The 120110-nt window shown below is 38.9% G+C and overlaps 3 protein-coding genes across 4 annotated transcripts; all 3 read left to right on the forward strand.

The window, feature by feature from the left end:
- The first annotated feature begins 3140 nt into the window (after window positions 1-3140).
- Window positions 3141-14886, forward strand: tdh (L-threonine dehydrogenase). 2 transcript variants are annotated; one of them, XM_088931922.1, is made up of 9 exons: window positions 3141-3308; window positions 7354-7547; window positions 8055-8097; window positions 8445-8515; window positions 8642-8791; window positions 9157-9329; window positions 9532-9622; window positions 12115-12384; window positions 12875-14886. In XM_088931922.1, exons 2-9 carry the CDS (start codon window positions 7364-7366, stop codon window positions 13012-13014), a joined length of 1122 nt encoding a protein of 373 aa, XP_088788048.1. In that variant the 5' UTR covers window positions 3141-3308; window positions 7354-7363; the 3' UTR covers window positions 13015-14886. The 2 variants fall into 2 exon arrangements, with proteins under 2 accessions (XP_088788048.1, XP_088788038.1); XM_088931912.1 differs by lacking the exon at window positions 3141-3308 and adding an exon at window positions 4418-4519.
- A 16278-nt stretch (window positions 14887-31164) lies between these two features.
- pinx1 (PIN2 (TERF1) interacting telomerase inhibitor 1) lies at window positions 31165-84662 on the forward strand. The gene is made up of 7 exons (XM_088931938.1): window positions 31165-31229; window positions 31704-31813; window positions 32324-32416; window positions 35142-35214; window positions 36875-36967; window positions 47987-48069; window positions 82696-84662. Exons 1-7 carry the CDS (start codon window positions 31211-31213, stop codon window positions 83272-83274), a joined length of 1050 nt encoding a protein of 349 aa, XP_088788064.1. The 5' UTR covers window positions 31165-31210; the 3' UTR covers window positions 83275-84662.
- A 17604-nt stretch (window positions 84663-102266) lies between these two features.
- On the forward strand, window positions 102267-112844 carry sox7 (SRY-box transcription factor 7). The gene is made up of 2 exons (XM_088909089.1): window positions 102267-102911; window positions 111282-112844. The coding sequence occupies exons 1-2, from the start codon at window positions 102680-102682 to the stop codon at window positions 112169-112171; spliced, it is 1122 nt and encodes a 373-aa protein (XP_088765215.1). The 5' UTR covers window positions 102267-102679; the 3' UTR covers window positions 112172-112844.
- Window positions 112845-120110: the final 7266 nt, after the last annotated feature.

Consider the following 120110-nt stretch of genomic DNA (forward strand, 5'->3'; position numbering starts at 1 on the left):
CGGATTCTGCATCCAAATGACTAGGCAGCTGTCCATCTGACCGTGTGGGTTAAAGGCACAACTCCTTGATGCAGTTGCCTGAGGTTTTGTATTTTCTGAACTATAACATTCCCTGTTACGTCTACAGCCACGTGGTTGAGCGGTTGATGGAACTATGAACGGGTATAAATCATGGGAAGGATGCTGTACACGCTGTACCTTACTTCATAATCACTCAGGTAAATGCCTTGCTGTTTAAGTGGCTGTTCTCTGGCTTGTCAAGAGTGAGAGTATGTTCTGATTTGGTTGAAATGGCAATTAAATAAAAGACTTGGGCAGTATCCATTACATGCATTTATTTATCGGGCTCAAAGTAAGAACTGAATCAGGACCAGTAGATTCAAATGAAATAGTTAAGGCAGTTCTATTAAATGCATAATGATTAACATAATTTGTTTACATAAACAGATTAACAGTTATTAACTGTTATTGAGATTAACAGTCTCATTATATGTTGATTTAAGGAGAAAATGCCCAAGTTATTCTTGATCCTCGTGTTTGGTGTGGCTGAAGTGTGTAAATTTAGATCATTGGCCTCTTGTGTTGGCAGTGGGAGATAAGATTGTTTTCTGCTTTGCTGAACTGATGTGGGATGTGTAAAAACAACCAATGAGCACTCAGTTCTGTGGAGGCTTGTCTTCAAGTTTCACAACTGTACAAATTGTATTTAAGGGATCTGAGATGAAGTGATTATTAGTATACTGTATGTATGTGTGTACAAAAGCACTGAGGATTTGTCTTGGAAATGTGTTGCCAATTCTTTAACTTATCTGAAACATTGACTTGTCACAACCGTTAAAAATAAAAAGTTGGAAAACAATACTGCATTACACTTTCCATCGTCTTAATTATACCAATGAGAAATGGAGTTGAAATGTTAATTACAGAAGGAAAAATCTTTTAAATCTCCCAAGTTAAAAAATGAACATGCTGGTAGTATCAGCAGAGTACATTAAATAATAATAGTAATAATAAACTTTATTTTATATACCCCCTTTAAAGGTGGCTTCTCAAAGCACTTTACAGAATGATAACAATAAATAAAAAGAATACACAAGATAAAACACAATTACAATACACGGCCGTGGATGGTGATACTAAGAAAAGTAGAAGCAGAGGGGTAAAGAATGGAACCAGTTAAGTAAAGGCTCTGCTAAAGAAGAAGATTTTGAGTCTGGATTTGATGGAGTTTAGAGAAGGTGGCTCTCTGATATCCTTGGGCAGTGAGTTCCAGAGCTTGGGGGCATAACAGGAGAAGGCCCTGTCACCCATACAATGTAGACGGGCTTGGGGGACAGTTAGGAGACCAGAATTAGAAGATTGAAGGTTGCGAAGTGGGGAGTAGGGCGATAATAGTTCAGACAGGTACTGAGGTGCCAAGCCATGCAGAGCCTTATAGGTGAGCATGAGGATTTTAAAGTCTACATGGAATTTGACAGGAAGCCAGTGCAAGGACTCCAAGGTAGGAGTAATGTGATCATTTGCACTAGACCTGGTCAGGATTCTGGCTGCTGAATTTTGGACATACTGCAGCTTGTTCAAAGTAGATTTAGATACCCCAGCAAGTAGAGCATTACACTAGTTAATTTGAGAGTACACAAATGTGTTGATCAGCTTTTCAGCCACAGTAAGTGATAACATAGGGTGTAGTCTAGTGATATTTCTGAGGTGAAAAGACGTTTTGACAATAAGCTGCACATGTGGGTCGAATGTTAAGCCAGAATCTAATATCATCCAAGATTTTCAATTTAGACTGAAGCTCAAGTACAGAACCATCTACAGAAAGGGTTACAGGACTGGCTTTACGAAGTTGATGGGGTAAATGAAGTAAATGCTTTGTTTGCCAAAAAAGAACGTCAGTTGTATTTCACGAAACGTTGATTCTGGAAAAAAATAAGCAACAGTAATGCGTCATCACAGTTTAGCAAGTATGCAAACAAAAAAACGCTAAAGAAAAAATGACTGGACTGATCTCTTTTTGGTGACTTTTTCAAAATGTTTGTTTTAGTGTGACCTTTTGTCTTTAACAGTCTTATCAAAACTTTGTATAAACACTCAGCGTGTTGATTGTCTTATTTTTCAGAGCTTTTTCAATTTGAATCTCTGGTACATTACAGAATACGTTGTCTACTGCGTCTTTAACAGACATTTCTAAACCCTGTGATACCGAATGCAGTTTAAGCATTATAAAAGTACAGTCCCACACTTGTCTAGTGTTTTAAGGTCAGGGTTTCTACAGTATTTAGAGAACAAAGGACTGAAATCTATACTACTGTCTGCTGCATTGGAATCCTATGGGGACTAAAATAAAGAAAACTGGACTGCATCGGTTTTCAAAAAGCCTGCCATTTCCGGCCAAGACCACGGCTGACGGGAAGCCCAAACCCGAAGTACAAGGAGAGACCACACTACGGACAGGAGGTCAGTCCATCTTTGGGCGTGCAGGAAGAATGTAGACTTGAGGTAAGATAACCAGCGTGAACCTGAACCGGGGAACCATGGAATCTGCACACGGAAGGTACCCAGGTCTCGAACTGAACCGAGGAAAAGTGAGGTAGCAACGCTGTTACCGTTCAATTTTACTGACTTTAAATAAGTCGTTTAAATTAAATCGTATGTCTTAAGAAGCGGACATGTCAGCGTGATGATGAAAATCAGTTCAGATGCATAGTTTTACATATTCCCGTATTCATTTGATTCCATCGCCATAATTAAAAATTGCTGAATTACAGCGCTCAGTTAAAACGCCTTGAGGATGCTCTAAAAATGAAAGGCGCTTTTTACAGTAAAGGCATCAATTGATTGGTTTTAAAGGCCGTAATAATCGCACTGCGTTCTGTTTCCATTGTATTATTTAAGTAAAACAACCCTAGATATAATGCTAAACATAGTAACATAATTACGGTAGGACATAAACTAAAATTACAGCCTGCCCTTCCAAACCCCCGGCAGAAAAGACTACGCAAAAGCGACAGAGCGGCCACGTGTTGTCTCCTAATGTCACAGGGGGAAAAGGAGAAGGCGGGGGGGCCACACCTCCGGCGTGTCGCCCAATCAGGACGCAGACCTGTTGAAATCAGCTGGTTAGAGATATATTAGACAACCGGAGAGCGACTGATGCAAGAGCAGGCTGAGGTTAGCACGTGTGTGCTTCAACGGAGAAAGCCGCATACGCATTGAATTAAACTGCATCGGCACCGCTTGCAGTCGGAAGGGAACGGGATTTAATTACTTCGCCTTAATTTCAGTCGAAGTACTTTATTATTCTGGTAGGTTTCATTTCACAGTCTGTCTGTCAGTTTTGTCTCAATGGCAGTTTTCAGTCCGTTTTGGTGATGAGTTCAATTGCGGGTTCTCGTTAATTGAATTCTAGTATAAGAATCGGGATTTTTCCAGGCTTTTTGAAAGATGTAAAATGTAAACGTTGTGATCTATCCGTAATGTAAGAAAACGAGAGTGGTGCAGTGAAATTCCTAACTTCATACAGTATGTATGTGGGGTTTGGGTAGGGCTTTCCACCATTGTGGATGATCATTATACTCTTTGATATACAGTAGTGGTCCTTATTTAAGCAACACTGCAGTTGCTTTTCTTGTCTGATATGTGTCATTCGGCTAACGAAACGGAGGATTTACAGTATGTGGGTATGTGCCTTAAAAAATTAAATGAAGCCTTTCGCGGAAATCGGCTGCAGTACATTCTCGTAAATTGTTCATGGCAACATTTTCTCAATGCATTTTAACTGCCTCTGATTGGGCCTGCGGTTAGAGAAAACTAATGCTTTCCGCTTTCACATACACCTTCTGCCGAAACTGAATAATCTGTCAGATAAGCGGTTCAGAGAATATTGTCTCGTCCCTTCTGACGGTACTATTTTTAAAATCTTCGTTCCGTAGCAAATATCACTTATCAATAAATGTTGCGCTCTATCTTAAAAACAAAACTTACAACCGAAGTTTTATCAACAGATAATGCGCACACAGTCGGGAAATGATGAAAGGAAACTACGATGAATGCGATTAATTGCGCATTTGGTGAAACGTTAGCAGTTTAAGAGGTGGAAGTCGAAAAGGAAAGGGGCGTTATAAACACATTTAACGTGTGACTGGATATGTGCGGATATGTAGTTTTGGGGCTGTAAATTGTGAAATAGCTTATTCTTCCGCAGGCTGATGTACTGTAGGTTTGCATTAGTTGAGTCGCTATCAATTCCAGAAACTTAGGACTGGTAAAGACGGTATCACACAATGTTGTATCCCTCTGTGCCTAGAGATCCCGATTACCGCACCTGCTAGCTCAATACTTCTCTCAAGCATTCAGGAAATGAGAAATACGAGTGCCTTGCCCGAGGATAAGAGCACTCAAGTTCACTTCATAAAACCCGCAAGTGCGATATGACGCGCTGGTCTTTGTGGAGACAAACTGTCTTGTCATTTGTTGGATCTGCCGAACCGACAGGAGGGAAAAAAGCCGGATTCGGGTAAACAGTCCGCCACTATACAGGGAGACTTAACATCTCCCGTTTCTAGAGCCCTGTCTCTGCGTTGCATGAAAAGTACATGATGTTGTCGTATTTAGAAATGTTCAAGAAAATCTTGAATTGTGATGTTTCAGAAAGCTAAGATTCTTCCAAAATCAAGTTTTTAATTAAAATTGGTTATCGATTTAATTAAAATTAAAGACTAAGAGGCGGAAGAGCCTGCTTTTAAGTCCTGTTAGTACCTGTTTACGGTCTTGTAGAGACATTCAAACGACTGCAAGGTTTTGTTTTAGCACAAAAATAGGCGCTTAATTAGGACGTGTTCTTTTTCTAACCTTACGCAAAAGGGGAATTGATAAAAAAAAAGACCAGTTTGTACTTTCGCCACAACAGTGACCATGAATGGATGATGGAAATCCTTCATCTAAAGATTATTTTTCCAAGGAAATCTTACAATAAGAGATGGCCGCGTGGTTATCGTTTTATCTACTATAAAGTATATTCGCCGAGAAAGTTACAGATGTTTAAAGATACGAAAATATAATGTTTGATTTTGGTATAAGTGTATATGTTTAGGTGGTGGCATGACCATGACTACGGTTTTTTCCATCGGTATCTTAAACTTGCTTTCACATTGCACGAAATTATCAAAGCAGCTACAGAGAGAATGGTCCGTAATGGGTCAGATTGTATCTTTTTTTTTTTAGATATAATCCTTCTTTATCCAATTTAGTGCGCTAACGGTAAATACATAATTGCAGTATATAAAATTTCGCCCTTCCGAGACGTTGTGTTGAAACAGAGCCCCAGGCGGTCAGCAGCCTGTTTCCCGCGGGGATGTGGCTGGGCGCACGTCTCGAGGTTTCTTGACTCCTTGGCCTCTCGCACAGCGTCAGGGGGAGCGTCCGCCCTCCGCGTCCTCTGATTGGTCAGCTGCGGAGGCAGTGCCCTATAAATACCGTAGAGGGTAGCCCTGCAATCTTTGTCGAGGCTGAAATGTTCTAACTCGGAGACAGGCTAAGAAAGATGCATTAGCGAAAACACTACCGTTTAGAAATAATTTGATTGGTGCTTCGTTAGGACATTTTTCTTTTAGATGTGGAGCATTTAAGAGATTTGAAAAACCAGTTTTGCCAGTAGAATTGTGTAGTGGCAATTCTGCCAGAAGTAGTCTGTGAAAAGTTAACAGATAAAATTATAAAGGAACAAGTAATAGGTTTATTCCATGATGAAAAAAAGAAGAAAGAGAACACAACGTTTCGGCCGTGGAGCCTTCTTCAGGCACCTGAAGAAGGCTCCACGGCCGAAACGTTGTGTTCTCTTTCTTCTTTTTTTCAGCATGGAATAAACCTATTACTTGTTCCTTTGCAGCCTACGCATGCTGACGCAGCTACCCACCTGAGATAAAATTATATATATTTTTCGAAATGTGGTGTAGCTAACTGCAAGGATGTTAACATCAATATGGTATATTCTAATTTTTGAATCAATATAATGGTTTAGTACTAAACCCAGTTTATGATTGCATTTTGCTGCCGTTAATGCAGGTTTTGACTTTTAACATGGTAATGCATGTGACTGTTTTCACCTTTACCTGTATGTAAGTGTGTGGCCTGTTGCATTCTGGAGTTATGAGTTTACCGTATGCAAGCTCTTATAAAAATAGATCTTGCTGGCTAGTGTTCCCAGAAGAATTTCGGCACCTAACCTCTTTCTCTGAAACTCTAGTAGGTCTTCTCAGTTTACTGATTATTTTATTTCCCTCTTCTTTCTTTCACTGTGACATAGAACATGGAGACAGATTCACTCTGTGTACATGTGCTGGATTTTACAAACTGCAGGCTTTTGTATAAGTCAGTTACCAAGTGATGAATTTTTGAGCCTGCTATATTCTTGGTAAATTTGCATAGACATATCTGTGGAATTAACAACACTGATAAATCAGAGCTATGTTGTACATGATTCATAAATTGTAATAACTGAAATGGGAATCAAATTGTACTCCCAAGTATAAAATCCTGTAGGGAGTTTTGTTATATAACTTTGAATCCTTTTTATACTGAGAGGCAATAAAACACAACAAATGCTATTGGTTCCAGTAATCTTATTTTTTTCAGTAAATTTGTGATTGCACACTCCTGTTTCAGGTCTGTAGGTGTGAATTATAGTTCGGGAATACTGTGTGATATCTGCCAACTATTCGTCTTGAGTATTTCCTGAAAATTTGGAAATATCTGGTCCGAAAAAATTTTAATTGATAGACCAGTTTGTGACACTCTTTCCCCCTTAGGACGGAATGTCCAAATAAATGCTCTAGTGTGGTTACTGTTGACACTGTGCTGTTCTTTGGATGAGATGTTAAACAGAAGTCCTGATGACTTGATCACTACGAATCACACGGAGGTGTTAAAAAGTAGGGAAGTTAAGCCCGGTGTCCTGGCCAAATTGCACTGTAAGCTCTTGATTCGTGTGGTGAAGTAATTTCTGCTGTGTAGTGAAGCCGCTGGGGTGTAATGGCTGCTGTGGGTTGCCTAGCTGGTTGCCACACTCCCCTGGTCGATGAAGTAGGTCTCTTCCTGTACGCAAGAAGCTTTGGAATGTGTTTGGTATGAAAACTTAATACAAATGCTTTCAAGTGTTTTAAAAAACCCATTCTTGAGTGGTTGCCCGGAGTTGTGAAAATAAGCTGCATCTGTCGTCATGTGGCCTAGGTCTGTGTCTTGTCTCAGAGCTTTGTTTTTACCAGCAGTGTTTCAGCTTTTTCACGTCCGCGTGTTGAGGAAGCTCGTGAAGTGCTTGAAAGGTGAGCTCTCCTCTCGTTTGCCTTCACGCAGGTGCCTGAAGATGCCAGTATTCAGAGTTCTCGCCAGGGCCGCTCAGCGGGTAGTGCTCACGCCGGGCTGCGGGTGTCAGCCGCTGACCGCGGCCGTCCGTCACATCAGCTTCTCCCCACGCCAGGTCACCTCGGACGCCAGCTTCCACTCGGTGTCCTTCTCGGAGACTGACCACCCCAAGGTCCTCATCACAGGTACGGTCTGCGTCCACCGGGAGTCCTCAAGACACAAGAGGGAGGGGATGTGGCCTGCTCTACCTTATATATGGTTCTGTTTTTTTTGTCCTTCATGATCCTGATCCTCTTTAATTCTTATCCCCCAGAAAAATAATTTACCAAATTATTTTTTTTTTCAATGGAAGCCCAGGCAGTAATTTTGACTTGGTATTTTTGTTTAAACCTTTAGTGTACAAGTGGGATTGTAGTATGATGTGATTTCTGTGTGGTTGTTGCTTTGTATAAATGTAATGGTAAATAGACAATTGAGCTGCTAATCCATCATTGTAATAGTACAGTCTGAACTGCAGTAAGCCTTCAAGCTGATCCTCTGTATTGAAGTACTGTCTTATTGTTACTATACAAAATCCAGATCAGACCAGTCCTCTGTTATGCAAGGAGTGCTGTAGGACTCTCCTTGCGGCGTCACCTTGGCAACCGTCTGACGTTCTTTGCTAAGATTGGGTGTTACTGTTGTGTTTACAGGGGGCCTGGGACAGCTGGGAGTGGGCCTGGCGAAGCTGTTGAGGTAGGAGCCTTAGAAATTCTAAACGTTAATGCAGGACGGAAACCAATTAGGACAGTTATTATGTCATGTAAATACAGAAGTAATGTTTACAGTCGTACAGAAGCACTAAGTGCCTTAAGAACGATCCTGCCTAAGGGCTTTTTATTTCCTGTGCAGCTCTGGTGCAGGCAGAAATTACTGTCCAAAGAAGTTCAATTTTTTTTGTGTTCGTATTGACAAATTCCAGGCATTTCTATTTAGTTATATCTAGCTAATTTTTCATTGCACAGTTAATTCTTGACCACTGAGGATTTACACTGAGAATCATGAAGGTACTTACAGTTTAAACCTGTCTTATATTCACACAGAAAACGTTTTGGAAAAAACAATGTCATCCTGTCAGACATTAGGAAGCCCCCGAGCCATGTCTTCCACAGTGGTGAGTCTACAGATACCTTTTCCCATTTGTGAATGTGGCAGTTCATGACAATTGGATCTGCAATTTTATCTTGGAATTAAGCTGGAATGTGTCTCTAAATCTTGAACTCTGTTTCATGAATTACAGGACCATTTATATATTCCGATATCTTGGACTACAAGAACCTGCGGGAAATTGTGGTGAATAATCGGATCACCTGGCTTGTTCACTACAGCGCCCTCCTCAGTGCTGTCGGAGAGGCCAATGTGTCGCTGGCGCGAGCCGTGAACATCACCGGTGAGCAAGTGGTCTGCTGAATTTTGTTTTTAATTCAGCCCAAGGGGAAAGTGCGATGAAAAATGAAGTCTTGCAGAAATGCATGCTGGGCTCTGGTACTTTGCTTTCTGAAAACTACAGTACAAATTCAGAGTTTTATTAAGATGTATTTTAAGTCTGGTCTTCCTCGGAGCACAATTTTCTGGACTTGGGGCGGGGAAGTGCCAATAATCTACTGTTCATTACAACGGGGAATTAAAATATTCCGTCCCTTCAGGGACCCTCATTGGCTTTGCAGTTTCAAACTTTACTTTTGGAACACTTGATTCCAGAGCGGCATGTTGGAAACGGGGCCCATCATGTCTTTTTCTGTCTCCCCCTCTCAGGGTTGCACAACATCCTCGACATTGCGGCGGAGCACGGGCTGCGTCTGTTCGTCCCCAGCACCATCGGAGCTTTTGGTCCTACTTCCCCCCGCAACCCCACCCCTGACCTGTGCGTGCAGCGCCCCCGCACCATCTATGGGGTTTCCAAAGTGCACGCTGAGCTCATGGGAGAGGTGAGGCCAGAGGCTGTCGGGAGCATGTGCTCCGTATCGATCACATTAGAGCGTTGAAGGGAATGTTCTCGGTAAAGAGTGCTCTGCATTGATCACGTGCGTCTTGGGATTTCTTGCATTTACTTACACTATGACCGCTGGAGCGAGTTTGTTTTGTGTAAACGTATTGGGTGCAAAAACGTCTGTTTTTCTGTCTCGGCAGTACTATCATCACAAGTACGGGCTGGATTTCCGCTGTCTGAGGTACCCCGGCATCATCTCGGCAGACTCGCAGCCAGGTGGAGGAACAACAGGTGAGATGCACAACTTTCTTATAGGCTGAGCAGTGAAGCTGCTAGAACATAACGTTTTCTTGTGCTCGTTTTAGCAGTGGGAAGACCTAAAAAAATCATGAATATGGATATTGTATAATTTGTGGGTAGTTGTGTTGGATATTACCCATGTAAAACATTTCCTTTAATGCTTTGCTGAGGTTGCTGTTTATATTTTTCCAGTAACTTGGTCTGCATATGTTATAGACAATTAAGTTTTGTATTGTATTATTATTACATAAGAACTGTACAGCACTTTTTTCTGAAGCTTGGAAGCTAGATATTGACTGTGGATGCATACAGTGAATGTCTGACAGTTAAATATTTAGGTTTATTTTTTTATATACTATATGTTGCAATTCAGTTTTTACTGATAACTTCTTCTTGCATATTGTTGGACATTTTCATAGTTAGGGAACCAGCTTGCATTAATACTATTACCATGGGTTGCTTTAGCTAGTAATGCTTGTAACGTGGGCTAAAGATATGATCTGTGTAGCTTTTCCCTGCAAAGGACCTTCAGTCATAAACTGATTGTATAGGCCTTGCAGCTGCAGAAGAGCTGACTGCATGAAATGTGACGCTCAGGGAAACTTAAAGCCCAAATGGAACTAAATCTGTTTATTACCACTTGGAATGTGTCACTCATAACACTCACAACATTATAAATTCTCCGCAGTACTTGAGTGTAATGTACAGTGTGCAATTGTATTGAAATTTAGAATTGATTGTGCATTCAGCTGGATGCTGCCATGTTGAAATTGTGTATACCCAGCTAGAATCTATTAAAGCAGTGGTTCTCAAACTGTGGTACGCGTACCGGCAGTGGTACGTGGAGTGCCGCCAGGTGGTACGCCAAATGACCCTGGAACTGTGTCGTGTGCGCTGAAAAATCAGGACGGGTTTTCATATTTTGTATTTTAATACGTGTCGAATATGCAGCCTACGTACTACGATACAGTGCGCGCTAATACTTCAGTGGACACAAGAGATACTCTGTAATTCTATACCACTCTATAGGAATGCGTGCTACAGTTGCAAGTGACCAATTGTATTTAAAAAAAGCTACTGTATCTCCAGCAAATAGGGAGGAAGGAGAATGTGCGTGATTTTGGAACAATGCCAACGTTGTAAACACAGGAATGCATAGAAATACGTGCTACGAACGCAGGTCATCTTGTGAGCACACGAAAGCGTGATAACAGAAAAATATTTAAGAAGTGTCCTAATTTGAGAAAAATACACCGAGCGTCTCTGTGTTTCGCTCCCATGCGCATGAAATAAAAACTTTAAATACGGAAATAAAAACAGAAACGCGGAAAAATGCAAGCTTGCGGATTGCTAAAGCAGGTAAGCTACACTATTTTTGAAGAACCTTATTTACCGTTGGCAAAAGAGCTGACTCGTATTATGTGTAGAGAAAAAGCTGCTAAACAGCTCGACCTGCTGCCCCCCTCCCCCTGAAAGACACAGTCATTCATAGAATTATTGAAATGAAGGATTATATCAAAAGTACACTGATAGAGCGCGTTAAGATGAGCAGATGTTTTTCACTGCAATTAGATGAGTCTGTAGTCGATTTGGCCAATTTGCTCGTTAACATTAGATACGAGTTTGAGGGTACGTCCTATGAGGACTTTCTGTTCTCTAAGACACTACCAACAGGAACTACAGGAGAGCACATATTTCAGCTTCTGAATGAATTTATCGAAGTTAATGGCCTTGACTGGATAAAATGCGTCTGAGTTTGTACAGACGGTGCTAGAGCAATGACAAGCCGACATAGCGGTATAGTTGCACGAATTAGAGAGGTTGCTCCAGAAATTAATGTACGCATTACAACATCCACCGCGAGACCTTTGCTGTCAAGAAAATGCCTGACGATTTAATATCTGTTAGACTCTGTTGTGAATTGTATCAAGGCTCGAAAAATTAATTCACATCTGCTTTGCTCAACTAAACAGGCTCACCCCTCTCACTGAAATGGTGGTTTTTATTAGTTGTTGTTAATGTTTTTTTTTCTGTAAAACACTTTGAGAAGCCACCTTTAAAGGCGCTATATCAAATAAAGTTTATTATTATAATATTTATTATATGTATGTGTGAGTGTGTGTGAACTCGCGCTCATGTTGGTCATTGAGAATTTCTGGGGTTCCTATGAGATGATGACTTGTAGGTGGTACTTGGATGCTTTGGTAGGATTAGGGGTGGTACTTGGTCCAAAAAGTTTGAGAACCACTGTATTAAAGGATCAAAGTATATATATTTTTTTTTTATAGGTTAAGCCTTATTCATGCACAGTGTGCAGCTGCTTGGCAATCATTTTAAAAATGCAAAATTATATTTCACCTACAGGAAAATTCTATCCTTTTTTGAATACCAGCTGTTTCATTTATGTAATTTGTTAATGAATTTCAGCTGCGACGCGTGTGAGCCTGCTCTCTGTGACCTATCCTCTGTTGCTCTTGCTCTAGACTATGCAGTGGCGATCTTTCATGATGCCGTCAAGACCGGGAAGTTTGAGTGCAATCTGAAGCCAGACACGCGCCTGCCCATGATGTACATCGATGACTGCCTGCGCGCCACTCTGGAGGTGATGGAGTCCCCAGCAGAGCAGCTGAGCATGCGCACCTACAACATCAACGCCATGAGCTTCAGCCCTGAGGAGCTGGTTGCCGAGGTGCAGAAACAGCTGCCTGACCTCCAGGTCACCTACAACATTGACCCTGTGCGACAAGCCATTGGTAAGAGACCAGACTACAGAGTGAGGCTACAGTACCAGACCCTTCATTAAATATAGCATGTATCTGCCCATCTGTAAAATACAATACTTGCTTCCTTGCTAGAACGTCTGTGCAAGAAAGATAATCGGCTGTTTAAATATCCTTAGGAATTGAATCTGAAACGTTGCCTCCTCAGTTATCAATGAGTAATACTCCTTTCGTGATGGATTTTCCCTATCGGTGGAAGCTTGTTTTTACAGACTTTTCACTAAGCTCTTTTTTTGTAATTCATTCTTTTTAACCACCATTTCTGTCAATAATCATGTAATTTGTGTCCTCCTGTTAAGCTACCGATAAGCCATTTTGTTATCCAGGTTGCTTCTATCAAAACCAGCTGTAGACGCGTTTGTTCACTGAGATGGGATAATTTGAGAACTTGTGCATGTCGCTAATTACTTGGTGTAAATGTTATGGAAATTTCTTTAATGTTAAACTGTTTTTGGCTCTACAGCTGACAGCTGGCCCATGAACTTTGATGATGAGAACGCGCGCAGAGAGTGGGGCTGGAAACACGAGTATGACCTCCCAGAGTTGGTCACAACGATGCTCAACTTTATTGGCGCAGACTCCCGAATTGCTCATGCCAACTGAACCAACAGCAATGAACTGTGACCTGAGGCCACATTGTGTATATAGTGTAAAAAAAAATTAGCTTTACTCCACAGAGACACTGGTCTGTACATAATCTTTACTCCATGTGTTTCAGGGTACTTACTAGCTTTGTAGGCAACAGAGCTTGGATAGTTTCAGAAGACCTGAACGTTGAATAGTCATTCTTTACTGTTCCTGTTCTGTGTTCACTTCAGGAAGATCCAGACATGCTTTTGCTGCATTTTTGCTGTGCTGCTAGGAACTGTGCAGTACTCTAAATAAGTCTTTTCTAGAAAAATAATTACTCCAAAAGGGCTTTGTCTGAAAATGTTTTTGGAATCCTATAGTGTCAAACAGGCACATGGCTAGTAATTTCTAAATTTAAGACTTTTGCCTCTAATACCAAAGATAATTGCCTGGATTCTAATATCGCAGTTTCAAAAAAAAAAGCTTGAGAAGCCATCATCAAAACTCTTAATTTTATGAAAGCTGATGCAACTGCAATACCTCCTTTCTATTTTCCATAGGTTTGAATTATTTTCAGCTAGTGCCTATCAGTGTGTATATTTTGGGGGTATTTTCTCTACTATTCTGCAGTTTGCACCATGGTTTTGTATAAGTTTGTAAGATTTAACTCTATCAAATTCGTTGGTATAAGGAATGCAAAAATGAAGTTTCTCGTTCTGGTTGGTATCTTTGGTATCTTTTTTTTTTTCTTGAACATATCGTGATTTGAGATTAACTGTGAGCTTTACACATAAACTCAGAATTCTGCAGCCATGTGCTTTAAAGATTGAGGAGAATGTTAAAATACTTGGCAGTTTCTACAACAGAGCCGTAAGCTTTTCAATAGATGAATCGGAACTGAAATGCATGCACCCCATGTGTGTAATAGTCCAGTGTAGGGTATGAAATTAAGGACTGCAGCACAGACATGTTCTCTAGACCAAAATGGAAATGTCCATGTCAATGGAAAGGTGTTGAAAGCAGCTTTTTGGCATTACAGTACATCAGGATTGTGAGCTTTTGATGCTACGCTTTGTGTTCAAACTGTGAAAGGTGTTAAACATTGTCTTCTTATCTCAATACCTGGAGAGTTTGGTGACAGACTGAATTGTGGCTTTGCAGTGGATATACTCGAGCGTTACCCTGCTCTGGTCCTCAGCTTCCATTGTGCAGCAGTTTTATACAGTAGGCCACCTGAAATGTATTAACTGTTGGAGTTCTTAGAGATAAATCTTAAACATCCATTGCCCATTGAGTAGAGAAAAGAACACTCTCCAGTGCTGGTCTGTTTAGTGGTTTAAATAATGCTGTGTAATTTTTATTTATGAAGATTTAATCTTGTATAATTATTCTTAAATTTGTTTATATTTTAAAGTCTGCTGATAAACCTTTTTTTCACTTGCAACTTAGTGAATGTTTGAAGATGTTACTGATTTAATACAGTATATTTTTACATTTTTACCTTTGACAATAAGGGGTAGTTATACAATCATAACAATTTGACACATTCAGTGTGACTTCCCCGTTGAAAGTTGCTGGAAAGTTGGAGCTATTTGAACTTTTAGCTGGGGAAAAACTGGTTAATTGCATTAATAGTTGATTTTCTTTAGAAACAGCTAAGGGCTATGATACAACTATGATAGTTTGAAGTTTAAGGTCTTAGGATTTGTTCTTAAAATTGAGGAACTCTAAAAACATCCTTTGCATCTGGTTTTGGATATTTGTTTTGTATTTATTACACATGACATACTTCTAGTAAGCACCTGTATACATGGAACAGTACCTTTGTTTTAAGTGTCATACTTGTTCTTTTAAAGCCACTGATTACAAAAATTCCACATTGTCAATAAAGCCATTTTCAACTAAGCCTACCCTTGTCCTGCATGTTTAATTTTTTATTTAAAATTTCAGCTGATTTTAAGCAATGGTTGTTGCAGCTAGTTGTGAACTGAGGAAATGAGAAATGCTTGAGTACTAAAACAGGAAGTTATTGCCTCTTCCAGGAGGAGTTGAAGTGACTTGCAACACTATAGGTCTTAAAATTTCAGTAACACGGTAAAATACCTTGTTACAGGAGAACAAAATAATTTCCAATTATTTACTTGATAACTGTCATTGATTGGCGAGTACTCAAATTTTTCCTTAGACCCAATGTGGAAGAATGGCTGTTGGCATTTTTTTAAGGTGTTGATTTGCAAGTCAAAAGGCTGTCGTGCAGTACAAATACAGCATTCTTGGCTGACAGCACCGAGTAAACTGCTTAATAATACAGTGGGGAAAGCTGTAAACTTTACCATAGCATTGGGATTATAGCTGGTGTGTATCACTCAACCAAAACATTTAAAATGGAAAAATCCAAACTTAATGATGCTCTTTAATGACAAGAGGGAATAACAGTTAGTTGACTTTAGAGGAACGTTCATGCAGACACACCAGACAGACCTGCAACACAAGTGGGTGTATTCTCATAAAGACAGGTGGCTGCACTGAGTAGATAAGCCCAAGACAGGAAGGAGGCCAGGAGTGATAGTGTGCACTGAGAAAGACTTTTGCCAACATATAATGTAGAAGAGAAACAGAAACTGGCTAATCAAAAGTAAAGACTGGTTAAGTTGGAAAGTAACAAACAAGTAAACTGGAAAAAGTGCAAATTTGAAAATGAAAAGTTCCAAAGGGAGGGAACAGGAAAATTGGGAGCAAATACAGAGCTGGAAATAACTGACACTTTCCATTCTAACCAGTCATACACAAGAGTACCAAGAAAAGATTAGAAAGTCAGGAAGAGTAGCTCATTCCAATGAGTATCTGTTAGTGCCCCTAGTAAGTGTTGTATTCTCAAAAGCCTGACATACGAGATCCATTCTGCTGGATTTCAAGGTCTTCAAAAGTGATAAGTTAAATAAAAGGCCAAAAATTATTAGATCTTTTATTTTTAGATTACAAGCATGTGGTGGAGTGAGGTCAAAACATGCGGATGGAGGAATATTTTTATTAACAAAAATAAGTGGGCCAAGGTATCCAGATATTCGGTGCTCACTCTGTGGCGTTGAATATACAGTGGTGTGAAAGAGAAAGTACACCCTCTTAAGATTTTATGGTTTTACATATTAAGACGTAGCTGACCTTCACCTAGTACTCACCAGGTCCCAAGAATAGATGCATCTAACCTCATGTGACAAATACATTTTACTTTGATATTATTTATTAAACAAAAATAAACTAATATTAAGAAGAATGCATGAAAAAAATAGTGCAACCTTACTGCTTCCATATCAGTTACGAAAGGTGGTTGATCATCAGTAAGTGAGTTTACACCTTTATATAAAATCAGAAACTATCAGTTTGGTCTGGAGCATTCAGGTTTGTGTTAACACATCATGCCTCGGTCAAAAGTTATGTGACTTTCTCAAAGAAATATTGCTACTCATCTCTGGGAAGGGCCATTTCCAAACAGTATGAAGTCCATCATTTCACAGCGAGAAAGATAATTTACAAATGGTGAAAGTTCAAGGCGGATTCTAATCCACCTAGCAGTGGGTTTCCCAGCAAGTTCACCCCAAGATCAGACCGTATGATACACTTAAAGATTGCAAAGAACACCAAAGATACATCCATGGATCTTCAGGCCCCTGTCGATATGGTAAACATCAGAGATCATGATTCTAATGTTAGGAAAAGTCTGAACAAGAACGACTTTAGTGGAAGGGGAGAAAACCCTTCTCCCCCAAAAGAACATTGCTGCATGTCAGGTTTGCAAAACAGCACCTGAATGAACCACAAGACGTTTGGAACAGGTGAATCCTCTCGACAAGTGAGATCAAAGTGGAGTTGATTGGTCATAATGCAAAATGACATGTGTGGCAAAAATTAAACACTGTTTATCTCTACAAGAACCTGATACCACCCATCAGGCATGGTGGTAGAGGGGTGATGATCTGGGCTTGCTCTGCAGCTGCAGGACCTCAACGCCTCACAATCAATGAGTCCACCATGAATTCCTCTCTATACCAGTGCATTCTAGAGGAACATGTGAGACCATCTGTCCAACAGCTAAAGCTTAGCAGAAAGTGGATCATGCAACAGGACAATGATCCAAAACACAGCAGCAAACCTACACCTAAAAGAAAAGAATCAGGATTTTGGAATGGCCAAGTCAAAGTCCAGAGATCAACCCTGTAATAAAGTGATATAGAAATATATAAATGTTGTAATTACACATAATAGTCCACCGGGTGGCTCTACCCATTTTCCAAGGTTATAGGAGCCATCGGATTGTTATAGTGTTGGTGCCAGAAAGATAGAAAACCAAAGAGAACTGGGGGACAGTTGGAGAAAGCTAGTGTGAGAGAAAGATGTCAGATCGGTAGTGTAATGTGCTGTACAATATAACTTTTCTTTAATACATAATTCATTACTACACACCTGCCTCCGTGTCATTCTTTGCTTCATGTGAAGATACAACAAACCCCATTGAGATGCTGTGGTGGGACCTAAAGAAAGCTGTGGATAAAAGAATGCCCTCTAACATCACCGAACTGAAGCAGTTTTGTTAGGTGGAGTGGTCCAGACGATATGAGAGACTGATAAACTCAGGGAACATTTACTTCAAGTTATCGACCATCATGGACAATGTCTCCCACCCCCTCTACGATGTGCTTGCCGAAATGAAGAGCACGTTCAGCAATAGGCTGATCCAACCACGGTGTAACAGGGAGCGCTACAGAAGGTCATTCTTGCCTTCTGCCATTAGACTTTACAACTTATCCACTGTGTGTCTGGGCAGGGGCAACCATTGACCTGGTTTGGGACTAAACCTGAATCCTCGGTTTACAACTGGTGTTGTGTTTACAACTGGTGTGCAATATACAGAAGTGGATTTTCTAATTTATCTATGATTGTGTAATGTCTATGTACGCTTGTGCAATATGCTTGTGGATTGTGAAATATAGTGGGACATTAGGACCTACACAGACACTATACTGTAAAAAAGATGCTGTCCTTCAGATGGTCTCTCCTTGGTCATTAAAAAACCCAATGCGTTTCTTGAAAAGAGTAGTAGTGTTAACCCCAGTGTTCTGGCCAAATTTCCCCCTGGCCTTAACCAATCATGATCCCCTAACAATCTCCACCTAATAATCCCCACCTATGAATTGGTTTGATTACTCTGTTCTCCTCCCCATTGATAGCTGATGTATGGTGAGTGCACTGGTCGACTTTGGCTGCCATTGCATCATCCAGGTGGATGCTATATTATTATTATGAGTGTTGAATGTCCAAATGCATTTACTTTGTCTATTTAATTAATGTTATTATTTAGGACACGTCTCCTGAATGGTTTCTTCCCAAACTTACAGATCAAAAGTCAATATCCATCACCCAAAGGAATATCCACCATCATTTTTGAACAGTTAACTCATTGACCAAATTGGCAAACTGACTTTTACAACCATGTGACTGCAAGCAGTCTGAGTCAGGACTTGCAGGACTTGAACTTTTCTCCAAGACGCCATGCTGAGAGAGTGAATCAGTAAGGTACAGAATTCTGCCCAAGATATTCTTCCTGAAATAGAAAAAAAAACTGTTATTTTTTCCTGATCAATGAAATTAGTCAGTTGGACTCTTTCTAAGCATATTCTGAATAAAAGCTATAGCTGGAATGAACTGAGTTTCCCATCGTCTACCTTGTGGCTGGATGTCAAGAGCAAAAACTGTGCATAGACTTTTTTAAAGACCAAAGTCAGCAAGATGCTACTTTGACAGAGCTGTTCTGAGGCCAGTGCAAGCTGCTAAGCATAGCAAGACAAAAGCTCTTTCTCTCTTTCCTCTGTCTGACTTTCCCAGCATAGAGAAGCTGCCACGGACAAATCCAGGCCAGCTCTGTTTTATCAGCATGAAGCTTAAACTCATCAAGCATGTTTGGACAACGAATTCTTGGAGTAGGAAACTTCATTATTCACATTATAATTTTTGAGAGGTGAACTATTATTCCAAAAGCATGTTTGATGTTTAGTTCACAACAGTAAATGCATATTTACTTGTGCCTGAGGATATAAATGTGATTTATTTATATGAGACTTATAGAACCTAGACTGTTACACATTATAGTCAATGCATATTTTAACTCTGAAGTTATTAAATCTGAACTTTGTAATCCCTGCGTCAACAATCAGCTTTCTTATCACAGCAGGTTGTGTCAAAGACAGATTCTGTTATGTTTGTTGCTTGATTTGAATGATTTGGTTATATCAATAAATTGTATATTGTGTATTTAGAATCCTTGTGTGAGACTGTGAATTAATGTGTTTGATTGGTTCCTAAAAATCATCAAGTACTCTTGCAAATTACTGTTACAATTTCTGATTGTTACAGAAAATTAAAACCCACATCTCCTACAACAGAACAGTCAAAATATATATTTAGGTGTTAAAGGAACATCATCTCATCATAATTATGGAATGTGAGGCATTAGGGCCCTGTGACGTACTATAGACGTGTTTGTAGCTTGTTTTGTTCTGTAAATAAATTGCACCTATTTGTTTAACCATATACTGTATTTTTAATCCTCATCATGTCCTTTTGTCAGAAAAAAATATTTTGTTTAAATTTAAATCAAATATGTACCAAAGAAGGTATTTGTTACTCTGTGTTGTCACCTTGTAGACTGATCTTGTTAGATTTTGGAAGCCAAACAAGGCTGAGCATGGTCAGTAGTGGGATGAGAGAACTCTCAAGGACAATTACAATGCTGATGTACATGGAATTGATGGACCCCTGGGAAATCTAAACCACTGTATTTTGATACAGAACATTATGAGGAGATTCCATCCTTTAGAATAGATGTGAAACTCATCTGACTTCTTCACGGTCATTAAAGATCCTGAGGGTAACCTTGCTTACAGTAACTCCACTTCGGGCTTACACAATGTGCTGCTCCTCCACTTCATGGCTAGCTGAATTTCCATCAGCTCTTAATCAATGGTGAACAACAGACCATTATTACTGATGCTGTGTTAATTAGGTAATACCTCCTGGCTGACATGAGTGTCATTATCCCATTTTCTCTCGTGGTCCATTTCTATGCACATTAAACACAGACACATACTTCCAAGCTACTGAAAACAATGGATTAGCTCAGTTCAAACACATTCATTGAAACGGACTGCCAATGTAAACCCTCCCTTGACTGGTCTGTTAGATTGGCTGATGTGATTTATACCCAGTGAAAACGGTCAATAGACAATCACATAGTGCCAGACAGCTCCTATGGGCTTGTTTCATGCAATATGAGTCCCTCACTCAGTCACACAATGGATCTGCTCATGCCCTTTCTGCCTCAGCTTTTACTCCCATCAAGGCAGTGAATACCACATAGTAGTCTCTTTCAGCATTAATTACAGCCTAACTGACTTCAATATAATCTGAGGTAATAAAGGGGAACACTTTAATCTTCTGTGTCATTTGAAAGGTAAAATAGGCTAAATGTGTTTATTGCATAATTGTATTCCTGTCATGTCATCACTCCTCAGCTCAGCTCAACCACAACAAGACCAAAGCTAAAGCTTATTTATACATTATGTGACATTATACGGCTTTAGATAAAGGAGAGCAAGTTCTACAATGGAGCAACAACCTCTCAAAATTGTCTACAAAAGTATCGTCACCTATAACCTTCACCTTCACCAATTCAATCAAGTCCTTGGTTTGACAAGGTGTCCAGGTGCAACATGTGTTTGACCTTTTTAAACAAAAACAACATCCAGTATATGTTAATCTAGGTAACATACGGTGCTAATAAATTACTACATTAATTTTCCAGTATGTATAGAAGACAATGATAACACTAGATGAAGACACATTAAGTAGATAAGGCTAAGTCACCATGTTTTTAACTTCTATGACCAAACATTCATGCTGATGCAAAAAAAAATATTCTAAATACGGTGCTTTAATAACAAGTGAGCGTTATTAAAGAGGAGAAACAAAAAGATTTTGTGTCACAGCTGTCCTAGACATTCCTTTCTCTCAGGCCACACTGGACACATTAGTTGATGTCAGCTAAACTCACAATTAGTGTGAATATAAACGACTTTCAATTCAATTTAGGTTTTACATTGGTCCCCCAGTCCATTGACTTTGTTTATGTAGATGAACAAATTCGATTATTTAGACACAGATGTGAAGTACAACCACCTGGGTGTGTTATATTAGATGATAAGGACTGAGTGGAGAAAAAGAGATGAAGATGTAAGACTAAAGTTAGTTTTACAATATCCTTAATTTCCATCGGTTCACTAATACTGCTACACTTGCTTTTAAAACCTCTCTTTGGGCAACAGATATTCCTAAAATGTACATCCAGAAGACACATGGCTCTGGATTTCATTTGTTAAAGTAGTCCAGGCTCCTAAACACATTTCTCAATTTTGAATGACTGTCTTCTTTAACGATAAAGTTTAGGTAATACTTTCCAGAAGTAAGTTACCCAGACAGTATAGTATCTGCAACATGACTGCTCATTTAACAGACCTCATATACAGTACAATAATGCAGGTTGTGTAACATGTCTTGCTTCTCCCCAACATCCAACCAATGTGAAAGCATCCCCCCTTTTTAATCCATTCATATAGAATTTCAAGGATAAAAAGTAAATGAGCCTTTAGGAGAGTGAGTGAGAGATTAGTGTATTCAAGCCTGGGAGACTCTGAGAGGTATTTAGTGGGAAAAGATGGTGTTTTAGGGAAATGTTTAATTTACAGAACTCCACCTATTCCTGGAGAGGAGGCATTGCTTCATCTGGGGTTATAACCTGCTATTGGAACAAACTCTCCTTCACCCAGTCCCTGTGGAAATGTAGTACACAAGCTTCACTTTGCCCAGCCAGATCTCTAAAAACCTTGGGCAATTTGTACAGTGCATTAGCCGTACCAAGACCCTGTTTTCTACTTGGAATTCAGCTTTGTATGTGAATACAATATCATAAATGAATAGGATTTCAATAGCTGCAAGTTACTTTGCAGCTTTAAAGTAAACTAAGTCTTGGAATAGTGAAAGAGGTGAACGGCAGAATGTGAAAGTGGGCTGGTCAGTCTGTCCTATAATAAGTCTGTCATAATAAGTTGATGACTTGTTTAGCAAATTCTCCCTTATGTTACGCATTCCACACGCCCTAACAAACGCCTTCACATTCCCACGCGCACGCGCTTAAAACGATGCTCACGCCGCAATTAATCTTCCTATCGCCTTTCACTTAAGTCACTACTTCAACCCTCCTTAAAGTATTTCGGATTCGCCTTGGAGTTTCCTAGTGTGCGCGTACCCTTCTTCTTTCGGTTTGATCTCTTCGTTGCTTCCTGGACTCTTGCTAGTTTCTGATCTCGTTTCTGCCTTTGCGTTTGTCGTCTCGATTGAACTGTCCCAACCCACTTCTGACTTTCGCCTGCCCATTGTTTTTTAATTATTAGGACTTGCGTTTTTATTTTAAAGTGTTACAAGGGCTTCCTGCGTGGTGAAACCACTAACTTGAGCCCTGTACAGGGTCTTTATGTTTTAACATAACGATTGTTAACACCCTAATTGGTTCATTTTAAGCTTTTGTACAGCGCATTTCATATTGAGGACTTGTTCAGAAGCATGTCTGACAACCCAAAGACAAGTTTCCACAGTAGTGGGCAACAAAGTATCTGTCTTGTTTTGTGGATCTTTACTTTGGTACTATGCAGTTGCAGCAAGGAGAACATCTTGCTTAATTTTTGCTGGGCTGTAAATATTGGACTTTCAACTGATGGAATCTCCTTCTTGTTCAACGAACACAGGTCTGGGTTCATTGGTCCAAAGAGGAAATTTAATTAAAACTGTCAAAGTCTATATGGAGTGACCTTGTCTCATAACATGTGAGCTTGTTGTGCTGTTTCTCATTTGTTCCTGAACACAAATCTCACAGTTATAGAGTGGGACTATAACAGCTTTTAACTGTTATACATTAGTCAATTTTCCATACACAAAACAATATACTGCAACATAAATCAATAAAATTGCTCTCAGAATTTGAAGAAATGTAACTTTTAATCCTTTCACACTATTTTATATCTTGATTTCTGCTTAGTCTGAGCTGAAATTTTTGTTTTTGTGTAGCTAAATCTGTTTTAGTCTCCTCACAGGTTTGCACTGTATAAAACAATCTAACATGCTGATAATATCTAAGAACAGTATTAAGAACAGTAAAGGGTGCTACAAGAAAACTAGCTTTGTCAGCTTCTGACAAAAATTAAAAAAATACAGGGAGGAAACTAAAAAATGAGTGTAGCATCTAGCTTCCTGTTTATGACTTCTATTGAAATACATTTTCTGCTTTATAAAGATGTTGTAAAGCCAAAATATGCTCCAAGGCTAAGGCAAAGACTCCTGCTAACAGTGTCGCATGTGCTTGGCCATTTTACAGTGGAACATTCCCCAACCTACTGTCTCCTGTGTGTTTTCTGAATGGACTAGCCACTCTATAACTCCTCCTGTTCTTCCTAAAAAAAGAGCCAGCAGTTTTGTTTCCTTGTAAAATGTATGTGCCATTTAATACTGTATTGGTATTGCAAGTATAAGTCCTCTGAAGAATGTTTTATCGCTTGAGGACTATGGTTTTACTGCTAAAGGATTCCAGCCTCAGTTGATAGATTTGCCATTTTCCTAAACTTTCTGCTAGGTTTCTGCCTAAACTTTTAGAATGATCTGAGCACTAATCAGAGAAAGGCTGGAATGTGTAAGATTACCACTACAGTTATTGAAAAAGGTGGCATTAAACTGAAAGCCGAAACACATGAACAATTAAAGTAGAGCAGTAGCATTATCTGAACCCACAGAAAACTCAGACAACAGACAACACAGTTTTTCACAACTCTTGTCTGTGAAAACATGTTTAGTCTATCTATAGTGGTGACATAAATGGGACATTTTAACTGCTGAAAAGTAGGATCATGTATAGCGGACACTTAGTGTAGAGAAGAGCACATAGTGTACTACACTCTGACTGCATTGTGCTCACTGTTCAGGACACTGATAAAGGCCAGCAGTTACGGGTATGTTGCATTAGTCTGGGAAAGATCGTGTAGTCCTTTTGAATGGCACACTTAATGCTGTGGTACACAGGTGCATGTGTCACCGCTTATTACTCACATTTTCCATTATTGCATTTTGGTGCCATAATATTTTGGTGTCATATAGTCCATGATAACACATGTCAGAACATAAGACTTCAATTACCTATTTTTGCCATGACAGCCCCCATATTTTAACTTCACTGAGTACATATGGGATTGTTTCGGTTATTGGGAAGTCACTAGTGAGGTGTTATAACCCAAGGGACAATGCTAGCCACCTGACTAGTGTCAACATTTCAACACCTCAACAGTTCTTGATGTTTGCTGAGATGTATGGTATGGTATGTATTCACCGATCAAATCAAACATATTGTTTACCATGGTTTACCTTAGTTAATTACGCTCTTGCAAAATCATTAAAAGAGTAATCAACAGTCCAGGAAAGCCGGAAAACAGGATAGAGGACAGGTAGAGAAAGGGAGAGAGAGGGAGAGAGAACACGGGAAGAGAAGGAAAGACAGAGATGAGAGACAATGCCAAGCAAGGACGGTTCTTGTTCTGATCAGTCTTTAACACAAGATTCAGGTGAAGTATTTGAACCTTGTTAAGATAGATTGCCATTATGTTGTTTTTAGCAAACCCTGTTTTCCTGTATAAAGAATCTTGTGTTTAAAAATGGTCACTCCTGGTAAGTAGATGCATTTTAAAATATGGAGATATTCCCAGTCACTTTGTAGCACATACAGTATATGTATTTTATCTCTCTTATAGGCTTATGTAGGCATTTTCTAGGATTTGAATACTTGGTAGCTGTCTGGGTTTTTTGGTGGTCAGGCCTCACTACTCTTGCATGATGTCCGGAAACGATTTGTAATGTTAACCCTTCTTTTCAGGATTTGACTCCTGCATCTGGATTATGCTTTGGTTAAGAGAAGGCAAGTTCCATGTAGTTAACTCACCTTTCCTAAACACAGTGGATTTTAAACACAGCAATTAAGACTTTGACATCAGGACATTAAGCAAATATTTTGAGTCCAGCCATATCTTCACTATTTCAACTTGTTGTTTTGAAGGATTCATATTATATGTGTTGCACAATGTCCTTTCTACTTTCTTGGTTCCAATAATAGCAGATTACAAACACTAAACTATGTAATAACGCAAACATGGATAAAATGAGAAAGGTCACCTACAAGGAATTAACTGGTTTAACATCCACATTCAATGGCAGTCCTACCACATTTTGTTTGCTTACTCCTAGTTTATGACTATCAGAGTCACATAAAAGAATTGGTAAGAAAAGTGATCTCCGTTTTTTACCGCAACATTCTGTCAATGATTTTATTTGAACTGTTGCATTTCTTGGGGACTTAAGACGTAAGAGCCATAGACCCAAAGATGTAACTCTTCTGATAAGCATATGCTGCTAAGATATTCAAAGTGACACGCAAAAAAAAAGTATCTGAAAAGAGACATACAGTATAAAGTATGATCAACATTTTAAATCAATTTAAACAAGAGAGAATGCAAAACGTCATTCTACTCATGAAAGCCTTTATTAAAGCTTAACTTTTCATTCTTAATACTGGATATTTATCTTTTCCCATACGAGTATTTTTAATTTTTGTGTGAGACGTATATTGAAAATAATCGTTCTTTCACATTGTGCTGCGCCTGACCTAACACATCCTGCATAGGTTATCGAAACAGCAGGAGGGGAGGAAAAGGTTTTCACTGGAGCACCATCTCCAAGTTGGGTTTTGTTATTGTCCTGTAAATCACTGCTTTGAGCAGTGGTGAGATGTCCATGATAGCTGTTTGAGTTCAATGACCCTGGGTAACACAGCTCTGAGGTTTTGGCATATAACCGATGCAATGGTGTACTGCCAAAGAGCAGGGCTGAACAACCTGGCAGAACTGCACCATGACCACATGCTGGGGCAGGACAGGTCACCCACATGATGCAAAATACAGTTATTGAGCAGGACTCGCTGGCACCCATCCCTTTTCCATCAGGACAGTTCACATTTTGCATAATTGTCCTTGGGAATAACTTTTAACTGTTAAACTGGGGATAACTATAAATTATCTTCCAGTCTTGATACCTGTCCTGTAATGGGGAATTAACCTTTCTTCAATAAATGGTAATAATGAGAATTATCTTGGAAGACTGATATGCATCCTTGAGTGTACCCTTGTAATCTGAGAAGACTGAGTGTATACCCAACACTTTTTGGTGAATTTCTATGAAAACAGTGCATGCATACACAAAAGATTGTTTCGATTTTGAAAAATGGAGTGTTTATAACAACTCTATTGTGCAACGAAGCTTTACTCAGAAGTAGGTACAGTTTACTACAGTGCAAGACCTGCACATCACCAGCTGTACTTTTCTAAGGTCTATATCCAGGACAACAGTCTTCGACAAACAGGCCTTCCAGTCTATTGAACAATGAACAAGTTATTACCTTGCTAAATGTAACAAATGAATAAATAAAAAGCTGACTGTATACTAACCTTTAGAGGTCTCAGATAGGGTGGAATTAAATTAAGGGTGTGCATAAATGGTAGATTGATCACAACTCCTATGGTATGAATAGTCTATGGTGCTTTAAGCAGAAGTTCATGATGGGGACAAAATCTAAACTTCCTCTCTGCTACACGTAATAATTCGCCTCCTCAGCACTCCTTTTACTCTTGCTGTTCCCGCAGACAGATAAGTCATGCCAAATAAACTTTAATATGTTTTGTCTCTGTGTCACATTAATAAAGATTTGCCTGAACTACCGAACTGATAGACGTAGGTCTATCGCTAATCCGCATCAAAACAGTAGAAAACTACACGACTGAAACACATGACAGCTCAGAGGAGGATTGTATATTAATGGTGCCTCTAAACATCAGCACAGCCATGCTGACAACACCCTGACTACACAGTTAAACAAGACAAGCTCAGCCTAGGTCTGTTAATTGCAGCTGCACCTGGTGAAAACCCACATGCGGGTGGGAAGTACAAGCAAAGTGTGCAGAGACAGGAGTCAGTTAAACCCAGGATTAAGGAAACTGTGCTAACCATCATGGTCACCCCTTTAAAGTCATTTCATTGCCAGCAACTACTGCTGCACGCCGTCTTGTTGTGCATTTGATAAATAAACTTTGATTTGAAAGTCAATGGGGAAGTGAAATACCGACTCTCAAAATTCCTGTATGAGCAGCTGTTATGCCTTTTCTTGAGTGATGAAATGAAATTGAAGATTTCTTCTATTTACTGAAAATATATTAAACTGTTCTTTGAACTAACTGCAGGCATCTTTTAGTTGCGGTACTTCAGGTATGTGTAGTTGTAGCCTTGAAAGGGCGCAGTATCTTTAGGTTTTCATTCTACCTGAATTCTTAAGGTTAAATCAAGACTTAATTTGACAGGTTTAACAATTTTCCATTGAGGTGCAGGTGATGTTAAAAGGCCTACAAGAGCTGCTGGATTGTCCCAGGACTGGATTTATGAACTCCTAAGAAACTTCAAATAAAACCCAATATGCAAGAGTGTCCTCTAGTGTTCGATTTTTGAAATGTAATTGTTGCACTTGAGGAAAACAGCAACTGATTTGTTTGAACTTGAACTTTATTGCCATATGTAACCGGTACATGTACTGGTACAATGGAATTCTTACTTACAGAAATTCTCTCGATTGTTACAAAAGTGTAAAAAAACACAAAGTGCAGACAGTGCATCAAGACAATATACAAACAGTAGACAATGTACAAGTAAACAAGTAAACAGTCTGTATGTAAACAATGCAGACATGTAAACAATGACTGCAGATGTGCAATAAATAAAATTATAATGAGGAAGATGGTGTAGGTGTGGTCTGAGGGGCATGGCCAAATGTGTTTGTCAATCGCACTGCTTGTGGGTAGAAGCTATTGAGGAATCTGGTGGTGAGTGTCCGTATGCTCTTGTGTCTCTTGCCTGAGGGCAATGGGGTGAAGAGCTCATGCCCAGGGTGGAGACTGTCCTCTGTGATGGCCAGAATTCTACCACAGCAGCGGTCCTCATAGAGCTGTTTAATCACTGTGAGACCACAGCCGATGATCTTCTGGGCACATTCACCATTCTCTGCAGTGCCTTCCTCTCTCGAGAACAGGTATTGTTGTATCACACGGTGATCCCGTTGGTGAGGACACTTTCGATTTTTCTGTTAATCCAATTTCACCCATAAACATACATATTCATTAATACAGCTCTTCACAGTTTCAGTAAGGTTTATCCAATAAATCAAGTTTATTAATTCCAGCCCCTTTGTTTTTACATGCTGACCTGTTCAGTTTGGAATCAAAGTACAGACATAAACTAAAACATCTTACCAAAATAATTCTTATGTATTTACCCATCACATATTAGAATGAGACTGCCACCATACCTGTCATTATTTTTTCACCAGAGCAGCATGGTGGTGCAGTGATTAACGTCCTCCCTGTATTTTTGTGGGTGTCCTCTCCACCGTACAAAAACATACTAATACTGTAGATTAATTGTCTCCTGGCAAAACCGGCCCTTGTGGTAGCCTATGCCCGTGTGTGTCCTGCATTGCACCCTTAGCTTGCCGAGATGGGTTGCTGAGACTCTTTATTAGATAAAGCGGTGAGAATACGAATGGATGGTCTGTGCTAACGTAACGCTGCTACACTTCACTACTAGGCGGCGTCCATCCTTATTGTAGCTGCTGTCCTCATCTGACTGACTCTCACACGCTGGGGATGCACAGCCGCGTCGCTGGCGGCACCTGCTGGCAGATAACGAAAATAGCGGTCGGTTAAGGAAGAAAGAAAAAAGACTAAATTAATGGGACTTGTACACTGCAATTTAAAAAACAATCCAAGAGTTCGTCACATTATAGCATTGTGATGTAAAGAAAAGGCAGTTTTTTTTAATGTTGACTAACAGAAATCATTAATCGCTTGACAAAACTAGCGACTACCAAGCTATTGCAACTGACCTCATGGTGTTTGTGCAGCTAGGCATTGTAACTCAGCTACACGTTTTATGATTCTGCTTTTAAAATATTACTTCATCTGGAACCCTGAGGTAAATGTTTTTATTAACTTCATTCTTGAATATAAAAATGTCCTCAATCTTGCAAAAGAGAGAAGATTTTCCACGAGCAAATGCGTTCATATTTTTGAGGCGGGTTGTCTATAATTGAAAATAGCTGTAATAGCATTAAAATAAATTTATACTCTATTCAATTCACCACCATTGTGTTCATGCATAATGAAAACTGTTTTTTCAAACAAATAACGTGACATATTTACAAATTCAATAGAACTGAATTAATTATAGATATCTACAGTGCCGTCCATAAGTATTTAGACAGTCACAATTTTTGCTGTTTTGGCTCTGTACTCCAGCACATTGGATTTGAAATAAAACAATAACTATGAGGTTAAAGTGCAGATTATCAGCTTTACACCTTTAATTATTTGTGTGGTGAAAGGAATGTGTGTTAATAGTAAATATCAAAATAATAATTTTAAAGAATAGCTTCTATATTAAATAGAAATGAGGACTAGTTCCAATGTTGGAACATGAGAATGTTGTGAGGATAAAAATAATCGCTGACTAACCCGAGTTAATCCATACTTTTCCAAATTCTAGATCCTTCCATTACAGAAATAGTTCTGTAATAGTTCAGAAAATAATAATAATTGCTTATACTTATATAGCGCTTTTCTGGACACTACAGATAATGGGGACTCCCCTCCACCACCACCAATGCGATGGCAGCCATAGTGCACCAGAACGCTCACCCCACATCAGCGGGGAGGAGAGCAGAGTAATGAAGCCAATTCATAGAGGAGGATTGTTAGGAGGCCATGATTGATAAAGGCCGATGGGAAATTTGGCCAGGATGCTGGGGTACACCCCTACTTTTTTCGAGAAACGCCCTGGGATTTTTAATGACCACAGAGAGTCAGGACCTCGGTTTTACATCTCATCCGAAGGACGGCACCTGTTTACAGTATAGTGTCCCCGTCACTACACTGGGGCATTAGGACCCACGTGAGCCGCAGGGTGAGCACCCCCTGCTGGCCCCACTAACACCTCTTCCAGCAGCAACCTTAGTTTTTCCCCAGGAGGCCCCCCATCCAAGTACTGCCCAGGCTCACACCTGCTTAGCTTCAGTGGGATACCAGTTGTGAGTTGCAGGGTGATATGGCTGCTAGCCATACTCATTGTATAGTGAGGAAAACTACTGTACTAGAGTCTCTTTAAAATGAATATATTCATCTTTATTGTAAGAAAAGTCACCATCAACTTTATCCACAGCACTCTGTAATTCTTCAGGTGGGTAGCTGTGTCAGCATGCGTAGGCTGCAAAGGAACAAGTAATAGGTTTATTCCATGCTGAAAAAAAGAAGAAAGAAAACACAACGTTTCGGCCGTGGAGCCTTCTTCGGGTGTGCCACACGTGTCCCACACCTGAAGAAGGCTCCACGGACGAAACGTTGTGTTTTCTTTCTTCTTTTTTTCAGCATGGAATAAACCTATTACATGTTACTCTGTAATTCTGCAGAGCAGACAGACTACAGTACATCGATCTCCAGCACTCACTTTCCCAGAATTCACTTCTGTGAATAGGTACTTTCTCTATTGCCGTAACAGAAAAATCTCTTTTTAAACATATTTTGCATTTTATTTGTCTGAGTTTAGACTATATTTCACATGCTCAGTTGGTATTGTGATAGTTATTAAAGTTACCATTTTTATTACTTACAATTTAAGATTGCTATTACCATAGTTACCGTTCACTGCCAGAACGTAATTTCCTTGATTGAATTTTCCCGATACAGGACATTGTATAGGAATGACCAAGTTAGAGGAAGTTATTTTCCTTGCGAGATAAAGCAAGACATATTGATAAAATATCATATTGTACAAATAATCCAATAAATAAATAATCCAATAAAATACACGGAAAGTTCACCTTTTTGTTATACGTTGTTTTGAACGTTTATTTTAATGTTAAGTGCTGAAACGCGACGGGCACATATTTAGACAGACAGGAAGGTCAGAGTGTTTCCATGTGATAGAAGCCCCGAAGATGGCGATGCTTGCGGAACGTGAGTTTTGCCACATGTGTGAAGTTATAATGTTGTTTCACATCTATGCTGACATGTGGATGACAGGAAATTTTAGATTCTGTACACTTAACTTTCGCGACCATAACGTAATATATATATATTTCGGTAGATTAGGTCGTATGAGCTGTGAAACGACACGGATTTGGTGATTAGCTGTCTTTATAATGCGGCACCTCTCGAAGTATTGCTTATTAAGTGTATGTAGCACGACTGTGTCATCCTGTTGGAGAAAATGAATAGTTTACATACTGTAGTTTTTGCAAGGTGTATATTAATAAAAATGCTTTCCTAGTGGGTCTTAACTGCTTGTAGTTTTTCGTTTTTTTTGTTCTGAGGAAACATTATTGCCGGAATTCTTTGCTACACCTTGCAGCAATGTTCCATTTCATAGGAAATCGAATTGTTGCATTTGGACAAGGCGACCTTTAAATCGGGCCTTTCTCCTTCTCTTAGCACGCAGGAAGCAAAAGTGGTCGGTGGATCCAAGGAACAGCGCTTGGAGTAATGATGAGTCCAAGTTCGGACAGAAGATGCTGGAGAAAATGGGCTGGTCGAAGGGAAAGGTAGTGAGCGAGAACCGTCGAACCTTGTTTGTATCGCCATTGAAGGATTACATTGTAATAGTAAATATAATTATTTAGCGCCTTTTCATTCTCAAGGATATATAGGTGGGAACCAACTTGATCGACCTCTGAAGTGCATTACCCACCTGGTTCAATCACTATTAAGCTCCAGCAGCCCCTGTAGCAGAACAGGTAGGGAAGGGAGAAATAGCTGTATCAGTTTAATCCGGGGTGAGTTTTAGGATGGCCAGACTGTGAAAGTATAGAGTGGAGTTTAGCCAGGATTAACATCTCAGCTCTGGCTAATAGTTCTGTTGGGATCTTCAATAATCCCATGTTGGAATTTTATGGAATTGTTACTTGAGCATTAATGAACAGCTAAACAGTGGTATTTTTGTCAGTTGTGTCTCAAGAAATATTTATCAGCAATTTCTGTTTCTTGTCAATTCCCGATGAAATGCTGATTGATTGTGGGGAGTCGGTGATTGTTCTGTGTGTGATTTTCCTCAGGGGCTGGGGAGATGCGAGCAGGGGGCCACAGAGCACATCAAGGTGAAAGTGAAGAATAACAGTCTGGGACTGGGCTCCTCTGCCAGCTACGAGGTAGGCTGCGGTGTCAACGGTCGACAGTCTAGGAACAGTATATCGGGGGATTCTAAAGCTCACTGTGGAATAGCTCTGAAATTCCACTGGGTTAGGTCTACCTTCACTGGAGCCCAGTGTCTCTGCAATCTTTTACCCTGAGGACATGCCAGCCGGAGGGCAGACATAGTGATTGAGTTTGATTCTAAGAATTAACTTGTTTCTAAGATCATTGATCTGGAATTTATTTAAATAAGCTGGTGGTGTTGTGCAGATTTCATAATCCCCTAAAGGTTTTATGAAAGAAGGTTATTTCTGCATTACACAAGACGGTAGCACTAAACAGTTGTTTTTGTAGGTCCTCAATGTGGTGGTTTGGAGCTGCATTGCAATAAAACTGTACTGTCCATGCAAACTAGGGTTAACGGCTTCCAGTGTATTGGCCCTGGTTTGCATGTATTCTACTGCAGCACAGTAATAACAGTAAGGTGATCTTCAGGTTGTTTAGTAGATGTGTCCTCTTTGCAGCTGTTCATTCTGTTATATATTCAGACTGATGACAGGGTTAGTGATGGTTTGATTTTTTTATACAATACTATTTCAAAATCTGAATATGCAATTTACAGAAGAAATGAGGAAAACAATAGTATTGCTAATTTTTGTATTCATTATTAAATTTGAAATTAATTCAAGATTTGCATTTTGAAATTAATACTCGTCTTAATTACTGCTGTATACACCAGTTAGATTTTAATGTTGTTTCTATCTATTGTGTACAGCAGTAAACACGATATTGTTGTTGTATACAGTGATACCATGACAGCCCATTGTTATACTGGAAAGCTAAATAACTGGGGGACATGCAGACCAATGGTCACCGAGTTAGGTTGTGTGCGACGTATGTATGCTTGTACTTAACCTAGGAACTCTATTAAAAAGAAAATTCAGCCACATATAATCATTTATGTAGCTTGCATAACTAAAAACTACTAGCTGTTGAATAGTGTAGCTGTACTGTGGAAGAAAACTGAGCCTGTACTGTACTGTAATTGGCATTGTGTTCTTTGAAGATCATGGATTTTATTTTTTCTCATGAATTTACTCTTACTGTTGCCAGCAAGCATAAATCTCGTGTGAAAAGGGATAGTGGTGCAATGAAGAAGCAGTGTGAAACGTTTACCCTAGAACTAAAAATGGCTATATTAAATAGATATGAAACATGAATTTGAAATATCAAAGATAGCATTTGAACTCAGACTGGAATTTTCCATTCCACATTCCGCTGCGAATGAAGATCGAATAGTGGAACACATTAAAGAATTTGCCCCTCTGCAAAGACAGCTAGGCAAAGAGGATAAATAAACACTTTTAATTTTGTGGATGGATGATCAAACGCAGACACAGGCCTCTAAACATTACCTCTCATCAAGTGAGGTGTGTGTTATTAAATACTGTATTACATTTATTCTGTGATTGTGTTTAATTGTTTTTCTATTTCAGTTGATTGTTTCAATACACAATAATACCTTATGTACATGTAATTTTACATAAGCATGCATCAGGTCGTGTCACGTCTGTAATGCTTAACATTGTGTAAGGAGTTAAGGTCATCACATACATGGTGTTTCAAGCAAGGTTATTCTTATAAAATCGATGTTTTTCCCTCTCAAGAGCAGAGAGGAAAGTTAAAGATACAGTAAAGTTTGCGCCAATATTGCTACACACACTGTCAACCCCCTATAACGTACGACGGTTAATTATATGTTTGAGCCTATTTTTTATGTGATTTTTGTATGTAGTGGATAATATCATTTCGTATACAGAATTAAACACGTTGAATAAACAGGCTCAATACGTTTTGAGAATTCTTTATGTACAATGCGCTGTGAAAATATGAAAATGTGTCTTGTTCAGAATTCAGGTTGCGTAGCAGGTTTAGGAACGTAACCCCTGTATACATTGATGAATGTATTCAACCGGGTATATTAAGCATGCTTATGTCTTTGAACATAATTAGTTTTAATTATTGAAATTTTTTTAAGCCTGATCTTTACCAAATCTAAGAAGTGGTTCAGATGGTAATTTTTGTGATTGATAAAGTAACGCTCCTCTTCTTGCTTGAGCAGGTTTTCTAGTTTTGGGAAGATAAATCTGTATACTTTTACACTCGTAGGACAAATTCGTCATCCGTGCCTGCAGGTAGCAAAGATGTTAAGCTTGCAGGGATCACAATGAATAACTGTCCTTAGACTCGCTGTAAATGTTGCTGTGATCGCAAAGATTCACTTGGAGACATCAAGATATTTAACAAACAGGCACCTTACGTCCATTTATCAGTCAACACATGCGCCATCCTTAGTTTTACAGCTTTCTAAGTAAAAGGCATCCAGCTGCTATCGTTAAGATGGTACCAAAGCCTGTTAGATAAGTATAGAGAGGAAACAACTGTCAGTTAAAGAATGCAAAGACATACTGTATTCGTGACTTTGGGCTTCCAGCTTTCCTGTTTTTATGCATTCCAATTATTTGAGGGGTACGCAATGTCTCAATGATCACAAGCTAAAAATCAGTAGACCTGTATTTTATGTCTGTTATACATTGTTATGGAATGCTCTGTTGTAGTTAGTTATATGTAATATTTTATGTTTTTTCTCTGAATTCAAGTCGGCCATTTTTTTAATTGTAAGTGCTCACATCTGTTGCTGTGTTATTAGCAACATTACTTATTTGTGCTCTTTGCTTGCAGGATAACTGGATTGCCCATCAGGATGATTTTAATAAGCTTCTTGCTGACCTGAACACCTGCCATGCCCAAAACGGTAACCCTTCTTGACGTGTACTGGGTACTTTCCGAACCACGAATCCTGCAGTTGGGTTGATGTAGTTTTATATGCAGGCCACTGAGTGGCGCTACTGCAGCATTACTGAAGCAAGGTCAAGGGGTACAGGTCTCTGAAAGTCTGTGTCGCAGACAAAAACCAGCTGAGGCAGAAGAAAAATAAGTGTTAAATGCCAAGAGATTCTTGGTCAAGATAAGATTATAAACTGAAAAAGTTTTAAGCATGTCACTAAATACAGTTATCAGTTTTCCTAGCATATGGAAGTAATCCAGTGTTTGGGTATTATCCACTGAAATAATATTTGGCATGCTTTCAGGGTGATAGTTAAAATCTTTTAATCAAACGTGTAAGGGTTTCCTGTAATGCTGATATGTGTAAAATGTAAAGGGAACAGTTGTGTTATCAAAAATACAGCTCAGTTGCATTCATGGGGCCTGAATTGTATGAAAATAGATTTTGAAAAGAAAACGTAATTGCTTTCATAAATAGACATTTAATAGGTTTCGTAAATTATTATTATGTGGAGCCGTAAATGCAAAATGCAAATAGAACCAGAAAAGATTGTATCTATAACGACGTCTTTCTAAATAAACACTGATAATTGACACATGAATTTTCACATCCCAACTAAAAAGGATGGATACAGATTAGCAGAAAACAACAGTCCTATTTTAAGAAAATCTTTTTGGACCTAGGAAGAGCGTTCTGTAACTGGATTTTTTCTATCCAAAAACGCAAATAAATCACACTTCTCTCGTTTGGCAGAAACTTAATTGTTAAACTTTTTCTTGATACGAATTGTAAGTGAGAAAAGTCTTGAAAATGTAGTACAACTCTCTTTGAACAAGGTTCTCAGGTTTTTAACAAGGAAGCACCTTTGATTTTTTTGCTTCCTGTTAAAATGTTTTTCTGTTTTTCCAGATGGAAATTCAAATATAGATGCAGGCAGTTTCTGTGCAGAAATTGTGGAAGTTCAACAGTAATACTGTATATTTCAGACAAGAGGTTTAGAAAACGTTTGTGCATAACCATATGTCTAGACATAATTGCAGCCAGTATGTACAGTAGATGTTCAGTGGGGACTGAGCTTGACTTAGGCTTTGTTAGAATGACTGTGACACCCTGCCGAACTTTACTGACACATCCCCTTTCTTATAAGCTCAGTGTTCCCAATATAGTATACTATAGTATAGACCACCAGGTCTGTGGAAACAGAGCTTATGTTCAGTTTTATTGTATTACACTTTCTTTACACCTGTCCCCCTTTTTTCTTAATTTCTGATAATGTGTTGGAGATGTGTTTTCAGATTTGCATGATCTGTGTAATTTATGTTGATGTAAACACCTTGTTTAAATACCATAATCTGTGTTAAGTTTACATTTAATAGCATGATGACTTTTTCTTAGTCATTTTTATTTCTCACAGCATTAGAATTGTGCAATAGCTACAAAGCTATCTAATACTTGTTGGTGCAAGCTTTGCCCAAATGTTTTGCTTTATTTAAAAATATTTTTGTGTTGCTTGATTTTAAATGATCTGAGGGAAAGACTTTAATTTCTGGCATGCTTAAGGGGGATCCCATGCCGAATGATTCGAATGTGGTTGGTGATTTACTTTCTTGCAATTGATGTGTTTTAGGATCTACAGACTCTGAACAGAAACAGAGCTTCAGCTTGGAAGAGAAGTCCAAGACTTCAAAAAAGCGGGTTCACTACATGAAATTCACAAAAGGTAAGAATTCTTTGATAAATCATGCTTAAATGGTTTTGGCAGAAGTCTCCCTGACACCACCTTCACTGTTCTCAATTCTTCCTAACTGGGCCTCCTACATCATGCGGGTAATCTCTGAAAACCGAGATTCTGATTCTGGAGAAACTATGATAAAACATTTGATGAATGTTTTATTGAATTAATTTATACATCTCTTAAACTACACAGCATTCAGTGGTTTTCTGTTGCCTTATCCATACAAGTCTGTGTGCTGCCTGACTTAACCTTTGTTAAACAGAACTCTGTCACAGTAAGCTAATAGATTCTGCAGCTGTGCAAAGAAACGACAGAGGAAGAAAAACAATGATCCCGCATGAAGCAAAAAGCTGCTGGATTGTAAAAGTGTGAGTTAGTGGCCTTCTTATAGCAGCTTTGGACATCAATCTTTGGAGTTCTCTTCCTGAAATCTGTCATGAAATATGCATTTGGTGTTTCTAAGCTGGATGTGGTCCTTCCAGATTTCACTTATTAAATTATTAGTACTTCGTGTTATGGGGAATGCTTCTTTCTTCCCTTGCTGCGTAGAACTTTGGATTACCTTTGTAAAGTAACTGTGCAAAGCTACAGTGCTTATCTCTATGTATAAATGTATAAACAGCATATTCAATTTGTATAATTTAAGTCTTAAAAACTGTTTTTTGTGCTGGTGGGAGCAAGTGCTGAATGTGTTAGGAATTATGTGAATAGATGCGTTCAGCATGAACGTCTTTGCCTCCTTCGTAAAGCACCTGGGTGTGCCACATGCATTCCAGTGCATTAAATGTGTTGAGCAGCGCCACTTCTTCTTGTTGACAGACAGCTGCTTGCTTCACTAGTTGTGCCAACCTCTTGTTCCTCAGCAGTGAGCTCTATGACCCGCGGACCTGGGTCATAGCTGTATTATATCAGTGTGCCATCACAGCAGTCATTTTAACTGGAACAGCCTTTTTTATGGCTGGGGGAACAACTAATTAGTCATTCATCCCAGCTGGTGTGCACTTATTTTTTTTAATTAAAAGTTAATTAAGTGCAATCTTGGTTCAGGTAGCCTCTTTAAGAATAGTGCTCCTATCACGCCAATATTATGTTATTATTTAAATCCTGTAGGAGATGAGAGATGAAAAGTCATGCATGTTAGAATTTATCATCAAGGAGAGATTGAGCTCACTCTTGCTAATATAACTTAAATTTGAACTTGCTGATGTTGTCATCCAGTGATGTAAACTTTGTATTGCCAGTTAGACACAACTGGTTTTGTTAAGACAAAGACCAACAGTTTTACATGGGTTTTAAGCTAGCCCCTGAATTTTGGTATGCAATCTACTGATTCGGAATGCTACCAAGAGCAAATGGGTTGGAATGCCATAACACCTTTTATACGCTGGTGCTGTTTAGTAGCACAGAAAGTGAGTTTAAATACTGTGGCTCATGAGTGTGAGGGGGCGAAGGTGACTGGTTCACTTTCTGTTCCGTTTCTGGAAGAAAGCTCTGGACATAGACCTCTTAGTATATGTTGATTATAAAGGGATGCTGCCCCACTGTGGTTTGAATGCATGTTTCTCAGTGCAGTCATTCTCTCAAAACCACTGTGATAGGTTATACATTGCCTGTTATGCATTGAAAAATCATCTTGACTATCCATAGTGGTTACAATGATATAATACATGGAACAAATAATCAATATATTGCTCCAGCCTTGACATGGTTCTGACAAAATAATTTCTTATCTCACACAGACACTTTGAAATGACACTAAAACCACATTTTGTCTGTTACAGAGTAGGTCGTGGCCATGGACAGGCTTGGTATTATGTCAGAAACAGCTCAGCTCTGATGAACAGGATGTCGCGCAGGCCTACTAACACTCCTTCGACATCTCCCAGTGCATTTAAATCGTAAGGATAAAAGTTCTAAAAAATCACTTCAGACGAACAGGTTGTTAACATTGTTACCTGTGGCTGAGCAGTGATTTCTTCAGATGGTGAATATTACATGCATACAGATCAAAAGCCTGGTGTGCATGCTTTTGGAACTGTATCGGGTTGTTCATCTCACCAAGTGTGAGATTAAATCATGGTATTGAGGCCTTTCATGTCACTAAAAAATATACGTCTGGTGTATATTTAAATTATTTTTAAGTGCTACCATTAATGATGCCGTAGGTCTATCTCATTTGCCTTTGCACTGCTTACCAATTGCAAAGGTTATAATAGCTGTTCTGCTGGTGTACAAGTGTTTGCTGATAAGGAAAAAGAAGAACAAAGACAATAAGCTTAAACTTTGGTTTCCAGGAGGAATCTACAAAATACTTCAGTGGCTAAAATTGTTTCCCACTAGCTGCTAATTAGAGAAGAGGTTAAATGAGAGGTTCTACTTATCACCTGGGACAAACTGCATTTCACAACAGCATTTCCTTTTTCCTGCTGTACCAGCTGGCTAGTGCATTTACAGTACTTAGTAAATTGTGTTGACTTGTCTGGATCTTGCTGATTTTCTGATGGATTCAGATGCATTATCAAGCTAAGTCTGTGTAAGGGTTATTGTAAAGTCCTTTTTTGTTGTTGCTCGTGAAAGTTTGGAAATATTGATACTTAGAAATTCCAGTGTGTTGCAATATTGCTCGGAAAGCTTAGTGATAGTTTGAAGTATTATCTGTGATGTAAAACAATTTACCTGGAACAAATTCATATAGAGCAGAGAAAGTGATACTACAGTATAATAATGGGATTTACCATTTCTTTCTCATTATATCCTTAAATAAAACTGGTCTTTTTAAACATAACATATGTTATATTTACCAGTTCAGTGTTTTTTCAGATGCTGTTGTGTATGAAGTAGAAAAAGAATAATTTAAAGCAAATGCGAAATAATAGTGAACCCCTAATTGTCTTATCACAGTCAAGAGTGTGGTTAGAATCAGATAGTGAAATGTGTAACAAGCGAAGAAGAAGTGAGTTTGGGCAGAGCTGTCCTATATGCAGGATTGTGGAAACGCATCATGCCACGATCAAGAATGATTTCACAGGACCTATGAAGAATAGCCAATGCTCGGCAGTCTGGAAAGTGCTGGTAAATGCAAAACCATTTCTAAACATTTCTGACTCCATCCTTGCACTGGCATAGAGTCTGCAATTGCGCAGCATTCAAGACCGCGGTGACTCTACCCATGTCCATTTGTCCTGCTAAGGTCTACGTAAGAGCAGCTTGGAAAATGATCCACGTGATCATCTGATGATCCACTGAATATCTGTGCAAAATCTAAGGATCTGCAGACCTCTCTCATTGCAGCTAATGTCAGAGAACCATTTGGAAAAGACTGATCGAGAATGGCTGTCATGGGAGAATAGTCAGGAATGCCTGTCTCAAGTTCACCAAAGAGGGCCTAGATGATGCATAGGATTATTGGAAGAATGCTTTCTGGACAGACGATTCATGACCAAACGTTTTGTTTGTCATAAGACAAACGCTGCCTTCAAACCAATGACCATGAACTGAGTGAGCAGTTAAGCTTAGTGTTTTGGGGCTGCTTTGTTGCCTCAGGGTCTGGACTGCCTGCCATCGTTGACAGATCTGTGAATTAGTTGCTGTATCTGTAAATTCAGGAGGATAATACAAGGCCACCCGTTTGTCAGCTGAAGTTGAGCTGAAAGTGTGTCATGCAAGACAATGATTCCCAATATATAAGCAGATCTTAAACAGTCCAAACAAGAAGAAGAAAATTCGTATTTTAAATTGTCCGGAATTTGACTTGGACCTCAACCGCATCGAAATCGAATGACAAGACCTGAAGTAAGCTGTTACAAGTAAACCCTCACACTGTGTACTGTGTCACACTTGAAGCAGTTCTGTAAGGAACAGTGGGAAAAGCTAATGCAAAAGATTGATAAACAGTTACAGGAAACATATAGCTGAAGTAATTGCTGCTGAAGAAGGTGCCACCAGTTCTGAATCTTAGTGTTCACATTTTTTTACACCGGGGCATTTACTGTTGGACATAACTACTGTTGTCTAAATTTTTCGTTAAGCATTTAGTCGGGTTATTTTTATCTGTTATTGAGATATAATTAGGTCTAAAAATATTACAGACCATCCTGGGGGGTTCACAAACATTAGGATATTTTCTTAGTATTACAACTGAGAACTTATGTAAATGTTATGTATTTTTTAAAATTATTTTTAATGAACTGTTTGTCTTGTGCTGTCGTTAAAGTCAGCAATGTTTCATAGTCTTCTGCAAGGAATTAAACATGAGAGTAATACATCTTGACTTAAAGTTCTGAGCTTTTAATTAAATATTGAAGTAGTTTTGATTTATGTGATCCATGTGCAGAACTACAACTTAAAACAAATTATCCGTTGCTTTGGTTCATTATTATTACTACAGATCTAGTAAGGATCCAAAGTGTTGTATTTTTAATGTATTTTTCTGAAAGGGGTCAGTGGGCACACTAGAGAGACAGAGGACACTGAGTGTGGATTTATATCTTTAAAATAGTGAGGTAAATGTAAAACTTTCTGTAGAACAAGCTGTCAGGTGCTACTTGTGGAAACAAACATCATAGGTGTATTACTGAAATAACAGGGAAGCATAATGGTATTTGTTTTGAAGCATCCTTTATTTGCTCTTTTCAAAACCCTTGTTTGCATTTTGCAGCAGTTTTGTAGCCTAGATGAGGATTTTAAATGATTAAAATCAAGATTCGTTTTTTGTTGTTGTTGTTGTTGGTGTTGTTTTCATACCCTTTAAAAGTGGAATTGCCAGTTCTTTATCCTGTGCAGTTCTGGTACTTGTATGGGGTGAGTAAGCCCAGCCTACATGCACACCCCCCTCCGAAATGCACACGTGTGAGAACCCCACAGAGCCTTATACAACACGGATGGACTTGTAGGATGGGGCTCGCCCTCTGCTCTACGGGAGCGCCCTTTCTGGTTGAACCACTTTGGTCCCATGGCGCTCAGCTTGTGTTAAACACTTGTATCTGGTCCAGATACATCCGTGTTGAACCTGAAAATAAGTGCTACAGTGATTTGGATAGGATAAAGTGGGACAGTTGAGTATTTTATACGTGCTATACACTTTAATCAGGTGTCAGGTTTCTCAGTAAGTTATTAAAGCTGAAAGACCAGTAGAACAGGAATATTTGCCTTTTCTTCTGCCAATTCAGCTTGTATGTGTTTTTTGGCATGTGTATGTCGTGCCAGGTTCTGACAGAGTTCCAGCACCTGATGGAACTGACGGGGGACGTTGCCGCTTAAAGAGTGGAAATTGGCACTTTTACAGGACAACCAGTTATCAAACTGTCAGAACTGACAGCTGAGGTTGGTGCCGCATCCTGAGGCACTTCACAAAGTCTTGGCTAGCTTGAACCGAGTCGGCCCTGCAGTCAAACGATAACCTGAGCCCTGTGCTCGGCCCCTGGGGAGTCTGTGTGTTCGAGATCGGTGTGGGTCTCCACTGGCTACCATGGGTTGCTTGGCAGCCTAGACACATGCTGTTCAGCATTTGCATATTTTGGCTTAGATGCCTTTAAAATGCCTTCTGGAGCAAGCTACCCAGCAGTGTAGTCAAAGCTGATATCATTGCCTTTTTCAACATGGCTGGATGAGATCCCTGGATCACATAGCTACTAAAAACCAAATAAGCAAGATGAACTGAATGGCCTATTCTCATTTGTGGGCTTTTTGTTCTTAAAATTAACTCTGGGTTTTGGGGAATGAATTGTTGGCTTTTGGTGTAATTTTGAGTTGAAAACTATGGTACCCATTAAATCAGACTCCGGTATCACAAGTATTCCACTGTACATCCTTCATATTACCTGCAGGAATTGAAGAAAACACCACAGATTGCAATTTGCTATAATTTAGTATCTCATGTTCTTGAACTGATTACTCAGAAACACTTCTGTTTTCAAATGAAGCAACTCCATATTGAGTGGTTGACACCTTTGAAGTATGACATTTGCAAGTTAGTATTTTTTTGCAACACCGCAGAATGAAGTGACCACCTTGTTTCTGAGTAAAGGTTGTACTGCTCTGGTACTGTCAGGTCTTAAGGACTTGCAATTGTTATCACAGGACAGGGAAAAGAAGTGAGCTTGGCTTCTCTGAGAGAATTGGGCTTCTCTGCCCCAATTCGCTTGAAATTCTTCCAGACATTTCTATCTTTATTCCTTGTTCAACACTTGGCTTTTAAGTGTTCATCAATACTATCAATTGATAACCTCTGAGGAAGTTAAAGCAAGATAAGTTTATTAAGCGATTGCCAAATGAAATGCTTGCACTCGCCCCCTTCAGAAACAAATAAAGGATAGATAAAATGAAGCTGTCAATAGGCCTCTTGAGGATACATCGAGATTGAGCACAGAAATGGAAAGAGCAGGTGCTGTCTCCAGGGGATAGCAGTCATAGTTGGTGCAGTACCTGGGCTCAGAATCCTGACTAGAGAGCAGTTTTGTTTTGTCCGTAATTGATGACCATAAGCTGCCAGTAGCTGTACTCTGGGTAACCACGATTGATGGCCATCCTTTGGCCTGTCTGGGAAAGGCATCAATGTCTCGACATTCTCAGCATACCTACTGTGTAAACCAGTAACCTGCTTTTAATTGCCCTCTCATTCATTACCCTTCACACTTGGATCTTTTGATGTAAAGTTGGTTGTGGAAAGCCATTACCATTTTTTTGATTGATGCAGCCTTTTTCTGGCTGTATATTTGTTGGTTACAGAGCCAAAGCTTTTTGATAAATCTCTATGGCAAGAACTGGGAGCGTTTCCCATATGCGATGATGTGTGGTTTGGTGTTAATTAAGTCTGCCTTATTCTGTTATTAATAGGGCTACGCTTGTACTTGGCTCAGTGTTCCTAAGCAGAGTATTCACTAAAATATACATGGCAATTCAGAGCTGAGGTAACTATATTTAAACCTGAAAAAATATGGTTCAGCCATAGGGATATTTTCATTAGCATTATACAACTCTTCTTTTGTTTCCTAGGTTTAAGATGCATGCTTCCATTTAATGTCTGTTGATCTCTCCAAAAAGAGCATTTTGGAATACTGTACTTCAGCTCTTATTTGCAAAGAGTTCAAATCGAGATCCTTGAGTTTTCTGCTAGGCCATCGTTAGTTGTAATATTACCAGCTGCAGTTCATGAAAAACATTTTTACCTCAGGTTGACAAATACAATGAAATATTTTCTTCCGTTGTGACCTTGATAATGCAGTCCACTGGGACGTCAAATGACTTGCAAATCAGGAAGGTAGTTTGGGGTTAAAGTTCCTTTTGTCTCCTGTCTGATTAGCTGTGTCCACGTTAGACTTTAACATGTTTTTTTCTAGGATGCAGAAGAAGGTGGACTCAGTAGCCATATCCTCCACAATGAAACAGAAGTGATAACAATCTGGTTCTCCTGATATGACCGATCTGTTCAGGCAGTCAGTGGAGCACCACAGTAGCATTGAACTCCTGGATTTTGGCACTTCAGTGGTCAGGTGTCAACTATTCAGCAATTAATCTTGAAAACAAATTTGGTCTCGGATGAATAAAGGGAATATAAATGCTGAAGAGTTTGGAATGCAAGATGACGAGCTTAAGATCCGCTCCCATTGCAAAAAATGTTCATAGCGGGATTGCTTGAGGGAATGGAGTGGGATGATCCGGTCGGAAAAACAAATCATTGTGTGTGGTTGTCACCTTTGGCAGGCGGCTCTTCCAGAGGGCGTGACAAGCTGTTATAACTGTTCAAGTGTTTATTTTCAGGCTTTTGCGCTTTGCTCATGGACCTTTGTTTTGATTTTGTCCTATTCACTCTTCAGAGGAATATTTTACCCAGATTACAGATTATTGAATTGTACAATTTTACCATCCTTTGATTCAAATTCTCAACTTTTAAATACACCTTAATGTATTTGCCTTTTTTTATTGCTTACCAGCATTGTCTAGGAGATGTAGATGATGTGTTAACATAAACACCTATGTCTTTTTCATAAATAGTCTCTTCAGGCTTCAATTGTAAAATTTTCTAGAATTTAATTTGTTACTTATGCAGTGTTTGCTAATACTCCTATTTTGATGTTATATACAAACCTGACTAGCTTATACTGTTTGTAAAATACTCTAAAAGTTATGTATAGCTACTATGAATTTTTGCTTCATTTACTCAAGTCATTATTTGCTGGATTTTGGTCTCTGATGCCTACCACTAAGGATTCTCATTTTTCCATGAATACATGTGGGCTCACTTATTCTAAGCATGCTGACCATTTAATGTCCTGATGAAGGAAGAAAGATGTTGCTGCGATAGGCGTCTCATCAGAAACAATGAGATCTTTATATATTTACAAGTAAGTGTTGGCGCTTAAGTATGCTTGAACGACTTAAGTCAAAGGAGCAGGGCTCCCAGTGTTTACTTTCTTGAGAAATTGTATGACTGATCAGGGTGCAGTAGAAGTCGATTTTAACCCCTCAGCCAAAAAATGTCATATTTTCAGTTGCAGGACCTAGAACGGAATCTGGAATTGACTTGACTTTTGCTGCTCCAAGCTCTTTTATTCCGTGGCACACACTGCTGCGATACTGTCCGTGTCACTGTCGGAACACAAAGCCAGAATGTGACCTTGAAGAATGTCATTGTATGACTTGATCATGTCCCTCGCACTATCCGAGCTGAATCCACTCAGGTTCAAATCCACTCCAGATGCATCTAAGCATGTCGCAATGCTTTATGCATGGAAGACTAACTCAAGATGTGTAGATATTTTATCTGGTGATATAACTATCAGTTCATCTGTACTTTGTGTGAAACAAAATGTTCAGAGCATAATGATCTTTAGCATCTATAGATTTATTAGTAACCATAAACATTTTGATCGGTTCATTAATTTATTTTTGTGAATATCTACAGGCTTTGGTAAATACTCCTATTAGTTGTCTTGCTGTAGGAATTGAATTGCCCCATTATGTCTCAATATTGTAACACATTAAATTATAAAAGGGGGGTAAATACTTTTGATATCCATTGTATTACGTGGGACTTCCATGCATGTTAGGTCAACTTTTTCAAGGGATATATTAGAGCAGAATCACACTGGTCACTTATGCTTAGCTTTTTTTAATCAAACTCCCTCTCACTAATGTTAATCTCAGTCTTTCACTTTTTCTTTTTTATTATTTTAATCTCTTTTGAGCATGGTCCAATATATTACTGGTTTTGCAAAATGTGACTGCTGAAATTACAGTACACCAGATTAATCTTGTTCTTCTAGGCCATAATTATCGCCAATGCGACGAACTTGTTCTCAAATATAAGTCTGATTTGTGCCACACCATACATAGATCTCCATTTGTAGTTGAGCTATATCCAGATTGATCTGACAAGGCTAATTGGTCAACAACTGTGTTTGCTATGAAGAAAGGCTTTGAGAGACAATGTTTTGTGAAATTACTCGGGAAAAGAGGGTACAGCTGTATGTACATGCATGTGGTTTTAGACATGGCTGTTGTGTGCTACTGGAGGGGAAAAAAATGACTAGAAAACAGTAACTAAGACGTGGTGGATTTGGGGAGTTATTTTTTACGTTGTGTCCTAAATTACAATTTATTTGGTTTAATCACAAGTGCTTTTGACTTGACTTTGAAGAGTACAGTGTAATTTTAGCTCTTGCTTCATTGCCTTTGTTCGACATGGCCTAATCACCATGTTTTTATAGTCCGTAAACGAAAGTTTTACTGTTATTTTTAATTTGTTCTGAATGAATGTTTTTTGCAGTGTTTATAAAATAATTGACAAGAACAACTATAACACTTTCATTCTTCAGACTTCCATCTGAGAAGTGGACTAATTCCCCCTAATCCAATTCTGGGTCATGGGGGAGCAGGTGCCAGTCCTGACTAGCAGAATACTTCACGGCCAGAATGCCAGCCCACTGCAGGTCACCCACATTCTCACACACAGACTCACAGCAGGGCCAATTTTCTCAGAAGCCAGTGAACCCTAGAGTATGTCTTTGCACTGTGGGAGGAAACCGGAGGACCTAAACAAAACCCACCCGAACATGGGGAGAACATAGAAATTTCATGCAAATGACACCTCAGGTCTTGAATTGAATCTAGGGTACCAGTGCTGTGAGGCAGTAGTACAACCCACTGTACCACCATGCCACCCAGTTTAACATTGAACAGTTTTAAAACCTTGTGCATGTACAGTGGGCGTTTTGCTAAGGATCACTCTGTGGTTTATTCTGTAACATGTTGAGTGCCTTTCCCCTGATGTGCAGTTCTTTCATCCTAATTCCTCAATGTGTGCAGCCATTCCTAGAATGAATGGTACAGACTGCACCATATTATTGCCAAGACACATTGAACTGTCTAGACTAACAAATGTTTTTATAATAGCGTGAAGACATGTAGAAATGATTTTACCTTTTTTTTGTGTCATAGTATAGTTTTATCTTGAATAGGGATATTTATGATACAGGATCCCTTTTATCCATATAATCATCTAAGTGCTCTGACAGTCAAGGCCAAGAAATCCTTATTGGGCTGATCCAACAACCGTTTTTGCTAAAAGTTAATTGGTGCATATACTGTTAACATAATATCATGTTACTGCAGAATACTGTTTCCTGTCTCAGAATAGGACTGTGATATTCTAGCAGTAATCGGTGTGAGCGAGCCAAAATCTCTTATTAATTTCACATCTTTCTATGACAGATATCCACAGTTAGACATTAATGATGCCATGTTCTGTTACCTAAAAAATGCTAATCTTGTGTAAGCGGTTCTGCTTGACAAACACAGAAACTGTTCTATAGCTCCATTTACTTGGTAGAGCTAGCAGGACTTGGATAAGTGTTAGAAAAGTGTGGATGATGAACCGCCTTTTAATTATTATAAAAGAACGCCTCATATTGCCCAAGCACGCACATTTACTGGCGTTGAGGTTCAGACTTGCAGGAATTGTGCAAGTTGCTGCCTTAAATGTTCTGCTCAATTGTTGTTTTGCAGGAAAGGACCTGTCTAGTCGCAGTGAGAGTGACCTGGCCTGCATCTTTGGGAAGCGGATAAAGAAGTCTAAAGAGCAGGAAGAGGTAAACAGTTTTTCATAGTCTGTCTTCATCTCTGCATGCAATCGGCTGAGAGCTTTCCTACTGTCTTTGTGTTTTGGTTTCTAGCTCCCCTGTGATGATCAAAGAATTAGCAGGTGTTAATAACTTGGATTTTATTTGCAGCCTAATATTTCCTATGGGTAACTTACAGATTTATTTTTCAAATATAAGTAAAGCATGTTGTTCTTCTCTCACTTGTTTTAAATCTACACTGGCTGAATAGATGCAAGAACAGACAGTGGAACATGTGGCACCCCAGTCCTAATTCTAGTTTTACAAATTGATTATAACTGGCCTTATACACAATCAGAAGACTGTTGCTCCGCTTTTAGCTGGGACCCTTTGACCATCAAGTTGTAACAGAGTGATTTTTTTTTTTAATCTCAAGACAAATAGTGGTTGCACGACCTGTGTGTGACCTGCCTTGTGACATGATCTTTTTTAATTTAGAATTACCAGTGATTTTTGTTAAACCTAACAATTTGAAATAGGCAGTTTCATGTTATCCACTTCCTTGGTCCACAGCTGTGAGCCTCGAAACCTGGGTGGGGGGAATGAAGAGATGTAGGCAGACTCTGCTGATCTGGCCAACATTTGAGCTGCTCGTCTACTTATAGGCTACGCAATCAACACAGCTGGTTCAGCGCTGATTGTGGGAGAGTTTTGCGTCCCTCATTGGCAGCAACCTTGTATGTCTGCAAGCACCTTGGAGTTTGTAGGAGTCACTGTGTTTCCAGGAGCCAAGAGGATCTTTGCTGACTAATCAGAACCATAGCTTTTGGAGAGCTCAGAGCTCACCGGTGCTTGGAGAATCCCAGTCAGTTGGCTAGTGACATGACCGACAACTCCTGGATTGTCGAGTTCAACCGTATGCCTTTAGTGGTAGAACCACCGATGAGTCCAGCCATTTACAAGGATTGGAGCTGTAGAGGAGGTGAACATGGTTTGCTTGATTCTGGCATGCCAATAATCGTCAATCCACGGTTTCTGGAACTTATTCAGCTGATCGTAAAGATGCCCATCCTTTTGGTATTGGGCTCAAATTTGCATAAAGCGTATGCTGAAGTGTAAGAAATGTGTTTCTGTTGCCGAATAACATAGGAACTAAAGTAATGTATGCCGTTTAGTTTCTGGGGGAAAAGTCCGCTATTTATTGACAGTGTTGCTTCAGCTTTAATATTGTCGTGTGTTGTTTTGGCAAATTGTAAAACAAGGAGGTTTTGTAAAGTCTTCAAGTTTACAAGGAAATATGATGACAAAAAGATATGCTGCTATAATCTTTCACAGTGCTTCATAAGTGAGTATCAAAAAGCAGACTCATTTACTCAAAAATATTAACAGCTAAATTTAACACTAAAAGTACATCCATGGCTATTCTGTATTTTAATAAAAGAACCTTAATTTTTCTCAGGACTTGCATCTTAAATAACATTCAGTCTTTGGTGTGATTGTACGATTCAACTATTGAATGCCATTTTTAAGACTTGATTTTGTGCATTTTTCTTACCACTGTTGAATCTTGTATTAATTATGGAAAATGCTGAAGACAGCATGATTTAGTTTTTAACAAGTGCACATATGTAAGTCTGTATTTTGAGTATGACATTCAGGCTGTCTAAATGTAAATGGTTCAATATAACTTGCTCTAGAGTTTGCATGTATTTAAAACTTACACCAAATGTGAAAACTATCAAGACAGGTTTGATTTTAAGAGCATGAATGAGAATTCAGCCACTGAGCACACGACTAGAGAATATTAGAAGAGTTTGGCCTACCATTGTATCCTGTGATTATTTCCACTTAATTTACCTGTACTTGTATTAGGAAACCTTATTTAGGTTAGAGTAATAAAGGAAAACAATACCTACATGTCCATTTTGAGGTTGTTATCTTGCTTTTCTCCTGAATTAAAAGTTGCTACCAATAATACTTGGCCTTCAGTCAAAGGGAGCAGATCCCTTTTCTCATATTTGCTCTCACCCATCTTGGGATGTGTACAGATTTGTCCTGGGACTGTACATATCCTTCATAGAGTAATATACTTTTTTGTCTTTTCACATGCTGTGAAATTGCTTTCAGCTTAACAGATTTACTTAATGGCCTAGTTTAAATCTTCATCTTCCTATTATATTTAGAAGAATACCAGTTAGGATTTAAGTATAATTAATAATGAGCTATTTTCACTTTTCGAGGCTTTCACAAGAGTTTTCGGATACTTTATACTGCAGGTAGTTGAATAATATTAAAACAAACAATTTTATCTTGAACTGCTTTGAAAAGTACAGTGCTGGATTTGTATAATATTTATACATTGTTTAACTGCTTAGATGTTCACTGAACATGAAAGAGATTCCACCCCTTTTGCCTTTTTGACCTCAACACCTCTTCTCTCTCCAGGGGGTTAAACTAATAGGCTTTTTTTTTTAAGAAAATGTCAAGGTCTTTAAAGTGGATTTACCCTTATACAGTGTTTCTGTGTGAGGTTGAATGTGTAAATTGTTGAAATAATACCTTGTAAAACATGAGAGCTTTCCATAGTACCTCTTTTGCTGTTTTGTTTAAAGTTCCTCTGTGATGGGTGGTGTTGGCAAGTGGCTGTTGGTGTCAAAAGTCTTCTCACCTGTGATTGCCTATTGAAAAGTCAAATAAGCTTGCTTTCCAGCATCAGCTCTTTAATTCTGCTAGAATTTATTCTGCTCTAATTCTGGTAAAATTTTGTTTGAGACAAAGTCTTCTTATCTATCCTTTTCTTAACATGTAGTTTTTTTTCTGCACTTTGTGCTGTTAATGGCACACTGTTTTGGTTACAGAACATACGATTTAACAATTTTTTTGCATGCTTTCGCCACTGAATATTTTCAGAGTTTCATGTGGGTCCCAGTGATACATAAAATAAGACCAGGTTTGGTTAGTGTTTTTTTATTTCATCCAACTTCCAATGTCCCTGTGTGGACAAAAAAAGTTAACACCCCCTAAGATTAATTAACTGGTTAAACCACCTTTAGCTGCAATAACTGCAACCAATCTCTTCCTGCAAGTTCCTGTAAGTTCCTAAGTGCTCCTTTTTGGCCTTACTAGAACATTATAATTTAATCTTCTGAAACATTTTTAGCCTTTATTTATTCAATACACAACATGAGAGAATATAATTCTTTGTGAAGTTATGCTTCAGCTGTACACACATACATAGAACATCTATTCCACAGAAGAGTGCCTTCCATTGTTGACAGCTTAAATATACTTTTGTTCACCTGAGTTTATACTCTATACAAATAGTAAGATGATTTATGGAGATTTTGAAATGTGACTGGGATTTATATAAAGTGTGATTGAATTTTGAGTGGAAAGCTACCGCTGCTAACTTTCAGAGTGTTTAGATGTTAGATCACTGGCACAAATCATGACGTTGTCACATTTTCAGTACAATTCTAGATAATGCATCATCCTACACTTCAACAAATTGAAGTGATACATGTTAGTAGGAGAGCTGACATGAAGACGAGCGATTTCTGCAAGGCGATACTGTAGCTACTAGTAGCATTGTACCATCATGCAGAATATACATATACAGTATATTTTGTTTTAGTACATCATTACAGGCTCAATAATACACACTAGAAAGTGTTGTAATGTAATTTAAGTAGTTGTACATAACATGACTACTCTGGAATTTCTTTCACAAACCTATTTAACCTCTCCAAAACATGCAAATGTTTTATCGCTTCACTCCTGTTTGTGGACCTGAGTATTTTGCTTGAGCAATGTGAGGGAAGTTTCAGGACTGCACATTAGTGACCCACACTTAAAACTGGAAACCATTTGTGGTTTTCAATCCCTCAAGTCCAGAGCCTTAACTACAACCTCACCAGTGTTTGAGCTAGCTGCACATCATAAAATTAGCATCAGCTTAGCAATTGGCAGAAGCACTTTCAGACACTTGCCCAGGTGACGGTAACTTTACTTTTGTTGATGAGCATTAACAGGAACTAACTGAACTTGTTACTATAGAAACACAAACATACCTGTGTAATTGCTACTTTCACTCTGTTTTCTGAAGTATATGCTGTGTTTTGCCTTTGTTGTTCTCTGTCCAGTACGCATAAAAAATTGTGCTAAGTGCTATCTGTTTGGCAGAAGTGTGTCACTATGTATGGCTTTTACTTTTTAGGACCGTATATGCTTTTACTGCCTTCAGGAATAAACGCAAAAAATCAGTAAAATAACAAAGGACAAAACGCTATGAAATCACTCTTTCTTCTTGTGGCAAGTGCTGCTAATTATCAAAATACTGTATTTTGACTGGCCGAAACTCAAATCCTGTAAACACATTTTGGATTTCATTAAATTGTCGTAAAAGAAGTTTCCCTTTTGAGTATTAGAATCAAATTTACAACATTTTTGTTCACAGCATGAATGATTTAATTAATTCGAGATAAATTGTGAAATAATAAGAAGATGTAAGTTCATAGTTCTGCATAAACACTTATTAACAGCTCATACCAACTAAACAGGAAATGTGGAAAAAATCTTATTAAACCTCAATTTTTTCAGCAAAATGGACACGGGATTTAAAGAGCTCTTCCGATATTGCCCTGAGTCCTGAAGCCACAATGGCCACAGCTCCACAGCAGCCCACAGACTGGAAACATCTCCGTTTCTGTTCCGTTATTGTGCCTTTCAGAATGCCAATGAAAAAAAAGAAGAAAATACCAAACAGGAATGACAATGGAGTCTCGGGAGGGCTTGTGGCAGCTCAAGAAAAGCAGGCCTGGTAGTATTGGAAAAGGCGCAGGGGTGGGGGAGGAGGGCGCTGCGGACGCGGTGTTTTGTTTTTCTCCATAGTCTCTCCAAAGCCTGTAGCCGTACGTGCGCACGGCCGGGGTAGAGCGGGAGTCATTTTCTGCAGCTCCTATCTGGCTGAACTTCCCAAATACCCCTGGAATTTTTTTTCTCCCCATCAGCCCCCCCCCGTGAAATTTCCTTCCTCCATCCAGCTGCGCTTCCTGACGGGGCCTTATCACTGGCAAAAACGCTCCCAGATAACCGCGGAGGGAGGTTTGCTGGCCCCTTGCGCTACCCACCAAACAACTTGTCTCTGGCTCCAGCAGTTCAGAGAGGAGCCCTAGTTGTCAGCGTTTGTTTAAACATGAGGTTTTTCAGGTCCTTTTGTGCAATTTCTCATGTTGCCTCTCCCTGAATAGCGCATGAAAGAAAAAATACATTTTAAAATGGGGCAACACGGTACAGGGAGGATGAATTAAAGTACAGCCTTTAAGTGTAAAGTGTGCCTGTTTTATGCCCAGGTGTTCAAGCATCTGTGCGCATAGTATGTATTAATACTTATTGCACTTGTTTCAAGGAGTACTTAAGAAGATGCAAAACCAAAAAATTCCAAATGTTTCGACCACTGATTAAATGATGTGCGATGTGTGACTGAAAAGTTTTTAATTTAGACTAAAATGTCTAAGTCTTGGGGCATAAAGTGATTGTGAGGATTGCACACAAACTGATGCCTGAGCTGACGATTGCTGCTTAATTTCTGACTGAAGAGCTGTCTGAGAAATGTATATGAGAAGGGGCTAGTAAACAGACCAGTGATTGAGTTTTTCAGCAGCAAGAGATTGTCACACGGTCTTTAGTACATGTAGTAAAATATGGTGTATAATGGTAAGGGTTAAAGTTTTATACCCTGTCATTTTTATGGATATGTAATTTACCATCACAAAGTGATGATATTTCCAAAATTATAATGATACTGCAGCTGTGCTCTTTTTTTATTAAACAAAGGTTCCTATGTAGTCATACGGAGGTAGAAACAATTGTTACTAGCTGTGCATGAGCAAAACGTGTAAAAATGAAAAAGCTTGGTAACCAAGGAATGATGTAAGCCCACTGCAACACCAAATTCACCAAGTGCAATTCCAAATAGAACTCATCTAATTGGAGTGGGATACATTTTTCCTCTCAGAAGTGTTAGTGATCCTGTAAGCATTCATTTACTGTACTGAAAACCATAGTTCATGTAAGTGACAAGCTTTTGCGGTTAACTTTGGCGAAGCAATCCAAGTTTCTGTATTTGTTTTCCATTGCACTCTCTTAGAAGCAGTAAGTACCTGGATTCTTGATATTGTGAATTTGACGGATAGGATCCTGCTAGTTGGTGTATGACATTATGCATTCTTATTCAGTCTCACCCACATCATGGTCAATGGCGAACAGTCTAAGTGTATGGTACAGACATCTTAATAAACTGCAAATAATTGTATATAAGGGCCCACAATACCGTGGGCATTTGAATCCAGACTAGACAATCCCTCTTTTCTCATTCAGACCTGGAGAAAAGAGGGATTGTCTAGTGATATTTCCCTAACGTTAACGTTATTATGAAATGACTGCCTGTCTAATTCTTATAATCTGTCTATCCAGCTATCCATCTGTAGCTCTGGATGTTATCTATCACCGTGCCCACGCTTTTGAGGCTGGTGTGTTTTCTCCTACCACACAATTACTCAAGGCAAGATAAATGACGAGCAGCTGAAAATCAAAGACTGAGGCACTTTTAAATGAAGCCGCTTGGCACTTTTCTATTCTCCTGCTTATCGGTGGTGAACGCTGCCCCTGGCTGTCTGCTCCTTGGGGGTTTTGTTAGGGACTGCAGTGGAGCTGAGGGGAGCGCATTTGATTTATCTCCCTTCCTCTCTCCTCGGCCACTCCTGCGGGCCGAAAGAGCCGAGTTGGCTTTAATGTGTCGCCGTTAGAGACCCGGCATTAGCTGAAATAAACCATCCTGCCTCCCCGTGAAAAATGTCCCCTGATTGGCTAATTAATCAGTCAAAGGGGAATGACATGGCCCTCGACATGAGGGACCCAAGCAGAGAAGTAAACAGGCCTGTTGATAAATGGTTTCGTGGCAAATTCATATATCAAGAAAACTTAGTCATTTTTTAAAGCCGCCGTTTGCATGAAAGGTAGATTGCAAGTCTTTTTGCTTGCCTCTTTTATTACTTGCTGTTTTGAAAAAAAAAAATGGTACTCCTTTTTCAGACAACTGTATTGGATTACTGGGCAGTAAGATTTGGTTCCTTTTAAAAGATTAATCTACCCAATTTATAGAGTGATTGAACTTTTCCAAGAAATGTTTGTGTTGTGTTTCTGAATAATATTGTGTATTTAAGGCTTTATGAAAGCAGTGATGCTCTTTACTTGACATAGTTTCAATTTTGGGCTTGGATATTTATATTTGACCATTAATTTATTTTGGTAGGAAGGTCTTAGTAGAATTTATTTTCTTTTTGGTTTAACAAATGTAGAATTTCTGTTCAAAATCTCCTACACTACCGTGAAGCAAGGAATGTCTAGTTTATATCAAAGGCATAAATATAAACACAAAAGACTTTTAAGCACTTCATTACTAGTTTGTGCATGATCAAAATACTGCCTATAAAGGAGAGAACAAGTGCAGTTTCACTATAATTGGGATGAAAATTGTGCTAGTTAATTCTGAATTACAGTATGTGGTTATCATACATCACATTGACTTTAGAGGAGTCATTTACTTTCAAAAACAAAATGAAATCAAATCCCATCCATAGAATCGCTTTTAATTTGCAGTTCCATTTGTGTAGTATATAAATAATCCTGTTTTTGTTTTCAGACAGAAAGGCCATAAGTGCTTTTCTTTGGTTTATCGTTTTTCTTAATTGTATTTTCTACACAGGCTGGTCTCTTTTCCTGACAAAACCTAACATAGCATTTGAAAGGCAGATGATAAATAATTTAGTTTGCTGACATGCTTACCATTAAAAGATTCCACCAAAGTGCACAAATATTGTAGTTGCTGTCCAATGATATAATATTCCTTGAGTTAGATTGTGACCCTAGTGCTAATATTGGATGATGCAAGGTGAGTCCCTCCCCGAACAGTGTTAGAATGGATCATTTCTTTCCTTTTGTCACACTGTGGTCTCAGTGTTTTGCAGCCTGATGTGACCATAGAATGTTAACAAAAACTGTAAAAAAAAAATAAAGGCTAAAATTTTGATTACATAAGAATTCACAGCCTTACTAAAGCTTACATAAGTCAGATTACATAAGATGAGTTTTTGAGTGCAAAGTTACTTTCAAAATTGGTGTATTTATTCTTTATCATTCTTAACCATTATCAGTACATTCAGGCACTGAGGAATCCTGTCTGCGTAAAGTCCCTCACTGAAGCACTAATTTTCAAGCAAAAGTAATTTCCTTGTCTCTTTTGTAAACTACACTTATTGGTCAATGACCATCTTCTTAAAGCCAGATGAATTTATTTGGTTCTGTAATCTCGGTGGGAGGAAATCCTAGTGTGGGCATCTGCTTCAGGTTTTCTACTAATGTGACAAATTTGGGTAAGCTGCCAATTAAGTCCACTGTTCTGTGGAATCCAATAAAACCACTAGTTTTGCGCAAATGTCTCTTCAGATAACTGTCCTTTATTGTTGTTAAATATTAGGTTTTTCAATCAAGTATTTTTGAGTGCTTTTAAAATGACAGTGCCACCGCATGACTTAAGAAACTTGTAATTAAGGATAGTGCTTTCACTGAAAAGATGTGTGCTACATACTGTAAGAATCCAAAGCAGTCATGACGCTGTTGCACAAGAAATCACAAACTATTCTTTGTGCTCCAACTTTTAAGCAATAGTGTTTCTCTGTAGCATAATGTGATGGCAGCTCCAGGTCTAAAACACTGCAAAAAGGTAGTGTCAGCTTATTTTCTTGTGGTGTGTCACATTAAGGTTTTAATTTCTCTGTTTGGATGGTCTTGCAGAAGTCATTTAGAGATGTTCTTCCAAAAAGAAGCGCCAGACTGCAGTGAGATTTGACTGCCTACAAATGTCGCTGAAGCTGCTGGTGATGCTCTAAAAGCACTAGCTGTTATAAGGCAACCACTTCTCTGTGCGCAATTCATTTGGCTGAATGTTGTACTTCCAACATGGAGTCATGTGCCTCCATTCTCAAAACCGCCTTGTGCCTAGAGAAGTCGTCTTCTTACCTGAGTTTTACTGACGTTAATTCTGCTCTGCACGTAGATGGATGGGATACCGTCTGTCTTCTTGACACTAGTAGTTTTATTACCTGTCATTTGATTTGGCAAGAATCAGTTAGCACAGGTCTATAAGAAATAGTGCACAATTTATGCACTTATCCAATGCTATCTTTTTGGTCCACATTTGTGTTTATTGCTTAAAAAAACTATTAATTCTAGTCTGTCAGTCATAAATGCCTCAGCGATATTTCCAGAACAGTAGGTTTTTAGACGGACAGAATGTAGTAGGTACAGACAAAACATTTGGATGTTTGTCATTTATTTTGCACTCGTTGAGAAAGAGTTAATACATATGCTAAAGTACACCGAAAACAAAGCATCACCCTCATAAATGTCCAAACTGTTTTTCAACCAAAAAAAGTTCATTTGCTTATCAACAACAGTGATGTCTCTTGTTGGGGTCATGTTTTGTTTTCTGGTACGTTTTTCCCCATTGCTGTCATATGGAAGATGAGACTTTTGTTGTACAGTGTTGCACAGCAACCTGTTGTCGGACATTTATTTTCCTAACCGTTTTCGTGTTTCCGTGTCCTGTTATTACTGGCCGTCCTGAGCTGGAATTGATGCAATCACTTGATGAAAGGTCCAGCCAGAGGCTCTACCTTGCACCTCTTCTAGTTTCTATCGCTTCTGGATCATAGTCAAAAGGTCATCTGTGTTGATTCCTGCGATAGACACTTTTAGCCAAGCAGACTTAAAATCACATCACATCACATCACATCCCATCAAGATGGCAATGGTGTATATAACTGTGGCATAAAATAACAATAAAACTGCAGAAAGCAGTACAGGGTTAATTCACTGCTAGCATGGTGCTCAGTGCACTTATCAGCTCTATGGAAACAATGTGGATAATGTAGCGAGATTTGTAAAGTGTGTGTTCTAAAATGAATTACCTGTATTTAGTTACAGCGACGCAGTGCAGTGGAGATGTATTGAACGTTAGCCTTTATTGATTTTGGAAGTTGCATGTTCTAAGCATTAACACGTTTCTTTTGGAAGGGGGCTCTACGAGCAACTCCGCTGCTAATGTTTAGTATTTCAGAAAGAAAAACCATTCATTATCAAGGAAGTTCTGGTTTCTTGATTTAACTCGGTACTTTCCCTTTTCAGGCTGCTCTCAGGCTGCTGTGCTTTATCTGCTGTGTGGTTAGCAGGCTGAGAGTGACCACTATTTTCAGAAGAAACAGTATCTGCATTTCATAATAGGTCAAACGGGGGGGGGGGGTGAAGTGCTTTTTAATCCCATTTTACAACAGTTTTATTTTCTTTTTGTTTTTGCTTTTGCAACATTAATGCCTAGTTGTCTATTTTAAGAAAAAAAAATACATTGCAGTGGTGTATTCGCACTACAGGCTACCCAGTTCTTAAAATTATCTCACCCATTTTGTAAGTCCTTTTGAATGTAGATCATTTTTTGTTTTTTCATCAAGAATAATATAAACCGCAAATTAAATATCCACATTTAAATGGTTTGCCCCTTTCAAAATTTTTGTTGCTCAAGATCCCATAATGACAAGATATTAAGTATTTTTTATTTTCGATTTCTCACAGAAATGTTGTAGTGTGCAAAGAGGTCAAGTTTTGGGCTTTTTTCCTTTAACATGTTTTTCAGTTCCTGTCCCTTAAGCACACTGAATGTGGTGTGTATTACTGCTGGAATGCAGTGTGATTAAGTAACAAATTCCTTGAACTTGTCAGCAAATTGTGCCACCTCTTTCATGGGAAGCTAAAGCTGTAGAGAGCTATAATTAACGTCAGATTCTATCTGAATATTCTGTTTCGCTATGATGTTTGTAATGAACCGGTATAGGTGGATCTGTGTCTGCAGTTCTGTCAAGGACAAATAGTGAAACATTTCACTGGTTTACCCACTCTTTTTGCTGCTCGCTTTGGCATGATGTTACTGCTGTGGCTGTTGAATCAGTATGGGAGGCAAGAGGACTGTGCGTAGTTTTCCGCACAACATATTACTTGTGAGAGATTTTTCAACTGTAAGGTTACGTTTTCTCTAAGGGAGCTTGAGGAGTGAATCTGGGGGGGATTCTCACTGATACCACTACAAGGTGCTGAGGAAACACTGGCTGGCTTAGCCAGTTGTGTACCAGTATTTGTGAAATCCAGGACTGCTCATGTCATAGCCTTGACTTCTGGTCTACAGAGCTCAGCCTGTTCTCTGAATGAGCCCTTTTAGTGAATGAACAAATCAGAAGCCGCAGAAATGATATCTTAACCCTTGTCAAATACCAGACTTTAAAACGCAGTAGTAGTGTAGATAGAAATCTCCTCTAATACAGTGCTACTTAAGGCACTAATAAAACCTTGTGTCTCCTCTCCCTTTTGCCTGTGTGAATCACTCCTAAGTCCCTTGAGGGCATGAGATCCTTAAGCTACTTGAAAGTGATTGATATGGGTGACAGTTTTAGTTTTCATCACTCAACTTCTGGCTGAGTTCTGTCGTTGAAGAATACAGCTTCTGTATGATTTTGCATTAAATTAAAGTGAGCTTGCTGCAATATTTTTGCAAGCTAGCAGTCTTCACCATGCTGGATGGACTTTGAGAAAGTCCTGGTTTACTGAAAACCATTCCTTTCTAGCATATGATTCATGACCGAACACCGTGTTGATGAAACTGTTTATCAGTTTAAGGTTTTAAAACTGTCTGGCTCGTTTGTTTCGTTGTTCATCAGGCTCTGGCACAAAAGGCATCTGTCAGCCCCTGCAGATTTCAGGGAAGGTTATAATCCGTTCACCAACAAGTTTGGAAAAGAACTCTGTTACCATAATGAAATAATTTACTATCTGTCCTGCTTTTGAAATGATCTTAGCTTCTCAAAGCTTCAACAAAATCTCTGTTCGTTGGATTAATGAGTTAGAACTTTTCTGCTGTCATTAAGTGGGTGTTTATGCATAAAGGGAAATTGACCTCAAATTGATACTTTTAATTCTAAATTTGAAACTTGAGAAAAAAATGTGGAGTCTTTTTTATTCTAGATACTTTAAAAGATAAGCTTATACAAATTTAATTTATTTCACTTAGCTGTCTAGTCATTTTGTGGTTTGTAGGTTTAGCAGAAAAGAACCTAAATGTGAGTTTTATTTATAAATGAGGAAAAATTAAGGCAAAATAGTAAAGTAGTTAAAGTAAGGTTTGGAGGAGGACAAATAACCTTTTCTTTGAGTGAAAAGGTTGGTTTAAAACAAAACAATGTTAGATGTTTTTTTTTTCCAAGTCTTGGTAGGCAACAGCTGATTCACCCCTTTTCACATACTGGCCAAAAACTTAAATCTGTTTGGTTTTGCATAAAGTCATCTGTATAGTTGAATTTGGGTTGAAAAATAAAATTCAGCTAAATACTGTAGTGTAATTGCTGTAGTTCTGGATCTCCTTTCAGTTTTTATGGACAGTTCTCGTTTCTTATGTCTCTTTTTTTTTTCAGGCATATGCGATAATTTATGTATTCCTGCAACTTCTGTATTGGTGCACTCTGTTACTCATACCTCTTAAGTCCTTTAATTCCATGGTGTTTAAAAGTTAATGCCGTTCCGTAGCCTGAAGTATGAAATCAGTAGACATTAATTACACACACAGTCTGGTTGTTGACTGCTTCCCGGGATCTCTTTTCTTATTAAAGGTCACTTAAAGATGAAACGGGCAGGCCCCATCTTGTTCCTCACATTGCACATTTCCTTGGTGCCTTTTGCACACACATCCCTTTGCTCGTCAAGACTGAACTCCTCCTCTTAGGAACGGTGATTGATATCTGTTTTTGCTGCAAGTTTTTACCAAGTCAGGATGTCTTCCAGGAAGCGTCCATCCTGCGACCTGCACTACCCTGTGCTGTGCAGTGCATGTTGTTATCAGGACATTGGGGGCACTGCAGATAATGACGGCTGATGCCGTGAATGTATGAAGCTTTTACATTTCAGACACCATTTGAAACATATGGGCAAATAGAAATCTGTGAGCTCCGTTCGAGCTGTGCATCATGTGGGGGAGCACGGTGGTAGCCTTTGCTACCCTATGGCTTCGGAGTTCTGGTTTTGATTGTGGCTTAAGTTGTCTGTCTCTGTGGACTTTCTCCCCGAGTGTGTGTGTGTGTGCATGCTCTCCCTGATTCTGGCTGACTTTTTGTTGGATTCCCCCATTTTCATCCCACCACGAATGACGTTTGGGTAGCTATTCTAAATTGCCCCTTCCACTGTGGCCCTGCAGCGGAGAGCATTCCTGCACTCTCGCACCCATCCTGGACCTTATATTCCTGGGATAGAAGCATGGCTGCATATCGTATAGATACACATATCACATGAGGAAATATTTTCAACAGCTCCTTATAGAAGTATTTCCCCTTGCATTGTGAGATGGATTTAGTAAATGTTCCTGAAATGTAGAGTTTCTTGTAGCACGCTTTGTGCTTCATGCACCCGCCATCAGTTTAAATAATGGATCGTGTTTTATGAGTTTAAGATGTATGCCAGGTCAAATATTTAGCAGTAGGCTATCATTCTGATAAGAGAGTGAGGAGTGCGTGTTGATGTGACCTTGTGACCTCTCTCACTCCTACTCCTGGCCGAAGCACAAAGGCCAGGGGCAGCGGGCAGCGCCCGTGGGAGGCCCTTGCGCCCACTCGTGCTGTGTGTGAAGAACGGCACATCTGTGGGTGCTCCCCCAGGGTTCCCGCTGCGGATTGGTGGAGGGAAGACAGGGCTGTAGTCTGTTTTATCTGTCATCTGGCAGCCGGGCGAAGTGCTTTCCCAGCGCGGACTCCGGGCACTGTGGGAGGAGCGGCGTGAAGCTGTGCGTGTCGCACCGAGGCGCAGGTGTCAGTGGCTGCAGTGAGACTGGCTCCATGTGGTAATCTGCACACCTCAACTCTTGTGCTTGGGCAGTAGTTTCCTGCATTTGCTCCATTAATTCATCAGCTTAGTATGTGCTGCAACCTAGTATTTGCAGATGCCAGGAGACGTTTTTTCCTTGTTCTTGTTTGCAAGCATACCTCAGTCACACTTGTGAACTCCCCATTCCGTTTGCCCGTGCTACGTTGTACCAGGGGACTGAGGGGATCATAGAGTATTTAGAAATCTAGGCTGGGTTGAAACAGTGGAACTAAAAGGATCGTAATTCATATCCTGCTTCTGCTACCTCAAAAATGTTTTTTTCATACATTAAGGCTAAAGTTTCGACGAGTTGTAAATGGAGAAAAACGTAACAAAGCATGCATCTAGGTTTTGTAGGTTCTTCACAGAACAAAGAGAAACAGGATGTTCTTCAAAATGCGTTACTGCTTCTTTCATGTATTAATCTCTTATAGGATGAACTCTATAAAGTCAGAGATATACAAAAGAAAAGCAGCTGTTTTTTGGCCTTGAAGTCATATAATAATAATAATTGCTTACACTTATATAGCGCTTTTCTGGACACTCCACTCAAAGCGCTTTACAGGTAATGGGGACTCCCCTCCACCACCACCAATGTGCAGCATCCACCTGGATATAATATAAGTATATCCACCATCCACGATATAAGTCGTATTGCAAAAATACAAAGCACAAAGGAGTTTTTAATATTGTTTTTGGTGGAAACATTTAGTTTTTTTTGGAAAACATGTGAACTGGACTTTGTATATTAAACTCCCAGGGAATCTATCAGACTCCATTTTTTCTATATCATATAATGTTTTTAACTAAAGGCCTTGTTGCGTCTTACTGAAGCAGCCGTTCAACAGAATCTTGCTCTAGTGTAAGCATAAGAGCTGAAAGGCCTGTTCCACCATTTGCATTAGAATGATATAGGCCTACGTAAAATTGATAAAAAAAATAGAAATAATACCTCAGTTTGGTTCAAGAGTCTCTTGTCCTGCAAGGGTTAACTTTTTAGTCTCCATTTTTCAGAAGTGATTTCAACAGGATGTAACATCTTATTTTCCACTTACTATCCTTCTGAGAGCCGGCTGTCAAGTTGGGGTGGGGGTACCAAGAGATGAAAGTGGCTGCGTGCCGGGCTGTCCGTGTGTCGGTGCCTAGACAGGATCTCTTCTCTATTTGCTTACCCTACAGTGCTCAGCCCAAGCTTCCTTGTAGCTAATTATAGAAGTACAGAATAAAAGGTAGGTTTTGCTGGTATTTATTTTAAGTCTCCCACTAAGCTTTAGCAATATTATAAGACAGAACTTGCCCCTTCCCTTTAGACTTCCTATAAGCAGAGTGGACCTGCGGAAGGTTTTGCAAATTGGAAAAATTAAACTAATTATCTAGAACATAATAAAAATTTTCAGTTCACCTGCAAACAGATGCTGATAAGGAATAAAACACTCAGCAAAACACACCAGATAATGACCTGTAATTCAGGCAATGGAAAAACTAGTGGCAAGGTACAGTATGGCTGGAGTGCTCATATTTTAGAGCATTAGCATTGTGACCATTAGCCTTGCGCTTGGTTAACTGCAGCTGGGCAGCACTTTCCTCATTTCTTTCCTACAATTTGTCGTGGTTTATTCCGTCCCCCCGTTTCGCTTTCCAATATAAATAGAGAAAATTTTAGTGTGTGTGACAAAACATTTTAGCTCAATAGTTAAGTGGTTGTTGGGAGAGCCTCGGGGGCAGGTTCCTGCTGAATGAGATGTTTCTGATGAAGCCAGACCTAATTTGATCTCCGATAGCAGCTAATTGCCAGACCAGATTGCTGCCTCTTGAAGGGATCTGTTGACAGAACTGTTGCCGCCGCTGAAACAGAAAACCGCCAGTGACATTCCGTTCGTCATTCGTTCCCCAGCCTGCCAGCTCTCTGACACGTAGAGATTATCGCAGACCTCCACTGGTCAGTTTCTGTGGGCTGTGATGACTGCAGAATCGGTGTATCTTAGTTACAGACTGCAGCAGGAATGTTGTGCAATGTAATTACCAGTGGGTGCAGTTAACTGCCCGAAGATTTGCAGTTCTTTGCTGTTTGTCGCTCAGGGCCGTAATTAATCATAGTTTTTCAAACTGATATATTGCAATAAAAAAGTTGTAACCATTTGACAGGAAGCCTCTGGGAAGAAAATGTAAATCCATTTGAATTTGCTGAGTTTTTTGGTTTTTATTTCTGTAAAGATACGCAAACAGATCCCCAGGTTGTTTGTTTTTGGAAATTGTGCAATTAAGGAACTAATTTACAGCCCCAAGTTAGTATGCTAGTACACCCAGTTGTTGTTCATGCTTGCTTGTCTTCAGGAAAAAAATAATGAAGACTGCAGTGCACACATGTAAAAGCCACAATTCTAAAATAATGTTGGTATAGCAAGCAGAGGACAGACTGGGGATTGAGATGGCACTGAGCACCTCCAATGCTACAGTGACAATTGCAACTCCCCCTCCAGCTGGCTGTAAACCACCTCACTATGGAGGAATAAAACCCTGTTGTTCTTGAGCGATGAACATTTCAACTCTCGTTACAGCTGCTAAAATATTTCGCACACTTAGGCCTACCAGATGTGAAGGGCTCACCCAGGTGAAGGGTTTTCTGAATAAGCCACTTTGGCGTCCAGCTGGAATCTGTCTTAATCAGTTTTCAGTACAACGTGAGGGAAGCAGGAGTGCTGGCTCAGGAGGTTCTGCAGGACTTTGTGCTCTGGTTTCTCTGAGTCACTGGCCATGCCGAGAATCCATTAGGAGACGCAAATTAACCTGTTTTTCTCAGGGCCTGCATTACTTAATTCAGCTAAAAAAAAGTGATTATATCAGATGCTTAACCATAACTGGCATTCTGACTTCATGACATCTGGACACCACTGATGCACAGGACTTCAAAGTCTATCAATGAGGGATTTTTTATAATAAGGTGAACATATTTTTTAAACTGTTTTTTACCGTTTAATTGCATGAGCATTATAACATTTCCCTACGTATTTATTTTGCATACTCTTTCATAAAAACCTTTAACACTATTTCCTAGTCAAATCTGTTTATACAGGTAAGGCGTGCTGCTCATTTATGGATATTCAGGGGTGTAAACATGGAATACAAGCAGTAGTCAGTTTTGGGAATGTAATGCCTTTAGTTTAAATGTGAATTTAAAATAAACTACAGAGTTAAAAAAAAATAAACTGCAGTATCCATTCCAGTATTATGTAACCACAATTATTTTTTTTTTTTTTAGTCTTTATTTTAAAATAAATTATTGGCGCACTTCAGGGATTGATGTGCATCATGTTTTTTAGGGATATCTACTGTGCATACAACTTGTGTTCTGTCAGCATTAATAGTGATCAAGGCTGAATTCAGTTTCTCTGTCAGTCAAGAGAGAGATCGTTCTTCAGTTCTTGCTTCTGAACATCTGATCTTTTCATAAAGAGAAGACAAAAAATGGTACCATTTATTTGTAGCATTATGTGTTTTCAAAAGAAATTTGTAATTTGTTGACTTCTTCTCAATAATAAGTATGAAAAGGCTACAGCTGTTGATGTATATATTGTTGGTGATCTTGTGTATTTTATTATCCATAAATGGTAATTCAGTTATGTTTGAAAACACCTGGTTGCTTGCACTTTTAAAAAAGTTGGTATTATTTTTTCCATTTGTACAAAAATATTTCAGAAAAAAATATTTTCTGTCCGTGGTTTGTGACTAAAAGCTCTTAATAATCCTATATGTCAATCAGTGCTGCTGTCACCATTTTATTAACATTGATGGGGAACTTCTGAAAATTCAAGTAAACTCCAGCTTTGATTTAACCGGAGTAATTTCCTTGGCAACGAAATGCCTTTTTTTCGTTGTTTCCATATAACTAATGTAAATTCCCACCTGTCCGCTGCGCTCCTGCATGAAGAATCAGAGTACATTGTTAATTGGGCTCATCTGGGAAGGTTATCTTCGTAACCTGAGTTTGATCTATAATGTTCCTCTGCGGCCAAATTTATTAAAGTGGCAGGACAATGAGGGCATGGCTTCACAATTAACAAGGTTAGCAATATTGGCAAATAAACCTTATAATGTGATTTGGCATTCGCTGCTTTTTTGATTTTAGTCCACAGCACTGCCATCGTTCAGCCCTGGGGAGGCAGAGACCAATTAGTTTCAATGGAGTCTGGGGTTTGGGGCTTCTTGATATTTATTGACCTTTGAAAATCAAAGACCGATCAACTAACTTTTGTTCCTATGTCCCCAGATTCTTATTTCACATTTATCTCGTGTAATACATAAGTGATAGGTCATGACGCAAAGGTTGAACTAATAATTGTTGGTCGCAGAGACTGAATAGGCTGGTTTCAGGAAAAAAAAATGTTAATCTTTTAATTGACATCTCTGAAGAACCACTTTTGTGATGATAAACTAGTCTTAACTGGAAGGTAATTTTATGGATGTTAACTGATTATAACAAAAGACCAATGGTTTTTTTTCCACGGTTAGGACTGACAAACTTTACGGACAAAATCGATCTGGAAAACAATTTAAAATCCCCATCACACCTGTCAGATACTGTATGTCATACATTTTAGTCTGTTTGAAGCCAATTAGTTATTCATCTGGCTGACATTTGTTTCGAGTTGTCATACAGGGGTTACGATTTTCAAAGTGCAATACAGTTGATGCAGGATAAGACGCAGAAAGAGCATTAGGATGCATAGGCTCATTAAGAGAAATGTAGATTATAGAGTGCGGTAGTGGAGTGTAAACGGCACAAAACAATGCAGAGGTAAAGTAAACAGTGCAGAGAAAGACAACGCTGGTGTTGAGCAATACGGGACTTCAGCCACTAGGCGTGAGGCAGGAGAAGCTTGTATGATCTACAAGTGAAATTTTGAACGGGCAGCACGAGGTGGTGACAGGCAGGGATGTCATGTCGTTTAGGGGGAGCTGCTGGGAGAAGTACTGGGCACAGGCGGTGAGGGAATGCACACAACAGCTTGGGCAAAGAGAGGAACAAATAATTAGAGGCAACACAGAAAGAGATGGGATGTAGAAGGGTGTTTAAAGGTGGGCTTATAATTATTTCCAATGGTAGTTATACAGTGCCTTGCGAAAGTATTCGGCCCCCTTGAACTTTTCAACCTTTTGCCACATTTCAGGCTTCAAACATAAAGATATAAATTTTTTATTTTATGTGAAGAATCACCAACAAGTGGGACACAATTGTGAAGTGGAACGAAATCTATTGGATTTTTGAAACTTTTTTAACTAATAAAAAAATGAAAAGTGGGGCGTGCAAAATTATTCGGCCCCTTTACTTTCAGTGCAGCAAACTCACTCCAGAAGTTCAGCGAGGATCTCTGAATGATCCAATGTTGTCCTAAATGACTGATGGTGATAAATAGAATCCACCTGTGTGTAATCAAGTCTCTGTATAAATGCACCTGCTCTGTGATAGTCTCAAGGTTCTGTTGAAAGCGCAGAGAGCATCATGAAGACCAAGGAACACACCAGGCAGGTCCGTAATACTGTTGTGGAGAAGTTTAAAGCCGGATTTGGATACAAAAAGATTTCCCAAGCTTCAAACATCCCAAGGAGCACTGTGCAAGCGATCATCTTGAAATGGAAGGAGTATCAGACCACTGCAAATCTACCAAGACCTGGCCGTCCCTCTAAACTTTCAGCTCAGACAAGGAGAAGACTGATCAGAGATGCAGCCAAGAGGCCCATGATCACTCTGGATGAACTGCAGAGAACTACAGCTGAGGTGGGAGAGTCTGTCCATAGGACAACAATCAGTCTTACACTGCACAAATCTGGCCTTTATGGAAGAGTGGCAAGAAGAAAGCCATTTCTCAAAGATATCCATAAAAAGTCTCGTCTAAAGTTTGCCACGAGACACCCCAAACATGTGGAAGAAGGTGCTCTGGTCAGATGAAACCAAAATCGAACTTTTTGGCCACAATGCAAAACGATATGTTTGGCGTAAAAGCAACACAGCTCATCACCCTCAACACACCATCCCCACTGTCAAACATGGTGATGGCAGCATCATGGTTTGGGCCTGCTTTTCTTCAGCAGGGACAGGGAAGATGGTTAAAATTGAGGGGAAGATGGATGCAGCCAAATACAGGACCATTCTGGATGAAAACCTGTTGGAGTCTGCAAAAGACCTGAGACTGGGACGGAGATTTATCTTCCAACAAGACAATGATCCCAAACATACAGCAAAATCTACAAAGGAATGGTTCACAAATAAACGTATCCAGGTGTTTGAATGGCCAAGTCAAAGTCCAGACCTGAATCCAATCGAGAATCTGTGGAAAGAGCTGAAAACTGCTGTTCACAAACGCTCTCCATCCAACCTCACTGAGCTCGAGCTGTTTTGCAAGGAAGAATGGGCAAGAATTTCAGTCTCTCGATGTGCAAAACTGATAGAGACATACCCCAAGCGACTTGCAGCTGTAATCGCAGCAAAAGGTGGCTCTACAAAGTATTAACGCAAGGGGGCCGAATAATTTTGCACGCCCCACTTTTCATTTTTTTATTAGTTAAAAAAGTTTCAAAAATCCAATAGATTTCGTTCCACTTCACAATTGTGTCCCACTTGTTGGTGATTCTTCACATAAAATAAAAAATTTACATCTTTATGTTTGAAGCCTGAAATGTGGCAAAAGGTTGAAAAGTTCAAGGGGGCCGAATACTTTCACAAGGCACTGTATGTAATGTAGGGACAATAAAATCCTCTGGTTATAACATGTCTTAGAGCCATTTGATCTTTCAAATACTTGCTCCTTCTGGTAAAGATAATATTCCTGCACTTAAGTATAAAATAATACCCCTTTCCAGAATGTTGAAAAATTTGAGTTGAAAAAACAATTGAAATCTAAAACAAAGAAGCACAACCCCTGGGGTTTCATCCCTAAACTATGGATTTTCAGTGTATTGAAAGAATTAAAGGGTTTAGCTGTACAGTATGTGGTTAGTGTAGTTTACACAAGTCAGTACCAAGTTCTCCTCTGTTTCTTCACTTTGGAGACCAGTTGTCACCTCATGGGTTCTTAATTGAAGCTCTGGGTTGGTGTGAAGCTGAAGTCTGTTTCTTTTAATTTTCGGAATTTGGGGGGGAGGGGTAATTTGGGGGTTCAAACAAGTTGTGAGGGGAATGGGGCTTTTTTTACAGTTTTCCGTTGTGCGTTCTTTGATGACGATCAGGGGGTATGCACAGAGCTCCAGCCCCTGGTGGATTTTGCATTCCATCCCTCTCTGAGCCAAACAGGAAGGACTAAGTGTTGACCTGAATAAATAGATAAATAGTCTTTCTGTTCCTCCGAAATATTTTGGCTGTTTGCTTGTTTCCAGATCAGCAGTTTTGTAATTCAAGAGGTGGTTTTGGCTCTTGGCTTCTCATATAAAAAAATCTGGGGCACAGGGAAATAGAAAAGCATTCTGTAATTAAAGAGCAAGATGTACTTCTTTGTCATTCATCACATTGACATTTTTATATACTTTGTAATTTATTTAGGGTTTTTAATAAAGATATAAGTTTTCTTAATTTATCAAATTAGATTTAACAGCCCTATAGTGGTTCCTAATGAAGAAAACTGGCTTCCATGTAAGGTGTGGAATGTGAAATCTGAGGTTTTTATCCACACTGATACATTTGTATGCCCAGTGCCGCCTTCTTCAAATGTGTGTTTAGGTTCTGTATCATTTTCTTGCATATGTACTTCTGTAGGGATCTTGTATGAAAAATGTGAAGGTTTAGTTTGTGTTGTGTTATAAGGAGTAGTATTGAATTGGATATGTTAATGTAACACAAGACCAGCGCACAAAGGTGCAAAAACTCCAGTGTCAGAGAGCTTGGCTTTCTGCATCATGGTCTGATGGAGATCATCATTCTGCCCGTGCAGGAGTTTAATATTTATGGTCATTTTCACACCCTCTATCTAGAACTGTTCTGCTGTAATTTACAAACCATGATAATTTGTAGAACTAATTGCAGTGCCCGTTTTGCATTAATCAAACAACACAACCATCCTAGCAAGTGGGTGAAATGATTTAAAGAAATCTCACTCCTTTTTAGACCCAGGGTGTTGCAAAAATAAGTGTAACTCTTTAGAAATCTGTAATTATTGAAATAAACTTTTTTGTCTCTTGATGTTCAGTGTCTGTGATTAGCATTGTGGGCCCAAGGAGATTGTATTTCTCATATTTTCATTTTCATTTAAGAGTGTAGTTGCAAGGGGAGTTAATAATTGAGCATAGCATTTATTTAAGGTTTGTTTCATTGAATTAATTGAACTTTGCTGTCTTTAAAATAAGGCTTATAGATCATAGAGGGGCAGTTTGATTTCTCACACTCTTCAGACCACGGAGTGTGTTAAACGTGGGTTTTTCCAATGTGAATTTAATTTTGATACCTAGGAGGCTAAAAAAAGCTTAACCCAACCTTGTTGATTTTAATTCAGGGGATCCTAAGACTAAACTCTATAGCACAGGCGCATTTTGTGCTCACAAATAAGGTCCTGCAATAATTTGAATTTGCTTAGATGGGCTCTGGATTTACTTTGGCTACATCCTTTATTCAGCTCCAGCCTGAGGAGACACACCCTTGGCACCTTGGTAAATATTGCTGTTGGAAGCACCCAGAGACTAGTGCTGCAAAAACTGACAATCGTTTGACTTTTCTTAAAGGGATTTCATGGTTTATTTTTTTCTGAACGGCTGTGTGAAAAGTTCTAGGAATGTTGTGCTGATAAGGAAAATAAACCAGGAGGAGTGGTCCCTGAAGCTTGTGTCAGCAGATTGCCACACCGTTTTCCTGACCGGACTGAATTCCTGAGTCTGGCACTGAATTTGGGGTATTCTCTTCACTGGCTGTTAAAACACATTGTCCTTTTATGAATGTTTTACATACCGTTTTCCTTTTTTTGAAATTGGTAGTTATTGGAGCTTTGATATTAACACTTCACATTCAAACTTAAAACTACCACATACAGTAAGATGATGGTTTGTTTTTAAAATCTGCCTCAGAATTTCTAGTTAGAGCATACACAGTAGTAAAAAATGGTGTTTTTGAGTAGTTAAGGAGATTTGCTTAAAACAAGCCTGCTTTGGGAATTCCAACATTATTTTAGCTCAATCCTGGTTTATCTGCCTGGCTAAAGCTTTTTTGCAGGTTTGTTTCTGATATGTTGTTCTATTGCAGGAATTAATCTTGTCTCTCTCTTCTATGGTTCTGATCTTGAAAGCTGAAACAGACTTATACTGTCTGTGGTTATGACCTAGTATTTATGAAGTATGTGCATTATGGTGTCATGAAGGAGGTGTCTCTAAGGGAGGAAAGGAAGATTTTTTATTCATAAATGTTGAATAAGTGCTGTTTATGGATTTAGTAATTACATCATTTTGTGGATAGTATTCACAATCTGCACAATATAGTCACTTGGTCATGTAAAGCTTATTATAACTAACAGCTTACCAAGTTTTTAATATGAGAAAATATGAGAACTGTTGCAAATGAGAGGAGGCTACTTTACAAATCTAGTTCAGATGGTTGAACTGAATTCCTCAGGAACTAGCTAGTATCTGTGCATGTTATGATTGCACTTGAATCTTGACAATCTAAAACTTTTAAGTTGATCTTGAATTATCAGATGTTGACCATCTTGAGTGAACTTTGTGGAACTGATATGAAATATGTCCTAGCACTATCAAGACCCCTCCGCTCTGTTGTGCAGCTCAGGTATAAAAACTTTCATTGTGTTAAAAGGGTCCACGATGTTGGCTTTCAGGGGTTTAAATATAAATACTATCAACATTTTGGATAAAAACAATATTCTTTTAATCTGGCTGTGTGTAAAAGACAATAGCTTGAGTAGCATGTTTTTTTCTTTAAAATACTGTCAGTAATGATTTTCAGTTTGAAAGTCACACCGATTCACTCTAAAATCCTCATCCAATGAGTCATCAGGAATGCACATGTTTCTTTTATATGGCACTTGGACGCAGGGCGTTTGGTGGGAAGGGGTCTGGGCTTATGCTAAAGCTCGATTCCCTCTGAGCCCCCCTCTCCTTGCTCCCCTGTGTGTGTTTTTTCTCAAAGTGTCCCAAGAGCTCCCTGCCGCAGCAGCACCGCGCAGCCGGGCTCCCACTGCCAGAAGAGCGCGGCAGGAAGAGCTGATAGTCGCGAGTCCGACTCTCTCAAGGAGCCTTATCTCAGGGCAGCATGTGGCGCTGGGAGCATATCCTCTTCCTGCAGCGCGGTGCTGGGGGCGGTGAAGGGAATGCGGACCAACTGGCTCTTTTCAGGAGGGACTTCAAAAGGGCGCTCCTGACTGCGGGTGACTCATCTGCTGGAACCGGGCCAGGCTCTCGGCCTCCTCCCAGAACAGTGGGTGGGGTGCGCAGGGCTCAGCCGTGGGAGGTGGGTTTTGGGGGTGCACACTACTAGAAAGCTAGTGTTCATTTTCTGTTTTTAAAAAAAAATAGGAGAGGACCAGTCTCAAAATAGATACACGTGTGACCTCCCAGGTCACTGTGAGGAGGATTTTTTTTTTTCTTGTATAAAAATGTCAAACATGTCTTCCCAAGTTTGTTTAAGCAGAACCGTGAAGACTTTGGTGGGACAAGAGAACTAAATTTGGATTTGTAAACACTGAATGGATCACCGTTGAAAGATCTCAAAAGTTTTCAGCCAGATCTACGTTTTTTTTATTATAAGACACTTTAAAATGAACTTCTCAGTTCCATTTCACAAAGATGATTTTGGTGATTGGCTAGTTTTGTATATATTGTTTAAACCAGGCAATTACTGGAGGACAGTGAATGTACTGGAATTAAATGGGACACGGTTTTTAATCCATTGTTGATGAATGGATTGTTGGCCTAATTGTTTTTAGCAGACTTTTTGAAAATACAAAGAATAACAACATACACTTGTTACTTGATAAAGTGTTTTGTCTGCAGTATTAAAACTCTGAAAAACTGACATCTTCCAAAGGAAGGTAAAAGGTGCCTAACGCGTGCACTAAGTCAAAAAGGTGGTGGCTTTGCTCAGTTTCCAGAGTTAGAAGAATTAGAAGCCAAATCATTAATTAACTGTGCCCTATTTACATATTTAGCCATGATGCTTTCTGAATATTAATTCAGCTAAATACCTGGTTCAGAATATAGTTCCTGTGTTTATTAAAACATAGAAAATTCAACATTTAGATGTCTTCAAAGACTTCTATGACAAGCAGAAGTATTTTTCCTGAAAATAAAAAAAATAGTTTTTATTTTGTATCCTTTGTTATAGTATGTCTTACCCATTTTTCAGGCCCCAGAGATTGCTTACAGTGGTTAGCTGTATTTTATAGGTATTGTGTATGACAGTACCTGGAAACTCTATCAACATTTGAGTTAATTGAAAGCTTGTCATAATATAAGCTTACTTTTATTTGTCATACATTATCTTGCCTCTTAAATATTTTTTCCTTAGTAACTTCAGATGGTTTTAGTATGAGAAAAGATTTTCAGTTACCATACAAGTCTTAAAAGTGGGTACTGTGAAGCTGATCTTAGCCAAGCAAAAATGCCTAAGAAGTCAGTGTATACACTCATGCAAGCACTTTTTAAAATTCATGAGCTAATATTCTAGTCTGCGTATTTATCCATTTTCGAACTGCTTTATCCAGTAGAAGGTCGTGGGGCAGTCAGGGCCTTGCACATATTGCATGCCAGGATACACCCTGGATGGGACACCAGTCTATCACAGGGTGCAAACAGACATGCACACACTCACACCTGGGCCAGTTTTCACAGAAATCATTTGTATGCCTTCTAATTCAAAAGCTAAACAGACTTATAGGATGTTTCTGCTCAATTTCAAAATGAATTAAGTCCATGTGAGAAATTAATAAACGCAACTTTGTGTGAATCTGTATATCTTTTCAAAATTAACATGAGAATTTTAGGTTTTTCCCATCTCTGTGAAAAAATATTTCAAATAAAGCTTTCTTATCCCTTACTAAAGAATTTTAGTTTAAACATAAAATCTTCAGCCTTAAATTACAAGTCCATATATTTAAGCATCATGGAAATACACAGCTATAAGTAATAGACCCCTTTATCTTCCTTTTGTGGTTTCAGGCCAGTTAACTGCTAATGCCTTTTTAAGTTTCCAAGCAGTTCAATTTGGAAGCTCCCATTATAACTTCACAGTTCATCTCTACTGTTACACTTCTTGCTGTCCCTTGTGGTCTATAGCTGTGTCATTTATTTTCTATTCTCTCTTTGTGCTCACTGTACAAGTATATAAAATATGTTTGCCTTGTAATCTACGATTAGGTTTTACACTTAAGCTCATTTATTATACACTTGCGTTATACACAAAATTAACATGATGGCAGCGGTCCGTGGTATACAATAACACCATGTTACTTCCAAGCACTTCTGAAAAACCTCAAAGCACTTTGCGACACAGGCATGCAATACAAAACATAAGTAAAAAAATAAAAAAGCACAGCAAATTGATGTGCTGTATGTACTTTACAGCAACTTCCACAAAGTATTGGGAGAGCAAGGTTAAAAGTGTTTTTGCTTTGCAGTAAAACAATTTAGATTTGTTATCATGGGATTAAGTGGAATGATAAGTACAAAATAATATACAATTTAATTTTGGGTTATTGCCATGCATTCATTTGATCATATTAGCAGGTTGTCCTCCAGGATTCACCTGTACTTTATACCATCCATTTCTACTTCACTCCTGACAGGGCTCCCAGTCCCCTAACATTTTGTTGTTCTGTTTGCTTTTATGTAGAAATATGTCAAAAGAGCCAGAAAGCAGCTTATAAGTGCATAAGTTGGCACATATTATTACTGGCTACTTTTCAGCATTAATTTTAAAATGCACATTACCATAAAAACCAGCAGAGGATTAATCTTATGTTCTACAGTGTCACTGGGTAGTTTTCTGTAGGTCACAATTATTTATTTATTTGGGCAGCTGGAAGTTAGCAGCACATTTTTTAGTGTTGGAGAAGAAAGAACTGCATGTACAAGTTTACTGATAAGGAATCGCTGAAGTCTTGTCTGGGATTTAATGGTTGGGCCTTGTAAATGTGAGGTCCTGCCTTCTACTTTTTGTGTAACAAATTATCTTAGATCTGTTATCGTTATTATAGTTGGTAATAGAAATTACAGTCTAAACACTGTGTTCCAATTTCTAAATGAGGACTTAGGTTGATTTGGGTTTGGATTGACAGATCCCATAGCATTATTTTCAGAGTTTCCAACTTTCCTAGTGTAATGTGATTTTTACATTATCTGATTACTCTGCTCATCAGCATGCAAAACAGAACACCTAACAGTCACTCAAAATGTGTAAAGTACAAGAGGGAATAGCAATGAAAAAAGAACTAAACATGAGAAAGCCATTCTTTAAAAAAAATTGGAGTTCCCCGGACCTTACAGATAGACTTTATCTCTATACATTCTATTGTCTTGTAATGTCAAGAGCCTCGTTTCACCCGATGACTCTCCTGTCATGATATGAACACAAGACATGAGGGTCTAAACCACTTAATTAGGCTGAATATCTACTTTTAGAAGAATGGTTAACTTCTGCCAGTCAGGCTGGGGACTCCTGACTTTTTGGACCATTAGGTCTCTAGGTTTAAAACCAGTTGCACATCTCAAAGACATGTTGAAATAGTATTACTATTTGTATTGTCCAGCCACAGACTCGAGATGAAATGCATGGTGCTTTAGAAGAGAAGAGAGGCTTTCCTCAGTACTAACTTGAACATTTGATTAATACATGAAAAGTGTCACTGAAGCGAGAGGTCATTCGAGATATTAAGATTGGCCTTCCTCTTCCATCCATCTTTACTTTTGGAAACTGTGGATTAGGGGATCATGCGTGATGTTACAGCGCTTCTCATTGTGTCTGACAAAGATTCCGTCTTGTTTTTAGATGGAATCCACCCAACTGATATGTTAAAAAATACATCTGAAATATAATTTACATCAGGGTTCATTTACAACTAATTACTTGTTTGATTGATTAATAATTTACAAGTGTTTTTGTTGAAAAAAAAACTAGTGATTAAGGGTGATTTTTTTTTAAACCTAATGGGTTTGGAATTCTCCATCACCAGGTTTAGAGACCCCTGATCTACAGCTTTTTTATTAACACAAAAATTTGAGAACATTTTAAAAGCACTGTATATCTTACTGCCCTGAAGTTCTTTAGCTTCCCTGTTTTGATGTGATTTGCGTATCACTGTCAAAGAACCATGGCGACTGTATTAATTGTATATCTATTGTGATAATGTGCATTATTGGTGGAGAGCCTTTATATAAAGTATAAAAATATAACATATATTTTACATAAATCCTGGGTATTATGTTTTACAGGCATTCTTAAAGCTCTGTATTGTTTAGTGGGGATTTAGGGATGGACATTCTTCAAAGAAGGATCATTATGCATTGAGTACACCATTAAGAAAATGAAGACAAATGGTGCACCAGGCACAGATGACAAACTGTTTGAGTTGTACAGTATAATCCATGCCTGAGTGGTCCTTAGCCCCCTCCTGAGGCTGTTGTGTTTTTTTTAGGTCAGAAGACAAAGATTATGCAGGAATTATCGGTTAAAATGATACCGCCTGGTTTGTCTTGGAAAATAATTACTTTGTGCTCTGAAAAGAAAGTTGATGAATTGATCAGTATTGCAGTCTAGAAAAAACTCCTACCTAGGTTTCCTTCCAGTTTTGTTACTACTCCTTGTCCTGTAGTGAAAGGTGTCAGTCACCACATCAGTGTTCTCCAGGTGTTTTACAGGACATCACTCCCACACACATAAAAAGGATTTCATACAAGAGACTGAATCATATAGGCAGTGATGGGACTGGGGGTTGTAGAATGTATATATTAAGCAGACATCAGTCTCCCTTTTCTGTAAGAGACCATTATTATTAGGTACATATTCTGGAAAAATAATACTTTTTATATTATATGTCTTGATACGTTATCCATTACTTGCTGTGTTTTTATGAGTTCTCACTCCAGACTTAGAATACGAATACATTACAGTTTTACCAGTGTCATTGTTTAGAAAAAAGATCCTCAGGTTCCCAGTTTACTGATGTCTTGTTATTACCTTCTTGCCCATTTTCCAGTGGGAGAGCTGGAAAAAGTGAGTTTCTTACGATCCTCCAATTACAGACAACAATGCCTTCCTGCAGTTGCCAACAACGTAATTGTTGAAAGGAAAGGAAGGCGATGAATTGAGCATGATGGCAGTCTAGAAATAAAATATCTGCCAGGTTTTGCCTTTGAACTTTTTTCCTCTTTGTCCCTTGTCTTAAAGTGTTTAAAATGATTATGACCACAACCCATCAGTTGTTTCTCTAAGGGTTTTACAGGACATATAAAAAGTTATTCATAGGAGTAAATGAAGATTTTCATCTTATTTGGAGGAAATAAGGTGGCTGTACTACTTTCTCACACGGGTTATCAGGTCAGTAAGATGTCTAACGGGTTTTGGTTTAAAGGGGCAAAGCTGTCCAATAAAAATGTTAAGTGAATGTAATTTCCTTTTTTTAAACTGAAATGCAGTGTAGAAATGAGTTTTCTATTCCTTTCTGAGTCACAGAAGTCACAACTATCTTCAGTTTCTATGCTCTTAAAAGGACATTTTCATTTTTCTCAAAGTATGGCACCATTTCAAAATTTGTTTGTCCCTTCCCAGTATGGTATTTTGAACTTTTTATTGCTGCACTTGTTTATTTTTTTTAGTACACATTTAATTTCTCGCCTATCTGTTGAAACGGGTAAAGGTAAAGTATTTTCAGTGTAAAATGTTGCTGACTCCTAGTACTTTGGTCATTGTGGGCATCTCAAATGTTAAACATGACCTATGGGCCACTGTGGAAAAAGAAGAAACTTAATAACATTGTTTTAGAAGTTTTATTGTGCGCAGGGAACATTGTGCTTACTTCTTACTACCATTTTTTACAATGTGGATAAAAATTGATAGCAGTTCTAATTCCCTGGTTTGTACACCACTGGGATTAATGCAAAGGGGCTGTGAGGGTGAACAAGATTTTCATCACTGCATGTAAAATAAATCAAATTTCAACCCCCTATCCCTTTGAGGATAATTTAGACTATGAACTCCCAACATGATATCATCCCTGGAATAAAATTATTAATATTCTGAAAAGGTGTCCCTGCATGAACCTAAGTGAATTTGTTTGCAAACTGCATAGAATGAAGTCTTTCCGTTGACGTTGATGTGGAATATTCTCTGTTGTCTAAACTCGGCCCTGCACATATACAAGTTACGTTTGAAAGGACAGCTGTAAATAAAGCTTTGCAGCTGTTTTTGGGAAAGCAGGTGGAATGCATATAATCAGGCGGTATGACATTTAATAAGATGTTTTGGTTAAAAGGCGGGTGAGAAAGTAATTTAAAATGTTTAGAGGATTTAATTTGATTTTTTTAACCAATTGCAGGGGGGGAGTCTTACACCATGTAGAGATGAAGGTTTTCCGTCATTCCTTCTTAGTACAGTGTACTGTTGAGCACACTGAAGAACTTGCCGGATACAGTTTTCTTCAGATTCTGGGCTCTTTAAGGGACACTTTAATTTTTCTCTAAGTGCTGTACCAGTTCAACTTTATTTATTTTTTTACCCTCCACTGTAAGATATTGATTAAAAATGCACATTTTTATAAACCCATGGAATTCTTTCTCTTTGTAAGGATCTATGACTTTGTTTTGGTGCGGGGGGTTGTTGTGATAATTGGAACTTTCATTTGGCTTTCACTTCCAAAGCTGCACTGTCTTAAGACAGCGTGTGTAAGCCGGGTGCTGGAGAGCCAGTGTGTCCTTAAGGTAGCAGCACCTGAAGAGCTGGGAAAAGTTGTAACGTTCTTCAAGTTAAGTTAATTACTAGCTGGGGCAGATTAAGTGCTGAGTTGGATTGGAAAATCTGCAGACACACTGGACCCCCGCTTTTGGACACCCCTGGTCTAAAGTGAGGAAAAGTAAAGTCTGAAAAAATGGCGGACAACAAACTAAGAAATCATATTTGGAAGAAGAAAATACAGTAAGTATATTTGTATGAGTCTGGTGTACTAGCCTCTCCCAAATGATTTTCAAGTTTTTCTTGAATATCATAGTTACATTAGCTTAATCCTAGATACTTAAACACCCACATCATGTACTGTACATGTGCGTCTTGTATCACATGTGTGTGTGTACATCCGTCAGACTCTGAAATGATTTCCCAGGAAAAGTCATGTTTTCATATTCAGAAAGATATAAAAGCCATTTACAAACAAATGCCATGTTTTTTTCTATTTTTAAAAGTTTTATTCTTCTTTATTGTTCTTAGTACAGTGCCAAGTAGTGTACTTTTTTCTGTTTGGTGTTTGCAATTAAGACAGGAATTTAGGGTAATGTGTTCTGTTGAGCTCTATCTTTTTAATATTTTATGTAAAAAGGGGGGATTGTCTCTCAAGATGGCGCTTCATTATCAGCTTGTTGACAGCACATAAAAAATTGTGTTCTTCATCTATATTTTTATTAGAGGCTGAAGACCCTGGAAGTAGTCATATGATCAGTTCCTTGCAAAGGACATTTTCTCTTGGTCATGACGAGAAGATTGTCTTCTGTTGCTGAACATTTTCTCATTGCGAAACCCTTCCGTATCAAACTGCTACTGTCAGAGGCCTTCTGCATTCATACCTTTCTATGGTGTGGCTGGATTAGCATAGGCAGTGAGAAATATCTTCCCAGAACACCTCTGTTTGTTTGAAGGCTATGTAAGCACCTGCAAATACATTTGATGGTGTTTGCAATTTTTTAACATCATTCATTTCTTGAAAGTCAGCCAAAGTCTATTGAGAGTCTATGGGGTCTATAGACTCTAAAAAGTCTATCCTTTTTAACTTAAAAAAATGAAAATTAATTTAAAAAAAATCAGTAACAGAGCCACACCGGTATTATATGTGTATAGAACTGTTTAGTTCGCAAAAAAAGAGAAAATTGTCATGTTGTGGAAGTTTGTGTGTTTTCTTTTATTTGTATGAGAGAGAGGTTAAAGAGAAAAAAGTTTTGGTTTACCCTGAATGGGGAGTACCACAGATCAAAGTTAAATGTGTGTCTAGCTTTTAATGACCACCTCGGCTTCTGTATTTTCAGTGTTAATTTGGTTTGGGTTGTCCTGAGCAGACTGTTACTCTCTTTGGATATGTCCAGCAACTTTGCGTTTAGTCCATAAACTGCCTCCCATTCCTGTGTTTTTATTTCTTTCGCGTGTTAAAGATGGAGTTGGACTCAAGGACTTGTCTCTTTCTTTTCCAATACGGTCTTGTGCTTTCTTGTTACATTATTTTTTGTTCTTATAAGACAAAGTATATGGATTTGGGGCATATATACTCTTGGTGAGACAAACGGGACAGAATCCTACCAGTCAGCTCCTGCAACAGCATGCAGTCATGTGGTACACACGTACAATCTATATCGCTTCCAATGGTGGCCACACTACATGGCAGACTGTACCAGGCCAGAGTGACCTGGAGGTTAATACCACTACTCTGACAAACTGTCCAATTGCAGGTGTGTTAACCTGACTGTCCTGGCCTAATTCGACTCGGGGTATTTGCAGTCTGGTCTCCATGAAGTTCCTCTTTCATTCAGTTGTTGACGCAGTTTCTCACTTCAATACCTGATCTGTTGTCTACTGGGCTGCTGATGCCTAATAGCACCCTCACATCACCCATGTGGCTGCTGCTCTTCTGTGGGTGAAGTAGGTCCCCTCCTACTGTATATGTAAAAGCTCTTTGGGATTCATCAGAATGTGAAATGGTATAAATGCATTTACAGTAATCTCTTGCCAACCACAGGGGTTTCATTACTGAAAGCCCTCGCAGCAGGTAAATGCGGTTGATACATTTAAGACCTTATGGTGGAAAAATAGGGTATGGAAAGCCGAAGTCAGAAGTCAACCTCTTAAAATCCCTGAAACATTTTTTTCAGCTATAATAAAGTAAAACAATTACATTAAAAACACTATTTTGGATATAATATTGTATAGATAGTTTTTATGAGTTTCTGACAATTCTTTATTGCTGTCATGATGTCTATGTAGATGGGGTTACGTGGCATGTACGAGACCTTAAGTGACATTGCTGGTCCACTGCTTATACTCACTCCGATAAGCCCCTCAGTATTGGGCTGCGCAAGGTACAATGGTATATAGAAAATTATGGGGGAATATGCAGTTTTGAGTAAATTCACATATAGCAAGGGATTATTGTAGTCATTTTTTTAAATTATGGGTAGCATGTGTTAGATGAAATTCCATTGGCCATGTTTTTTTATCATTTGAAATGTTACAGAGGACATGGCCAATGAGCTGCTGTGGTTTTCCCCTTGACACAGTTAGCAGGCATTTCCATTGTGAACTGTACAGCCGCAGCATTCTCTTGGCTGCCCTAGATTCTGCCTGAACTGTACTCTTCATTGCCTGTGCTCAAACCTTTATTATTAGTCATGAGTGATTCAGAAAAGTTTAATGGACCACTTGTCAACGGGGGGATGCCTTTTAATTCCTCTGTGTCAAATGGTCATCTCTTTCAAGCACTTATTTGACTTATGGCTCATGCCGTTATTATCCATAATTTATGCTGCTTGCCTGTAATCCTGCAGTAATGTGTGATTTTAATTCCTTTGATACCTGGGTGTGAGAAGAGTGGTTTAGGTGTCTTTGCGTTCTGAGATGGAGTTCCTGTCTCTTGCTCAGAATAATGAGCTGACCTTTTGGAAGGTGTGAAATGATCATCAAACACCAGGATGGTGAGGCTCGCACACCAAGAGGGGATTTCTCCCGAATCCCAATCTGCTTAACATCTGGGAAGGCTGCCTGGCCTTCCTACAAGAACGTATTTAAACGGCACAGTACAAGTTTCCGCATGGGCAGAGTTCACATCCATCATTTGTGTTATGAGTAAATACCTTTCTGCTTTTTTTGTAAATGCTTGGTTCACCAGTGCAAGTGCTCATTTTAGAGTTCATCAGATGCCTGTGTGAAAAGTGCCTACAACTTTTTGTTGCAGAGCTGATTTAAGGAGGTTTTTCCTCCAAATATTTACTTTTTCCAGCTAAAGATACTCAGCAGTAATGTATAAACTTTGTAGATATGTCTTAAGTTGTTCTTTGGGGGCACTGAATAATGGCTATCTATTCACACTCTGCACTCTTTGTGTTTAGAGTTATACAAAATACTGGTGATGAAGAAGAAAAAAACATTTCTTTTCTGAAATTCAGTCTGACTTTCGTTTTTAAGGTAGTTCAGTATCAACATAAATGTATAGTTCTTTTCATACATTTTGTATGTAATTGTGTCCTATATACGAGACAAAGTTAAGGTTTTAGAATATTAAACTACCTTAATTTTGTTCAAATCTTTGAAATATTTTAAAACAAAGATTAATTTTCTTAAATGTTCCTTCTTCATATGAGGTGCAAAACCTTGATTTTATATTGTTGTTTACTCCATTACTTTAGAGAATGAACAGGCTATCTTAAGTCAGTTTTGGAATTATGCCATAATCCTGTTTTTCTAATTATTTTCAGGACAGCAGCAGTCAAGAATCCCAGGAGGAGACTGAACGGGAAGATGGGGATGCCAAACAAGCTGTAACCTCCGGCCTGGATGTGGAAACCCCCATGAACACAGTCACCAGCTCTCTGACCATGCAGGAGTACTTTGCGCAGAGAATGGCCCGGCTGAAGAAGAGCCAGGGAGAAGCCCAGACCGAGTCGGCTATCGTCCCATCTTCCGAAGACTCAGGCCCTCCAGAATCACCGAAACAGAAATCCAAGAAGAAGAAAAAGAAACATGGCTGCCGAGAAAGTGCAGAGCTGCTGAGGGAGCCTGTTACAGGGGATGGCAAGGGCTCGCCAGGAGGAGAAGAACTGGAGAAGCAGGGAGAGAAATGCGTAGACACAGTAGGCCACACTGTCAGAAAACCCAAGAAGTCAAAAAACAAAGAGGTTGTGAAGGGACATGTGCAGGGAGAAGAAGAGGACAATGCAACAGAAAAAATAGAGAGGAAAAAACAGAAGAAGAGGAAGAAGAAAGAGGAGGAACCAGAAGAAATCACTGTAAAACCCAAGAAAAACAAGAAAAAGAAGAGAGAGCATTTAGATTGAAGAAGGCAATTTAGAGGTAGTTTAGACTTCATTTTAAAATGAAGGGGGCAGAGACCATACCATGGAGTAATGTGTCTTACACCATCACCTTGCTCATTTTCAGGCCTTGGTCTCCTAGTACAATACTTTTTTACTTTTGCCTGTCTGATATTTCCACAAAATGAAAGTTTGTGATGGAATTTATTAATTTTGCATTTGTAGTGCTCACAGTACACACCCTAAAACTTTGCTCCTCACCTCAGTCCTCTTGTGATGTCCGATGAGAGGGAACAGCTTTTCTAGTCCAAGGTTTTTATTGATCTACTTTATTTCTCAGCCATGGTACTGACCTGCGTGTCCTTAACACAAGAAAGAATATTAAAGAAAACATTTTAATCATTAAAAATGACACATCAGCCCCTTCAGAGGAAATAATTTCTCATTTAAAATATGAACTGTCTTCAGTAAAATTTCTAGACAATGTAATAAAGGATGTACAAAAGGAATGGTTATTATATATTGACTGCTTGAATTTCTTTTTCATCCTCATTTAAATCTTTATCCAGTGCACTGAAATTGTTAAATAAGTGACTTTAACAAGAAAGTGCCTTGTCTAACTTTATGTAGTGTTTTATTAAAAAAGAATAAGAATGGAGTTCTTTTTACTCCTTAAAACCTGAAGTCTGCAGCCCCTGAAAATTAGTTGTATATGATGCAGTGCAGTGTTATAAGGTGTTATAAGTGTTCTTGAGAACAACAGAAGCAGAGCACCCGTTTCAACTGGATTTGAGTAACTACCTTATTGAGATCATTTTACTGCTGCTTCTGCAGATTCATATATAAGATATATAAAGATGTTATTAGTATTTCATAATGTAAGGACTGTATAAGCAGTTTTAACACCTAATGAATGTTATGATAATTTAACTCTTTATAGCCTGAATTTCTTATCCACTGACATCTTCCCAGGTAAGCCTTTAGCACTTTGAAATAATGCTCACTGTGAGACAATTACTGTGTAAAATCAGGATTGATTATTTGAGCAAAGACTGAACTGATTTTTGCAAAATAAAATGGTTTTCACACAACACATTCTTGCTAAGGACTTGATTGAAGGGATTACATGATAATTATTTTCTTAATTGGTGTCTCCACATAAGTAGTAAACAATATAAAATCAAAGTTTTGCACCTCATATGAAGTAGGAACATTTAAGATGGTATGATAACTTGCGCCAAATGTAAAGAATATATTGCAAAGATTTAACGGGTTAAGTACAAAACTCGTAGTTAAATGTGTGTTGGAAGTGTGATAGTTACTGAACATACAGAGCACATTTGTGATATTAACTGCGTTTGTGAAAGTTATGCAAGAAAAATAAAGCATATTTTTTCAACTCCTAAACCTCATGACAATTTAGTAAGTAACTTCTTGTAATAAATTTAGACACATCTATATTTTATCAATTATTTTCAATGTTAAATCCATCTTTTCAATAAATATTGAATATTACAAAGTTCTAAATTGCCTTGAGAGTTCTAGATGCAAACAAATGTCATTTAAACCACCACAAGTGTACCTCTGGGGATTTTTCCTTTTTCTTCTACGTCAAGCCCATTATACTTTTTTCTTGGGAGAACAGTGTAAAGGTGGCTTTTCTTTGTCAATTCTTTACTAGCCAGTCTTGCCTTGCTGTGCTCAGATTTTCCAGCAAAGACTGTGAAATTGCTTTGCTAATCAAGAAGCTGAAATGTCGTGGGACCTACCTGGCATGCATGTCATCCATCCAGACCAGTGATACACCATTATAAACCCAGAGGGCTGCAGAGTGTATTGGTTTTCATTCCACCTCTACTCTTGGTGACCAAATTGATCATTAGCTTAACTGGACCTTTTTAACAGCTTTCAAAGATCTTCAGCTATTTACCTAAAGACATCTAGAAAACCTGCAAAGATTGTTTTTCTCCATTTCGTTCTGGCCCTGGAAAGAAATGTGGATTGCACCTGCATTCGAGGGGTCTCCAAACCTAGTCCTGCAGAGCTCCAATCCACCTAGTCTTACACTGTACTATAGATCACCTGGTGTTTAAAATGAAAAGAACATTAAAGCTGTTGATCAATTGACTAATTAATTCATTTGTTCAGTTGAGGCAACTAAACGGGTCCTTGAGGGCTGGATGATATTATGATTTTTGTTCCAGATGATCTGTGAATTTCTTTAACTAAACCTATGTAGTAGATCACAGTTAAACTATCCCATATCTTTAGAAACTGATGATTTTAAGGTTTACCTATAAAATCCAGGATCAGGGCTGAGGACAACTGCACTAGGTTTTCAGTGGGGTTTGTGTGAGTGAGTGGTCTTAGACACGCAGAAAAAAAGAAATACTGGTCCAGGGTTGTTAAATGCGTTGTGTTCATAGAAGGACCCCGCAGATATTTATCGAAGATATGTGAAACATTATTTTCATTATGCATTTACAGTTCTCTGCAAAGCGTTTTCCCTCTTGTTGATTGCTGCCACTGAAAATTATCAGAGCTTCATGTGGGTCCTAGTCACATATAAATAGTGCCCGAGGGAACGAATAACACCAAAGTTTTGTGCATGTTTAATTTTTATCTTCCAACATCCAGTGTCTCTGTGTGAAAAAGTTAACACCCCCTTAGATTTAGTAACTGTTTGTGCATTTGCTGTAGCTACAATAACTGTCACCACGTGCTTCCTCTAATTGGTGATCAGTCTCTCACATTGCTGTGTAGTATTTTTGGCTCATTCCTCCAAGATAAACTTCTTCAACTTTGAGGGTTTTCTAGCATAAACCACTTGTCAGGTCCTGCCACAACATTTCCATTGAATTTACATCTGAACTTTGACATGGCCATTCCAAACCATTGAATTTCTTTTATTCCATTCTCTTGTAGACTTGCTTATGTTTAGGATCATTGATTTGCTGTATGACCCAATCATGTTCCAGCTGATAAATAGCCTGATATTCTCCTGTTGAAGTCATTCTATCTTCAATGATGGCACGTTGTCTAGGTCCTGAGGCAGCAAAAGCATTCCCAACCCATGACACTTCCACCACTATCATGCTTGACAGTTGGTGTGAGGTTATTATTGTGGAATGCAGTGTTTTGTTTTCACCAGATATAGCGGCACCCATTTAGTCTGAAAAATTTCTGTTTTGATACATCTGTCCATAGAATATTCTTCCGTAAGTCTGGAGGGTCATCCAGGTGCTTATTGGCAAACTTGACACCCTACAAGTCATAACTGGCAACCTACTGAAGCTAAGCAGGTGTGAGCCTGGTCAGTACCTGGATGGGAGACCTCCTGGGGAAAAACTAAGGTTGCTGCTGGAAGAGGTGTTAGGGGGGCCAGCAGGGGGTGCTCACCCTGTGGTCTGTGTGGGTCCTAATATCCCCATATAGTGACAGGGACACTAAAAAGGCGCCATCCTTCAGATGAGATGTAAAACCGAGGTCCTGACTCTGTGGTCATTAAAAATCCCAGGGTGTTACTCGAAACCCTGGTGTCCTAGCCAAATTTCCCTTTGGCCTTTACAATCTCAGCTTCCTAATAATCCCCATCTATGAATAACCCAATTTCAATTCAATGACCCAACCCATTACTCTGCTCTCCTCCCCCCTAATAGCTGATGTGTGGTGAGCGTTCTGACGCACTATGGCTGCCGTTGCATCATCCAGGTGGACTTTGAGTGGAGTGTCAAGAAAAGCGCTATATAAGCATAAGCAATTATTATCATCTTGCTGCTCTCTCATTTTTGCCCAGTGTTTTTCTGATACTTTAGCTGTGACGTGAGAGGCCTACAGATCCCTGGATGTCGTTCTGGGGTTCTTTGTGATTTCTTGAATGATTTTATGCTGTGCTTTTGGACTGATTTTGGCTTGAAGATTCTGTATTTTCCCAATTCTTCTCTATTTCAAGACTGTCTCTAACTATGGATCATTAGTTATCCCTTTGACTGAATTGATTAAAGTAGGAGGGTGTTAACTTCTTCACGTGTTGGATGTTGGATTACTTTATGAAAGTTGGTGTGGTTTATTCACTCAGGCTCCCTTTAAATTATCACCAGGACCCTCATGAACCTCTGGATACCATTCAGTGGTGAAAATCAGAAAGAGGATGAATACTTTTTCACTGAACTGCAAATATCAAGTATCTTTTAAACTAGAATCTTGGCAATGTTGGACTCTGTGTTATGCTGTAAATCTTTATAAATATGCTTGGGAATCATAGTCAAGCATTGCTAAAGGTCCTTATAGAATATACTGTATGTACTTCAGAAAAATACATTAAAGATTACCAATTTAATATAGTAATTATCACAGCTTCGCATCAGTTGAGCAAGACTGATGTGATATAGCATCAGATTATTTGAGGTTGGCAATCCAGTCACACTGATGTACAGTACAGTTACATTTAAATCTGTTTTATCATATGGTGATAAATTTCAGATGTAGTTATTGTAGGAGATCCAGATAAGGCTTCCTGCATCCTACAAACTGGTGTACTTGCGGAATATTTGTGTGAATTACTGTACATGCAGTCGGTTTTTTAGTTCAAAACGGGCATCTGCAACAGGTTCACAAAGCTATTAGGAAAATTAGAAAATATTTTTGTAGCAGGTTTATTTTTAGTGATCGGCTGAATAAAACACTGTAGGTTAATGTATATATGCAGTACAGTTGCCCTGTAAAAGTATTCAGAGCTTTTCAAAGTTTTCGGATGTTGCCGAAACTTACACATTTTCCAAACAGTGTTTTTATTGCAAACACATTTTTTCAGACGAAATTAGTTATTCAAGTACTTATAAACGCAATTCAGACACGTTTCAAGACGGAAAGAATACAATATCATGTGAAAGCAATCCTGTTACAATAGAATAACAGTAAGCAAAAATAGAAATGTTTTCTGTCATTAGTTAATTAAAGAAACAATTTCTCAGCATTTTATGTGCTCCCGAGTAATCATCACAGTGTGCCGGAATGAATGGCAGCACAGTTTTACCTTAATATTTCATTTTTAATTACTTTAAAAATTCGTTGATAAATTCTTAAAATTGATTTAAAACAATAATCAACGTTTTTTATTTAAAACCTCTGCGCCCCCTGGTTTCATATTAGCCATTCTACATGATTGTCATCGCGCTGATTCAACAGCGGCCGTCACTGTGCTGGCGTCGTGAGTCCGACGTCACGGTACAACGAAAAGCCGAGATTCGGTTCCTGTAAGCTCGGCGGGCGCAGGTGTGTCCTGCGCCGCGCTGGGGGCGATCTCGGGAGAGAAACACGTGGGGGGCGGAAGGCTCAAAGGAAAAAAACTATTTACAATTTTCTAAATAGGCTTCGCTTGTTGCACGGACGACAGATTTAATATTTTCATCCCGCTCACCCTCCCCTTTCAGACACACACCCAATCCGCCTGCAGCAAAATACATTTTACCCGCTCCCGCTGTCACAGCGGCGGGTACGACGGGTTCGGCGGGAGACCCGTCCCGCTCTGGGACTCTAAACTCACAGAGCCCTTGAGCTATTGATGCACCGAGGTGTCCCAAGAAGTTTCTTTAACCGTAACGCTTATTTTCACATTTCTTTCAGTGCAACTGACCCATGAAAACTTACCTGTATTAAGCAATTTACCTGCGATATGATTTTACAAGTAAATTACTCTTCCAGTATTTGTAACAGGTGTAAGATAACCGTTCGTTATGGCTGCTGAACTTGCTTGGATACATTAAGAGGTGACACCTTCTGGGATACAATAGTTATTTTTGGAAACTGAATGCCCATTCCCCCTTTTTATTTAGTTTTTTTTTCATGATTTTAATTTTCTGAGTAATATCTTGATCTACAACTCGATCTTTAGTTATCAACATCTCAGAGTCTGCCATGTGTGATTAATGGAGTACCAGAAAAGGTATTTATTGAATCACCAGTCCCTGCAGTTCATAAGTTCCCTTATGGTCTTGGTCACAATCCTTGCTTTCTTTTAAAGCTGTATTGGTCTCGGTCAACCCCAGAATGCAACTAAATTAATGTGCACTGTGGGCCTTTTTCACACAGTACATCATTTAAAAAAATTAAACAGGCCTTGCAAGCACAAGATTGGCTTATTAAGGAACAAGTTGTTCTTGGTGTAAAGAATGCTTTCAAGTTGTAACCAACATGTTGCTTATCACTTATAATAATGAAACAGTACCCATCCATCCATCGTGAGAGACATGCTCTCTTGCTGACAGGAGCTGGGCAAGCCAGAGCCTGTCCCGGAAATACAGGGCGCAAGGCAGCACTCGATCCCGTGCCAGTCCCTCGCAGGGCCTCATGGAGTAATACTCACTGGCTGATTTTTAAAGCCTTTCAAATATTTTGTGTCAAACCTTTTTTTTTTCCCAATGGGTAGGTGATAGGTATTCAAACCTCTTGTCCCCCAAAAATGCCTTTTAAAAAGGGCAGGCTTCCACCAAAAATGGTCTTAATTTTCGGAATCACAAATTCATCATGCCCCGGCACTGCCGCGAAACCTGCTTGGCATGCAAAACCCTTTCAGGATATTTACCTTGTTAATTGAAAGGGAGAAAACTAATCCCTTGCTGGGCACAGTAAAACGCTCCACGCGCTGGTACTGCATTCTTGCACTGCTGCTGTAATCACCTGGCAAGACTCCCTTAATCAGTGATGCATGCGCAATGTTTTAGAATCCCCTATAATAGCCATTACAACCACCAGAATTATTCCTGCCAAGGTAACAGTCTACAAATGCTGTGCTAGTGAAATCTGTCCTACAGTACGTCCCCTGCATTTTTATGAACTTGGATGTTTGAACCACTTGGCACAAGGCTGTTGTGTGCAGGGGCTGTTGCTATGCTGCATGGTGTGGCGTACCAGTTCAAAATGACTTTCATTCTCCACCCTTGAGGATGGTGCTTCACCTGGGGCTTATTGGCGCAGGCTTTTCACATCCTTGGCCCTAATGAACCGTACTACGCAAGAGCCGAGCATGTTTGTTGTTGTTAATTGGCAGTGTTATGTCTGGATTTAACACCACACCTCAAAAGAATGTAAGAAGTGAGGTTCCAGAACTTGTCTCTGCAGTCTTGTTAAGTTATTGCTGTCATCTTAAAATATATATATATGTACTCAACGTCAATAGAAATTCACCACTTATTACTGCAACAAATTCACAAAGCTATCAGGAAAATAAGATTTTTTCTTGCAGGTGCACTGACCTTTCAGTGAACAAGCACGGCATAGGTAAACTTGTTATGCCTGATTAACAATTATCACCAACAGGGCTGATCAACAGGAGGTCTACTGTCCAAGTAGTGGGCACTTTCAAATATAATCTGCTAATATAATCTCATCTGTGATACATGCACCAGCTTGGAGCTGCTGTCTTGCGGGACTCTGTCCTATTCATTTTGACCGGTGTGTAATAGCAAGTACCTGCTCACTTGTCTCTCTCCCCTGGATACTATCTCCCTATCATAGTTGCCCACCCCGCAGAGTTTCAGCTGGGCTCAAATCTGTTGTGTAGGTCATCCAGGACATACCTGCCACATTCTCATCTTGCAAGAAGTGATACAAGAAATGACTGGTTTAGGCTCCTTAACATTCCAAGGATTTTAGTTAGGGGACTCAGGTTTTTATGTGGCAGCCCCTTGCGTCTTTGGAATACTCTTCTTGACAACATTAAAAATGCAACTTGTGTTGATGTTTTTTAAGTCTCACTTTAAAACTTATGTTTTCGATAGCCTTTAATTAATAAACTATTTCTTTTAATTTCTTGCTTATATTTGGTTTAATTACTGTATATATCCTGTGTACTGTGCTGTTTTATTGTGTCATTTATATGCCTTGTTTAAGTGCCTTGAGAATGCTCTATCTTGGAACATGCCATATATGATTGATTGATTGATTGATTGATTGATTGATTGATTGATTGATTGGTTGGTTGGTTGGCTCAATGAGAATCACTAGGACATGCTGTGACCTGCTGGAATGGTGTCGTATAATCAATGTAGCACTGTGCAGTCAGGTTCATGTTATTCACTACAAGTAGAGTTCGGATTGGACTAGACACTTCTAACTGAAAATAAACACAAGTGGAAACTATATAGAAGTGCATTTAAAACTAAGAACAAGAGGCACTTTCATTACACAAAGTGACGTGGCAGTATGGAACAAGCTACCCAGCCATGTTGTTTTCAGTGACACCCTGGTTTCATTCAAGAAGCAGCTGGCTGATGTACTGCTGACTACCAAATGAACTACATGGGCCAGATGGCCTCCTCTTATTTGGGGCTATTGTAATGTTCTGCCCAGACAATCAATTCAATTAAAGCTTTATTGTCCTGTAAGGGAAATGTGAAATTTGGGGGAAATCACACTTGCTCCTCCCCATTGCTTGGTCTCTTGTACACAACAATTAGTGAATTGTTTTGCACGTCTGCACCACGCTTGCTGGCGTTCATGGTGGTGGTCTACACAGACAAGGAATCATTGCCAAAGAGACTACTGGAGAGTCTACCTGAGGGGACATAGACCAGCCTCCAACAAACTGGTGGCACAAAGGACATATTGTTCCTGTTTGAGTTTTTTTCTCTTGATTTTCACTAGGTTTCACAATCAACAGGTTAAATCCCTTTCTCACTTGTGCCCTGTTAACGATTTACTAAGGAAGGATTCAGTGCTTATTCAACAAAGTCACTTGGTGTATTATGGTCAGTCATGAATGATCAATTAATCCAAAATCTGTCACATAGAAAAATATACTATTTTTCTAAATCTTTAAATGGATAGTAGGTTTCTTTGTCAGTATACTGTGTATTTATGAAGTGTACATGAATAATAAAGTAATAAAACAAGGTTTTGCACAAGTTTGGAACCATTTTTGCAGTAAAATTGTTTAACACACCAATTGCTCATCCACTCAGTTTGCTTCGGATACGGAAGGAGTTAGACCGTGCCTTCTTTTCTCCAAAATACACACCAAGGAATCATCTGTCTGCCAATGTTTCACGCTCCACTTTTTCTGCAGGTTGCGCTTTTAAAGAGGCGGCATCAGTTGGAGACGTGAGGCTGCTTTCAGTGTTGCAAGCTCACAGGTGCCCACCCTTGTAGCGTCACCACCCCTGTGGCCAGTGCGGCCCATCCCCTGCAGAGATCCTGCTCTTCAGGTACCCGCCAGTCCTGTGCCTGGGTGGTGAAGCTGACGAGAGTGCTAGAGTCCTGGAGCAGAAGAATTTGGCTCCGACTCCAGCTTTCTAAGAGAAAGTAAACGTTTTAGAATAAGCCCTGTTACACAAATATGCATTATGTTTTGGGAATCTCAAATTCAGTCAATTCATAGCACATATACTCTTGACTATAGGGCTGAGTTTACTCTTTGGCCCACCCTCTTTACTGGTCACTGTGCCACTCGCCCTACAGTCAAACTTGATAGTTACAAATGTCATCACCTGCTCTGTTCTATAAGGATATTTTGAATCAGTTACAGTATATTACTGAAACACATATATTCGTGTCAGTATGCACTTAACTCGTGCATACACACTTCATGTCACTTATACTGTAAGTGTGAGAAGAGGAAATGTAAATCTTTCATTCATAACCTCAAAAAAATAAACTCACTCAGAAATGAACACTTTGTCAAAGAATGGCCACTTTTAACAACTTTATCCTCCCCAGAAAATCTTAATTCTGTGTAGATACTGAACTAAACACATTGAAACGTTTTTAACAAACCAAATCTATGACGGGTAGAAATGTATATTACAGCGCAGGCCTCACTTCTGCCAGAGCTGTTTGAACTGCAGTTTTGTAACTAATCTCTCAGGACTTCATTTTGACTATTTGGAAAGTGATACAAGTTCTCTAGACGAGATTATCTTGTTTCGTGTTCATGTGGGTGTAAAAAGGTGGAAGATAAAAATCAAACAGGAATTACTGGTATGTCTCTTTAAAAGACAAGCAAGTTTTGAATGCAGAAGAAAATATTCTATACTTAAAAAAAAATCTCTATAAAACCCATGTTTAGGTAGCCACACTAAAGATGGCACAACTACTGTAGTTAAGAAGCTGATTAATAGACAACTGAGTTATGTAACTTACAGTACGCAAAGAGTCAGCGAAGGGAATTGAATGGCGCAGCTATAGACACATGTACTGTATTTCACCTCCACCATAAAGCATCCAAAAAGGGATTAAAAACTAATTTATCTTTTTAATGTAACAATTAAAATGCTGCAGCATAAAATTCAAATATAATATAATCTAAAAGATTTATAAACATTCATTTCAATTGCATAATATTTAACATTTTAATATTGTAATGGGTGGTGTGGTGGCACTGCTGCCTCACATTGCTGAGGTCCTGGGTTCAATTCAGGGCCTGGGGTGCTATCCCCCCTGTTTGTGTGGGTTTCCTCCCACAGTCCAACAATGTATTGGTAGGTTAATTGGCTCCTGGGACAATTGACCCTGGTGTGAGCGTGTGTTTGAGGCTGTGTGTCTGCTGTGCAATCAACTGGTATCCCATCCAGGGTGTATCCTGCCCTGCGCCCCCTGAGTCAGAGCACTCGAACGCCCTCGACAGCGAGAGGGGATCCAGCTACAGGATAGGCTCTGGCTCCCCCATGTCCCTAAATTGGAAGACGAAGGTTGGAAAGTGGATGAATATTTATAATATAAAAAATTGTACTTATGACATTGAACAGGATCCAAATCAGGTGATTCCAATGGCCATTCAGCAGTTCATATCCTTGTTCTTTATCTCTTTTGACATTGGTCATTGGTGGTTTGACTGTTTTGTTATTAGCCATGTTCTACAACTGCTGGGTACTATTTTAGACACCAGATTATCTGCACTTTGAAGTATAAATGAGTCACCTTTATTTAGGCAAAGTTTTCCAGCTTCTGAATAGCTACTGTGTAGTCCTATATGTAACTTTATATTCACCTGCTGTATCCCAGTCTCTAGTCATAGCCCACATGACAGGTAGAAACCAGAGTCTAGGCTGAAGAAAAGTCAAAGAAAATAAAGCCATGTAAAATCAGCGAGCTGGACTATGTTGAGAATGTGGTCACCCTTACAGGGATGATTGAAGTCATTTACCTAGCTGTTAACATCATGAAAGAATAAACCAATCAGTTTGGAGTGATGATCAGTGTGCTAAAAACGCAAGATTCCGAGGCACAGTGAATTCCTTACTGCCTCTGAATTTGTTACTGTTGACGATAGCCAGGTAGGTGCTGTGGAGGTTGGGCAGCACCATCACCAGTCAGACAGCTCCTCTGAAGGTGAAGCTGCTTCTTCTTTACTATGGTTAAACGATGCATAGACCAGAATCTAAAAAATCACTTTCTCCCTGTAGTGACCTCCAAGTCTGATCACATTGCCACAGAACCTTAGAGAAAGCTTGGTGTATTGAACACCATGCAGGATGGAATGATTACAATGCCAGTGAAGCTCTACAGCATTACAAATCAGCTACCTGTGTCTCCATTTACAAGAAAACCGCAATGTAATTTTTTGCCTCCTCTAAAGAAATTTACTCTTTTCTTTAGAATCATTTCAGGTCTGGCCTTATTAGACTGTAAGATGTTACCGGAGAACTTAACAAACTTGTCTTTGCATACAGTATATTGCCACACACTATGCGCTCTCTACAGTTTATGTTTATTCTTTATTTCATTTGCAAATGCCTTGCATTTGCAGACATCCTACTGCTGGATTTTTCTGGATTCTGTATATTCTGGATTTTTCTATATCATTTTGTGTTTTTTAACCATCAGTCTAAAGTTTTATAATTCTCAAGATTTTTGTCTGTTTACTTTTACAAATGCAGTATTTTTCTGTCTTCTCAATCTTGGCAGTGTTCTATCTGTACCTTAGGACTTACACTTGACAGTACTTGATGTTGCAGTATTTCTAAGAAAAACAGGTTCCTCTGTCACTTTTAATTAACTTTCACCCACTTTGTGTGAGGTAATTTCAGTTTTGAACTTTGTATGCTGTATGTGCGGTGTTAATTGTACTTGAAGTATTGTAATTAGCCTATCATTCAAACTCTTCTGTGGTTTGTGTCAGTGATTATCTACTCACCTGTGTAGTGGTAATCCACTCAATTTTTACTCTTCCATTTAATGTGTAAACACTTTATTATGTGAGTGATATCAGCTTTTGTTATATTATATCGTGGAATGATAAAGATGTAACCGAGATAATGAGCATTCCAAAGCTGGTTTGCAAGGGCAATTCTTGCTTCATTTATTAGGTTCAGCTGAGGGAAAAACAGAGTACAAGAATGGAAATTACGTAGAAGCCGATGTAAAACAGGGACTGTAAAGCGCCCTGAATGTTACATAGAATGTTTTGGAGCAAAATTGCCGGCAATTGTGGTGGAAGCCGATTCAGAACAATCCTCTGTCTTGATGTATAATATTTGTAAAGAAAATCCACATGGAATACTTTTTAAACCATGATGTGGCCAAAGGGAAATGACAGGATGAAGGTCTTGGAACCGAATCCAGTCAAACTGACCCTCAGTATGTCTGAAAGTCAAAGGCACCCTTTTATGAAAATGTTCATAAAACTCTTCATGACTTGAAGAGAGGGTCTGCATACCATTAAATTGTAGGGAACCCTGTAGAGTCCCCTTTGTTCTAAAGCTGGAGCTCCAAGAGAAAGCCGCGTTTCTAGAGTGAAAACTGTCCCTTCTGTTTCTCTGCAGTCAGTCCGCAAGCCACTTGAATTGTATTAGACTAATATAAATTTAAACCCATGAGAAGTGTGTTATCTACCCTTTGATAAACAATGAAGCGTGTGTGAGAGAATCTCGAGTACACACACCCATGCTCAGTGCCACTGAGTCCTGTTTATACACACACTCGATCCACTGACCTCAAATTCCTTGAGACATGTACTACTTTCCACATAAACAGATCAGAAAAAAAATGTAATGGCAATTGAATGTGTCCAGGAAGTAAAAGGCTATTTTTCTCAAGTCCCCTCTGCCTCAGTCTGGGGATTCAGGTGCTGTTTCCTGTTTCTGAGATGTAAATCATAAAGTAATGGCTGACACATCTCTTAAATAAAAGAGAAGACAGGAAAGGGACACGCTGAGTTTGTCTTCTGTTGTTGTGGAGTTCTTAGAGGGTCTTCCTGAAATAGAAGGCAAACAAGTAGTGGACGTCTCTGGAAAATACTGTCAACAGGAACACTCATCAGAGGAAGGAGTGCTGTTTAGTGCCTTGAGTAATACTGGTTCTCCATTGCCCTACATGTTGAATTGCATTCTTTTGATTTTTGCACGTCATATAGCCAGATTACAACATCAGTTGGCATTAAGCACATATGCAGCTGTAGCCTCCACTGATTTCTATATTAATAATATAGAGCCTGACATACAGACTTGAACAAACATAGGCTAGATAGTAGCTTACATTCATACAAATAATAACAAAGTGAAGGTCTAAGGGTGATCTAAAACAATCTGAACAGATAAGACAGAATATCCATCCATCTTCTAAAGCACTTTATCTAGTACAGGGTCACAGGAGAGCCAGAGCCTATCCCAGCAAGCAAAGGGAACAAAGTGGGGTACACTTTGGCTGGGATGCCAGTCCTTTGCAGGGAGGACAGGCACAAACACACACTCACACCAGGGCCAATTGTCCCAGAAGCCAATTAACCTACCAGTATGACTTTGGATTGTGGGAGGAAATCCACACAAATAGTGGGAGAATGTACAAAATCTACACAAGCAGCACAGCAGGAATTGAACCTAGGGCCCTACCACTGCAAGGCACTGAGGATAACCACTGAGGATAACCAGAACATGTGGTACAATATAAAGTTTAAATTAAAGCTGAACTGAAAAATATTCTTCAGTTTAAATGAAGAAAAAAAAAATCAAAATGCAATGGAGAGTTCTCAGATCTTTTGGACTAATGCCAGCTGTGAAAAATAACCTCAGAAGTTAATACGATCACTTTGTTGCGGCTCAAATGCCTGTTAGTGTACGCTTTTTAAGTCAAGACACAACTCATAACTTTAAAAAGACAGGCAAATAAAACTGAGGACTGCTCCTAGAAAATGGTCCTTTGGGACATGTTTAGTTTGGCTATGGGTTCATCTGACCTTGCAGTTAGCTTTTTACACCAAATAGCAATCATGCAAATAAGAGAAGAAATAAAAACGTGATTGTGATACAAGTATGCTCAGCTCCTGGAGTTCTACAATCCAGCTAATACATCTCCTTCTACATCTAAGAACCTGAAAAAACAGTGAAAGATATTAAACTGGCCCAGTTAAGATAACAATTTCATCAATTTTGCAGTCAAGAACAACCTGTGGAGTCTTTGGCCTTCCAGAAGTGGAGTTGTTCCCTTCAGTATTAAAATGGGTATATTAAAAACATTTTGGGTGGAGATGTTATTAACATCAATGTAATTATCAGTGTTTCCTCACTGTGTGAATTCCAGTGCTTAAACAGCACCGCGGCATCGCAGATGGGGTTGCTTGAGAGTGTCCTACAAATTTGAACTGCTGAGCATCTCAATCAGGAAAGAAAGACATTCACTCAGCTCTATGACCCAGACATCGCCAGCCTGAGATTGCCTAAGCTGTGGTGCACAGGACTCAGTGTAACAGGACTCAGTGAGTTACAGAAGTGACGTGACCCTCCTCCAAAACCTAAACAGCGTAAAACTCTGCCGCAGTCTTCTGGCATGGAGGAGTAATCCACTGTCTAAGGAGTGGCACCTGCTTGGCATTGAATGCCAGCGGGGCAGGGAGAGCTGCTCTCTTCACACTGGTGCCAGTGTGGATTTCTCAGGTGGAGTTCTTCTGGTCGCCGACTTTGCTGCAGACGAGAGCTGTGAAGAAATCTCAGGGAAGTGTAAAGAGGCTCAGTGCACCGAGTGAAGTCCCAGAAAGGACGTCACCCCCCCCTCTGAAGTCTAGACGGTGTAGAACGGTGGAAAACCAAGACTTTTGCCGAGATGAAATTGTCCACTGTCTGGGCAGCTGCACTGTGAGTGCTCAGATCCCACAAGTAACCAGTATCAAATCGCAGCAGGAGCAGGGAGAGCTTTACTCGTCACACGTAATTGGCAAAGAAGGCCAGGATCCGCACAGCAGCGATACCTGGTATGTGCCAGGTGCTAGCAGGCTTGCAGTGATGTCAGGGAGTGATGCGACACTCCTCCATGTGGCACTAGTTCTCCTGTCAGGCACCGCGCAGCTCGCAGCATCTCAGACGATGAATGGCTCTGATAGGCAGGTGTGTGGGGGGAGCAGAACAGAAAGACTGTCTGCAGTCTCATTCTCCCCATCCAGGTACAGGAATCACTGCTGGAGAGCCAAGCCCTAAGAACTACTGGCAATTCCAAAGCGAGTGGATATACCGTATAAGAAAAATAAATAATGAAAACAGGGGGATGGCTGGCCACTGCAAAATTTCTTTTCAATTCGATCAAAATCAAGGTTTATTATTACTCACGTACTGTACATGCACTTGACTTGTGAGAAGCGCAGGTGACCACATTGTCTTTCTTTTCTTCAGGGACAATCCAGATTCGAAAAATTGTTCGCTGTAGTCTGTGGCTACAGGAAACTAGTGTTCTTGCAGGGTTCTGGCGGGTGACAGATGTGATGAATGCCAAGCATTCCCCAGCAAACTCTAACCCCTCAAACTGAGGGACTCCTAGTAACACAGGGCCATAGGGCACAGCCTGGTGTTGAACCTGCAATTTTCAGGCTGTAGCACACATCCAGTATTCAGATAAGATTTTAGACCCCTTGGTATCCTAGACTTAAACTCCTTACCCCTTTTCCCTCTTTTTGATGCTAACATTGTATGTTAGGTTCCACAGTAACTTTCTGGTGGATAAGTGTTAAAGCTGAAGTCCAGTTCTGAAAACTGATTAAGCTTTTTTTTTCTGTGGTGTTTTTCAGAAAATTATGTTATTTCACAAAGTGTCATCTCTAGGACACTAGATGCGTGCAATTTCAGAGAGAGTGTGAAATTCATGTCGAAGTAGCAACTTCAGGATTGTGTTCTGGCAAAACAATTTGGAGTAGGTAAAATTTCTGTTATTTTGTTGTACTGCTGAAAAATGTGTGTTTCCTAATGATATATTTTAACTGTATTTTTTGGTTATGTTTTAAAACTTCAGAATTATGTGAAAACAGCTTTTCAAAAATATGGTGTCTTTGAAAGAAAAACTCCCTGTAGCCCTTTACACAGAGAAACGCTTGGTGTAAACCTGCATAACTGACAACTTGAGCTATTACAAACTCCCTCTCTGAAACTACCTGCAAGTTTTGTGGAGGATGCCCCCACTCTTTTCCCAAAGGTAAAACAGAAGCATACATGTTCTCTCCTGCATTAATTAGGCTCTGTGGGCTATATTATTAATGTTTAGTAAATCCTGTCTTGATGAAAACTTTGTAATGTCTTGACATGACATGAGCTATAAAAGACCATTTACTGTTGCATTGCACATCCTGTTACAAAAGATGAATTACTGTAGAGTCCAGAAGCTATTTTTCTTTTAATTTAAGGAAGAATAAAGATTGAAAAAAAAAAACGATGGTAAACAGATCCGTTACTTCGGATTCCTCACATAATTCAAACTATCATTCCCCCTTTGTGCTGAAAGACAGCAGTCAGCATCTGACATTCCACCTGTTAAATGTTTCCGTCGTGTAGAAGTTAACCGTCATTTAAAAAAAAAACAGGCCCGTTGTATAGTAATACACAACGTAGCACGGTCTTTCATCTTGGCTCATTGGGGACCTACAGTACTAAGGATTCAGGGACAAATTGGATTGGAACTAGTATTATTATAGCTGTTGCTGAAGCTTTTGCCATTTTCCCCTTTTTTTGAGGGCGCTGGAAGGGTATCGCCGCTGCCTTGCAGCCCCTGAAGCCCTGGGCTCGACCCTGGACCTGTATGCCCCCGGCGTGAAGCTCGCAGGCTCTCCCCATACAAGTTCAAGCCTGCGAGGGACTGGTGTTTCTTGAAGGGTGCGGTTTTTCACGGCACCCTGTTATTGCCGGGTTAGAGTCTGGCTCACCGCGACCCACCAGAGATGAAGCGACAGAACGAGGCTGGAAGCCTTGAATCTTGTTTAAACTCCAGCGCTGAATTTGTTATGTACATTATATGAATATGAACTCAATTGCTCACTGACCACATTGTGCACTGTACGGATCCTGAACTTTGTGGGCATCAGTTTTGAGGTCGAGGTCCCAGTGTCTTGTTTTTTTTTTGTTTGAGAACTGGATAATTTCTCAAAATGTATTAATTTTACGCATCGGCCCGGTGCGCTCTGTCGGGAAGCGCTATATAAAATTAAATTTGACTTGTTTTGATTAAGCAGCAAAGCTTAAAAAATGTGTAGACGTCAGTGCCCTGAAGTCATATACAGACAGTACACTGCCGTCCCAACCCAGGGTTGCTTAGTCGCTGGTGCGAGCAATCCTTAACAGCTGCCAATGTTAAATTTCAGCCCAGGGCTGAAATCTTTATTCGTACAGTATGTTAAGTATCTGGTTAGACAACTTCAGCAAACTCTGTAACAACCTTTCGTTGCTGGTAACTATGCTAGTTAATTGCCATTTTCAGCTTACAGTATACAAACGTTTTCTTTGAAGACGAGCTAGAATGACGTTAATTGACATTGCGGGGTTTATTTATCAAATGGTACACTAAATATTTAAGGACCAAAAATGTTGAACAAGCAAAGCAGTTGGCTGCAAAATGTAGAACGACAGTCGTCTGATACCGCACGTCTGATAAATTTTATTGCTGAAGAACCGGAATTAGTGCCTTAAGTTGATGGAGAGAATATATTTACAACATTGGGTTGGCAACGAGTTTTATCATTTGAATTTAATGCAATTCACTGACATTATGACAAATCTACCTCGGGTACCTCTTTAATCTGCAGGTAGTGAAGTACTGTACAGGGCAATTAAATCTGTGCTGTTGCATCTTTGTGGAGTTTTGCTTAATTGGTGTCTTTCGGCCGGTTAGAATGTTCTAATTATTTTAAAGACAATAAGGTTGATAAGCAATAATAATACTAGCGTGGGGGCGAATCCGGTCTCTTCCTTTTAGGAATTATCCAGATTTATTGGATCGTATTTAAGAAACACTCTTTTAATTATGGATTTCTTTAAATACGTCATTTTAGGCCTACTTGTAAAAAATACATTTATTTACTCACCGATATCGTTTAAACAACAGTTATAATATTGTATTAATCTAATTTTCAGAACAATAGAATTGCTGTAGTTTCCTAAAAAGCAACAAGTATAATATTGCAATACTTATTATTCAATTCCATCAGGTGACGTTTATTAAGTCATAAACTACAGTACATGCGAACAGAATACGTCTGTGTTTTAATACATCTCCTCATTAATTTAATCATTTTTCAATTGAACTACTTTAGGCTAATAGACACATTGGTTTGTCTTGTTTCAACAACAACCATTTACCCATACACTTTCTAACCCCTTAAACGTCATAACATGTCACGAAATCAAAGAGAAAAAAATATTTAAAACGTTGTGTTTCTAATGGGGTACCGTCGAAGATTACCCCCCCCCCCCCCCAATCCGATTAATTACTTAATGAAGTAGAGAATTACAATCCCAAAACAGTCAATAACCTGAAATATTTGAATTAGAAATTTAAGATAGCTCTTCCCTGTAAATTCAAAACTGATAGACAGTATCCGATGCATGTACTGTATGAAGGGATAGGATGAGGTTGTTAAAACAGAAAAAAAATGTTAATTACACAAAACGTCAAGCCAGAACGCAAAGACCAATGTTGTGGGAAGTACGAGCGCAGTTTTCATTTTATAACAGGTTGGATGAGGTGATCTTCCCCTCTTGACTCAAGTTAAGTCGCAAACGAGGAGGAGCCGCAAAACCCTTCGGGGCTTCAGTTGGAACCTGCTCCACAAATATAAATAGAGCTTCCCTAAACCCGAGGAAGGAGTAAATCACAGTCTACGAGGGCTGAGTTCAGCACACTTCTTAAAGTCTGGGGAAGGAGCAATTTTTGGCTTTTACCGCACACCAAATGAATGGCTCATTGAAACGCTGAAAACAAGTAAGAGGGGAGAGTAAGACAAAATCAGTATTTAAACGAAAGGGGATTCTTTTAAATTTGTTATAAAGTTTGGACATATTGTGTTTTTTTTCCCCCCAAGGTAAAATAACGAAAATAATAAGTAAATAGCCGTTTTTGAGGGGGGCAAATAAACTAGGAATACAAAAATAATAAGATTTAAAATAATATCAACGATTAATTACTTAAGATTCCGGAAAAGGGAAAGTGAAAATCTCAGCTGACGTTCACAGCCAGCCAGGACTCGCAGATGGCTGCTTTGATTAGTGCCTATTCCTCGTGGCCGGAGAGTTTCGAGCGCTCCGCGGGAGAAGGGGAGCTGCCCGAAGGACACACCGCGCACAGATCCCCGGGGGACAAAGGGTCGGAGCCCCGCATCAGAAGACCCATGAACGCTTTCATGGTGTGGGCTAAAGACGAGAGGAAGAGACTCGCTGTCCAGAACCCCGACCTTCACAATGCAGAACTCAGCAAGATGTTAGGTGAGATTTCACGGATGAGCAAGGCGTCTTGCATTCACATATACAGTATATTGTGCTTTTCAATAGTTGGGGAAACAGTACAGAAAAGCCTTAAAGGAAAAATTAACCGAGTGTCCTTTTACATGCATTCGTGTATGTGTTAGAGCTGTTTCTTATGATGAACAATTTAATGTTGTTTTATTTAACATCTAAGCTTTTCTTCGCTTGAAATCGATTTTTATTGCACCTTCCTCAATTCTAATTGAAATTGACACAGTTTTATTTTAAGGAGAGATGATGAAGTCTGACACTAAAATAAATTACATGCGGAACCTGGTAGAGTCTTAGAGAAAACTTTTCTTAATAGGTCACACAGCGAAAGGTACCTGCACTGAAAGTAGGATACTGTACATCTAGTTAAAGTACCTTCACTTAGAAGATTACTTGACACCTGAGAGTGAAAAGTACCTGAACCGAAGTCGGCAAAACCTGCTTGACCGCAAGCTCAAGCTCAAGCTGTAAAATAAATGAAAATAAAACCTTGACATACTTAACATTTTTTCACACAATTTCAGAAACAAAAGTTGTAGGTTAAACTCAACGCTTTTCACACAGCTTCGTTTAAGGTGTCTTAAATGTAATTCAGAATCTGTTCTAAATGTGTTTGATGTAGTAATATGCTTGTGAATATAAAAACGTCAAAGGTGTAATTGAAGAAATGTTTTTATATAGCTGCCTTTGATTATATTTCTGTATGAATGCTGGAATGTTAAAACTAAATATTACATTAATGAGATTTTCGTTTGGGCTTCAAGGCGCTTTTGTAACACCGTAAAAAACCTATAAAGGATTTTCTCCAGCGATTGAATTTAACGATTATTTCAAATCAACTTTACGGCCGTTAATGATTTTTTGTTTTAAAAAGTTTATTTTGAAGTTATTTTAACTGTAACTTATTGGTTATTTCTGTAATCTTCCACATTCAAATTAATAATCTTTCGTTGGGTTTGTCTGGGTTAGAAACAAAACCGACGTTTTAAATATGTTTTTGAAGCATGTGACGAGTTGTGGTAGCGCATAGTGCTCATTTTCAGCACCAAGGTTCTGTTTAACAAAGATAGTGACCGATAACCTTCAATGGATGCGCTATGAATCGACCGACTCAAATTCAATAGCTTGTAAAGTCCGGCTAACTGGTGTAGATATTCAGAAAATAGCTAATGATGGTGAATAACGGTACAAAACTTTTAAAATTACGTATTTGTTAATTTGTGTGTTCACAGTCTTCACACAGTAGTCAAGGTAAACCTTTTAACTTTATTTTCGCAACTAATTTTTATTCTTTGAGCTTTAAAATATCCCCAAATTCCAATGATACACACTTTAAAACGTTTTAAGGCTCCATGGCAGTAACAGTTCTTTTAAGAATGAATCCTTACAAGACGCGCATTAACAACAATAAACAATAGGAAAATCAAGACTTTATATATTAAAATTTAGATTGACTCACTTCAACGTCTTCTTGTCAGTTTATAGCATCTTTATCATTTGAAATAACTAAAAATAATACTGACAAATAATGTCACAATTGTATGATAAAAGCATTTATTTTCAAAGCCACCTTGCAAGCACACAAGAATGCTGAATGATACTATTTTACCTGCAATATTTGATGCATGTATCCAAAGACCTGTATTGGTCCATGATCGTTAGAATACCATGTGATATGAAGATTATTTTGATTTAAGAAGTGTCAGAATAAAGCTGTACTTTGAAACTGGTAAAGATACTAATATGGACATACTGTAAAAGAAGAGTTTCATTGCTAAATTGAAAAATCTAAAATCGCATTCATGCCACCCAAATATTTGGGGCTGTATACCCCAAGATTTTTTCCTCTTCAGTCCTCATTGTGGATGCTAGATTTTTAACTTAAATCATGCAAATCATCATTTTAAAAAAGTGAAACACTGAAGCACTCTGTGACTGTGTTCAAACTGCATGGTCAGTTATTGGCCACTGGATTTCCATAACTGATATTCTCTACTACAAAAAACCCTATAGCTGCATAGAAAAAAACACACTGTTGGTGGTTTATATGTTAATTGTGTTGGATGATGCACCTCAACTTCAATGTGTACCCTAAACTACACTCAGACATTTGAGACTCTTCTAAAATCCCAGAATATGTTGGGTAAGAAGCATGGATAACTCACTGGCACAATAAATCACAAGAATAAACACAGCATGCTGATTAAAGAGAAGAAAGAGCTCAAGTTCTGTTTTTCTCATTGACCTTATTTTGTGGTCAGACTCTTCCTGTTGCTTTATTTCCCCATCCTTTGGGTGAAGTGGAGTCTGATGCACTACCTTCCTTCCACCTTAATTCTGACACATGCAGACAACAAGTCGGTCTATCAGTGAACCATACCTTGGCAAACTAGAGCGAGTGGGCAAATGTTCTTTAAATTATGAGCAACCAGGAATTAACTTTATGTACTGCTTCTGTTACGTAGTTTTTTTTTTAAATCAATGTTAACCTTACTTTTCTTTTAAAGCAATCCGTGAAGTCTTAAACAGGATTTCCTTGCCCTTCTGTCCTAGCTGGACATCACCATTTCAGTGTTTTATCACTATTCCAGTTCAGGATGAGGAACCTCAGATCAAATCCTATTCCAGACAATCTCTTATTGCATGGTCAGTCAGTTCCGAGGCCAATCTGACTGAATTCCTGAGATTTAAAAAACTGGCTGTTGGTTGTATGACAGGAAACAGTGACTATATGCTGTAGAGATATAGCAAAAATAAAAGATGTGTCATACAGGGCTTCCAGAGCATGACATTTAATACAGTACATGTTACTCCCGATTTCAATTAAGATGAATCCATCTTATTTAGTGTACCGACATTAATCTAATATGTTTTATTTTGTTTAAAATCTAACAAAATTGAATTTGAACGCATTCATTTAGTTCAGGATTTCAAACACGGTTGCTCGCCTTTAAGGACTTGAATGGTTTGATTCCTCAGTCCGTCAAAGAACTGCTCCTTATCTGTCTATACGCCTGCACTTTGGTTGTATTCCTTGGACTCCAGCTGTCTTCCACTTCCGAGATTAAACTCCAAGACCGTGGAGACTGTGCAGTCTGCCCTGTTACTCCGGCAGTGGAATGATCTCCAAGCACATATTAGATGTTACAAGTCAGTCACTACTTTCAAATCCCGTCCTCAATGTGTCTGTATTCAATTTCTTTGTCCCTGTCCGAACTGTTTTATTCGTCGTCTTGTTTGCTTGGAAAGCCCGTGACAATGTGTCACGAAAGGTAATATATAAAGTAGATATTATTATTACAAAAATGGACCCAATTATCAAAACCATGGAAAAGACATTCATTGGCCTCCAGCACATATATGTTACAGACTTTATATAATTAGATGCACCACTGCAAATATCCCTTATATTCCAGTTTAAGTGTTTGCAAGACTATACATGAGTCTTTTCCTTCATCTTTATTAGTGCAATAGGCATATGAAAAGTATGCTTCAGACATGAGCTGTGCATATATTAACAAATCTGAAAACTACTCAATGCAGGGCATCTTGAACAATGAAGAAGTTAAAGGCATCAATAAACGTTACGTAAATTGACTTACATTTGCTTTGTCAACCTCCACTTAATTTTTTAACATATTATGTTTTGAGAGACATATTTTATAATACAATAAACATTTTATACAGGAACTAATGGGAAATGATTTTTTTCCCTGCACTTTACTAACTTACAAATTAAGCCTGCAAAAGGCAGAAATTAGTGGGAGAAATCCATTAAAGGGGATAAAAAGAAATCTTTAAAAATAAGTTACTCAGTCGGATATATACTATTGCATAATATAAAACCATTTAGAAAGTCCTTTCATAAACATGGTATTATCCATTCAGCCAGACAATACATACTGTAAAATGGTCATTTTAAGAGGATAATTACCTACGTAGTTTAACCAGAAATGTAGGATACTTTCTGTAGATTTATGTATAATAGTGCCACGAACACTTGCATTTTTAGGTTTTCTTACTTTAGTAATTCAATGATAGATATATATATACAGTATATACTGTATTTTTTTTAATCAAATCAACAGCTGTCACTGTTTAGACAAGCTCACCATTCTGATTCTTGCTGCCCTTTTCTTAGACTGATGATGATGCTGAAGTTCAAATCTGTGTTCAGATCTCAGAACAGTCCTCATAAAAAAGAGCAGTGGTGGTGTTAGCCCATACTTACTTTCTTTTGGGACTTTACTGGTCTTTTTTACTTTATTCACTTGATCCTACAGTATATTGTAACTGTTTAATATTACTCAGAGAGGTTACATAATAAGCTGTGGGAACCATGGTCACAGAGAACAGTGCAGGAAAATGGAGGAGTTTTTCTAAATGAAGGATGGCGCTTTGAATTTTCCTTTGTGGGTAAATGTATGAAAAGACTTTAGAATTATTATCTTTGGAAGAATAACCCATTATCTTGGTTTCTGCAATAAAAGTCATTTCAGTTTCATTTTTGATACGATTTCATCACTTGCATAGTTTTCTAACAGGAAAAGCCCTGTAGGAAGTATTTTATGCTGTGACTGTACAGGTCCAGTAATATGTAGGTCAAGGATTGTAGCAGAAATCCATGCATGATATTTTGCGATATGGAGATTGGCATTACGACATTCAAATATTAAGAGTTTACACTGATACTGGTGCGGCTGTAACAGTGAGTCCAGCGCCAGTCTCAAAGATAAAATTATGCAGGGAGTTTATATCACCAAAACCAAGATGATTCTTAAAGCTGGCATTAACAGTCCTCACCATTGCACTATAGCTACAAGACAATGATCCTGTACAAGCAGGACACAGCCTTCTTTGCTAACAGCCAAGTTGATGTCAGGTTTCCTGCATTTCATACTGACCTCTGATGATGTAATTGGGTTTCTGAGGTTTTACGTGTAATTGAGTAGATCTCAGTTGATCAATTGTTCCTATCAATTAGCAACTTAGTAGATTGCTAGGTAGAATTGACTGCTGGGATCAAGCGATATTTGATGGGTGGACGCTGAGTCCCCTTCGAACCTCATGTCGTGACGTTTCTGTCAACTACATTCTCAGTTAGAACGTCTCTTTTTCACTGACATCATGACATTATTGCAGTATGACTAACACTGATGATCTTGCGTGCTTTTCATGTATGAAGACATCACATTTGCAGGCACAACTTCACATTTCTTACTGCGAACATGCCTTTTTTGTCATTTCGTATGCAGGAGTTAACGAGGACTGGGAAGTGGACGTGTTCCACTGGCAAGCTGCAAGGCCTCAATGAGTCAGATTTAAACAGAATAATTGTTAATGTTGCATAATAAATTCATTATGCGTATATGAAGTGTATGCTGTAGTTTTAAAAGCTTAACACCAACACCAGTAATCATGGGAAAAGACCTACAGTATTTTCTTTTTGTTCTTTTTTTGTATTTGTAATCTCTAAATATCTGGAATAATTCAGTGAATAAGAATTTTGTTGGTGACAAATTATGTTCTAATTTGAGCAATGGTTTTTATTAGTTTTTTGTGCTGTTTTGTAAACATCATAATTTTCTTTCCCCTTTTGTAAGTGAACTGTGAACTACAGTAATATTTGAGGGAAAGAGGAAAACACTATTCGTTGTATTTAATGTACAGCATATAATATCAACAAATAATATGGACTGTGTTTTCAGTATAGTAATATTGAAGTCAAGAATTAAATACACATGTATGTTATTTTAATTCATTTTCACTGAATTCCACAAATAATTAATTGCTGAAGGTACAAGTGTTGTTATTCAGAGAACACTTTGTTTGAATTTAGCTGTCAGGATGCGCTTTCAATGCATGAAGTGTTTGGAGGTATTGAATCTCCTCTAGGATTTCCTGCCTGCTCTCCATGGTTTATAAAATGAGTTTGAGTTTGAGGAAAACTGATCAGATGATTTTTTTAATTTCAGTTCTTCCTTTTAGTCTCACTTTTCTGTTTTGTATCTGACCTTTCATAATATCCAATAAGTACACTGACAAATTAAATTGCAGGCAGTTGACGTATAGTCTTAAAAGGTTTAGGTGGAGAAAAGTTCCCCTTGATAGTGAACAGATTGTTTTGTACATTTTTATTTATTACTTTGAAAGGAACTCAGCATGCACCTTGCAAATACTACACCCATGTCTTGTACACTCTCCTGATTAATGTGTGTATGTTGGAAGCGTGTTGATTTTTGAAGCACCAAATGTTACTAGTCAAGGAAGACTTTCTGATCCTCAAGTCCACGGGCTGAGGAATGCTAGGTTACTGCTGTGAGTGCTGTGGTTGGGGCAGTTTCACTCTTCAATCTGACCTGGACGTTCCAGGCCAGTGCTCTGGTACAGTGACTGAGAACACTGTGCTCTAGGAGTTACCATCCCTCAATTAAAACATTAATCCAAGGAGGTCCTGCTACTTGGATGAAGGATCCCATGATCCTTATGTATGAATTTTGGGATTATGTGTGGACATGCAGCAGTGTTATGAAATGTGAGATATAAAAACGATGATTATTATTTTAAATCTTCCCACATTTTATGGCTCAAGATCTTAATCCTGGTTTAAAATAAAAAATACCCCAACATCTCAGGACTCTAGTTGTATTTGGGTGTTCTGTCATGAAATCCATGTGTTTGCTTCTTTATTCTCATCGGAGCTTTATTTAGGTTTGATGAGAATGTTTTATCCAGTTACTAAAACAAAAGCCTTTATCATTTTGAATATGTGATACCTTGTGGTTTTTATACTGATTTCTGCCTACACATACTGTCGTGTAACATTCATAGAAAACAGGCTTAAGTCAGTGTGGCTTTTTTTATTGATCATTTTGGATAAAGTTACTTTTCAGAAATGAAATCCTGGAGTACATCTCATGAATTTTGTTTTTGCAATCTGTTCTTACATTAAAAATCTTATTCCGATGTAGGAACAGAGTTTGAAACTGATAAAAAAAGGGTTGGTTGTTCCTTGTGCTAAAAGTTCATCTAACCTAAGAAATAGACTAAATTTGTCTTACGAAATGTAAGAAATTAAAAACATCAGGAGAATAGTTTAGGTTGTAATTTTGGAATGCAGACGACTCCAATCCATGATTACAGTTAGTGCAAGAACTTGCTTCCTACAGCGTTTCCCGTCTCATAATAAAGCACGTAAAAGGGAAACATAAATCAAGGTAGGAAGGTTAATTCGAAGTGAGTCAACCGAAAATTCCACGATATTTGGAGAGTTTTCGAGCCTTTCATCTTATTGTATTGTTTTCGAGAAAGCGGCAGTTTAGCGGAGCCCGTCCAGTACGTCAGAGCAGCGCAGTAATGTTGTTACTGTACTGTACATACGCCTGCAGCTCTCCTTTGTGAAATTAGTTCAGTTTATTGACAGGAAATGATTTGCTTCATGCACCATGTGTGAGGTGACTCAATGAAAAAAGTTTGGAGCTGGAAACCTTGCCAGTCTGATTTGTTAATCCGGATCTAGAACACTGTATCCTATTCGTGGGTTGCGGGTACTGTAGTAAAACAGTGCACGTGATGCCACTGCCAGCTGGCATGGATATTTCAGAAAGTTTGTGTGAATAAGAGCTACAGCTACGTTAACATTTCACGACAAAACATTTACAAACAGCGAGTATATATATATACACGTACAGATGCACAAAGCGTTTTTACAGGTATTTAACAAGACACATTTTATACAATCTGTTGGGAATCATAAAGCAAAAAAGCAGATACTGTACATTCACACTGGAAATAATCAAACAAGTGTGATTTTAATGTCATTAATTTTGTTGTTTTGTTTGTTGCTTTTTTATTTTTACTTGTCCTGGGATGTCTAAGAATATAAACTTGTTTCATTGCCTTTATGGTATCTCTTTTGTAAAATATGTCGCATTCAATCTGTTGAAAGTTTCACCATTTTATTTTTTCTCCATATGAGTACTGTACAGTACGTCACTAATCTAAAATTAACGTATCTGTAGTTACAAATGTTGTGTATGATACATGTTTTTATTTAAAAAAAAAGAAAATATACAATACTTTAGACCAGCTTCCAAATACAGTTTTTATTCATGCTTCTGATACCATTATTTTCTGTTTAAAACATGAGTATTGCTTTTAGAACCTCAGATATGTATTGACTCTCACTGCTTTGGTTTTTTTAATATGGCGACTGACTGACACGTGCTGTTCCGCAGTTTTCACGAGAGGGAAAACACAAAGTGGCTGTAACGCAGTTCCTGAGGCAGCAGAGAAACTGCGACGCACTGAACTAACTCCTCTTTCCTCTCGGTTTTTAAGGCAAGTCCTGGAAAGCCCTGACCCCGCCGCAGAAAAGGCCGTACGTGGAGGAGGCGGAGCGGCTGAGGGTCCAGCACATGCAGGATTACCCGAATTACAAGTACCGCCCGCGGAGGAAGAAGCAGCTCAAGCGCATCTGCAAGCGTGTGGACCCCGGCTTCCTGCTCAACGGCCTGTCCCCGGACCAGAACGTCCTCCCAGACAACCGCAACTGCCGGCCGGGGCTGGACAAGGAGGAGGACAGCAGTTTCTCCTCCAGCCCCGGTCTGCCCACGATCAGGAGCTTCAGGGAGCCCCCGAGCTCCAGCGGCAGCTTCGACACCTACCCTTACGGGCTGCCCACACCCCCCGAGATGTCTCCGCTGGACGCCATCGACCACGATCACGCCTCCTTCTACTCCTCCTCTTGCCCCGACGACCCCCGTCCCCCTCATATGAATGGCCCCACCTACCACTCTGACTTCTCCCAGGGCGCCATCCACTGTGGGGGGCCCCTCAGCCAAATGCCCCTGCCCCAGACAGGGGCTGCCATGATCCCTCCCCCTTCCAGCTGTCCTCCCCAGCTCTCCTACTACAGCCCTCCTTACCCCACCATGCATCACAATCTGCACGGCCACCTTGGGCAGCTGTCCCCACCTCCTGAGCACAGCAACCTCGAGACCTTGGACCAGCTGAGCCAGGCAGAACTCTTGGGAGAGGTGGACAGGAATGAGTTTGACCAATACTTAAACTCCACTGGTCACCCTGACCAAAATGGCATGACCATCACTGGGCACATTCAGGTCACACCAACTTCTGTTTCCTGTCCCACCAGTTCTTCAGAAACCAGCCTGATCTCGGTGCTTGCCGATGCAACAGCAGCCTATTACAACAACTACAGTATCTCCTAAGTGACCCTGCCCCTTGACTGAAAGAGACAGAAGCAATTCAGGGGCCCTTAAGCACAGTATTATGGTCAGAGACAAAGACAGACAGAGTGAGAAAGGACTGGGCTCATAGACATCTCAGGGTTGCACAAACACTACACAATAAAGCATATTGTTTTGCTATTTCCATTTTGCGCTCTATTGGACTAATCAAGACTTGTTGGAAGTGTTTGAGTTTTCTTGCTTTGTTGTCACTGTGGCATGTATAAATGCTATCTTACCTATTTAAGCATAATGTTCCACATTACGGTTATATGCATTTTTGTTTTAAACTAATTGTTTTCTTTCTTTGTTGTGTTTGATTCTTTAGAGCTTGGGCTAATGTCTCTGTATCATGTCAATGAACTGGGATTTTACCCACTGAGGGGTTTATTTTTTATTTTTTTATAATCAACAATACCCAGGCACGTCTTAAAGCAAATCCTGTCATAGAATGTATGATAATGTCCAGAATTTATTGATATTGGTGTAATATGAAGAAAACACTTTATAGAGTTTTGATAGTCTTCTGTTCCCTGTCTTATACATACAGTATGTACTCCTGAAATAATAATGTTAATAATATTAATAAGAAGAAATGCTGATTTAGGTTTGTGAAATGAAATTAATTTAAATAAAATACACAATTTTATACACAGTATATTGTCAATTAAATATTTATATATATATTAAAAAGAACAGCTATACATTTGGTCAATAGAATAGCTGTCAACAGGGTGGACTGTCCCATTTATTGTCTTGATGGTTGCAGACAGATGGTTCATTTTCCCATTTCTACCACTCTTTTGCTTATCTCTTCCTGTCAAAGAACACTATTTTCTGAGCAAGTGGGGAGAACTACAATCAGTGACCTTTCATATATTTTCCAGGCTCTTGGTGTCTTTTCCTAGCACTACTCTTGAACAGTACAGAGCTTAATGACCATTGATAACATCCAGTGATGTAGGACCGATGGCAACTGCTGGACTGATTCTCCTGCATTGGGAAAACATGTTACTCAATTTGATTGAAGTGACAGTTAGCAATGAAAGAATACATTGGTGTTGGAGAATGACAATTAACCTGCAGGGTTAAAAGGAGGGGTAAAATATTGCCTTTTCCCAGTTAAATTTACTTTTATGTCTCTAACATATTTGGATGGAAAAGAAAACAGAAAATGTGATTTGCAAGAATGTGTTGCAAAGAAACACATTTTCATTTGATAAATGCTTATCTAATGAAATATGGGGGTTGGATGTGTCTAAGTACAATCTATAGGAACCATGTACAGTACTTTTCATTTATGTGCACCTAAGGGGTCTGCTGTCTGACAGTATCATCTTACCTCAACTGGTGAAGAACATAAGGGTGAAGGATAGTGTGATCATTTAGAACTTTTTTTTACAGAACAGAAGGAGGAGGGATGAATCTTGATTTTATCAAGATAGCCTGCACACATGAGATGCATTGTCCTTCTAAAGACTTTACATGACACATGCAATCTGGTAGTGGCATAAAATGTGGTTTTGAAATGAGAAAATAATTTCTTTTACATCAATAAAGATGGAAGAACACAGTAAACAACACTCCAGGAAACGAAATATTCAAGTGAGATTTAACAAATATTAAGAACAAAATAAATGTTGCAGACAAGAGGAGGATATTTCACCCATCTTGGTCATTTGGCAGTTTAGTAGGTAAGTGAATCTCAATTTTCTTGCAGAAATTTCTTGAAGGAGTACAGAGTTTGAGTCTTAACAGTTGGTTGGGACCCCTGTTTCACACCTAAAAACTCATTGTGTAAAAAGTATTTCCTTTTCTCATACTAAATTAATTCTGTTCTAATTTCCAAATACGATCCTATTTTCTTGTTTAACTACTGAGCATGAATAAGTCTTGACTCTCTAAGCCCTTTGAATTTTATATACTGGTATCATATCTCCTCTAAATCTCCTGTGTTCATATTGAAAATATTAAGTTTATTAAACCTGTCTGTGTATGACATAATTCCGAGACCAATAATAATTGTTTTTGTCCTTTTTCTGGGCTATAACATCCTTGTTGTTTTAAGTCTATAAAACATTAACACAGAATTCAAAATGAGGTCTTGGAAGTGCAAAGCAAGAGAGCAACTTGGGTACAACCCCTTGTTTTATATTCCACACTTATTGTAGAACCCAACCATTCTGTTTGCTTAATATTTCCTCTCAATTTCTTGATGAGGACACAGAAGAAGCTACAGTATATAAACAGCCAGATCAATTCCATGAGTAGCTCTCCGCAGCTCAGAATCACCTATATACTGTATATTGCATATAGTATAGTGGAAACTTCCTGAATAGATCAATTTGCATTTATCAGCCCTAAATGCCAAATTCCTAGTGTCTGCTCAGTTCTTATTTTTTAAATTTGTTTGTTGACTATATCAGAATATAAAACACAGTCCTTTATATAAAAGAAGAGCTTCCTGTTATCAGTTTTAAATACACTCCCACATAGTTTCGACTTGTATCCTCTGGTTCATTTTAACTGTTAGTTCTGAAATTCACTGAATTCATTGTGTTGATACCTTTGAGGATTTAGAATTCTTGAATTCTTGGATCAGGTCCTCTTGTATTCTTCTCTGTTCAAGACTAAAATGATCCAGTTATTTTAGCCTGTTAGTGTAGGACAGGAGTCAACAACATATTTCTTGCAAGTAAGCGGGGTCTTGTCAATTGTGAATGAATAGCTTGTAAATGTATTTGGAAAATACAGTTGATATTGCCTTAACAAAATTGTCTGCTTATTTCGTCTGCAAGCAGCAATAAGCTAAACTAATAATAAATGTAGCACTGCAATCGTCTGGACACTATAGAACTTTAGCTCAATATAATTCCACGTCTACGTAAATATTGGCCAAATATGTTCCAGATACTACACCAGGTCGAAATTCTGCTATACCATGGGCATTTTGAAAAGTTAAGCTTCTTCGGTTAGCCGGTCCATTTTATGTAGAACATCAAAAACAAACATGTGTTTAAACTGAATTGTGAGTTTTGTAGTTGGGCAACGATATAAGGTGGAGAGACACCCCCCCTTTTCATTGAATGGTATTTTCCCAGTGGAAACAGTATGAAAGTAAACAGTATGTAAAGCAGCTAAAAGCTCCTTCGCAATGGCAGCAATCCCTGTTTTCCAAGCATGACAACTGAAACATCTTCCAAAGTGGATCATGACAAGGAACAAAAAAACCTTTACAGACAGTAAAACTGCTAAGGGCACAATGACTGTGATGGCTAAATCTTCATTCAAGGATTACAGTAACAGTCCCAAAGTCAGAGATCAGAGCTATTTCAGAGATGCACTTAGATGCAAACAACATGGCAAGACGAGTTTCTGTGCTAGTTTTGAGTTTAGATTGCGCCATTAACAAATCTAGAGGAGCAGTTGGAGCAGGATATACAGTAGGCACAGTACTTGCCAGTGGTTCTCTTTTCAATGTGGTGAATCAAGTAATCAAGTGATATTGCTCAGTAAACAGTTTGAATGGTACAGGAGTCACAGTGGGATTTTGTTGCCACTGAAATTAACGGAAAATGTATGATATCTACAATGTGATGAAGTATTATTTCATTTAAAGTAGTATGGTAATTAAGTGGGTGTCTGTAATAACAGCTGCCATGACCAGGCAGAATGTAGATGTCATTGCAAATTGTAAAGATGACCCAGACTTCCTTCATTTCTTGAACTATTAATGTATTATCCTTTAGCAGGCATTTTGTACCAAACTAATGGGTTTTGATCATTTAATGGCATCTGTCATAAGATTTGGTCATTCAGTTGCGCAAACCAAACAGTACTGACAGTAGATGTCATTTGTGTATGGTAAACCTTTCTTTGATAGCTCAGCATAGGGAAAAACCTGCATCAATCTTTTTCGGTTTTGGCAGAAAAACAAGCTTTCATGGAATCATGAAATGAGGATTCAGCTAAGGTTACATAGTTGCTTCATTTGGCCTTTCTAACTATTGTGAAACTCACATAATTCTGCCTCACATTTTACGAACAAGGATCATGAAAGCTTCTCTGTTTGACTCAGTGTATCTGTGTGAATTGAAACTTCATCAATTGAAAGTTCTAAACATATCTGAGTGACGAGCACCTGGATAACTCCAACCTAGTTAACCTGCATTAGAAAAGTACACTACTAGATGGCCTAAAGTGTCAAGCCTCTCATTAAAACAAGGTACAGTGTGCATACATTGTTATTAAATGATATCAAATAATCCATATTGGAAGAGCTAAAAGGTCTATGTTCCCATATGAAAATATATAGATTATAAGTAGTTGGGATGTTTTATATTACATTGAAGTAGTTCTCAAAAAAGAAAATGATGCTGATGCCTATTTTAGAAATGTAGGAGTCTGTAATCTCCTTTAACTTTAATTCTTCTTTGGTTGCTCTTCTCTGAACTGATTCCAGAGTAGCAGTATCATTTTTCTAATGTGGTGACCAAATTTGTACAGAGAGTACAAATTAGATCTCACTAGTGATTGGTACAATTTTAACATGACATCCCTTAATTGCTATTAAGTGTTTCTTTAGTATCATCTGCAGACTTGATTAGCTTACTAACTATAACAGAAACAACAGTGGAACATTAATATGAATTAGGGGGATTGAACCGTGAACAGATCCCTGTGGTACTCCACTAATTACTTTATACCAATTTTAGCATTTATCCCTTTTCTGTACTCTTTTTAACTACTAACCCCTTCTCAGTCCAAACAACTTATCTTTGCAAACTGTGTTATGAAGAACAACAACTGTTCTCTCGTAAAGTTAATTTTGTAGGATGTCATGAGGTCTTAGAGCTTTATTAATTTTGAATGCTTTAAGTACCTGAAGCACTTCTGTCTTTTCTATGTTCATACTATTTAATAAATAACCTTTTCCATTGCCTGAGGCATGTTGTTGACTTCTTCCCTAGGGAACATCTGAAACCTAAAACCTAAAATAGTTATCAGCCTTTCATTTCTAGAAGTGTCACATACAGTACATTGTTGTCCAAGACACATGTTACATCAACCTTTATGCTTATTATACTGTTGTAGTGCTGAAAGAATCCTCTACCAATTGACCTTTGCAAAAACAAGTTTCTTTCTTTAGTTTTTCAATTGTTAAATTGCAATGTTCCATCCCTCTCTCAGCAGTTTGGAATAGCAGTGTGAATGAAAGGCACTGCAGATGCCCCAGAGAACACTGTTTCATCTATTCCTGAGCTATTCCTGGCCTGGTTGTGCACTGCTGTCTCTGGCTCGTCATTATTGCTGATGTAACTCATAATGGCATTCTCAAAAGAATGTTTTTGTTCTAATATGATGTACTGTATTCTTGCAATTACCCATAAATAAAATGAATTTTATAGTGTACTTATCCTTCATGTCAAGCTCATTATCACAAGTACAAATTGCTTGACTATGAAGCAAATCAAACAGTTCTGACTTTGTTCTCCTAGTACTTTGGGAGGGTCCTGTAATTTGTGTTGGTGAACCTGCACGAGGCGCTATTCCTGCGGCAATGGACATTGTAGTGCACAGCAGGGCACTCAGCCGTCCAGTCGGGATGTTAAACCAAAGACTTCACTGCTTGGTTCTTAAAGATATCAATGGCAGTGTTTAAAAGAGCAGGGGTGTGATCCCTGGTGTCCTGGCTTGTACAATCTGGGTTACCACCTACCTAAATTTCCCCTTAAATTCTATTAATGTAAAGCAAATTCTCACTTCATCTGAGGTGCTGTTCACTGGAGCTGTTGATGTGTAATGGCTGCTGGATGTCATCTAGATGGGTTGTATACTCTACTGGTGGATGGAGTGGGTCTCCTCTTATGTGTAAAGTGCTACATACTGTACATTTAATACTTATGTCCAAACATGTACATTTCCAAAAACGTGCACAGACAAACTGGATGCCATGTGGCAAGCATGGACCCACTCTGCTCTAACCTATACCTATACCCATATACCCTCTCCCCACTCTCTTCTCTCTCGCTGTATCTTCAGTATCGCAGCATGTACTCTATTTTAACTGTGAGCACAAGCAAATCACACTGCCATTCCGAGAGTCAATGGCACACTGAAGAGTGCAGCTGAAAGCTGAGAGACCATGGGTGAAGTCTAAGTATTTGTGTCTTGAACAGGGGCTGAAAGGTGATCTGAAAATGACCAGATCAGATTGTAATGGGTATCTAATTAACCCACTCAGGAACTAGGGGGGAGAAGGAACAGGCTCTGGATGTGGAAGAATGGCGAGGAGGTAGTGAAGGCACGGTGGAAAAGGAGACAGTGGGAGGGGGTGTATGAAGAGATAAGGGACTGAGGACAGGTAGAAGCAGAGTGCAAGATGAGGTAGTAGTAAGAGGTGAGGCAGCAGGAGGCCTGGTTTTGAACTGGCAGTGTGCAGCAATAGGGAGGTAAGGGAAAGACTGAATTAAGAGAGGAGCATGAGAAAACTGAATAAGGGAAAAAATGTGAAGGCTTAATAAAAAAAAATGCATTGTATTCTGTAAGGGAACAAAAGTGTCTTTGTGTCCGTTTATAGTTAATGAAGGAGACTAATGAGACATAGTCATTGTACACAGAATACGCCATTGTACTGACACCTGAGATCAAATTGTTGAGAATACATGCTAAAGGCAAATAAACCTTTAAAAAGTTACCTTTTTTGGATTCGTCAGGAATTGGTGTGTAGGTACTGTATACATTAAGGTGAATTTACTCTACAGTATGTATAGACCTTTACGTGTCTATACATCTAATAGAAAGATTTCATTTCATTTAATATTAAGTGCTTTAAAAGAATATTTTGCACATCAGTGATGGTCAGATGTGTATGTGAAATGTACAGTATAGATCTTGCAATAGCAATTCATTCATTTTTGCTATTTTCTACTTTAAAATTTTAATTAGTTTTTAAAGGCTAACTTAACCTTAACAAGTTTGTGATAACATTACAAAGAACTTGGTCCCTCCTTAAAGAACTTCTGAAGTCAAAGATAATCTAACTGCACACGTTATTCAATTAAACCCTTTCTCTTAGTTTCTACTATGTACTGTACAGCTTTATACCTTATACTGTATGGGACTGGTAATATCCCAAACATGGTTAGTCAGTTTATATTAATGCTAAATGGTGTTCCAATTTATTTTGGGGATTTTAAGATAATTCTGCTTGGCCAAATTCCTTCTATAAATGCAGTTTAATTCTTTCTTTGCTGTATCCGAGACTATATTAATGCGTTACTCACATTAAACTACCACTGATGCCACTACTCACTCTCAGTTCAGCCTCTGCTCAGTTTCCTTTAGACAGGCTTTCATGGATTAGTGTAAAATAGGGGTTGCCTTACACAGTTACATTTGCTTAGGCTCCTTGTTTTTTTCCCAGATCTTATTGAAAGTGATTTTTTAATGCACACTGTAGCTTTCCATCCTATCTTGCTGATGCAGATTTTCATAATCTTGGGGAAAATAAATAAATAAATCCTAGCTGCGGACTGGTTTACATGTTCCTTTTTTTGATAAAAGGAATTCTGGGGCTTTGACAAATCCTGGTGTCTGGCTGGTTTTCCTGCGCTTTTTGGGAATGGTTGAGTCGTGTTTCTTGTAAAAAGGATGTGCCCGAAGTGCAGTGTTTCCTGCCTGATAAGACAAACCTCTCCATCAGGATGTTTGGGTCTCGTTGTCCCATATTAAAAGCCAGAGCTAAGGAAAGGAACTTGCTGTTCATTTAGCGAAAGGAAAAATAGCTTCACTGATTAACATCTTTTACCCTGATTTTTAGGGGGCCCTTTTCACTAGCTTGGGATTTACAACACAGAACATTTTTACTTTTCTCCATAGTAATATGCTGTTACAAATGTAGAAGTAATCATTCAGAAGA

Source organism: Atractosteus spatula, chromosome 2 (genome assembly GCF_055471065.1).
Source record: "Atractosteus spatula isolate fAtrSpa1 chromosome 2, fAtrSpa1.hap1, whole genome shotgun sequence".
NCBI lineage: Eukaryota > Metazoa > Chordata > Actinopteri > Semionotiformes > Lepisosteidae > Atractosteus > Atractosteus spatula.

Excerpts from the sequence above, each read along its gene's own strand:
- tdh (XM_088931912.1), top strand. The coding sequence starts at position 4,434 with ATGACGCGCTGGTCTTTGTGGAGACAAACTGTCTTGTCATTTGTTGGA. Across the intron at positions 4,520-7,353 it reads GGGAAAAAAGCCGGATTCGG|GTGCCTGAAGATGCCAGTAT; the intron begins GTAAACAGTCCG and ends GCCTTCACGCAG. Across the intron at positions 8,516-8,641 it reads GAGCCATGTCTTCCACAGTG|GACCATTTATATATTCCGAT; the intron begins GTGAGTCTACAG and ends CATGAATTACAG.
- sox7 (XM_088909089.1), top strand. The coding sequence starts at position 102,680 with ATGGCTGCTTTGATTAGTGCCTATTCCTCGTGGCCGGAGAGTTTCGAG. Across the intron at positions 102,912-111,281 it reads AGAACTCAGCAAGATGTTAG|GCAAGTCCTGGAAAGCCCTG; the intron begins GTGAGATTTCAC and ends TCGGTTTTTAAG.
- pinx1 (XM_088931938.1), top strand. Across the intron at positions 36,968-47,986 it reads CTACATGAAATTCACAAAAG|GAAAGGACCTGTCTAGTCGC; the intron begins GTAAGAATTCTT and ends GTTGTTTTGCAG. Across the intron at positions 48,070-82,695 it reads AGTCTAAAGAGCAGGAAGAG|GACAGCAGCAGTCAAGAATC; the intron begins GTAAACAGTTTT and ends AATTATTTTCAG.